This window comes from Mauremys reevesii, linkage group 24 (genome assembly GCF_016161935.1).
Source record: "Mauremys reevesii isolate NIE-2019 linkage group 24, ASM1616193v1, whole genome shotgun sequence".
NCBI lineage: Eukaryota > Metazoa > Chordata > Testudines > Geoemydidae > Mauremys > Mauremys reevesii.
Window position 1 is genome coordinate 7,658,923 of NC_052646.1, and position 139,371 is coordinate 7,798,293.

The 139,371-nt window shown below is 56.3% G+C and overlaps 4 protein-coding genes across 5 annotated transcripts in view; all 4 read left to right on the top strand.

Annotated features, from left to right (window-relative positions):
* Positions 1 to 10,081, top strand: part of C2CD4D (C2 calcium dependent domain containing 4D) — a 13,719-nt gene extending 3,638 nt beyond the window's left edge. The window contains exon 2 of the mRNA XM_039513418.1: positions 7,980 to 10,081. Within this exon, the coding sequence (XP_039369352.1) occupies positions 7,980 to 9,266 (1,287 nt within the window). The 3' untranslated portion in view covers positions 9,267 to 10,081. The remainder of the gene's footprint in view (positions 1 to 7,979) is intronic.
* A 12,390-nt stretch (positions 10,082 to 22,471) lies between these two features.
* On the top strand, positions 22,472 to 91,775 carry RORC (RAR related orphan receptor C). Of its 2 annotated transcripts, XM_039513235.1 has the most exons (12): positions 22,472 to 22,626; positions 41,405 to 41,434; positions 74,675 to 74,760; positions 75,223 to 75,364; positions 77,892 to 78,425; positions 79,444 to 79,565; positions 81,554 to 81,686; positions 82,512 to 82,619; positions 83,901 to 84,011; positions 85,538 to 85,647; positions 86,763 to 87,789; positions 88,235 to 91,775. In XM_039513235.1, the coding sequence occupies exons 1-11, from the start codon at positions 22,581 to 22,583 to the stop codon at positions 86,922 to 86,924; spliced, it is 1,584 nt and encodes a 527-aa protein (XP_039369169.1). In that variant the 5' UTR covers positions 22,472 to 22,580; the 3' UTR covers positions 86,925 to 87,789; positions 88,235 to 91,775. The 2 variants fall into 2 exon arrangements, with proteins under 2 accessions (XP_039369169.1, XP_039369170.1); XM_039513236.1 differs by lacking the exons at positions 22,472 to 22,626; positions 41,405 to 41,434 and adding an exon at positions 47,277 to 47,402.
* A 26,520-nt stretch (positions 91,776 to 118,295) lies between these two features.
* On the top strand, positions 118,296 to 120,709 carry LINGO4 (leucine rich repeat and Ig domain containing 4). The gene has a single exon (XM_039513012.1). It carries the CDS (start codon positions 118,296 to 118,298, stop codon positions 120,108 to 120,110), a length of 1,815 nt encoding a protein of 604 aa, XP_039368946.1. The 3' UTR covers positions 120,111 to 120,709.
* A 10,576-nt stretch (positions 120,710 to 131,285) lies between these two features.
* The window catches only part of LOC120390504 (semaphorin-7A-like), a gene marked incomplete at its 5' end in the record, with an annotated part of 20,264 nt that continues 12,178 nt past the window's right edge, over positions 131,286 to 139,371 (top strand). Inside the window, 8 exons of the mRNA XM_039513234.1 lie at positions 131,286 to 131,493; positions 134,115 to 134,254; positions 134,962 to 135,024; positions 135,708 to 135,806; positions 136,242 to 136,350; positions 136,971 to 137,069; positions 138,329 to 138,468; positions 138,900 to 139,075. Coding sequence (XP_039369168.1) covers positions 131,286 to 131,493; positions 134,115 to 134,254; positions 134,962 to 135,024; positions 135,708 to 135,806; positions 136,242 to 136,350; positions 136,971 to 137,069; positions 138,329 to 138,468; positions 138,900 to 139,075 — 1,034 coding nt within the window. The remainder of the gene's footprint in view (positions 131,494 to 134,114; positions 134,255 to 134,961; positions 135,025 to 135,707; positions 135,807 to 136,241; positions 136,351 to 136,970; positions 137,070 to 138,328; positions 138,469 to 138,899; positions 139,076 to 139,371) is intronic.

Sequence of the window (139,371 nt, forward strand, 5' to 3'; positions counted from 1 at the left end):
AACACAAACCGGAGTGAGCACATCCCCACCTTTTGGTCTTCTTTCTCAGAGGTTGATCCTGAGGGGAAAGAACAAAGTGTAGCCTTGATCAAACACAGGGGAGGGTCGGGTCTGTACCTGCCTTTCCACCGGTGTTGAATTACTTTGAGTTAATTGGGTCTCTCTTAAGGTAAAAAGGAAGTAGAGTGAAGACAAGCCCATGCCCAGTTGTTTCCCCGCGCACAGCACCGCGAGCCAGGTAGTGCTGCCTAGGGGATAGAGCACCCACGTGCGACAAGAAGTGCTGGGGATTATTATTACGACATTGTTACTACGTGCAATAAAGGCCTCATCTACACTTACAAGTTTTGCCGCATCAACTGTGCTGGTAGAATTAAAGCAGCAGCCCTGCCTGGTGTAGATACTAGGACATCGGTCTAAAAGTGCCTGTGCTGCTCTAGTTTAATCCACTTTGGTGACGTGAGGTAAGCCACGCTGCTCTGCAGTGCCCTACGACGGTGTTACTGGGTCCACGCTGAGGCGTTTATCAGTATCGCTATGGGGGTACAATCGCAGAGCCTTTCCCAATGTAATGTAGAGCAGGCTTAAGCCTTCTGTATAAGCCTGCGTCCACACGAGGAAAAAGGATGCTTCCTTTACCACGTTAACACGCTAAACCCTAGCGAAGACAAGGCTGCTTGTAGTTTTCACCTGCGGTAGCAGGTCACGGTAACCACAACCGGGGAGCCCTAGGGTTGATTCTCGACCAGCTCACGTGTGTCAGAATGCCAACCGCCCGGGCGGTGCGCGGATTGAGGGGAGAATGAGGAAATCTCTATTATTTGCAGGTCTGGGTGTGGGGGGATAGGACGGGTTACTTGCTATGGCCTTAGATCAAAAGCAGCCGTTAGGGGAGCCAAGCAGGAAAGGTTAAACAATGGCCCTGAGAAGGGACCATCCCTATGGACGCTGGAACACAATAGCCAGGATTAGAGCCATGAAGAGGTGACTCCAGCTGATGTGGATGCGCCTCCAGGAGTCCCAGCGACACACCCTGGCAGCAGTCGAAATGCGCGTGGGCCAGTGGACGGGGCATGCGAAGCCGAAGCAGAGCAGGTTCGAGCTTATCCTGGGAGTGTTTCGGATGAGGACAGAGGTTTGGTGCTTTGGGAAATCCCATTAGGTGCCTCTCTGTGTCTTTAGGCACATAAATATCTTTGCAACCTGGCCTTGCAATCCGAATAATAGCAACTGAAGATTAGAAGCATTGCAATGTCGGGCCAGAAGGGACCTCGAGGGGTCACCTAGTCCAGCCCCCTGCACTGAGGCAGGACCAAACCTGACGGGAGTTTGTCCAGCATGTTCTTAAAAACCTCCAGTGACCTCCCTTGGAGGCCGGTTCCAGAGCCGAACTAGCCTTAGCGTTAGAAACTTTCCTAATCTCAGTCTAACCTAAATCTCCCTTGCTGCAAATTAAGCCCGTTACTTCTTGTCCTACCTCCAGTCGACCTGGAGAACAGTGGATGGCTGTCTCCTCTTCACATATTTGAATACTGTTATCAGGTTTCCCCCCATCCGTCGTCTTTTCTCGAGACTAAACCTGCCCAGTTGTTTTTTTTAACCTTCCCTCACACGTCAGGGTTTCTAAACATTTGATCATTTTTGTTTCTCTCTTCTGGACTCTCTCCAGTTTGCCCACAACCTCCCTAAAGGGTGGCACCCAGAACTGGACACGGGATTTCGGCTGAGGCCTCATCAGTGCTGAGTAGATGGGGACAAGGACCTCCCGTGTCTTACGTGTGACACCCCTGTTAATACACCCCAGGATGATATTAAGTCTTTTTTACACCTGCATCACATTGTTGACCCCGACAGCGGGCAGCTGTTCAGAGGTGAAATGTGCCTGTTCTCTTGAGCCGGAGCTCAGCAGATGGGTGTCACCCTCCCCAAACTTCACCCAGTGACCGATCCCTTCATTGGTTGCTGCAGCAGAGACGCCTCGGATTGAATGAGTTAACCACCCCCCACCACTCAGTGTGCCACAGCGGGGGCTAGATTCGGGAAGCACGGGGGCAGCCTGCCCTGCACCCGCTTGGAGATGAACAGGGCGAGCTCGAGTGCTCTCACTCCAGCACTCCACATAAGCACTATGGGAAATCGGTGTCGCTCCGTCGAGATCAGTGTTGTGCCAGTGGAAGATCCGGCTCTATCCTCTGCTTCCCTTGTGCATTTGCCATGGAGTTACCTGGGTCGTGCACCGTCTTAACGAGGCAAACCCCCCTTGCCGAGCGGCCTGTGCGGAACGATCGCTGGAGCATTCGGCCCAGGAGGTGCCACAGAGATTCCTTGAAGACGTTTGTTTGGGTCTCCGTTCTCAACCGGAGCTCAGAACCCCTGCCCACCCCCGTCTCCCTTGCTGCGTGTGCCGCTTGGCTCGTGCGCCTTTCCTGTTACACGTAGCGCAGACACGTCCCTTGGCGAAGGGATTAAGGGCTGCGTTAACAACAAAACCAGCTGCTGCTGCCCTGCACGGTGCAGCTTAGAGAATAACTTCTGGGGCTGGGAGTTTCCAAGGGATATTAGCGCTCCAGTTCCCACGGATCCGTCCCTTTGCCCGCTGCACTGTCTGTGCGATAGGAGAAGGGGAGTTCAGTGGGGCAGCATTTCCAGGGTTTATTTAACCAGGCTGGCTCCGTTCCCTGCCTCCAGCCTGTTCCCAACACACCCAGCGTCAGCGATGTTGGGAAGCATTTGACCTATATTCGCGAGGCGGGGACTTAAAAATGGCCCAAAGTCACAATCTAGGCAGCTTTCCTCCTCCGAAAGTCGTGATTTTCTGAGCCCCTGCCCACCGCATGGTGCTGCTGCAGTCTGTTTGCAGTCCTTGCTTCAGGACTGAAAGGGGACACGGGGGTGGCTTATTTAGCCTCGTTCACTGACCAGGTTGAAGTCTCGTACGAAAGGTCACTTGTGTGGCCCCGTCTTAACCTCCCTCCTGTTTCAAAAGCATCTTCCCGCCCAGCCGGGGCCGGGGTGCAGCCTGCTGAATGAGGGGTACAAAGCAGAGTCACCGCACAGCGGTGCGGGAGACAGGAGCCTAATCAGTCCCCTAATCATTGATGTTGACCTTTTCTGAACCTTTCTAGATCTTTTTTGAGATGGGGCGACCACATCTGCCCACTGTATTCAAGATGTGGGTGTCCCAGGGATTTATAGAGAGGCAATATGATAATAAGACAGAAAGTATCTCAGTGATGTCTGCAGAACACTGGGGGCTCGGAGGGGAGGGAGATGCGAGATGAACTATTTTGTTTCTATTCTGTGGGGGTGCTTATACCGCACTCATCACCGCAGTATCTGAGCGAGCAGCGTGACTAATATCTGGCTCGTGTGGCTTGGTTGCTCATCCTCTCCCCCGGGGGAGACGTGTGTGCAGTGAAGTGTCTGGTTTTGGTAGCACACACGTGGCTCTGTGGTAGGGAAGGCAGGTCAGAGAAATGTCCTTGCCCTTGGGTGGGCCTTCGTTCCTGGTGGGGGTTGTTCCACAATCTGGGATTGGCCTCCAGAGAAAGTTCTGCGCCCGCTCAGACGAGTACGTCATCTGTACGGCACCCTGTGTGTCAGGGGAGAGAAGTTCTCGCCCACCATCTTCATCCTACGGAGTCAGGCTCTGTCACCCTCCCTGGCCGTAGGCCATGGAGCGCCTTGTAGAGGAGGAGCGAGACCTTGACTTGGTGGGGAGCGGGCGCAGCGAGCGGAGGACAGGCGCGATGAGCTTGCGACAGCCTGTGTTGCTGAGGAGACGCGTGGCAACGCTCCGAGCGAGGGGCAGATTCTGGGGTGCTGACGTCTTCGTGCCCAGCTCTGCCACGTTGCTGCAGCAGAGCCGAGGGGTGACCAAGGCGGGATTAAGTGAGGCCAGGTCATCGTGCACTGGGGTGGGACGGTGTCTCCTAGCGGAGCAGAGATGTCAGAAGGTGTCATGTGCGTGATCCATCCTCATCCCCTCCCATGCTCACTCCCTTCTACCCCAGACCAAGATTTTGACAAGGAGGCTGGAGGGGGGGGGGCCTCCATTTCTGAGTCCAGATTCAGCAGGGACCACCCCAGCATTGTGTCTGACCTGCACATCACGGGCCACCAAACCCCACCCTGTCACCCTCCTATGGAGCCCAGCAGCCTGGATTAGATGCAAGTCTCACAGTTCCCCCAGAGACTAAGCACATGTGGGCCACAGGAGGCAGAGTGTGATGAGGTGAGAGATGCCTGTGACCTGTGCCGTACGCTGGCAGGGACGGTGAATTTGCCGCCCCCCATGCCTGGTCCTTGCCAATCAGACCCCGGGGGAAGAGTCTGAAAGTGACGATCCATATGAGATGTTTAGCAAGTTCATCTAAGGCCAGCCGGGAGCGTCGTGATCAGCTGCTCTCCCCTCCTGCGTCGTCAAGATTCCTGCTCCAAACCCGGGTCCAGAAGCCGATCGTTCCGAAGCCATCCCGCCTTGCTCTCCCGGCTCCCAAAGACGGTGAATCCTCCCTGTCCACTGGTTAGTGCCCCTTCCCCTGTCAACGCTGGACTGCCTGAAAATCTCCTTCCTTTGTCACCCTCTTGCAACGTTGGGCCAACTTCAGGCCCGCCCTAAGCAGGCCGGTCTATGGTTTTTATACAGCCCCCATCCCCTTCCTCTCAGAGCACCTCCCAGTCTTTAATGTCATTATTTTCATAGAAAATAAAGCAGGGCAGTGCTCCTAGCCTCATGGGACACATGGGGAAACTGAGGCACAGTGCAACACCAGGATTTGCCTTGGGTCATGCCGGGAGTCTGTGGCAGAGCGGGGAATTGAACCCAGGTTTCCCACGAGGCAGGTGAGCACCCTAAGCCCTGTTAGCCTTCCCGTGCCGGCTAGCTCAGCCGAGAACCTCAGGGCAGGTGCTGCTAGGATCTAGCAAAAGGCAGAAAGGTTCTGCGCACGTCCCAAATGCAGCAGTGAAATCCAGCCACAAAAGCCGCATTGTCCTGTTATTGGACGTGACCCAGCCCACCCTGGGGCAGCATGAGGGGAACAAAGCCCGAGGAAGGAGCGGCATCACATCAGTCAAAGCCTGTCAAGCGTTCGATAAGGAGAGGGAGGGGAGATGCAAAGTCCCAGGGATTTCCTGGTGCTGCAGGGGCTAGTGAGATGGGCCTGGGCCAGGGAAGGGCTAGCATGGGCAATGGGAGGGCAGGCTGCCCCTACGCATCAGCGGGGACGGCTCGTAGGGGAGGTCGGTCGTCACGGCCCATTCAGCTGCCAACGGACCCAATCGCAACGGAGGTTTTCCGACGTGGCCGCCTGCCCATGGCAGGGGGGCTGAGACCCAGCAACTTGCTTCCCTGAGCAGCCGCCAGCTGGCAGAGACGTCCCCTCGCTGCCAGCTGGGTCCGGATTCAAACCCAGCCGCCGACGGCTCGTTACTAAGCCAACAAGTTCGGCCAAGGAGCTGCCCCGGCCTGCGGCGCGCTATTGTTTGGCCAGCGCCGCCCTCGGCGAGGCAGGACGCGGCTCCTTCTGGTGCTGAGCCAGAAGGAGCAGAGGGGTCAGCCTCAGGTAAACAGAGAACCTGCTCTTTGCTCCTTCCCCAGAGGATTATCCTATTAGTGCAACTAACCACTGCCAGCTGGGATTCAACCCAGGACCTCCTCAGCTGAAATACAGGCTTCCCCCAGCTGAGCTATGTAGAGATTACAGGGATTTAGGCCCTTATGTTTGGCGGGGAGGGGGAGATATTCACCACTAACATCACAAGCTGGGACCAAGTAAGTCTATCAGCATGCAGCTATAGTAGGCTCTTATCCTCTACGTGAGCGTGCCGTAACTGAGCCATGCGCTCCATTCATAAGGGCCGTGGAGCGGATTCCTCTTGCCCTGCGGGGAGGCTCAGGAACGCCGCGTTGTCCGGTGGCCTCCACCTTGCCGGAGAAGCGGCATTTTGGGGATTGGAGGCGGGAGATTTGAACCCAGGGCCGAGGCAAGTGCAGCAAGCGACTCCAGCAGGGGGGAGAAAACGCCCTTTGTACCGCCTCCTCCCAGCCACGTTGCCTGAGGCACCCTCCCCCCGGTGACCCAGGAGAAACAAACTCGATAAAGGGCCCAGCCACGAACTGGAAACAAAGGCATCTTGCCTGCCGCGAGTGGCGTCTGTGCGGAGCCAGGTTGCGGCCCAGGGGCTGCTTCCTTCCTTCCTCGACCCGTGCGTGGTCATAAATATCCATCGCCCGGGTGGCGCTTGCTCGTTATGACGGAGCCCCCTGCTGGGACGGGAATCTGCGAGCACTGGGCTCCCTGTCTCCCTTCCCAGCAGCTGGCTGACTCAGAGTGTGACGCTGGGAGCCGAGCGCTATAAACCCCGTGGCAAAGGCTGGCGGGTCCCAGCTGCTCTGGCAGAGCAGGGAGAGCGTGAAGCCGAGCTCCCTGCCGAGGAGAGCGCTGAAGGCAGGTAAGGACGGGGGCTGTTGTTGATCCCACTTTGAAGAGGGAGCTGTTTACACCAGGGAACTTTTCCAGCTTGGCTTCTACAGGGGCGGGAGGGAAAACCGGCCAGGGTGCAGCGAGGGGCTTTGATGGTGGGTAGTTCAGGCCTGGGGTGGCAGGAGAGATGGGGGTGGGGGGTGCAGTTTCTAAGCCTGACAGTTGTTTTTTTGCCCTCGTGCCACGTTGGCTGATTACCCGTTGGCGAGGCAGCGCTGGCATCTCCCCCGGCCAAGGCGTCTGGGGGAGACACATGGCCTTTCGGAGCAGTGCAGAGGATGGAGGGCTCTCCCTGTGGGTTAGGGTTGGGAATGCAACTCGGGGCCCACTGGCTCTGCAGGTGTGGGGGGGGCAGGATGTGGGGTTTAAGGGCTTTGAAAAATCTCTCATTGCTACTGACAAAAATGACTCCAGTATTTTAAAATATCAGCGCTGCTGATTAAAGCAGAGGGGGGCTGGGAGTTAGGACTCCTGGCTTCTAGTCCTAGCTCTAGGAGGAGAATGGGGCTAGCAGATTAGAGTTGGTGGCACTGGGAGTCAGGACTCCTGGGTCCTATCCCCAGCTCTCAGATAAGAGTGGGGTGCAGTGGGGTGGACGGGGAGCCAAGACTCCTGAGATAAGGAGGCAGTGATGTCTAGTACCTACAGTCCTGCCAACCTAGGTTCTAGTCCCACTGGGTCACCTTGTGAGAATCCCGCCTCCTCTCTGCCTCAGTTACCCCATCTGTGAAATGGGCACAATGATACCTGCGTGGTTTGAGACCCTCCAACCCAAGGGCTAGACAAGTGCAATGTGTCGGCGGGTCCTTCTTTGCCACCTGAGTGATGGGGCAGATTCTTCCATCCCACCTGAACTCTGAGCCTCTCTGGCTATTGAAACACGAGGCCACATATCAGGGCCCTAGCACAGCTCTGCCCCGCCCCGGGGGATTACTGCCAGCCCAGGGGCTCTGGAATCTAAACAGCCGGATGGGTTCCTAGGCAAGGAAAACACCCGTTTGTGAGGGGCCACGGGAGATGTTTGCTGGGCCCAAGGACGCCTCTGCTCTGCCATGAGACGGCGCCTGGCTCCTTTCTCCAGCTGCGCTGCGTGAGCGCCACCCTTTGGGCCAGGCATCATCTGCCCCCTTTCCCCTAGCTCTTTGCGCAGGGCAGGAGAGCCCCGCTGCCCTCGGGCGTGAGCCGTGCTCTGTCGGCAGTGGGTCCCAGGAGCCGTTTGCCTCAAGGGGGCTGGGTTTGAGGGTAGCTCCCGGGAGGTGAGTCCGTAGGGGTGTGCACGGCATGAGCACCGGTGCTAGCGTTTGCCTTGGCAAAGGCTCCGGGGCTGTAAGGCGCAAGAGAGCCCAGCCCCTGCCCCCAACTGCTCTGAGTCTCCCCGCCCCACTTCAGAAGCAGCTCTCTAGGGTGAGGAGAGGACGGGGCCTCCAGGGCTGGCGATCCAGCCCCTCCCACCCTCCAAGGCTTTAACTTGCTGCTTCTGGTTCTTCCTAGGAGGCTTTTGACTTCAGGCCCTGGACGAGGTTTCCTCTGGAGAGAGCAGCTGCCCAGCGACCTGCTCCCCGGCGGCTGACTCTGCCCGGGCCGCAGCCCCCGGCTCCCTCAGCCCCCGACTCCACTGAGATGTTTCTCTCCAGACCGAGGGCCACGAACAGGAAGCCGGGCCCGCTGCCCACCTGCCCCAACGTCCTCACCCCCGACCGGATCCCCAAGTTTTTCATCCCCCCCAAACTCTCCACCCTGTATGGTAGAGCCCCGGGCGGGAGCCCCGGTTCCCAGCAGAGCCCCCAAGGGACCGGGAGCCCGGAGACACACAGGGCTCTGAGCAGAGCTGCCGATCGGCGTGTCACCCACGCGCCGAGCCTGCACCAGGACCCTGTGGCCAGGGCAGAGGGTGAGGCTGGCCAGCAGCTCCCCCCTGCCTGCTCCATGCCCCACCTCGTCAGCCCAGGGGGTTTCCCCCTCCTGCCCGAGAGCCCCCACACGCGCCGAAGGGAGTCCCTCTTTCACACCACGTGCCCACCCCACCGCATCTCCCTCGATCTCTCCCCCGAGCCCGGCGCCAGGCTCCTGCCCCCAGAGCTGCGGCCCTGGCGGCCCGTCTCCCAGCCCCACGCCTTGGACAGCGACACGGCCTCCTCTGCGGGTTCCTCGCCCTTCAGCTCTCCGGTGCTGGGGCACTCGCTGGCCTGCCAGGCCCACTGGGGCCGGCCCCTCTGCAGCCGCACCCTGGATGCCCAGGCCGGGGGCCGGGCCAGCTCGCTGTCTGCCGAGGAAGCCAGCTCTACGGACGAGAGCCCCAGCTTCCCACGCCGACAGGCTGAGCCCAGCTGGGGGGCAGGGGCCAGGCTGGTCCCCCCACCCTTCTACCCTTTGGACTTCATCTGCCGCCCCCCGCGGGTGGCCCAGGAGAACACGGTGGCGCTGAGCCGAGGCGGGTGCCTGCGCCTCTCCTCCGAGTACGTCCCGGCCAGCTGGCGCCTGCACGTCCGGCTGGTCAGTGCCGAGGGGCTCTACCCGCGGCCCTGCGACCCCCGGCGCGTCGGCTGCTGCGTGGCCCTGCAGCTGCGACCCGGCAAGGCGCCGAAGCAGCGCAGCGCCGTGGTCAAGAGGAGCCGGAGCCCCATCTTCAATGAGGACTTCTTCTTCGAGGGCCTGGCGCCCCACGAGCTGCCCGCCCACCGCCTCCGGCTCCAGGCGCTCAACAAGGGCTGGGGCGTGAGGCGGGACGCCGTGCTGGGCGAGGCCGAGGTCCCGCTGCCTGCCCTGCTGCCCCCCTAGGGGCCTGGGAGGAAGGAGAATCAGAGAGCCACGTTTCGGGGGGCTGGAGGACCTATGGCTACTGCCCAGCAACCCCCCCAGCCCTCCCCAAAATGACCGGGCTGCCCCAGCCCCGGATGGACAAGGGCTTGGCGTCCCCATGCCCCTGGCCCACCAGGTGTGGGGCGCTCGGCAGGGGGGAGCGCTGGCCCCCAGGCTCTCTGTGCAGGGGGCGCTGGCTGCCTGGCGCCCAGCGAACTGTTGGTTTATTTTTTGATAATAAAAAGGAGCCTGTGCTGCATGGGATCCCGGCTGTGGCTGCGTGTGGGGGCGCCGGCTGCAGCAGGGAGAGGGCCAGGCCTTCATGGAGAGAGTGTGTGGCGTGAGCCACCCTTTGCCCAGCCCCTTATCTCCTCCCATTGCCTCCCCTCCCCTGCTCTGACTCCAGCAGTTTCTCTCCACCTGGCAATGTGGGGAGGTGTCTCGCTCTGCCCGCAACATGCACCACCTCTGGATCCGGTTCCTGCTGCAGGGAGGGGGGAGGAGACACGCCAGCTGAGTTTGCAAATAGGAGAAGAGAAAGCTGACAGCCAGCCAGCCAGCTGCCTCCTCCTGCCCCGGGGCTCTGAGCTGTGGGACAGCACAGCCGCTCCGGCAGGGGTCTGAACCTGTAGCCTCCAGTACTACACTCAGGAGGCCCCTACTGCTCACACTATAGGTGGAGCTCTAGCAACAGCTCGCAGTAGTAGGTTCTTACCCTCTTCTGTGAATCAGCCACAAGAGGGCAACACAACTCACATTGCAGGTGCCACAAGGGTAGAAAGCAACAGCCTCCTCCCCGCTCGGGTGGCTGAGCGGGACAAGGGACGAAAAGGGCTGCAGGGGGAGAGGCAGCCGCAGGACAATGTCACGTCTATGACCTCCCCTCACCCCTGCAGGATGTCAATGTGTGCCCCACCCCCACTCGCTGGGCCCAAAGGAAATGCCATGCCTGGGGGATGCATGTGCACCCCAATGGGCCCGGCTGGCATGAAAGGGCCAGCCCCCCTCGCCCTCGCATGGGGCCCGAGTGAGGTAAATGGAAGGGCTCCAGCTGGCTTTGCCACAGCTGGGGCGGGCCAGGGCCCCTCCGCTCCTCACTGGCTCAGGGCTCCCTGGGGTGCTGGCATGGGCACCGTGGCATGGTTGGGAAACCATCTAGCTCCATGGCAGGCGCAGACCCTTGAGGACATGGACAGGAAACCCACTGGTGGCCATTCTGGGGGAGCCCCACTCCAGTCCCTGCCCCGTGGCCAATTCCTCACCCGGGAGGGGGGATGGCAGCATGGGGTCTGCGCCGGGCCCTGAAGGCAGGGGGCAGACCCGCAGAGGGAGACAGGAGGGCTTGCAATGGGGCGGCCGTAATGCCCCCCAGAGGCGGGGCGGATGGTAACGGGTCATTCAACACTTCTGCCAGCCCGGAGTGGGCACCGCAAGGGGCTTTGTGGCATTGTTCTCAGGAGAGAGCACGACACCTGGCACTGCGGCAACCAGAACGTGCCCGGCGCTGCACAAGCAGCTTCACCGGCCAGCCTGCGCCTCGGCTCCTCGGGACCCGGGGAAGAGCGAACGTTTCTGGAGAAGTCACCCCCGTCGATCGGAATGAGACCCTGGGGGAGCAGGCACAGAGCCCCCCACTGCCATTGGACCTGAGCACCTCACACCACCTTCATCCTGCCGGCCCCCACCCCTGCAGGCAGGGGGGATTGGCACAAGGCTGGGGGCTCAGTGCCAGCAGAGAGCAGGGGCAGGCCCTGGCACAGGTGGGGGGTGGGGGGAGACTTAGCTCATGGCAGGCACTCAGGCCTCATGGAGGGAGGGAGCCCGGCCAGCAAACCCCTCCGTGTCTCACCCCCCGCCCCCGGTCTCGCTGCTGCGCCCCATGGCTCTTCCCCACTCTGACCCAGCCCCCCCAGTCCCTTGTGCTCCCCCTGCCCCCATGGCTTCCCCTCCCAGCATTTCAGCTCTGTTGATCTTTGCAGCTGGGTCTGTGGGGGATGGCGGGCGGGGCTCAGATTGGCACTGGGCTGGGGGGGGATCAGAACCAGGGCGGGGGAGGCGTGGCCGGTTTTGTCCCATCCTTTCCAGCACGAGATCCTAGTGCTGCCCCCAAGCAGGCTGCGACTGCGACATTCGGGTGGGTCTATAGGGGCAAGCGACATCGACAAGGCCCCTAAATCCACCCCCGGTGGGGCAGGGCGTTGAATGGGCAAGATGCTGACAGGCTGGGAAGGTTGGAGTGGCTCAAACCCCCAGACTACGTGCAGCGTGGGAGAAGCCGGCCCACGGGCCTGGTCTGGCCTGGCCACAGGAGGGCTGCTGGCCTTTGTGGGGGGCTCTGGTGTGCCAAGCCCCAGTGAAACAACAGCAAAAGCAGCCTTCAGTGCGATGCCCAGCAGAGGGCACTGCTGGGCAAAGGATCGGCCCGGCTGCAGCCCCGTTCTCCGCAGTTTGCCTCGGCCCAGCAGAGGGCAATCAGCTGTGGGGGGTTCTTCCTTAATCTGGGGGGCAAGGGTGTCTGGTGGTTAGAAGAGTGGGGCACGGGGAGTCAGGACTCCTGGGTTCCATTCCCAGCTCTGCCACTGCTTTGCTGTGTAGTACTGGCTGGGAGGAGGGGCGGATGACTCTCTGTGCCTCAGTTTCCCCTCATAGGCGTTTAGGAGCCAGGGCAGGTTTCTTTTCCTTGTTCTGGGTGGGGAGAGGGGTCTAGTGGTCAGTGGAGGTGACATGGAATCAAGACCCCCATTCCCACTGATTCACTGTGACCTTGGACAAATTGCTTCCCTTCTCTGTGCCTCAGTTCCCCCATCTGTAGAAAGGCATCCTCCTACTGGGGTGATGAGGCTGAATTAATGAATGAAACCCTCCCGTGGAAGACACGAACAAAGACATTCTCTTTCAAAACCTGCTGAACTGGAAGGAACTGGGCCAAGGGAATTCTTGGAATAAACACAGGTAAAGCTCGGGGAATCTTCCTTGACGACGGAGCTAGATCTATTGTGCAAATACGGAAGACGAAATCCAGGGAAAGAATTTTTAATACCCACTCGTTGCATCTTGTCTTAGCTTGTCTGTGACCTCTTTGGGGCAGGGACTCTCTCTCAGTCTGTCTGTGAAGCACCCGACACGACGGGGCCCTGATCTCGGTCACTCTGCGTCTGGGCAGCGCCCGACACGACGGGGCCCTGATCTCAGTTACTCTGTGTCTGGGCAGCACCCGGCACGACGGGGCCCTGATCTCAGTTACTCTGTGTCTGGGCAGCGCCTGGCACGACGGGGCCCTGATCTCAGTTACTCTGTGTCTGGGCAGCGCCCGACACGACGGGGCCCTGATCTCGGTCACTCTGGGTCTGGGCAGCGCCCGGCCTGACAGGGCCCTGATCTCAGTTACTCTGTGTCTGGGCAGCGCCCGGCGCTGGGCAGCGCCCGACACGACGGGGCCCTGATCTCGGTCACTCTGTGTCTGGGCAGCACCCGGCACGACGGGGCCCTGATCTCGGTCACTCTGCGTCTGGGCAGCGCCCGACACGACGGGGCCCTGATCTCGGTCACTCTGGGTCTGGGCAGCGCCCGGCCTGACAGGGCCCTGATCTCAGTTACTCTGTGTCTGGGCAGCGCCTGGCACGACGGGGCCCTGATCTCAGTTACTCTGTGTCTGGGCAGCGCCTGGCACGACGGGGCCCTGATCTCGGTCACTCTGTGTCTGGGCAGCGCCCGGCATGACGGGGCCCTGATCTCGGTCACTCTGTGTCTGGGCAGTGCCTGGCACGACGGGGCCTGATCTTGGTTACTCTGGATCTGGGAAGCACCCGGCACAACGGGGCCCTGATCTCGCTTACTCTGTGTCTGGGCAGCGCCCATCAGAAGGGGGGCCCTGATCTCAGTTGGGGCGTCTCAGCGCTCCCATAATACAAAGGAATAACAATGGAGGGTTGGCTGAAAAGCGCTTGCTAGCTTGCAGTGGGGCCCGGGAGGCATACACCTTGCCCCTACCCCTGGCTCAGAGGGGACGGAAGGGGATATGGGTCCACCCAGCCCTGCAGCATGAGCAGCGCCCGGCTCTGCCGCCTGTTCTGCTGGGTGAGGCTCCAGGCTCTCGGGAGTTCCCACGGGACATGGATCGGGAAGACACCCAAGGAGGTGATGGGAAGGAAATGGGGCTGCCCTGACAGGCCAAATCCATCAACGCAGGGATTGGGAAGGCTCCTCCCTGATGGATGGCCCCAGGGAGCCCTGCTATCTCCCCATCGCTATGGTAGAGCCTGGAGGACACAAGCACCGAAGGTTGCACCAGGTCAGGAGACGGTTTCCAAGAAATGCCGATCTCCAGCGCGGCGCATTAACACAGGCCCTGCGCTCCGGGAAGGGAAGGCTGCAGCCTGCTGAGCCCAGGAGCAGACCAGCGAGATTGCTGTTATGTGTAGCGGGCAGCACCTGGCAGCTCTGGCTGAGAACAGGGCTCCCCATGGTGCCGGGCGCTACCCGGACCCTAGCCCAGATCAGGGCCGCCCGCTGGCTTGTAAATCTGACCCACCCATTTCACCTTCTCTTGTTTAGTTGCCCCATGGCTGGTTGCCGTCCGACTACAACTGGCCTTTTAATATCTGGTACTAGGATGGCATCTGTAGGGGCTCTGGGGCCAGGTACGCTGCCTAGGCGGGGGGAACCCACGCCAGCACCTGGTTAGCCACTGGCCCCTAAGATCATCTGGCAGCGAGGAGGCCCAGTGCAGGGCACGGAGGGGAGTGGGAGTTCTGGAAGCCAGGTTGCTGGATTCAATTGCCTTTAAACACAAATGGGAGCTGGTTTCTAAAGGAGGGTCTGCCCAGCCCACTGCTACCCGGCACCGATGCTCACAGAGGTAATGGAAGAGATCTGCTGAGCAAGTACAGCTGTGCACATCTGGCTCACACATGCCTCTCCCTTTCTAGAATGCTGGCCACAGCTGGAACGCACGTGGCTACGCACTGCTGGCCTCTGGGCACAGCTGGGATGCCCGTGCCACATCTGGCACATGGGGTGGAGCCTGTAGCCTGGCCAGGGCTCACCTGGTGGGTGAGCAGGGAAGCCTGTTGCCACAGAGGAGGAGAGATGCCTTGAGACTGGCTGCAGGAGCTGCCCTGGGCTGGGCCAGGCAGGAGCTGGGACATTTGGGGATGCCCCCAGGGTCACACCGAGATCGTATGGCCACCATGGGAACAGAACCCAGAGTTCCTGGAGCCCAGCCCTGGGCCTGACTCACAACCCCACCCTTTCTCCCTGGGCGGGGGGAAGTCAGCTCCCACTCCCCCCAGTGCCACTGCATTAAGCTAGGGAGAGGGAGCAGGGGACCCAGTGCCCCAGGGAGTTGGGAAAGGGGCGTTTGGCTGGATCTGACTTCAAGTGGTGGCTGTGGTTTCCCGCAAGCCGGGCACATGAGCCAGACAGGAGTGGCCAGGCTGAGATGCCAGGGGCAGATAAGGGTCCAGGGCTGTTCCTGTAACCCTGTGCGTGCCTAGCAGCATGTGGGCAGCACTTACCGCCAACCCTTATCGCAGCCCTCCCATGACGCGCCGGAGTGTGGTGCAAAGCATGCACATGAGATCGCTGCGTGGCTCTGCTCTGGACCCAGGGGTGTGGCGATGCCCCTCAAGCTCCACCGCCCCCTGCTATTCCGGCCCTGAAGGTGGGGAGCTGTGGGTCAGGATAAAGGGGTGTCAGGAGATCTGTGAGAGTGCGGGGGGGAGAGGGGACCCGGGGCTGGGATGGCAGGGGGCTGTGGGTCGGGATTGAGGGACACGCCCCTCTGTATATGCCCCCACCCCCAGCAGAGCTAGTTTGCGTGTTACTGCGTAGCCAAGGAGGGGACGGGGGTTAGCTCGTCCCTGCCCCCGCGGGCTGGAATCTCTGATTCACGTCCGACCACAGGTTCTCAGCCCCTCTTGGGAGCGTAACCGTCAGCACGTGACTTCTCCCACAGCCCCCACCACGTCGATCAGCCCCAGGCCTTCTTGTTTGCAAGCTGCCCTCAGCCTGCCCCCAAACTCAGCCCCGTGCCTGAGCCAGCCTGGCAGCTGCAATGCCCCCGGGGAGGGCACTGGAGTAAATAGTAAATCAAGCACCCACCGCCCTACCGACACATCTCATTCCCTGCCCCTTCTAGGCGAGGGACTGGGGATCACGCTGCCCTTAGCCTCTCTGCAGGCTGCACCAGCCACGGACAGTCACTGCCAGTGTTAGCAGCCCCACAATGCTGCACAGGGACAGCTCCCCCAGGGCTGAATTGCAGCCACTTCTTGGGGGGAGCCTGGCAGCTGGTTCAAACCCACACTGCACTGCAGCACAGGAGAGTAGGAGAGCGGCAGGGGCTGGGCCCAGCTGCCAGCGGCACAGGGCCAGGGGCTTGCGAGCTGCTAGGAACCCCGGCCACAGGCCCATCGCTGAACTCAGCCAGGTAACACCCCTGTGATACAGTGGCCAGGGCTCAGGAGCTGAGCCCCCAGGTTCCCTGCTGGGGGCAGGGCCACCAGCAAGGGGGAGAGACAGGGCCCTGCAATAGCACCCCAGTAACAAGGAGTGGGGTGCCAGGTGTGCAGCCCTGGGGGATTCTGGGTAACAGAGGATGGGGCGCTGGAGCTGGGCAGAGGCCCCAAGGCCCTGCAGGGGGTGATGTCTTTTCTCTACTATACCCCACTGCCCTCACAGAGCCAGCCCCATCTGCTACCCTCTCTGTGGCACATGCAGCACCCGACCTCCTGGGGCTGCTCCATGCCAGCACCCAAACCAGTTCACCCACTGCTCTGACAGCACATTACCAGAGACGTGAACCTCCACGCAGCACCCCACGAGGATATGCCACAAACCCACCCGCAGCCACACCTCCCCATCACAGCCCTCACACACACTCCCCCCAGCCACACCTACCAATCACCCCCCCACACACACACACAAATCCACCCCCAGCCACACCTACCCATCACAGCCCTCACACACACTCCCCCCAGCCACACCTACCAATCACCCACCCACACACACAAACCCACCACCAGCCACACCTACCAATCACCCCCCCCCCACACACACAAACCCACCACCCGCCACACCGACCCCTCACAGCCCTCACACACACTCCACCCAGCCACACCTACCAATCACCCCCCCCACACACACACAAACCCACCCCCAGCCACACCTACCAATCACCCCCCCACACACACACAAACCCACACCCGGCCACACCCACCAATCACAGCCCCCACAAACGCATCCCTGACCACACTCACCAATCACACCCCCACAACCCCCCTCCGCCATACCTACCAGTCACAGCCCCCACAACCCCCCCCAGCCACACCTACCAATCACATCCCTCAAAAACTCACCCCAACCACACCTGCCTATCCCACCCCCAACCCATCCCTTCCCCCCCACAAACCCACCACAGCCACACCCACCAATTACAGCCCTCAGAAACCCACTCTCGGCCACACCTGCCAATCACACCCCCACTCCGTGCCACTCCCTGCCCCACAGCAGGACCCACCAAGCACATCCTGCACAAACCCACCCGGCCACGCACATCCACACAGTGATCCCTGGGGAACAGCTTGTAGCCGGAACTGGTCCAGCTTGAGACGAAGAGCCAAGGCGCAGAAGGGGACCTGTTTTGCACACTTCCCAGTGGGTGTGCGTGACACCTACACACCCCTGTGCAACACGGCTCACCACAAGGGGACACCGCCCCCCCAGGCCCAGAAACAGCCCCTCTGCCACACCTCCATATCCCCTAGTCCCCCCAACACAGCCAACCCATGTCCTGCAAGCTGGTGCTTGCGGCCACCCCACAGACACCCCCTAGTTCCCAGTGAGAGACCCCCCCACACACAGCCCAGGCCCTTTCCCTCCTGCTCTGCTCTGCGCAGCCCTGCCCTGCCCTCTCTCCCTGGCTGGGTGGCTCAGGGCCAGGATCCCGCAGCACCACCCGGCTGGGTGCCAGCTGCGTCTCTCGGTGGGCGTAGCTCCGGCGAGCGACTCACCTGACGAGAACTGGGAGGTTTGCCCTGACGCCACCTGGCTGGCCCGGCCTGTCCCCGGCTGACTTGACCCCAGGGCAGGATGCATGGAGGGGTCCAATTCAGATCCTGCTTAGCCAAACCATGGGGGCACGCAAGGGTGTGGGACTGGGCAAGGGGCATCGTCCTTAGGAAGGTTCCTGGGAGACCCCCTTTCCCACTCCAGATGGGAACAGCAGTGCTTTGGGCGAGCCTGGGCTCGGAGACCAGCAGCAGCAGGGAGCCAGAGAGAACCACAGGGTCCGTCTGCGTCGAGCAGCCTCACTCCAGAATCCCCCTTCGGATCCAGCCCTGCCCTGGCTGTTCACCCGTGTGAGGGATGTTTACACACTGCAGAGGGAGGCAAATCGGGATTGAGGAGCATCACAGAGCGGTAGAGAAGCCAACCACAGGGATAGTGGGGGAGCGAGTGCTGCCGGTTGGGATTGAGGGATACCGGCAGAGCTCGGGGCTGTGGCTGGGTGGGGGAGAGACCAGGACTGGGATAGCAGGAGGCTGGCTAGGATAACAGGATGGGGGTGGTGGATTGAATCTCATGACCAGACAGGTGATCCTGATTATTCCAGGCAGCCTGGTGTGGAGTAGGGCCTGCCCCTGCCCCAGTACTCACCTGCTACCCCATGTTACACTGGTTGCTCTTTGGGGCTGAGACAGGGCAAAGGACCATGTGTGTTTTACTGGGCCACCTAATTATCTGGGGCTGGGTGCTACCATGTCTGTGAGGGGGTGGGGAAGTGCAGGACTCCTAAATTCTATTCCCAGCCTGCACAACCTGGGGCAAATGGCTCAGTTACATGCCTGTCTGGGAGGGTGGATCCAGGGGCCTTTCCCCTGCCGTTTCAACCCAAATTTTACCCCGAGGAAAAGACAATTAAAACCAAAACAGTAGAGCTAACATGGGGTAACGTCTGTGGCCTTTTGTGTCACTTCCTAGGGTCCAAATCCTGTTCTCAGTTACCCTAGTGTAAACAGAGTGTAACTCGCTGGAAGTGAAGGAAGGGACATGGTGTAAATCAGGAGCAGCTCCCTGAAAATGAATGGGTAGCTGCATGGAAGTCAATGGAGGGACGTGGTGTAAATCTGGAGTAGCCCATGGCAGGCAATGGGGAGGCAGTGTAAATCCAGAGTAGCCCATGGAAGGCATGGGGGACGTGGTGTAAATCTAGAGTTGCCCATGGCAAGCAATAGGGGATGTGGTGTAAATCCAGAGTAGCCCATTGGCAGACAATGAGGAAGGAGGCAGTGTAAATCTGGAGTAGCCCATGTAAGGCAATGGGGAGGTAATGTAAATGGGGGAATGTGGTGTAAATCCAGAGTAGCCCATGGAAGGCAATGGGGAGGCAGTGTAAATCCGGAGTAGCCCATGGAAGGCATGGGGGATGTGGTGTAAATCCAGAGTAGCCCATGGCAGGCAATGTAAATAGGGGATGTGGTGTAAATCCAGAGAAGCCCATGGCAGGCAATGTAAATAGGGGATGTGGTGTAAATCTAGAGTTGCCCATGGCAAGCAATGGGGAGGCAATGTAAATAGGGGGATGTGGTGTAAATCCGGAGTAGCCCATTGGCAGGCAGTGGGGAAGGCAGTATAAATCGGAGTAGCCCTTAGGCGGCAATGGGGAGGCAATGTAAATAGGGGGATGTGGTGTAAATCCGGAGTAGCCCATTGGCAGGCAGTGGGGAAGGAGGCAGTATAAATCCGGAGTAGCCCTTAGGCGGCAATGGGGGAGGCAATGTAAATGGGGGATGTGGTGTAAATCCGGAGTAGCCCACGGCAGGCAATGAGGGGGCGGTGTAAATCCGGAGTAGCCCTTGCCCACGCTGCCCGCACGTGCCGCCCGGGGGCGGGTCCCGGCTGGGCCAGGCCCGTCACGCGGCGGCGGCGTGGCGCGCGGGGGGAGGAGCGGGCAGCTCGCGGGCCGGTCCAGCCTCCTGCACCGGCGCTGGTTGTGTAACAGGGGCGCCCAGGCCCGGCTAATCGAGCACTGCTCCCGGGAGCCACGCGTGGAAAACAATCAAGGGGCCTGATCCCTGGCGAGGATCCCGGGGTGCGGGGGCAGGGGAGGCCGTGGGTGCTCAGCCCCTCTGGAAACCAAGGGTGCTGCGGGCGGCTCGGGTCATGGGGGCTGGGAAGGAGCCCGGGCAGCCAGAGACATTAGCGGCCCCAGACCCTCCTCTAGCCAAGGATCCCAAAGCACTTTGTAAACACGCGCTAGCTTCCCCTCCCCCGTGCAGGGTGATCCTGCCCCCGCCCTTCACATCTGGGAAACTGAGGCACGGCCAAGGCAAAGTGGCTTGCCCCAGGTCATGGGGCCGGGAAGGGAACCCAGATGTCCTGCCCAGCGCCCCTCTCTCCCAGCGGCATGGGGAGTTTGCCATGGACAGGCCATGAGTGGGAGCCCAGCGAGGCTGTGGGGCGGGGATGGGGATTCCCCTGGGGATGGTCTCCAGGCCTCTTCCCGTAGCTCTGCCCCCTGCTAGGTTGCACTGGGGTGGGGTGGGAGTCCCTGGGCCCTCTGTGCGCTGGTGTCTATCAAGCATCCCCTTCTTTAAGGGGGCCTGGGCTCCCGCCCTGCCCCTGCAGAGCTGGGTGCTGCCGTGCACAGGGTGGGGGTGACCTCTGAACCCCACCCTCCAGCACCGTGGGGAGGGGGTGAGAGGGTGTCCCTAGGGGAGAGCTATGGAGGGAAAGCGGCAGGGGGGAAGTGGAGTTGGGGTGAAGCTTCTCAGGGCATTTACACATGGGTCTCTCAATGCCCTTGAGAGGTGATTGCAGCGGGCAGGGGCAGCCATATGGGAGACACTGAGTGGTAGCCCCCATTGCTGCGAGGCACTCAGAGGACTCCGGCAGTTTCCTTCCTGTCCCCTCTGCAGGGAGGGGCAGGTTGGGCTGGGGGGGTGAGGGCTTTTCACGCGTTTTGTCCCACGTCTCAGGGCCATGAGTCAGGGCTCTGCAGCACAGGTGCCCAGGCCTGGAAGCTGGGGCAGGGGCTGACTGGCACGGGAAGATAGCAAAGTCTGTCAGGGCTTCGCCATTCCCTGGCCCCTCCGCAAGAGGCTGTAACCAGCAGGGGAGGGAAACTGAGGCACGGAGCCAGGCTTTCCCCCAAGGTCACATGGAGAGCAAGAAATAGAAGTCCTGACTGCCCTCCCCGCTTTAACCATTAGACTTTATTCTCCTTCCAGAGCTTGGACTAAAACCCAGGAGTCCTGACACCCCCGCCCGCTTCGGTGACCACAAAACCCCAGCTTCTTAGGAAGCTCACGGAAACCACATTCCCAGCATGGGCAGCGCTTGCAGCTTTATATCCAGGGAGCATAGAATTGGTGGTGGTGGTGGGGGGGGGAGAGAATGGGGCCTCCCATACAAAAAATCTGAGTTGGGGCGGCAGGAGCCTTTCTCTGGGGGGTTCTTGGGCCATGCCCCCTCCTCAGCCCCAGGTTCTGCGCTGGACCCACAGACGCAGCCCCAGGTGCCTTGGTACCAACTATGGGGGATGTGATGGGAGGGTGCAGGGCTGGGCTAGAAGGAAGCAGGCTGGGGGATGCAGGGGGCAAGAGGAGGGATAGGAGATTGTGAGGGTCATGCAGGGCTGGGGAGATGCTAGGGTGTGTGCAGGGATGCAGTGAGGGGGATGCTGGGGTGGTGGGTGCAGGGCTGGGCTGAGGATGCTGGAATGGGGAGGAGGGATGCAGTGGGGAGATGCTAGAGAGTATGGGGCGGGGGGCAGGGATGCAGCGGGGAGATGGGCTGGGGATGCAGCAGGGCTGGGAGGACATGGCGGGGCTGGGGAGATGCTGGGCTGGGAGGGAGCTGTGGGCGTGCAGGGATGCAGTGGGCAAATGCAGGGGTGGGAGTGGTGTAGGACAATGCTGAGCTGGGGGGCTGGGCTAGGGAGATTCTGGGTTTGAGGGGTGCTGGGAAGCATGGGGCAGGGGAGCAGGGATGCAGCGGGGGATGCTGGGAGGGGTGCAGGGCTGGGAGGACAGGGCGGGGCTGGGGAGATCCTGAGATGGGAGGGTGCAGGGGGATGCTGGGGTGCAGGGCTGGGGTGCTGAGATGCAGTGGGGAAGCTGGGGAGTACAGGGCGGGGGCAGGGATGCAGCGGGGGTGCTGGGAGTACGGGATGGGGCAGGGATGCAGCGGGGGGAAGCTGGGGAGTACGGGATGGGGGCAGGGATGCAGCGGAGGTGCTGGGAGTACAGGGCGGGGGCAGGGATGCAGCGGGGGAAGCTGAGGAGTACAGGGCGGGGGCAGGGATGCAGCGGAGGTGCTGAGGAGTAGGGGCGGGGGCAGGGATGCAGCGGAGGGGAAGCTGAGGAGTAGGGGCGGGGCAGGGATGCAGCGGGGAAGCTGGGAATACAGGGCGGGGGCAGGGATGCAGCGGGGGGAAGCTGGGGAGTACGGGGCAGGGGGCAGGGATGCAGCGGGGAAGCTGGGAGTACAGGGCGGGGCAGGGATGCAGCGGGGAAGCTAGGGAGTACAGGGCGGGGGCAGGGATGCAGCGGAGGGTGCTGAGGAGTACAGGGCGGGGGCAGGGATGCAGCGGGAAGCTGGGGAGTACGGGGCGGGGGCAGGGATGCAGCGGGAAGCTGGGGAGTACAGGGCGGAGGGCAGGGATGCAGCGGAGGGTGCTGAGGAGTACAGGGCGGGGGCAGGGATGCAGCGGGGAAGCTGGGGAGTACAGGGCGGGGGCAGGGATGCAGCGGGGAAGCTGGGGAGTACAGGGCGGGGGCAGGGATGCAGCGGAGGGTGCTGAGGAGTACGGGGCGGGGCAGGGATGCAGCGGGGAAGCTGGGAGTACAGGGCGGGGGCAGGGATGCAGCGGGGGGGGCAGGGATGCAGCGGAGGGTGCTGAGGAGTACGGGGCGGGGCAGGGATGCAGCGGAGGAAGCTGGGAGTACGGGGCGGGGGCAGGGATGCAGCGGAGGGTGCTGAGGAGTACGGGGCAGGGATGCAGCGGGGGGAAGCTGGGGAGTACGGGGCGGGGGGGGCAGGGATGCAGCGGGGGGGTGCTGGGCTGGGGGTCCAGGGCTGGGAGGACAGGGCGGGGCTGAGGAGACGCTGGGCTGGGAGGGTGCAGGGGGCGGGGCGCCTCTGCCGCCCGCCCGCCGCTATTGCAGCCGCGGCTCCTCGGGGAGCGACTCCTCTCCCCTGCCCGGCGCGTCCCTCCCTCCCCAGCGGCGGCTGCACTCGGCTGCCCGGGCAGAGGCGCCGAGGGTCCGGCCCCAGCGCGCAGCGGAGCCCATGGAGCCCGGCGGCGGCAAGCGGCAGCGGGACGGAGCAGGCAGAGGTGGGGCTGGGGGGAGCTTGGCACAGCGGCCGGGAGCGCGCGGGGACGGGGTATCAGGGCAGCTGGCGGGGCGTGACGGGGGTATCAGGGCAGCTGTCAGGAGGGGTGGGGGTATTGGGGCAGTTGGTGTTTGGTGAAGGGAGTGGGGGGGTATTGGGGCAACTGGTAACGGGGGGTATCGGGGCAGCTGTCAGGAGGGAGTGGGGGGTATTGGGGCAGTTGGTGTTTGGTGAAGGGGAGTGGGGGTATTGGGGCAGCTGGCCAGGGGGTAACAGGGGGTATCGGGGCAGCTGGCGAGGGGGTGACGGGGGGTATCGGGGCAGCTGTCAGGAGGAGCAGGGAGTATCGGGGCAGCTGGCAAGGCGATAACGGGGGGTGTCGGGGCAGCTGTCTGGAGGAAGCGGCGTGGTGGTAGGGGGGTATGACTGGTGGGGGCAGTCAGTGGTGAGGGGCAGTTAGCAAGGGGGAGCAGAGGGGGCTAGTGGGCATCGTGGTGGCTGGCAGGACAGTAGGAGAAGCTGGAGAGCAGCGGGTCTCCCTGGCAGGGCAGAGGCCTCTGGGCGTCGTGGCACCCAGTGGGTGTCAGCAGGACACCGTGGGCATCGGTGGCAGCTGCCAGGGGAGGTGGGCTGAGCAACACTGCAGGTGTCACGCTGGTGGGTGCACGGGAGTGGGCCGGGGGGGAGCATTGGAAGGAGACTGGGACCAAATCTGGCAGCGATGGATGGATCGAAGGGATCGCCCTGTGTGTGCTTCCCAGCATGCCCGGGGACAGGCTGACCCCTCTGCTGGGGGCACCTAGATGGGTGGGGGAAGTTTTTACCTTCTTGCCTCACTTCATCTTGTCCCATTTTGTTGACTTGGCAACCTGGTCTCTGGCCCGGTGTTGTTTATTCTGCTTGCCGGGGCTTGGTTTTGCTTTGTAGCCGTGCCCCTCTGCTATCCTGCCTGGTGCATCGGCAGTGGAGCTGTGCCAGCCAGGAACGTTCCCTGGGCGCTGCAGTGTATGTGTTCGTATGCAACACTGCCCTCTGCCAACAAGGATCAGAACTGTGCAACTGTGTGTCATGCGTCCTATACTGCTCGGCCAGAAGGGAGAGTCTCCTTTAGATGGGTGGTAGCGGGGCTCTGTGTCCTACCCCCTTGCTTAGGGAGGGAGGATGGCCTAATGGCTAAGACACTCTCCTATAGCAGGAGAGCTTAGTTCCATTCCTTTCCCTCTCTGGGCCTCAGTTTCCCCATCTGCACAGTGGGGACAACGACTCTTCCTTTGTCTGGCCTGTTTACCTGTGATCTCTTTGGGACAGGGATTGTCTCTCAAAGGGGACCCGATCCCAGCTGGGACCCTCCTAAGTGCTGCCGTAATCCATCTAATAAAGTTTCCCTTTGCCGTGAGGTGCCAAGAGGTGTAAAGTCCCTGTGGATTTTTTTTTAACAGTTCAGGCCTCTCTAGTCTGTGAGGTTCCCCACCCCCTTCTTTTCTCCCTGAGTTGTAAACAGAATCAGCTGCTTCTGTCCAGAACCTTCAGTAAGTGATTTGCACGGTAGCTGCGGCGCGGCGTTAAATCAGGGAGCGTCTGACCGTGGGCTCTTTTCTGCGCTGTGGATACAGATCTCGTGGCAGCCTGTCCTGTTTCCGAGTTACTGTTCCTGGCTCCTGTGCCTCTTGGAGCGAAGCTTCTTAAACGCCTTCCGCATGACGAGCCCCACCACTTGGTGTCCTCGGGGGGCGTAGAGTCCAGCACGCTGCGGGGCCAGGGATGCCGCGCGGGGGGAACAGCTTGCAGAGCTTTGCCTGATGCTTGCAAACTCCCTGCTGCCTGGGACCTGTGACAACAGATGCTTCCCCCGCGCAGAGGACAGTGGGGCCTGGGATAGGCGAGGGTCCTGTGGGGAGTTTTCCATGGTGGCCTATTGCTTGACTCCGTGGTGCCTTTAGAAGGACCCGTGAGGAGGGACCACAGGCCCCAGGCAGGTTTTACAGACAGCGCCTCCCCCAATCCCAGAAACCTGCTTCTGAGCTGGGGACGGTCGGGTGGAGGGATATTGCTGCGGCTGTTCATTGCCAGCTGGGGGGTGACCAGACCTTGGCTGGGCTCTGAGTGAAACCCTGGAGAGGCAGGATGGCCTAGTGGTATGGCCCTGGCCATTTGGGTGACCTGGGTTCACTTAGCCTCTGTGCCTCAGTTTCCCCACTGAGTCAGTGCTCACAAGGCTAAAGTCAGTGCCTCTTCACCCTCCTGCATCCCCTTATGGACCTGCTTTAAGTGCTGGCAGCAGGGTTGTCTAGTGGCTAGATGTAGGGACACAGCCCTATAGCTGTGGGACCCCCTTCCCAGAGCTGAGAGGGGGGAGTGTGGTCGGGGCAGCGCGTTGGGACTCCTGGGCGCTGGGGTCCTTTCCCAGCCTGGGACGGGAGCGCGGTCTAGTGGTTGGAGCAGTGGATCGGGTTTTAGGAACCCTCGGTTCTGTTCCGAGCACTGGGATGGGGAGTGAGTTCCCAGTTGGGTGTTAGGGCTTCTGTGTTGGTTCTGGCAGGGAAGGAGGGAGCTCCAGTGGATAGAAGGGGGCAGAGACTGGAAGTCAGGACTCCTGGGTTCTATCCCTGGCCCTGTGAGAAAGGGTGACCTTATGGATAGAGCAAAGGGGGAGCTGGGGGGTCAGGACTCCTGGGTTCTTTTCCCCCAGCTCTTCCACTCTCTGTGGGGCTTGACCAAGTTCTCGCTCTGTGCCTCAGTTTACTGCTTCCCTTTGTCACTGTCCGGAGGGTGGAGCCGTGTGTCATGAGGCTAAGTGAGTGCTGGTGAAGAGCTCAGGGATCTCGGGACATGTGCTTGGCCCCAGGGCATTGGCTAATGCCGCCATGCAGGAGCAGCAGGTGGGTAGTGGTGGAGGCACTGGGAGGCACCAGGGTTACTGGCAGTGGCTGGCGTTGCCTAACGCCGGCTGAGTTGCTGTCATGCAGACAAGGCTGTTGTTTTCCCTTTGGTGGGTGGGTGTCTCCTTGGAAAGGCCCAGCGCTGGCAGGGTAGGTGCCCGCACACTGGGGAGGACTGGGGTGGAGGGATATTGCCGTAGCTGTTCAGTGCCCGGCCCAGAGACTGAGCCCCAACTGGAACATGAACATGTTACTGGAGGGGCAGGATGGCCCAGTGGTTAGCACACTAGCCTAGGACTTGGTTTGATTCCAAAGACTCCCTGTGGGACCTGGGACTCCTCACTTAGTTGCTCTGTGCCTCGGTTTCCCCATCTGTACAATGAGGATAATATTCCAGCCTCACATGGGGGCACTGAGGATAAATATGTTGAGATTGTGCGGTGCTCAAATACGGTGTAATGGGAGACAGGTATGTGACCACCGATAGCTCCCGGCCAGTGGGAGATTCAAGTAACCATGAAGCCCTGAGCCTAACGCCTCCCTTGTCCTCTCCCTCTGCAGGGCCCGGACCTCTCCTGGGGGCAGTGGAAAAGCCTGTCTCGCATCCCCCTCTGGTGGCTGGTCTGCTAATGCATAATAGCCTACTGCTGCCGGGGGATGGAGTTCCTCCTGCAACCCCAGTGACAGAGGGGCCTGGGTGGCTGTGTTGGAGACCCTGGGTTCAAGCCGGGGTGGGGTGGTGGAGGGACGAAGCCTCTTTCCCACTGGGAGAACACAGCGTCCAGGGCGTGCAGATCTCCTCAGGGCAGAGGCTTTGGCATATGAATGCCCTGAGCCCTTGAGGATCCCAGCAGACACCTGTGGACTAAGGTTCTGGCTGCCCAGCAATACAAAACCAAACCCGTGGCAAGAGGCTCCCTTAAGATAGGTCCCAAAGGATCCTGGTTACTTTCCTGGGGTAGTGTCTGCAGCGCGAGAGAAATTAGCGTTAGCTGCTCTTGGATCCTAGGCTGGTTGCATTTACGCAGAGGAAGGCAAAGTGGTTAGAGCAGGGAGGATTGGGAGTCAGGTCATATTCTCGGCTTGGGGAGAGGAGTGGAGTCTAGTGGTTAGAGCAGGGTGGGGTTTGGGAGTAAGGAGTCCTGGGTTCTATTCCCAGCTCTACTGTTGGCTTGCTCTGAGACGCTGGGGCCGTGCCTCAGTTTCCCCATCTGTAGGAAGGGCATAACAACACCAGCCAAGCGTACTTTACAAGCAGCATGACGCGGCCTGGATGAAAGGCGCTGTGGCAACGTATTAAGAACGCCGTGTTATACAAGAGCTAATTGATGTTGTGAGTAGCAGCGAGGACTGGTCAGCCGGCCGAGAGCATGTGCCAGGTGTGGTTACTGGCGAGGGCGTCTGTAACCACCTCTGGGATACACGGTGGCACATACCGCTAGGGAGGTGCCTGTGTTTTTCATCCCATGCAATGCTCAGGGTGGGGTCAGCCCAGTGCAGCAGCCTGGGCATTGCCCTCCCCTGGGATCACCATTTTCCCATGGCGTCATTTCAGCAGGGATCCCCAGCATTTCCTAGGCCCCAGTGACTGAGCCGTGCCCCCGTCCCTCATCTCTGTAGCTTGGCTCCCAGCGTCGCCCTTGGGAGGGACGGAGGACCCGGCTTTGGGCTGTGCCGCAGAATTTGCAGCCAGGAAAGAGCCAACATGGCTGGGTAGCTGACGTGGGGGACCTGGGTTCTGTTCCCCGAGTAGGCAAGTTACGCCCCTCTGTGCCTCAGTTTCCCCTCCCACCCTCTGTCCGTTTAGACTGTCAGCTCTTCGGGACTGTCGCTTGCTCTGTGTCTGTGGGCCGCACTGGTGCTACCGTAATGCACCTAATAATGCTCCGGTGGGAACCGAGGGGTACCCCCAGCCCCGCTCGAGGCTGGTTTTGATGGGTTGCTTCACAAACAGGGCCAGTGAGAGCGGCACCATCCCCTGCAAACTGCACGTGCTCACGCACCCCTCCCCCCCACTTTTATTTTTAACCAGAGGGATGTAAGCTAATTATGTTAATGCGCTGGCTGTGGCGTGGGGGCAAAGCCGGCTCATGGCGCTCGACGCTGCCTGCTGCGTAATCCCGTGGTAATCCCCACCCGGGGGTCGCCCCCGTTTCAGCAGCTGGGGCCTGGCTGAGATGGGAGACCCAGGCAGCACCAGGGACTCGATCCTGCCAATCGATGGGGGGCATTTGGCAGGATTGGGCCTGTCTGCACGGCTCCCCCTTTGCCAGGAGAGAGCTGCCCACGGGGCGAGATGGGCCAGGGCTGCCCAGAGGATTCAGGGGGCCTGGGGCAAAGAAATTTTGGGGGCCCCTTCCATTAAAAAAAATTGCGATATTATAGAATACTATCTTCTCGTGGGGGCCCCTGGGGCAAATTGCCCCACTTGCCCTCCCCCCCGAGATGGGCCCTGCTCCTCTCCAGCCATGCCGGCCCTACTTCAGCCTGCAGCTGCTGCGTGTCTGCACCCCTCTCTCCGTCCCTTGTAGTCAATCCAGATTCGGGCAGTGTTGCTAGCGATGACCAGCCCCACCGGGGCTACGCCGGCCTTGCTCAGCCAGGTGCCTTGTCCGAGGGGCCCCGGGCTAGCGAATGTGGGGTGAGCTGCGTCCCCAGCCTGCTGCTGCAGCACGGCCCGTGCCGCCTTCGGGACGCCTCTTCCACCTTTCTAGGCTTCGCACCTTCTTTAATTGGTGTGAAACTGCGCCCGAGCGGCCCACACCCACTGGGCGGCCTGTTGCAATCAGCGTGTGGGCGCCTCTGGCAGACGGAGCTCTTCGTTTTCCTCCCCTGACCTTTCCAGCCCCCCAGCTGCAGGGGCAAGGGGCTTCTTCATTAGCCCGGCACCAGACGCAGGACATCTGGAAAGGGCGGAGACCAGCTCCTTCCATCTTTCAGGCCCAAGAAGCCTGTGGTGCCTTCGTCTCACAGAGAAGGGAGCCGCAGATAACCTGGCACCGCTGGGGGCTGAGAGGGAGAGATGGGACCCCCTCGCGTGTGTGGGTGCAGGTCACAGTGGAGAACTCCAGGGGGCCGTAGCAGTGGGCTAGCGGCTCATAAACGATCGGAGCGAGTTAAAATAAAGAATCTGGTGCAATCAAAGAGGTTCTTCACGTGGGGCGGGGTTGCTAAAGGTGGCAGGGGACCACCCGGCCTGGGGGCCCCAGCGTGGAAGAAGGTCGAGCAGCTGTCAGCGTCGTGCCCAGAGATCTCGCTGCACTGGTACGACAGGCCCTCTATGCTCTCTCCGCTCCTAGTATGGGATGCCGATGCTTTGCTTCTCGCTCCCTTTAGCCTCATCTTGCTCAGTTATCTGGGACTCCGCTCGTGCTAGGGACTGTACAGGCCTGGGACAAAGGGCTGGTCCCTGCCCAAGCAATGAAAGGTTCCTCCGTCAGATCTAGGCCCCCATGTGAGCCAGTGGGAGCCCTCCCATCCGTTCCCATGGGCGTCGCTCTTGTTGCGGCTGGATTAGATGGGTTTGTGCCCCTTCCAGTGCTGGCTAGTCTCTGTCCTGTCCCTACAGTCTCCTCCCCACACCTGCCTCCCGACCCCTTGCCTGTAGGGCTAGTGAATAGCAGTCAAGGGGGAGGATTCACAAGTCACAGGCCGGCAAGGGCAGAGGTGCCTTCAGCTAAGTCTCAGAGTGACGTGGGGTTTTGGAGAGGGGAGTTGGATGCGGAGGAGAAGGCTCTCACGCCCCACAGCGACGGGCTGGCGAAAGTGGCTGGCGTTGGGGTGGGGGGCGGGGAGGAGAGGCTGGCTAGGTGCTTGGGAGCTGGATCCCGCAATGATGGGAGGGGCAGCGGGTGGGTGTGTGCTATGCTTGGCACAGGAGCGTGGAGTGGTTGGCGGGTGCTGTCCTTGGTGAGGGCTTCTGGGCACATGCTGGGCATGGCATGGGCTCAGCATAGGGGCCTGGTGAATGCCACGTGGGGCAGAGGCCAGCAGGCGGGAGCTGTGCTGGGGAGCGGGGTGGAATGCACCTGCTAGCTGGGGATTAGCACTCCAGAAGCTGAGCTCTGTACCATCAGCATCAGCAGCTGGGCATGCTCTCCTCCCCGCGGCACAGACACTGCCCGCCCCTCAGCTCTGCCCCGCTTCCCCCATCCCACCCTCACCTGCTCCCACAATGTCCTGTGCTACCCCTGAGCCACCTTCCGTGGGTCCCCTCCCCTGGGGGCTTTGCCCACTCCCCACCCTCAGATCCAGCTGTGCTAGGCCAAACGCCTCCCTGGGGATTTCAGTTGCATTGCCTCAGAGTCGGGTTTGGCATGGCGTCCGAGCAGGGGAGTGGGGTCTAGTGGTTAGACAGGGGTGGGGGTCCTGGGAGTCAGGACTCCTGGGTCCTATTCTCAGCACTAGGAGGGGATTAGGGTCTAATGGGTTAAAGGAGGGAGGGCTGGGGGGTTAGAACTCCTGAGTCCCATTCTCACCTCTCGGAGAATGTATGGTCTAGGGGTTAGAGCAGAGGGAATGGCAGCCAGGACTCCTGCGTCCTATTCCCAGCTCTGCCACTGATTTGCAGTGTAATTCAGGGGAGATCATTTCTCTCTGTGCCTCAGTTTCCCCTTCTGTAGAACAGAACAGCGCTTAGCTTAGATTCATAAATTTCAAGGCCAGCAGGGACCTTGAGCTGTGAATGATAACTGGCCCGAGACCTGCCCTGAATTAATTCCTCTTTGAACTAGAGCAGAGCTTTTAGAAAAGCAGCCAGCTTCGATCTAAAGCCAGGGGACCCTGGCGGGTTAATTTCTCCTTGTAAAGGACTTGTTAAACTCTTGGCTGCATAACTACTGGGCATTTCCCCCTGGGGAGCAGATACATGTGTGTATGAGCATGTGGGGAGAGGGGCCCCTGCTTGCCAGCTCGTAACCCGCCGTGCGGGGCCATTCCAGCCCTGTTTGCGTTGCACTGAGAGGCTCTTTGTGCCAGGGGGCTGTCGCTTCATCCAGCTGAAATAACAGCCAGCTCTGGGGTGGGACCCGGTCGCTCCTTAACAGCCCACAGCAACAGGCCAGGGAAGCAAAGATCCAGTCAGACCAGCAGGGGCGGCTTGGGGAATGAGGGTGTGCTGGCTTTGGAGAGTCGCCCGGCGCGGTGTCCTGGCGGGGCGCTGGCCGTTTGGGGAACAGGGAGGCTGGGCTGTTCCACACCGGGAGCCGCTGAGTCAGCACCATGGAATGCTGGGAAGGCTGCCATGGAAATGTTGGCTGTCAAAGCCCCAGCGGGCCGCGGCAGCGCCTAATAGCGCCTCTTTCCTCCTGAGCGACGTGCAGGAGCTACTGGCGGGTGCCGTACGGGTGGCAAGCAGAGCAGGGGCTGTTTGGGGGAAGGGGCAGCCCTCGCGTCCGTCCCACTCCACCCTCCCCTTTAGGAATGTACAGCGCTGGGTAACGTTAGGGAGTGCGGCCTCCCGGGTCCATACTTTAATGCCCATTGCACAGAAAAGGAAACTGAGAAACGGGGAGGGGGGAGCTGAGAATAGAACCCAGGAGTCCTGGCTCCCAGTCCCCTGCTGTAACCACTAGGCCTCACTCCCCACCCAGATCTGAGAAGAGAAGCCAGGAGTCCTGATACCTGGTCCCTTCCACAGCTGGGATCTGGGAGTCCTGACTCCCTCTGGGTCCTGCCTGCAGTCCTGGGATGGAGCATGCCCAGGTCATGGGCACAGGGGCCAGGAGTCAAGGCACAGGTGTTCTGGTTCTGCCTCTGCCACTCAAGTCACTCTGTTATTCTGTGCCTCAGTTTCCCCATCGGTGACCAGACGGGGCTGTTTTCCCATATTCATGGGGGTGGATTGTGAGATTCACAGGGTTCCTGTCTGTCAAACTCTGGTTCACCCTCCATCAAATGATGGGGTAGGAGGGCAGAATGCTGTCGTCAGACCTGTCCCATCGCGGGTGAGTCTGGGGGGGGGGCGGGATGGGCTCCAAGAGGGAACGTTGTGGGTGCAAGATTTCACCCCAGGACGGGATCGGTGCTGAGTGCAATCCCGTGCAGGGGGTTCAAGGCGTCGCGTGTTGCTTGAGCATTTCAAAGTGGGGGCTCCCCTGCGTGGGGGATCGGAACAGAGTGTCGCCTCTGCAGAGCTGCTCTGCATTGTTCCCGTCAGTTTCCCTGCGGAGACCAGCCCTTTGCCCTCAGCAGGGAGTGTCTCCTGCCCTGCCTGGGTGCGCTGGGAACCTGCGCTTTCCTTGCATTGTAAATCAAACCAGAGGTCTCCCCCTGTCCCTTTTGCAGCCAGGCCTCCAGGATCCGCTGCCTTTAGCCCCTTCCCTCTCGCCGGCTTGGTGGCCCTGAGCCACCCGGCTTGGGGAGAAAGGGAGGCTGGTTGTAAAGGGATTTTTGCCGCGAGCTGCTTTGTGACGCCTGGCGAAAACCTTTCTGCTTTCGTCCCTCTCGCTTGGCAGCAGGGAATTAGCCCGAAGAAAGGAAAGGAGTTTACTGGGTGGATAAGTGTTCTCCGCTCCCGCCTCCCGGCCCCCATCCGCTCCTGCAGGTGGGAGATTATTGCATTGACGTAACGGAGGCAGGTGGTTAGTGATGGCTAAGCAGTATCCTTTCCCAGGTCGCCTGCCTCTCTCCGGAGCCGCGCTCACGTCCTCGGAGGCGGCAGAACTGGCTGCCGAAGGATGAGACTTTAGGCTAATGCCGAGAGCATCCGGTGGGGTCATCTCCCCGGGGGAGCCCCGTCGCCTGAGACGTTGGCTGCTAGACGGGTTTGGGGAGGGGCCCCATGCTGTTCCCCAGGGGACGTGGTCATGCCTAGATGGGAGGCTCACCAGCCAAGCAGAAGGGTCACGATCCCCCGGTTACAGATGGGGAAACTGAGGCTCGGGGGGACGAAGCGATTGGCCAAAGGGAGTGTGCGGCAGAGCCAGGAATCGAAGCCGAATCGCCCCCGAGCTGTAACCCCAACCCCCCACATCCCTTTCTGCCGGCCATATGCCTGGGTCCCTGGGGAGCCGGGCCTCCGTCCCAGCATCCCCTTCACAAACCAGGCAGGACCTGGGGTGGGTCATTTATCCCTGGCTGTAATTTCACCATCTGCAGCCTAGTCCTGCTCCTAATACCCCTGAGCTCCGGGGCGCAGAGCAGGTGACTGGGACCTTGTACTGACCAGCAGGGTTGCTTGGCCTTCCCAGAAGCCCTTAGCAAGGCAGCTGCTGCACAGCTGGGCTGTGTCATTGCAAACATCTGGGCCGTGTGACCTCACTACCCCAGCCCCACCCCGCCCTGGGCAGTCCAGCCGCAGCAGCCAGCCCTAGGAAGCCAGAATCCAGCCTGTGGCAGTGGGGTGGGGAGTGGGGGGGGGGGGGGGGGGGCAGGGTGTTGTCATGCCGACTGGCGCGTGTGTTAGCAGCTCCCCAGTAATTTCACTACAGGGCTTTTAGTTAGTGAGTTTTTTTTCCCCTCCTTGATGTTGGCAGGAATTTGCAGCAGAGCCCGGGGAAGGGTTGGGCTGGAGGAGGCTGCGTCTGGCCTGGCAGAGCCGTGCCGTGGGCTCAGTAGGGGGGTCAGGTTTACACCCCGCTGCGCACGGTGAACAGCAGGCTTCAGCCTGCAGACCCTCGGCCCACTATCCCAGCCCAGGGTTCCCCACACAGCTCTGCCGGTGTCCCTCAATCCTGCTCCCCACCCCCCTGCTCTGCCAGTGCCCCTCAGTCGGGACCCACAGCCCCCTGCTACTCCAGACCTGCCCGTGCACCCCAATCTGACCCACAATCTCCTCTGCTCTTCCTGCCCTAATCTCAATTCGGCTCCTGATGTGCTATAGGAGGGAAGCAGCCGCTAGTGGGTAGAGCAGAGGGGGGTTGGAGGCAGGACTCCTGGGTTCCCACTCCACCATTGACTCCATACAAATATACGATACCGGGCAAGTCACTCCCTCTCTCTGCCCAGCTATGACGTGGGGTGAGGTTCACGTTTGAAAAGCTCCCAGTTATTCTTCCCGGCCGGTTTCTCAGCTCACTGGCGGTCGCCCTGGTGCGAGTGACGACTGTTCGATGGATGGCGTCTGAGATGTGGAGACACACTTCTTGGCTGTGTGAAATCCCCGCCATCCACCCCAATTTACCCTCCTGCGTTGCAGCTAACACTATATCTGGGCTTAGGTCTCCAGGGTTGAAAACTGTGATCTTCCTGTTGTCTATCTTGTCTGTTTAGGCTGTGAGGCAGAGACGGTCTCTCGCTGTGCGTCTGTGCAGTGCCCGGCACAACGGGGCGCTGATCTCAGCTGGGGCAGGGACTGCGTCTCGCTGTGCGTCTGTGCAGTACCCAGCACAACGGGGCGCTGATCTCAGCTGGGGCAGGGACTGCGTCTTGCTGTGCGTCTGTGCAGTACCCAGCACAACGGGGCGCTGATCTCAGCTGGGGCAGGGCCTGTCTCTCGCTGTGTGTCTGGGCAGCGCCCGGCAGAATGGGGCCCTGATCCCAGCTGGGGCAGGGCCTATTTCTTGCTGTGCGTCTGTGCAGCACCCAGCACCACGGTGCACTGATGGGAGCTGTTTGGAAATTTTTTCGACAAAATGTTATTTTTGTTGGCAAAAAATGCTAATTTGTTTAAAGTGAAGTTGGCTGAAACGTACCGGGTTTGATGAAACTTTTGCCAGGCAGGTTTCTCAGATCCAGGGTGGAATTTTTGGAGGGGGTGACCCCAGAATAGCCAATGGCCTAGTGGGTAGAGCAATCACCCGGGGCGTACAAGACACAGATTCAAATCCCTTCTCTGCCTGATTCAGAGCAGGGATTTGAACCTGGGCCTTCTGCACCCCATAACCACTAGGGCACAGGGTATTCTGGGGTTCTGTAGAAGATTCTCTGTGCCCACCCCTCCCGATGTGGAATCAAACCGAATGCGACTCATTATGAGGTTTTGACGAAATGGAATTCTCGGTTTCCGGCCGCCCCCGGCCCTGATCTCGGCAGGGGTGTTTCTATGCCTCCATCACACAACCAGGTGGTACCAGTAATAGTCCAGATGCTGGAACAGCCCATCTGGATCTGAACTGAGGAGCGTCTTGGTCGCTGTCCAACAAGCTGATCTCAGCTGAGGGACCAGCAAAGCAGCCTTGGGTCTGCATCCCACCCCGCTCTTCCAGCTGTCAGCTGCTGCAGCACCTTGCACAGCAACGATTGGCACATCCCCGACAGCCGCGCTCCTACGGGATCCTCCCCCTGCCTGGGGAGAGGTCTGATCCCTGTGCCAGCGAAGCCCTGGGAGCCAGCAGGGTGTGTGTGTGTTGGTCGTTATGTAATAGCTGCCTACCGAGGGCGTGTTGTTTGCCTAGGTGTGAGATTATACAAGAGCTGTGGGTTCTGGATACTCCCTGTGCAGATTGCAGGAGCCAGAGTCCTGAGTGCCGACCATTACGCCATGGGAGCAGCTCTCCTGGGCGGAGAGAGGGTAGCTGGCCGCTGGCCTGGGGTTCTAGAGAGATGGGTTTGAATCCTGGCTCTGCCACTGACTTCTTGTACGAGCCCTGGCAAGTCCCTTCCTCTCACTGGCATCAGTTCCCCGATCTGTAAAATGGGGAGAAATCAGCCTGCCTTTGTGTAGTAGATTGTGAGCTCTGTGGCGCAGGGACTGTCTTGACTTGTGTCTGTGCAGCACCCGGTGCGCCGGGGCCCTGATCCCAGCTGGGGCAGGGACCGTCTCTCGCTGTGTGTCGTGCAGCGCCTGGCACAATGGGGCCCTGATCCCAGCTGGGGCAGGGACCGTCTCTCGCTGTGTGTCTGTGCAGCGCCTGGCACAATGGGGCCCTGATCTCAGGTGGAACAAGGACTGTCTCTCGCTTTGTGTCTCTGCAGCGCCTGATATGACTCTTCTAAGCGCTGCCGTAATATAAATTATAGTGACCTGGGATGTGGTTCTCTGTGGGCTTTTGCAGGGGCCTCAGATCATGGATTTTGGCTATTTTTTCCCCTCCTCCATGTAAGCACGGCTTTGGGCTCCCAGCAGTGAGCTACTGGCAGGGTATGAACCTGGAACCTTCTGTGCTACAAGCACCATCTTCTACCCCTGGAGCTAAAGGAGCAACACCATTAGCTGGTAGCTATAGTAGACTCTTATCCTCTTAGACAGACCAGCTACTAGGAGGAGGACAGAACCCCACACTCCCCTAGCGAGGTGTTGTTATTACTGACTGCACTGAGCTCCAGGCATGGACCAGAACCCAGGGCACTAGGAGCTGACAGTCTGAGTTGGGGCATCTGTCCTGTGTTGGTTCTTGGGATTGAGGATGGGGGGAGAGGGAAGACAGATCCTTTAATCCCTAGATTGCGAGTTCACCCCCGGCCCACCTTGTAGGCACTAGGTGACTCAAGGACTGGAGCGGCCGTCAAGAGTGAGCACCCCAGGTGTGTGGGGGGGTCCCTCCAGGTTGGCAGGGGAGTGGCAGGAAGCTCGCCTGTGGTCTGCAGAGCTGCCAGTCCAGCATGTAAAAGGCCAGGCCAGGCCAGGCCAGAGGCGGCTGCATCTCAGTGCTGACTGGGGGATCCCTGTATGAACTGCCTTGGCACCCCACCCCAGAGGTGGCTGCATCTCACTGCTGGGCGAGGGATCCCTCTATGAACTGCCCTGGCACCCCACCCCAGAGGTGGCTGCATCTCAGTGCTGGCTGGGGGATCCCTGTATGAACTGCCTTGGCACCCCACCCCAGAGGCGGCTGCATCTCAGTGCTGGCTGGGGGATCCCTGTATGAACTGCCTTGGCACCCCACCCCAGAGGCGGCTGCATCTCAGTGCTGGCTGGGGGATCCCTGTTTGAACAGCCCTGGCACCCCACCCCAGAGGCGGCTGCATCTCAGCGTGTGGCTCCAGACTGGGATAAAAAGCTCTAGGGAGGCAGTGTGGCTGCTGGGTGTGCAGGCAATGGCTGCGAAGGGTCCCAGGCCCCATGTCTGTTCAGGTGCCTCCCTGCGCTGTGACTCAGACACGTGTGGCTGGCAGGTGGCCAAGGCCCAGGAGCTGGGTTATGTAAGCAGGGAGTTCAGGCGAGGCCAGCGTGGGGGTTGGGCCATGCTCCCCCGCCCTGCCCTGCTTCCCCTTGTTCAAACCCCGCCCAGCAGGGGGCAGCAGGCAGCTGAGTGGGCACGGGGTGGCACAGAGGGTCGGACCCTGGGTGGGTCTGACGGTACAGGCGTGCCTAGGGCCCCCGACCAGGATCAGGGTGCTGAGTGCTGCACCCTGACCTAGAGCGGGGTCCCTGTTATGTTAGGTGCTGCATAGATCTCCCCCCACCCCGAGATCCGGGTCCCCCTTGTGCCAGGCGCTGCCCAAACCCGGACCAAGATCAGGCTCCCCACAGGGACCCAGAGGTTGAACGGGCTCCAGTTCCGAGATCAGGAGAGCCAGGGGCCATACGGGACCCAGGACTGGGCCGTACAGGCCCCAGGACTGAGATCAGGCCCCCCACGGTCCAGAGTGAGACAGCCGCTGTCCCGCAGACCCCCTGCCATGGGGGTACAAGAGCGGAGGGGGGGGGATCTCGTCTCTTTCGGCCTGAGATTTTTCTCCAATTCTTCACTATCTTGTGCCACTAACTTTCGGCCCCGCACGTGGCTGGTACGTGAGCCCTTCTGATTGGAGGCGGGGGCCGCCTGCCACTGGCTGGGCTGCCTGATTGGACGAGAGCACCGTGGTCCCTACCACAAATTCAAAAACGCCCCCACCCCACAAACACTGTGAAAGGCCCACTGGGCCAGCTCCGCTCCGGCCTGTGAGGGTGGGAGGGGGGCTTGGAAAAGGGAAATTAACTAAAATCTGCAGGAGTAAACTCTGGAGTTTTCTGCCCATCACATGCCCGGTGCCACGGCTGACCCGCCCCGAGAGGGATCGGTGCCCCTGTTACCCTCCCTCCCTCCCCCCGAGGGGGATCAGACCCCTTGATAGTTCCGGTTGCTGTGAAGTGTCTCTGCCCTTGAGTGGGGAGCACGTCCCAGATGGGGAGAGGGCCGTGAATTGGGGGGCGGGTGTGAGGGAGGTCCCCACTTCCAGCTTCGGCAAAGTGAGCCAGGACGGTCTCAGCTCCTAGTAAGGCAGCCCCCCCCTCCAGCCCCCCAAACCACCAGCTGTTTGGGGGAGAAAGGGCCAGGCCTGAGGCCAGACCCACTTCCCCTGCAGACAGGGCTGGACTCTCCGGCCGCAGCGGAGGACACACAGGGTCCTGAGTGCACCTTGCAGCCCCAACTGCCCACCCTGGGTGGGTCCCTCTGGGGGGAGCTCTGGCCGCTCGGCCAGCCCCATGCTGGGGAACCGGCTCCAGCCCTGCGCAGAGATGGCCCCGGAGCCGTGGGGGTTAAGGCGAGGAGCGAAAATAGCAAAGCTGCTTAGGAGGGTGGCGTGGCGAACCTGCGGCTTTCTCCGCGCCCCAGTGCTCAGCAAGCTAATCAGATTGATTTCCCCTTTCGGGGGTGGGGGTGGAGGCGCAATTAACCCTTTGTTATAGTCTGCGGGTCGGGATTGAGGGGCACTGACAGGAGCTGCGGGGGGCAGGGCTGGGCTAGCAGGGGGCTGCGGGTCAGGATTGAGTAGCACTGACAGAGCTGGGGGGCAGGGCTGGGATTGAGGGGCACTGACAGCTGGGGGCGGGCTTTGATAAGAGGGGCTGCGGGTTGGGATTGAAGGGCATGGGCAGAGCTGGGGGCAGGGCTGGGCTAGCAGGGGCTGTGGGTCGGGATTGAGGGGCACGGGCAGAGCGGGGGCGGGGCTGGGATAGGAGGGGCTGCGGGTTGGGATTGAGGGGCAGAGCGGGGGGCAGGGCTGGGATAGGAGGGGGCTGCGGGTCGGGATGGAGGGGCACGGGCAGAGCGGGGGCGCGGGGCTGGGATAGGAGGGGGCTGCGGGTTGGGATTGAGGGGCACGGGCAGAGCGGGGGCAGGGCTGGTATAGGCGGGGGCTGCGGGTTGGGATTGAGGGGCACTGGCAGACCTGGGGGCGGGGCTGGGATAGGAGGGGCTGCGGGTTGGGATTGAGGGGCACTGGCAGAGCTGGGGGGCAGGGCTGGAATAGCTGGGGGCTGTGGGTGGGGATTGAGGGGCACGGGCAGAGCTGGGGGACAGGGCTGGGATAGGAGGGGCTGCGGGTCGGGATTGAGGGGCACGGGCAGAGCTGGGGCGGGGCTGGGAGAGGCGGGGGCTGCGGGTGGGGTTTGCGGGGCACTGGCAGTGCGGGGGGGCGGGGCTGGGATAGGAGGGGCCGGTGGGGTGGGATTGAGGGGCACGGGCAGAGCTGGGGGGCTAGGGCTGCGATAGGAGGGGGCTGCGGCCCAGGATTGAGATATTTCTCTCACTATCCCAGATGTGGGCTCCCTAGGTCTGCCGATGCCCCCTCGATCCCAGCCCTACCCCTGTCCCCCAGCTCTGGGGTGTACCTTGGTGCCTGGAGGGGGAGGGGAAGTGGAAACTCTCTAAGTAAATTACAAAGCACGGAGGAGGGGAGGGAGGTGGGTGCTGGGGAGGCTGAGGGGGAGGATGCTGCGTCTCTGTGGCTCAGTCCCAGGGGGCACGAGGTTTCGTGCTGCCCGAGTCCAGGTGCTGTGGGGCGCAGGCAGGCTGGGCTGGGCTGGGCTGTGGTCTGCCCCACATGCTCCCTAGTAGAACTGACCCCGCAGGGTCCTAGAGCATAGCAGGCTTGGCAAGTTCTGCAGAGGGAGGGAGTGGGGTCCAGTGGTTAGAGCAGTGGGACTGGGAGTCAGGACTCCTGGGTTCCATTCCCAGCTTTGCCACAGACTCGTGACCTTGGGCGTGTCGGGGGGGCTGATCCTGCCCCATGTTTTGTGGCGCGCTTGGAGCCCTTCCGGCGAGATGTGCGATTCCAGGGGGTATCGATGCTGATGCCTCTCTCACCAGCCCCCAGAATCCGTCCGGTCCCACACAGGCAGCAGGATTTCTGCCCTGCGCAGTGCCCTCAATGCCCTCTGCTGCCTGGGAGCACAAGGCCTTTCTGTGCAGTTTTAGCGTCTCTCCAGTCCCCGAGGAAGCTGGACGACCAAGCGGGTTGTCCCTGCCTGGTTACGTCCTCCTCCGCTCTGCCCTAAGAGAAAACGAGCCGTCCATCCCCATCCACCCCGATGCAGCTCCCTCTGTCTGACTGTCTACCCAGACAGCTTCATCTCTCCATCCCCATGCCGTCTCTCCATCTATACTCCTACCCACACCTGTGTCCATCCATCCCCACGCACCCCATCTATACCTATAACCCTATCAATCTGTCCATCCATCTCCATACACCACCATCTGTCTTTCCATCCACTCCCGTGCACCCCCATCTATCTGAGGTACTTACGTGGCCCCCCTTATCTTAGTAACCAAGTGCTTCATCCCCCCACCTTGGGAGGCAAGACATGCAGTTAGTCTCATTGTCCAGGGGGAAACTGAGGCACAGAGAAGCTAAGTGAGTTGCCCAAAGTCACGCAGGAAGTCTGTGGAAGAGCAGGGACTTGAACCCGGGTCTCCCGATTCCCAAGCTTGCCCCCTAACGACTGTGTGACTGCAGGGGGTTTCTGAGACCCGCTACCGTCCCACCTGGAACAGTGCGGCATAGCTTATTCCTGAGTTAATTATTAATCAGTCTGATAATGCCCACCCCGTCACTGAGTTATTAATCAGGGTGGTGGGCATGTGCTTATGGGGCGAGATCAGTCAGTAAGCGATGGCTCCCACTGAATAATGAAAAGCTCTGGTCTTTCCTCTCAGCTCGCCCCGGCCCTCGGTGTCTTGCGGCACCACCCTGCCCCACTCCTCTCTGGCCTTGGCGCGTGCAGGCCGCTGCAAGCCTCGTCCTCCGAGCCTGGGGCTTTCCCATCTCACCCCCCTCTCCGCTTCCCTCCTCTGGCTGCCCCGTCCACCGCAAGCTGCTTGGCTGCCCTTCCAGGCCCTTGGCAGCCTGTCTCCTCCCTCCCTGCCATCCTGCATTCACTCCCCCCTCCGCTCAGCCCATGGTCCCAGCCTCCAGCGCCCACCTGGTCCGTTCTCACACCAGCCCCTTGGCGCGCTCTCCCGTGCTGCCCCATGCGCCTGGGAGGAGCTCGCCGCAAATGTCTGTGAAACAAGCTCATCTCCTCCCTCCCGGCCCTCCTTACACCTTCAGAACTCCTCCGCCGGCTCTGGCCTGCGGCCATGCTGCGAGCCCGGCCCTCCAACCCGAGCAGGGGGGTGCTCACTGCGCTCCCCCAGCTGGCTGGGTCCGGCAGGTCTTGCGTTTAGATTGTCAGCTTTTTGGAGTGGGGGCCGTCTTTTTGTTCTGCGTTTGTACAGTGCCTGGTGCCGGGGGGGGGCCTGGTTTGTGACTGGGGCTCCTGAGTGCTACTGTAATACACCTAATCAATAATGTACAGCACCTAGCACCGTGGGGACCTGGTTCACGAATGAGACACCTCGGCGCTACCCCAGTGCAAACAGCGATAATAATATTGTTTTGACACACCGAGCGCTTCGTGTGGGTCGTTCCCCAGTTCTCTGACTGGTCTCTGCTGTAAGGTCTGCAGTGAGGCCTGGCCCCTGGGGCATTTTCACTCAAAGCAGGAGGTGCTGGATAAATTGGGGTAGGGAATGGGTTGTAGAGCATTTCTCCTGGAGGGTCTAGTGGTTAGAGCGGGGGGGGGCCGAGAGTCAGGACTCCTGGGTTCTGTTCCCAGCTCTGGGAGAGGCCTGGGGGCTTAGTGGGTTAGTTGAGGCTGGGAGGACTGGTAATCAGTCCCGTGGGTTCTATTCTAAGGGGCTGGTGGGCCCTCTTGGTGCCTCAATTTCCCCATGCAGCTTCAGTAGCCATTTGGGAGAGATGGCAGGCTCGTTGGGGGGATGCCTGCAGGGATCCTGCTGCTGCCGTCTCACCCCGTCTCTCTCTTGGTTGCAGGCCCGCTCGCCATGAAGAAGACGCACACATGTAAGTACAATTCCCGCCAACGGGCCTCTCCACCTTTGCACTGTCCCAGGCATCCTGCCCCAATGGGGATCTCGGGCCCTGCCCCGAATTGAGGCACAAGGAAGATTTGCAAAGCCCAGCACAGCCTAGACTCTCTTGGCTCATGTGGGGATGTGTTGTAGCAGACGCAGCGTGGCCTAGTGGGCTGAGCACGGGGGACTAGGACTCCTGATAGTGTTGAAATCAAGCCAGGCACAGGCACCGTGCCTCAGTTTCCCTCCTGTACAGTGTGGACAGTGATACCTGGCTGACTTTCGGGAGTTGGGCAGTTCCTTGCTCATGACTACGGTTCTGTTTATAAAGGGCTAAGAAGCAAGGGAGAGGTTGGTTAATTAATTACAGAGTCTTGTAATACCCCGGAGCTCAGTAGCTGGTTGATATTAGTCTGTGGCCTCTTCTTGCAATGTAGATGCAGCCAGCTCACGCCTGAAACGGGCTCATGCCGTCTGGTCACCTGTGTGACAGCAGGGTAGAGTCACCATTGCAGCTCGCGTACCACGTAGCAGCCGGCTTTGTCTCAGGGCTGTAAAACCCACCTGCTGGGCCTCGCCGGGGTGGGGCTGGGGGCAGGGCTGCTGGTCCAAAATGGGAGTTATTTGAGCCAGGGATTCCCGAGATACAGCCCCCCTGAACAGTCACGTGACAGCCAAATGCTAGGGAGCCTGAAGGGGAAGGGGGCGATGGGGGACAAAGAACCCTTGGCGTGGGGAGAGGGCACCCAGAGCCCCTGTTATGAGGGAGGAGGGGAGGGTGCGGGTTGACATAGAGGGGGAGGGGAGGGTGGCACCTTGGGAACGGGTGGTGAAAATGGAGGGGTCCAGTGAACTCGGCCGACACAAGCTACTCAAAGCGGAAGTGGGACGTTGGTCCAGAGTGCCCCAGGTTCCCCCCCACGCAGGGGGTGCCAGAGCTGAACGTGTGTCTTTAGGAACTGCCCCACGCGGGAGGGCGAGATCTTTAGCAGGTGGTGGAACAGTCTTGTCCCAGCTTTGACGAGCTGGTGCGTTGGGGCACGGGCAGGCGCCGTCGGGAGAAGCAGGATGGAGGCCAAGAACCCAGACACCGCCCCCCCTCGCTCCCAAGAGGAGCTGATAGATCTTGCATATATTACACCCAGCTCCTCCTGTACTTGCTGTTCCAACGTCTCTTTGGCTGGGCCGACGGAAACGGGGATGTTTCCAAACAGGGCTGGGTAAACACCATCCTTGCAATATCGGCTTCGCAGGTCTCTTGCATGCCAGATTTTTCTTGCATCTGTGCCTGCCAAACCCCGCAGCAGCAGCCAGCGCTTGGTGCTGCACAGAAAGGCCACGTGTCCAGCCCTGTGATGCCGCCCAGCGATTCCTTCCTGACCCTGAAGGCCTGAAGCATGGGAGTTGCCATCATTAGAGTATCGTCTGGTGTGCTCTGTCTCCTTCTGGTGGCTGGATTATGCAAAGAGGTTGAGTCGGCCGCTGCCTCTGGGCTAACAGATGAGCTGCAGCTGAGGCTCGTGCGTTTGGAATGAGGGGGCTGTGGGTTCGGTGCCTGCTCAAGGGCATTGTGGTGGTAGGTGGCAGATGGAGGGTCTCAACCCATCTGGGGAGGGAGATTAAGGGCGCAACCAGCTGTGGGGTCTTAAGGCACACCCAGCTACGGGGGCTTAGTGCCAGTGGTTGTTTCACCCCCTAGTGGCAGGCCCTGGTGACTACAGCAACCTGCCCCTGAAGACCAAAGCCTCCATCCTGCACCCACTCCTGGCCTCGCCTCTGGCTTAGACTGGGCGCTCGGGGCAAGCAGTGGCTACCCAGCCCTGAGATGCTCAGAGCCAGCCCTGCCTTGGCAAGCTCCAGGTCTGGGTGCCCGCCTGTTTGCAGCAGGGCGTCCCGGAGGTGCACTGCCCCTGCCTTTCCTTTTCTCGCCGGGCTGCCCTGTTTAACCCCCTGCTGCTGGGGCTGGCTGGGCCTCGCTGGGGCTGGCAGCAGGAGGGGAGGGGGGCCCACTTCTCCCTGGCTCTGCCTGGGGGCTCCCTCAGCCAGAGCCCCTGCCGTGCGCGGTGGGGAGGGAGGGGCGAGGCAAAGGCAGGCGCTGCGGTGAGTGGCAGGTTTGGTTTTCACAGCGCTGCGGTTAACTCGTCCCGAGGTGTGAATGCTCCTGAGGCCGGGGAGGAAGTCTGGAGGGGGTGCTCTCTCCCCAGCCCACCTGCTGCAGAGGCTGGTCCCCCTCCCCCCACCTCGCCACAGGGAGAGAACCAAAGCACAGCTGCCCTGGGGCTGAGCTGGGGGCAGGGCGGGGGGGTGCAGGCCACTTCCTCAGGAGGGTCCCGGGGGTGGGGGTGGGGATCTGGCTGGGGGGATGGGGACCATGCCAAGGCAGTGGGCGTTGAATCAGCTGAGCCCTTCCCAGCGGGCTGCGCGGCTCCGTTGGTGTCTGCGTTGTGCCTGGGAGGGGGTGGGTGGGGGCGGGCATTAGCAGGGCCCTGGCTGGCGCGTGGGGCTGGAGAACCTGCCGCCTCTCCGGTTCGAGCCTTGCTTCCGTGAGCTGAGGGGGGCCAGGTCCCGTCTGGCTCCTAGGGGACCCCTCCCTGCACCTCCCCCAGGACGAGGACCCTGAGCTGAGAGACCAAAAGACTTGGTGAGCCATGGGCACCCATCTCACCCCCTGCAGGGCCTAGGCATTTCAGGAGGCCTGTACTGTTGTGGGGTGCCCCTCGGCCAGGGCCTGCTTTGCTGCTCTTCAGAGACAGCAGGCGTCTGTGCCCCCAGGAGCTGCGTGCCCTGCCGATGCATCGGGCCCCTGGCGCTGGGGTTGGGAACTGGCCGGAAACCTTTCTGTGCAGGTGCAGGGCAAACCACAAGGGTTTCCACGGCAGGTGTGCGAGTGCCCTCCTTCCGCCCAGCCCTTCCTCTGCAGCCGGGCACACGCCGGGTGTGCACTGAGCTTCGCCATGCACACCATCAGGGAGGCAGCGCTGCCTAGCGGTCAGCTGAAGGGGCTGGGCGGCAGGACTCCTGGGTTCTAGTCCCGGTTGTAGGAAGGGAGTGCGGTCTAGTGGTTATCGCAGAGGGGGCTATGAGTCAGGACTCCTGGGTTCTAGTCCTGGTTGTAGGAAGGGAGTGCGGTCTAGTGGTTATCGCAGAGGGGGCTATGAGTCAGGACTCCTGGGTTCTAGTCCCGGTTGTAGGAAGGGAGTGCGGTCTAGTGGTTATCGCAGAAGGGGCTATGAGTCAGGACTCCTGGGTTCTAGTCCCGGTTGTAGGAAGGGAGTGCTGTCTAGTGGTTATCACAGAGGGGGCTATGAGTCAGGACTCCTGGGTTCTAGTCCCGGTTGTAGGAAGGGAGTGCAGTCTAGTGGTTATAGCAAAGGATACTGAGAAGCAGGACTCCTGGGTTCTGTTCCCAGCTCTGCCTGGGACTTGCTGTGTTACCTTGGGCAAATCCCTTTCCTGGGCTCTGAAGCTCCATCTCCCCACCTGTAAAACAGGATGACATGGGCCTGCCAGCAGCTGAATGCAGTTATGCTTCTCCTTGGCCGGACCTGGTTAGAGCAGAGCAGAGCAGAGACGGTTGCCATTGCTTAGTCTGTTGTCCGTCATCTCCCTGCCGCCCCCTGATGGTGGCTCTGGTGCCTTGCAGAGTCTCCACTCGCCCTGAGCTTGCCGGGGAAGCGGCCGTGCCTGGGTCTGTTGATCTGAGTGTGCGGCATTTCCCGTGTTGCCGGTGCTCCAGGGTTAGACGTGCTGACTTGATACCTGCACCGTGCCACGGCCCGGCCAGGATCAGTGCGCTGTGTATGCCAGGCGGCGACCCTGGGGGAGCATGAGCAGCACAGGGAGGATCGGTATATAAAGAGCCGTGGCCCTGGAACTCAGTGTAATTCACTAGGAGAGAACTGGAGGGATTTTAAAGGGCTGGGATTGTATTTAGTATTTTTTCAGTTACCCCATTTGGACCAATAGCTGTGTAGATTTGCCTCGCACCCAGTAAAACCCACGTTAACCTCTGGCACCTCCCCACCCCCCAGTCTATAAAACCCTAGTTCGTTCTATTCGGCCTCGCTAATATTCCCTTGCATACAAAATTCTTCTCGGTTCCCTTGACCCACCCTGTTGTGTTGAACGGCTGCCACGTTCCACACCAGAGGTGGCCGCATTGCAGCGCCGTCACACGCCCAGAGTTCCTGAAGTGTGCTGGGCTGCAGGGTGCTGTAGACAGGGCGGATGCGGTGCTGCCGTTCACGTCGGGGCGGGTGGTTTTCCCTGTGTCACTGAGGCTCCGGGATGCAGAGCTGAGGCGCTGTTGTGGCTCACGCCTTGGGCTTGATCCGCACGTGGGTTACCTTTTCCTCTGCTGGTGGCCCCGCCGGCCTCCACGTCCTCCCACCCTGCCAATCGGTGTAGCAGCTGCAAGCCTGACGCCACTAACAGCTCACCACATGGCCAAGCCTGGGCCCTGGGAGCGAAGTTGATGATTCTGCCCTCTGGGCTGTGGCTGGAGGGAAAGCAGGTCACAAAATGACACCAGAAGTTGCCGGGGGTGGGAGGGGAAGATGTGTGTATCTATATACACACACCATTTAGTTGGGGTTGGTCCTGCTTTGAGCAGGGGGTTGGACTAGAACCTCCTGAGGTCTCTTCCAACCCTGATAGTCTATGATTCTATGATATAAAAAAGACTGGGTTAAATTCACTGAGGGATTGAGGCGCCTGTGTTCTGCTCCTGACTCTGGGAGGGGAGTGCTGCCTAGTGGTTAGAGCACGCTGCCAGGAGCCAGAACTCCCGGGTTCTCTCCTCAGCCCTGGAAGGGAAGTGATTAAAATAGGGCAGCTGGGAACCAAAACTGCTGGATTTGTCTCTTGCCAGCTCTGGGAGGAGAGTGGGGGGCTAGTGGGTAGCACCAGCGGCATCAAGTCAGGACTCCTGCACTCTTTCCCCTGCTCTAGGGAGTCTAGAGAGGTTTGAGAGGGGAAGGCTGGAAGAAGACCGGAATACCTGGCCTCTGATCGTAGCTTGACCCCACGTATTGCTGGGCAAGTCACCCCCCCCACACACACACACTTTGTGCAGCGCCTCAGTTTCCCTAGTTTTGAAATGGAGACCCTGGTGCCCAGTGCTTAATTTGTGCCAGAGTTTGCCAGGGCTGAGCCCCAGCTCCTCTGGGCCTGGCAGATCAGAGCCCAGCACAGCTGGGCTTGGCAGTTCAGTTATGAAGGTAAAATATTTGCTTGAGCCCTGTAGGGTGACCAGACGTCCTGATAAAATTGCGACCGTCCTGATATTCAGTCAATTGTCCCGCATCCCGATGGATGTATGGTCAGGACGCCACTTGTCCCAATATTCTGGCTCGGGGCTATTTTTTTGCTTCAGCGGCGCTCCGGACCTGCCCCCCATGTGTCCCGATATTTTGTTCATGTCATCTGGTCATCCTAGAGCCCCGGCACGTCTTCCGTTACAAATCGAGCACTGCTGGTGCCAACCCCCCGCCCGGGGGGGCTGTGAGTGTGTTGGGAAGAGCCCTGTGCTGGAGAAGGGGGCACAGATTTTAAAGCAGGAGAGAGTCACGGGCTCTCCCCAGAGAAGCACAGGCTGGCCGGGCCCAGGGCTCGAACCCCCGGCCGTGCCACCCCCCTCTCCCCCAGCCCTTCGCACTCAGCAATGGAAACTTGGCCTCTTGTGGCTTGTGGCTTTGGAACTTTCCAGTCAGCTGCCATTGGTTAGCCCCAGTGCATGGCGGGGGCCCTGATTGGCCGGGGGGGACGCCTGTCAACCGGTCTTGCAAAGCCACCTGTGCTTGCGAGGCTGCTTTCTAATGCAAGCAGCCCTGGGCAGAGCATGGCACCCCGGGCCCCGCACTGAGCTCCCCAGCTGGCAGCCAGAGGCAGGTGCTGCCGGTGCCCTCCCCAGCCGAAGCCGCCCTGCAGAGCCGCTCGCGCCGCCGGCACCATGAGAGGTGGGTGGTTTTGGGGGGAGATGGGAGATAAAGGGCCACCTGGAGCAGCGAGTTGGCGGGCTCGGAGCTGAACGGCCCTGGTGTGTGGCACGGACGCAGCCCTGTCTGCCTGCCTGTGGCGGTGAGGGGGGGTTATGGCCCAGGGCAGGCAGGCGGGACGCCTGGGTTCTCATGCCCTGCTCTAGCAGGGAGCACGGACTAGTGGTTAGAGCAGGGGAGATTGGTGGTCAGGGAGCAGAGTCTAGTACTTAGAGCTGGGATGTGGGAGTCAGGGCTCCAGGTTTCTCTTGCCACTCTCTAGGAAGGTGTGGGATTTGGTATGTAGCAGACGGGTGGCGGTCAAGTCTCCTGCCAAGATTGTCAAAGGGGGCTAGTGATTTTGGGAGCCTGACCTGACACACTGTGACGGGGCTGGACTCGGACCATTCAGGACAGCTGCCCCATGTAGATCAGGCTACTTTAAGGGGCTCCCCGAATCAGTAATTACTTTTGGAAATCTTGGCCCCTTGTTCCTTGCTCTGGGAGGGCAGTGGGTCTAGCAGGTAGTGAATTAGACAGTGGAGCCCAGGAGTTAGGACACCTGGGTTCTGTCCTTGGCTCTGGGAGGGGAGTAGGGGTTAGTGGTTGGAGCAGAATGGGGCCAGGGAGTCAGGACACCTGGGTTCTGTCCCTGGTTCTGCTCACTGGGGGACCTTGAACAAAGCACAACCCCTATCCATGCCTCAGTTTCCCCATCTGTAAAATGGTGATAAAGTCCAGCCGGCTCGCTGGGGGGTTATTGCGAGGCTGAGTCGATTTGCATTGGCAGGCCGTTTCCTGCCCCTCAGACGGAAGGTGCTATGTACGATTCCCATCCAAAATCTTCCTTCAGGTGGGGAAGGCCTGGCTCCGGGGGTGAAGTGGAGGCTGAAGTCTGGCTTCTACCAGCCACAACCCATCTTGAATGCAGCTTTTCAGAGCAGCTCAGGGTGTCGGGTGCGTGTGGGTGCCATGTCTGTTTGCCGATGTGCATGCTAGGGAATGGTGCGCTGACTGGGTGGCAGGGCTCTGGCCAGATGTCCAGGGGCTTCTGGGTCATTAGCGTCCCGGAGGGGTCATGGTCCAAATGGACCATGGAGATCGAGCTCCCCTCTCTCTCCAAGGCTGAGGCACGGACGGCAGGCTTGGAGGCTACCGATTCTATGCCTTTCCGCACCGCCCAGCTGGCTGTTTGACAAGCCCCCCGTCTGTCACTGCAACCACGTCCCTCATGGCCTGATTTCACCTCGCAAACCGGATCCTGATCTCAGTCACCCCCGCTGTGTAAATGTTCTGGCCATCAGTGGGGTCACTGCGCATTGATGCGGAGAACAGGATCCGGCCCGTCGGGTTCTGAAGCTGGCGTTTGGAAGGCGGAATGTAAACGGTTTCCCAAACCGGGACATCCTCGCCTCTCGGTTCCAAAAGAGCCATGCCAGCATCAAAGCCCACGCGGGTTCCCGAGGAATTCCCACGGCAGGGAACTATGGACCGTCCCTGGGGTCTGCAGGGTTGGAACAGCTGGTCTGCGAGGTTGGAGCTGCACATTATCTGTGTGAGATAATGTGTCTTGTGTGTCTGTCTTTTTGTCTTTTTTTATTTGTGTGTTTGTGTTTTGATGTGTGTGTGTGTCTGGATTAACAATGTGTGTATTTGCGTGTGTGTCTCTGGATTAATCGTGTGTGTGTCTTTGTGCGTGTCTTTGCTTTTGTGTGTGTGTGTCTGTGTTTTGATATATAACATGCCTGTGTGGGTCTGTCTGCCTGTCTGTGTCTTTTTTTAATATGTGCGGTGACCTTGTCTGTGTGTGTGTTTATTTGTACATCTTTGCTATTGTGTATATGTGTGTGTCTAGGTTTCGATAGATAATGTCTTTGGTTTCGTGTGTGTGTCTGTCTTTGGTCGCGTGTGTGCGTGTGTCTGGATTATTCATGTGTGTATTTGTGGTGTGGGGCGGGGGCAGGGTGCATTGCATCAGCTGAACCCATCTAAAGCTGCCCCATACAGCGGAGTTCCTATTGCGTCGATACACCCCTCCTTTCCCTTTTTCTTTTCAACGCGGATTGGCTTCCAGTCCCGTTTCCTCCCCCGTCAGAAGGGATACGTGTCAGTTACAGGCGTGTCACCCCCGGCTGTGGAACAGGGGGGTGCCAGGGTGTAGATCAGCCCGCAGAAGTATTGAGGGCAAGGCGGGGAGCCCGGCTCTAAGCTGGCTTCTGCAGGCCTCGCAGCTTTAGCCCGGCTCCGAGCAGTGGCGGACGAGTCCCCGGACACCCCCAGCCCCATGCACTGTGGCACAGCTCCTTGTTGGCTAACGAACAGGCCGAAAGGCCCGGAGAAAGTGGACAAGGACAGAACTGGTGCTATTGCCGCCCTGGCAGGAGCGCAGCACCATAGGCTGGAGCCGCTGTGCTTGTGTCCCTAGCCGATGCCCGGTGCTGAGCGGAGCTGAGCCGGCCACCCATGGCTGGGAGCAGGGCTAGATTTTAGAGAGACTGGGGTGTGAGGAGCCAGTGTCGGAGGGGGGGAGTTGGAAAGCGTGGGGGGTGGGCAGGTGCGAGGAACCAGTGTCTCAGTGAGGCATGTGGGCCGCTGGGTGGGGGGCACAGACATGGGGACCTGGTGTGTGGGAATGTATAGGAAGCTGGGGTGCAAATGCAAGGACCTGGCGGGGGCAGGCTGTGTGGGAAACTGGGGGGGGGGGCATAGACACGAGGACCTGGTGTGGGGGGGAGTGGTGTGGGAAGCAGGCGGGGGCGCAGACCCGAGGACCTGGTGTGGTGGGGACATGTGGAAAACTGGTGGGGGGGCACAGACGTGAGGACCTGGTGTCGTGGGGACATGTGGGAAGCTGGGGAGATGCAGATGTGAGGACCTGGCCGGGGAGGAGGGCGTGTGGGAAGCTGGAGGGGAGTGCAGACGCGAGGACTTGGTATGGGGGGGGCTGTTTGGGAAGCCGGGGGCACGCAGACGTGAGGACCTGGCCGGGGGGACCGTGTAGGAAGCTGGGGGGGGCACAGACACGAGGAGCTGGCCGGGGGGTGGGGGGGGGCGCACAGATGCAAGGACATGGTGTGGGGGAGGTGGAAAGCCTGGGGGGCGAGAGCGAGACTGAGGCCAAAGTTTTCCGCATTTGGGTACCTGACTTTGCAGGCCTCAAAGGGCGCTGATTTCCAGGGGGGCGGGAGCTCAGCACTGTCTGAAAATCAGCCCCCTTTACTGTGTCTCAAGTGGGGCCCAGAAAACCAGGAGCCGCCTTTGAAAACTTCGGCCTAGCGACCTGAACACACGGTCGCCCAGGGAGACTCTGGGAGAGCCAGGAATTGAGCCCAGCTCCCTCATGTCCCAGAGCAGCACCCTGGCCACAGGGCTGCCCTGCGCCTCCGTTGAATTTCCCAAGGATTTAGGCAGCTGATTTTGGCAGCTTCTTTTGCAAATCCCGAGCTTAGGATCCTCGAGCCAGATAATTCCCTCTCACCCTGGTAACTCCAGTGACCTCATCCCGGAAGGAAGGAACCCATAGATAACAGAGACATGGCGAGCCCCTATCATAACATAACATAAGAACATAAGAAAGGCCGTACCAGGTCAGACCAAAGGTCCATCTAGCCCAGTATCTGTCTACCGACAGTGGCCAATGCCAGGTGCCCCTGAGGGAGTGAACCTAACAGGCAATGATCAAGTGATCTCTCTCCTGCCATCCATCTCCATCCTCTGACGAACAGAAGCTAGGGACACCATTCTTACCCATCCTGGCTAATAGCCATTTATGGACTTAGCCACCATGAATTTATCCAGTCCCCTTTTAAACATTGTTATAGTCCTAGCCTTCACAACCTCCTCAGGTAAGGAGTTCCACAAGTTGACTGTGCGCTGCGTGAAGAACTTCCTTTTATTTGTTTTAAACCTGCTGCCTATTAATTTCATTTGGTGACCCCTAGTTCTTGTATTATGGGAATAAGTAAATAACTTTTCCTTATCCACTTTCTCAACATCACTCATGATTTTATATACCTCTATCATGTCCCCCCTTAGTCTTCTCTTTTCCAAACTGAAGAGTCCTAGCCTCTTTAATCTTTCCTTATATGGGACCCTCTCTAAACCCCTAATCATTTTAGTTGCTCTTTTCTGAACCTTTTCTAGTGCTAGCCTGCTGTGCATGCTAGCCCCCAGCTACCGGGGATCCTGCTTCTCTTCCCTTCGTTCTGTGGTTCGGCACGCCACCCTGTGTGAACCGGGACCCCCCCCCCATAGTTCAGAGGGGCACTCCCTGCTTCATGCCTTGATGCCGAGTCTAGGCCCAGGACTGGAGATCTCACCCTCCTGCCACCCGCCCTGAAAGGATCAGGCCTTTGGCCCCAGGGGAACAAATATCTCCTCACCTACAGAACCTTTGAATTCCCACCCAGGCTCCCAGACTGTTCTTCCGTCACTGACTCTTCAGGGACGTTTTAGACTCACTAGGCCAGACGCTGGGCTGAGGTGAACCGGCGTCGCTCTGTCTAAGTCACATTAGCTGGGAGGGATCTGCCCCGTTCGTGTCAATGGGGCGGCGCGGATTGACGCCAGTTAGGCGGCTGGCCCATTGACGTCAATGGAACGGGGCTGTTTTACTCAGGTTGAGGATCTGTTCCATTGACTCAGTGGAACTAGCCGAGGATGTGGCAGAGGAACTACGTCCATTTACGCCAGCTGAGGTTCTGGCCCAGCACGTTCCATTTTCACCCCTGTGCGAGTGGAACAAATGGTCTAATTTAAAACCCCAGTGAAATTGTATTGCGTGTCCGATGTCACGCCCCTCTCACAGGCTTTTAGCAGACCCTAAAATCGGGTAAAATTAAAATATTCAAAAAGAAATTAACAAAGCTAAAATAGATACAGGAATGGCCCACATTGAGCAAGTGTAGACACCACTGAGAATGCAATCCTGTTGCTTCAGCCCTCGTCTGAGCTCAGAAACGCCCTGACACGACAGTCCCCTGGCAGCGACCTTGAGCCGGAGTTCAGCCCATAGGAGTTCTAATCCTACAGCAGGATCTGCGCAGGGGGACCCTGTACCCAGGCGGGTCTGGCCAATGTTTGTGATCTCGGTAGTTTGGCAATTTGTCACATCCATTCCCCGGCCCTGAAAACTCTTTCTTGCGCGTGGCGGAGGGAAATCTGATAGTCTGTGTTTCTAAATGTTTTGAGGGTTTTTTTAAAAAGAAAAGAAAACAAAAACCAGCAGATGAATTTAGGGGTTTGAAACAATTTAACTCCTCTAGGGAGGGTGGATATCTTTGTTCCTCTTTGCCCCACGTACACAGGGCTGATCACTCCTCGGTCTGCAAATACTCTGTAGAGCACATTGGTCCTGAGAAACCTGTAACCTCGTCCCACTTCCCCACCTATGATTATGATGCATCTGACCAAGTGGGTATTCACCCATGAAAGCTCATGCTCCAAAATGTCTGTTAGTCTATAGGGTGCCACAGGACACTCTGCTGCTTTTACAGATCCAGACTAATACGGCTCCCCCTCTGATACTATGATTTATTTATAGTTCAATAGCATCTCACGGCCCCAGTCAAGATCTGGGCCAAATTGTGGTAGGTGCTCCACGAACACACAGAGAGAGAGAGAGACAGACCCTGCCCGAAGAGCTCACGGTCTTTAAATAGACAAAACAGACAAAGTGTGGAAGGGGAAACTGAGGCACTGATCGGAGAAGTGACTTGCCCAAGGTTTCATAGGAAGTCGGGGGCAAAGTAGGGAATAGAACCCCGAGTCCTGGCTTCCAGTCTTGCTCTAAGAACAAAGACCAGGCAGCCTCTCAGAGCCTGGAATAAACCCCACGAGTCCCCTACTAGCTCCTGTTGCTCAGAGGCAGGAATGGACCCCAGGAATCCTTTCAAAAGAGCCCACCCCAGCCAGCCCCCAACAGCTTCCCGGCCCCTTGTAGAAGTCAAGGTGGGGCTGGGCTTTCTCTCGGCTCTGGGTTCAACCAGATGCCCCAGCTCTGACTCGGCTCAGCCCACCTGAGCTAGAGACCCTTTGCCCCTCACCCCCTTGCAGCCGCTGCCCGTGGAGGGCCCTGGCAGCAGGCGAAACGGAACCTCGGGGCGGGAGGGGAAGGTTGTGGGTTTTCTGCATTCGATGCCACACGTACAGGTTAGTGCTGAAGAGGTGGAGGGAAAGTTGCTGATTAAGGGTTTTTTTGATCTGCGGAGGGACTCTGTGGTCTGGCTCTCTGTTCACCTCCCCTTTGCTCAGTTCGTGCGCTGCTCCCAGGCTGGGGCGGTCAGATGTGTCAGCACCTTTAACTGCACTGGCCAGAAAAGGCAAAGCAAGAGCTGCAGAAATCTCTGATTATCAACCCAATGGGCTCCTTCCTTCCTTGGTTTGTGGCTAGCGATGCTCAGCAGTCAGTAGCCAGATTCCCCTTTGCAGGAAGGGGCATTGTCTTTTAAGGCAGTGGAGCTCTGTGGATTTGAATCACCTCCCCCCGCAAACAGCGGCAAAACTACGGCCAGATTCCCCCATCTCCATTGCTCAGTTAAATTCATTTGAACCGCCCCTGTTTACGCCAGCTGAGGATCTGGCCTGGGCTGGTTTCCCTAGTGTGGGATCAGAGCCCTATTCACCAACGCAGTCTTCCTCCCCGCCCGTCTGCCTGCCCGGCTGTTGTGGGAACCTCCTGCGTCCCTCTGCCGCTTGCCGTCAAAACCGATTCCAGGCCCACCCTCGCCCGTTGCCGTTCCTTTGATGACATAACTCGCCCCACTCCACCGCGTGTGTCTGTGGGTGGCAGGAGATGGTTTCCTGAGGCCGTCTGAGGGCGTGGGAGCAGCAACCCCGAGCAGCGAGGGCCCTAATAACAACTGTGGGCTGCTTGTCAGACTCTGCTGTCCCGGGACCAGGACACCTGGGTTCTATTTCTGGGCCCTGGGGGAGGTTGGCCCTGCATGCGTCCATGTCTCCACGAAGATGGCACCCAGCTGTGGAGAATCACCCAGGGAAAAGCTGTGGAGAATCACCCAGTATTGTTCGTTGTCCGTGTCTCCACGTTCCAGCCTGTGGATTCTGCTCCCTGTGGGGAAGTGGGGGATGGAAAGGGTCAGATGCCCCCAGTTCAGCCCACACCCTTCCATCTATCCGGGCTCTTAAACAGCTGCTGCCTCCCCTGATTCTCTCACGCCTCTCCCCTGAGCAGCCACCTGTCGAGTGGGCTCCAAGGGCAATGAGCAGCCCGAAGCCAGAGATTCCTAGAGGCCAAAGGCAGGGAGACCCCACTGAGCCTCCTGCAGTCCACCCTCTCCAGGGCTTTGGCCAGTGCTTCCGTCCGGCTCCCAGGCTGTTAGATGTTCCCAGCAATTTCCAACCGCTCAGCCCCCAGCAGCATCCCAGGAGAATAACACTGCACTGTGGAGAGGGAGCCCCTTAGAAAATCTGGTTTAGTGTTTTGTTCTTGTTTTCTTCCCCCTAATCTTCTGGTGTGTGTTGTATACACCTGGGCAGAGCGAATGCGCTACTGTCGGAACCACAGACCTAAAATCAACCCACCAAGCAAAGGGATTAAAATGTTTATTCTGTGTCTGTGGCTGGGACTTCTAGTGCTACCGTAATACACCTAATAAATAATAATGTACAGCGCCCAGCACAACTGGGTCCTGGTCTATAACTGGGGCTCCTGAGTACAGATACTTTATGAGAAAAACTAGCTTATCAGTTTCTGCTCCCTTATATTTACTCACCCGATACCTCTGCTGGGCTCTCAGCCCACTTCATGCTTCTCTTGAAAACCGTTCCAATTAATAATTGTCTGCTCCAGTAATTTGTGTGTTTAGAGTTGATGAATTTAAAAATAAAAGACCTCAAACCCCACTCCCCCAGATACAAACCTGACTTTGGCTTTCCCTAGATGCAGCAACTTACAGGATCTCTGTACGTTTGCAATAGGAAATTTCAGACCCTTTTTGCTTTCCAAGAGCCTTTTGAGAAACAACAGGCCAAATCCTTAGCTGGTGTGGATCAGTGTTGTTCCGTTGAAATCAAGGTAACAACCTGCTTTATACACTCTGAGGATCTGACCCAAATCCTTTGCTTCAAGATGTGTTGGGTTTTTTTTTTCAATTCATATTTTGTGTTACCAGAAAGAAAAATATTGCGACTCATAATAATGTTTCTAAGTGTGTCCCAGGTATTCATATAGTTTCAATAGAATCGCTTTGAGGTTTTGCTTGTTGCATGTGTAGAAAATGGGGAGACATCAGGGTGGATTGATTTAAATAGAAGCGATTTAAATCACCACTTGTAATCATAGGTTTCAGAGTCGCAGCCCTGTTAGTCAGTATCAGCAAAAAGAACAGGAGTGCTTGTGGCACCTTTAGAGACTAACAAATTTATTTGAGCATGGTTTAAATCAGCAAAGAGGAAACCTTAATTTAAATAATCAAGTTTAATTGTGCTTTGTGTTTGTCCCTTTCAGTTATCTTCCTACAGAAAAATTGATTTCTCATTGGTTAGTAACCATTAAAGCGTGTTGCTTTGCAATTGAATAGAGCCTTCACATTAAATTTGGTGCTGTTTTAGCTAACCAGGAGGCTACACTATATCTACACACACTTATTTAAGCAAGAATCCTGTGGCACCTTATAGACTAACAGACGTTTTGCAGCATGAGCTTTCGTGGGTGAATACTTGCATCCGAAGAAGTGGGTATTCACCCACGAAAGCTCATGCTGCAAAACGTCTGTTAGTCTATAAGGTGCCACAGGATTCTTTGCTGCTTCTACAGAACCAGACTAACACGGCTACCGCTCTGATACTTATTTAAGCAATTTATTTATAGCACTTAACCTACTTTTATTCAAATTTTTAATTTTTTATGATGTTAGGAAATGGTGACTGATGCCTTTCTCATTTACTATATGTGTTGAATTTTTTATTCATTATTTGTATCAAGCTGTATATGGATGGAAATTGCAATTCAAACAAAACTGCATAAAAGCAGCGATTTCCATTTTTTAAGTTAGTTAAATAAAAATATCTCTAATGTGCTGGAAACAAAAATAAGTGAATCAAAACATGTTTTGTATTTCAAACTAACTGATTTTCCTGGAAGATTTTAGAACTAATAGAGTTTGTCCTCTCACATCTTAGCTTTTATTCATAGATTGGAAAAGGGAAAAACAAGCTTTCCTGCTTTTTCAGGTCTCAGTTGGTTTCTTAACTTTGAATGAACTAGCCATTGAATTAGCTGAATAAACTGAAATGATGGAAGTGTTCTCTCTGCCTGTGCTCAAGAGGTTGCTGCTATCAAAAGCTGATTTAAAAGAACTTCAAACTCTGGTTGCAGGCGCTTTGCCGGTAACTTACACAAGTTCAGTGGTTTGACTTTCTTTAAAATTTGGCAGCTGCTTACTGCTTAATATTATTTTCTGGATTTCACTGAAATGATTTTAATCGATTATAATGACCGTGGGTCTTAACATAAGTGCAAATTTATTTTTAAATAGTTCACTTAAAAAACAATGTACCTGTCTTTACTTTAAATTTAAAAATATGGTTTTTAAAGGGTTTTTTAAAGTCATTGATTTTTGTCCAGCCTGGGAGGCAGGTAGAACTGGAACTCTGATGTTAGGGCCTGATTCTGCATAGCGCTGAGTGCCTTCAACTTCCACTGAAGACGTTTTGCAGTCTTTATAATTATGTGTATTGTGGTTACACCCAGGAGCCCCAGTCATCATGGTACTAGGTGCGGTGCCAAGACAGAACACAAAGATGATCTGAGTTTTGAGGAACCCATCATGGTGAGGCCATGCCACACATTTTCTACCTGGGGATTGTAGCGTTTGTGGTGTGGTTTAGCGCGTGTGTAACCCAAGAAGTAGATACAGCTGAATTCTGCCTTAGCTTTGGTAGAATTTCCACTGATCTAAGAATTCAAAGCTCTTAGGATAACTGGTTCCCAGACTGCATCTTCTTTGTTGTGTGGTTTTCTCTTAATGTTGTGAATCCCAATAACCATTGTCGTTTCCTAAAGGCAATATATAGAAGTGACTAAACGAGCTAGGTGTGCCCCGAATCAGGGTATTTGAAATGTTGTTCTGTAGTGAAAGCAATTGTAATAACGTAGTTTGAACTGATTTGCGAAAGTGATTTCATCTCCTGTGATCAGTTAACGCAAATATCTTTAACTCTTGGGCAAAATGTCGTTTCCTTGTCAGTGATATTCAAGCCTCTTATCTGAGGCACTGAGAATATAATGAAAGTGTATTCATCGGGGGAGAGTTTTGCTTTGAAGGGAGGTGATAAACAGATACAGACAAGAGAGAAGAATAAAGGATGGTAGCAAGAGCTGAGGTTTCAGAGCCTATATTGATGCGTTGAGTTCTTCAACCTGAAACTGCTTTTAAAATACATCTCTCTTCCTTTCCCACATTTCAATTAGTGATGCCGTATTCAGATAAATACTCAGTGTTTTTTTTTCCAAAGCCTGTCAGTTGTCAGGGTGGGACAGAGAGGAGTGGGGTTCGTAGCAGTAAGTGAAATTTCACGGTTGTCTCTTTAATGGGAGCGCATATTTTGTCAAATTTCATCTCCAACTACATGTATATTTCCAGGTACAGCTCTTCCAGTAGAAGCCATGTTCAAATCAGACACGGTATGAATTGGAGGAATATGGGCTGCAAAAGATTTACAAGGAATAGTTCTGCAAGCCATTTGTTCTTTCTTTCTTAGAAATGGTAGCGATTTGGGGCCAGATTCTGCCTCCTGGCTAGACCGGACTAGCCCCACCAGAATCCAAATGTGCTTGCAGACAAATTTATTTTTGATGCACGATTTTACCTCTGCAAACAGGAAATAATTATATTCTCCCCTCCAATATAAAATGCGTTGAGGTCTTTGGATGAAAAGTGCTAGGTAAGAGCTAGGAGTGGTGGTTATTATTTCTTTATATTACACACAGAGGATGTGATGATGTGACTTGTAGAATCAGAGTCCCCTGGGATCTAGTGAAATGATTTAAGGTCTGGTGACCAAATGATTTAGTGGATTGATTAGATCTGGTGATTGAGAAGGGGGAAATGAAATAGCAGGGTTATAGTGTAAGAGTAAGGAGTAGATCTACAAGAATGGGTTGAACTCTGGAAAACGTGCCTGAGAGAGAGAGAGAGAGGTTGAAGAAGCTCAATCTACAGGTATTTCATTTATCCAAGAGAAGATTAAGAGGTATCTTGATTATGGACAACCTGGGGAAGAGATTTTTGATCGTAGGTGGTTGGTTAATCTAGCAGAAAAAAGCAGAATTAAATCCAGTGTCTGGAAACTGAAGCTAGACGAATTCAGACTAGAAATAAGTGCACATTTTTAGTCGGGAGGGTAACTAACCACTGGATCAGTTTACCCAGGGCTGTGGTGGATTCTCTGTCTCGTGGAAATTCTCGGATCAAGACTGGGTGCCTTTCTAAAAGATAAGGTTGAGTCTTTAAGGTGCCACCGGACTCCTCGTTGTTTCTAAAAGATAAGGTTCCGCTCAATCAGAAGTGACGCAAAAGAAAATAGAGGATCATAATGGTCCTTTCTGACCTGTAAAAGCAGCAAAGAGTCCTGTGGCACCTTATAGACTAACAGAAGTATTGGAGCATGAGCTTTCGTGGGTGAATACCCGCTTCGTTGGATGCATGCAGTGGCCTGAACTCTATGCAAACTTTAGCTACCACAGCCCGATCCTGTGACTGGGGGAGTCAGCCTGGCTAGGATCTGTGGCACAGTTATAGTTTTCCGTGAGTGTGAAGGCTGGGAGGGCGGGGGGAAAATGCATTTACAGTAAGGGGTTTGAGCATAGAGTGATTGTTGATACTTCAGCATGGTTCTGAATTCTTTTCAGCATATTGGGGACCTGATCCTGTGGAGGCCTGAGCTTCCTGATCTCAGAATGATAGGCGCTCTGATACTTTAGTGATTGATCACTCCAAGTCACTAGAGAGAGAGAGAGCGAAGCAAGTCAGTCAGTAATAAAAGAAACAAATTAACTTTTTTGGAGACGGGTCCTAGAGATTGCTGCATTCTCAACCTGAATTCTCTCTCTAGGGGATCTAGTGTGTGTGTCTTGCCGGACCATTGGTAACTTACCTATTTTGAAATTGACTAAGGTCAGGATTTTCCAAAAGACCCCAGCACCCATTTAATTATTATCATTTATTTCAACTGAAACCACAATTTAAAAAAATGCCCGTGCAAAATGGCTCTAAAATTAATTAGAGTCACAGCCACAAATGGTTACTACCCAGAGGCAAAATAAAACAAACTTCAGGCACCAAAAATATTTAGACAGCAAACTAAGTGGCTGTATCTTCAATCAAGGTCACAGTGTCGGGAGCTGAGCCCATGAAAATCTGGTTTTGTATGTCATAACTTTTTGGGTTTCTTTTTTTAGTGTCTGATTCAATCTGTTACTGAAATAAACCTCTGATCTCGGTCAATTCATCTCTCGCCTTAACTAACTGAAGATGTTTATATGTGTTCAAAATCTCAAAATTAATAAGATGGAACAAATAAGACTTAAAATCTTTTCGCTTCTTTCCAAGAAGTATTTTAAATCGGCATCAATCAGAAACGTTGGGATAACATAATTAGGTTTTGAACAGTACAAAAATATCCTGAATGTATATCTCAGCCTGTTGCTGTTTAATAACACAGCAGAATGCAAAAAGCTGACTTTGTTAACTTGCTATGTTGTGAATAAATTTCATTTTCACAGAATATTTGAGGATCTGTTAGTGGGGAGAACTATCCCAATGGTCCTTTTCATTCAATTATAAAGACAAATTAAGCCCTACTCAAATCCAGCTGGTATCAATGCTAAACATCTTTCTAATTAGTGTAGTGCTTAATGGAAATTTTAAAAAATGTTTGAGATGCAAAATAAAAAGAAATACTCAGAGGGGAAAATGAGATTCCTAAATATGCAGTCAATTTAACAGTAGTGAAGCAGTGTTGTATTAATTAGAATATGCTGATTATTAAAACACTTTATTTAAGAATTAAGCAGATCCATATCTTGTGCACAGTTATGCAATTGCTTTTGTTTTAGCATAAATGAGTTTGACTTTATAGAATAATTATCGTGTGTTAATTAAACACCACATTACGGTGGTTTAGCAAGATACACATCTGTCGGCTCTTCAATCCTCCATTGTGTTCAAACATCGGTTTGCTTAACATCAATTGCTTTTTGATGATAAGAGATTGTGAACTGTTTGATAGTGAAGTTGCACAGTCAAACCGAAGCGACTCTTAGACCCTCTGAGCAACGGCTATGGAAAAACAACACGATCTAGCAATTATTATGAGCTATGTACATCTTTCTTGTGTATAGTGGGTGTTTAAAAATTCTTTGGGCCTGATCCTCAGCTGATGTGATGTCAGCCTCGCTTTATGGGCTCTGGGATCTGGCTCTTAATTTCTAATTTGTGTGGAATTTAGAGCCAGATTTTCAATACAGTTGAGCTCCTATAGGTGCTGAATTCTGGAAAATCGAGTCTTTATTTTGGTGCCTATATAAAAACTGAGGTCTTTTGGGGAAATCTCTCCCCTATTGCGGGTGCAGACCACTTGAAAATCTGCCCCAAAATAAATGCATGATCCTGCAGCGTTGAAACTTGAATTTAGTAAGAGAAACAGCATCATTCTACAATGTTTTTATTTTAAATCAGTAAAACATCTTCAGCTGCAAAGGCACAACCGAGACTTTTGTCAAAGGGTAATAACTGTGCCGCTCCCTTTGCATGTAAAAGGAACAGAAAGGAAGGGTTGAACTTTAGAGCAAGACCCTGGATTGATCAGACACACGTCCTAGATAAATAAAAACATCTCTGTGTCAAATACACAATGGAAAGTAGATGCCGCTGAGTGCAGTATCTCTCTGCCTCTGTTAACAGCAGAAGCTTAAGAAATGTGCAATCTAATTAGCATGCTGCTTCTCTCTTAGCGCAGGTCTGCCCTACAAAATTGTCCCAGTATCATTTACGTTGGTTTGGAGTGTGATTGACTGATTTGCTTGCTTGCAGATATAGTTATATCAGTACAACCCCTAGTGTGGATGCAGTTATACCGGTATAAGGGTACCTTTGGGATAGCTTCTTCCCCAAAATGGTACAACTTTCTAGTGCGGACAAACCTGTAAAGTCTCGTCATTTTTTATGTGCAAAATCTCTTGGAAGTTTTGTTCACTGTCTGCTTATTTCAGCTGTTTTCCATTGTGAATTTAAAAAAAAGCTTTCGATTGGTTTGTTAATTTTATGTATATTAAATCTTGCATTGCCTAAGCAGGGACAAAACTGAAACAGATGACAAAAGTCCTGTAGACGATATTTAGTCGATGAATGAGGATTATTTTGGGTAACAAATGACCTGATTTTTTTTTTTCAACACTAGCCCAGTGTATAGAGCCAGGCAATCGACTCCTTAGTGAATATTAATGTTGTGTCATTTTTCAACTGTAACATGATGCCCAAGCTCCCCTTTATTCATAATTTATCTGGGTTCAACATACCTCTAACTTTTATTTTAAACTCTGTCTAATCTAGTTTATCTACCTTATCTATCAGTTGATCTGCCCGCCTGCCTGTCTAACCTGTTTTATCTTCGTATCCCCCTTTGCCATGGTATCCGGGTGCCTTTCACATAACACCAATAGCGTATAGCTGGGTCTCAGTAGACTTTCTCCATTTTTCGTCGTCAACATCCTGCTTGTGGCTCGGTTTTGGGGGCTGATTTTTTTTTTTTAAATTTAATTTAGCTTCGCTGCAGTTTTATTTCAAAACTGTCAGTAACAAAGACTTTCAAGAAGTAATAATGGTGTTGAGTGACCCACCTGGGGGCCAGATATTTAAAACCAGCTCGGCACCCCCTTAGAGATCAAACTAACAGGCCGGATTTTCGGACATGCTCAGTATATTGGGTTTGGAAAATCAGCTGCTCGGAAAACCTGGCTGTAAGCGGCTCAGTGGGAACTGGGGACTTCAGAGTCTGGGTATGACAGTGAAAGAGGCTGCGTACAGCCAGGGCTATCAATAAACACGGGCCCTAAACTTGTGGTTTTTTGCACAGCCAACCCGTGGGAAGTTTCTTACCCTCTAAAGTGGAGGGGGGGGTGGCTATTTGACTTTTTTCTGCAGCCCGTCTCGTCTGCCCTGACCGGTTTGGCACCCCCAGAACAACACCTGTCTGAGGCACTGTCTCAATCTCCAAACCTAAACTAAAAAAAAACAACCCCAATCTTTTTAAGTTGAGGGGAGATGGGGGGGAAACCCAGCCTGAGACACCGCCTCCACGTCTAGACCCTGTGGGCTTGTTTTCGAAGCTGTGGGTCTCACGGGGCCCCCAGATCTCGGGATCTGCTTTGTTCTGCAGACACCCAGAAAGCTGAGTAACTAGTTGGGGGCGTGGAATGTGCCTTGACATCGCCGTGAGTTCATAATCGGGTGTTTTCAGTTTGATTAATGTGGGGAAAGTGTTAACGAGTCACCCCGCCCTTGTGGATGCTCAAACCCATTCCAATAAGTCACTTTTACTCAAACAGCCCAGCCCGGGCCATGCACCGAGTTATTGTGTGCCAAGCAAGAGAAGTAAAAAACAACACCTCGTGATGCTTCCTCGCGGGTGTCCCTGTCAACGTGTGCAAGGGAGAGCATTTTGCTTCTCTCCAGCTTGGTGACACTGAGAGCACATGGGTGTCAGCGGGGCGGCTACAGCACTGGAGAGATGTGCCAGAGGCAGGGGCGGCTCTAGACACCAGCGCGCCAAGCAGGCGCTTGGGGCGGCCGTTTCCCGGGGGGGCGGCATTTGGCTCCGGTGGAGCTCCCGCCGGCGTGCCTGCGGCAGGTGCGAACCTGCCGCAGCCATGGCTGCGGTGGGTCCCGTCTTCCCGCGGCTCCGGTTGAGCTCCCGCAGGCATGACTGCGGCAGGTCCGCTCGTCCCGGGCTCCGGTGGACCTGCCGCAGGCATGCCGGCGGGAGCTCAACCGGAGCCGCGGGAAGACGGGACCCGCCGCGGGACCGGGGAAGGGCGGCGCAGCGCTCCGCGCTGCTTGGGGCAGCCGGATTTCTAGAGCCGCCCCTGGCCAGAGGGTATCACAGGCTGCTTTCTAAGGCCAGTCCAGGTGGCAGAGTTGCAAACGGTGCCTTGTTAGGTCACAGCCTGTTGTCTTTGCTGATTTCAGGGAGAAAACAGTAAAGACCCCTCCCCATGCTCTTATCTAGATAACAGAGCTCTTCACTAGTACATCTCAAAGCCCTTTCCAAAGGAGGTCAGGATCATTAGCTCCATTTTGGGGAAACCGAGGCACGGGGAGGGGAAATTCCTTGTCCGAGATCACCCAGCAGTAGTGCTGTGAATAGACCTCAGATCTCTTGAGTCTGAGAGTCTGTCTACGCTGCAGTCCGAGGCGTGACTGCAGCATGTGTAGGCATACCCCTGCTAGCTTTGATCTAGCCGGCTCCAGTGCCAACGGCAGGGAAGCAGCACAGGCTGTATGAGGGTGCTGGGAATCCTGGGCACGTCCTCGAGCGGTGAGCCCATGCGTCCAGGGCTTCGCCGCTGCTGGTATTTGAGCTGCTGAGATCAAAGCGAAGCCAGGGGTTTTCTCTGCATGCTGCGGTCACAGCTGTGTATGCAGGGTAGGGGGATCCCCGCTCCAGGACTCTATCCATTAGGCCATGCTGCCTTCCTGCTACAGCCTCTGTGCCCACACTACAGAATGGACTCAAGTCACCTCACGTTAGCCCCGGCCTCTGAGAGTTAAATTCCCCTGAGGGGTCTGTTGGGAGGCCAGGAAGGCGGCGCGTGTCAGGCTGCGAGTTCCCCGTGGCAGTAGGGAGTCCCAGGCCTGACCCTCCCTGTGTCGCCTGGCTCCAGGTAGGCCATCTCCTCCTGCCTCATGGCCGGCACGAGTACCACGGCTAATCTCCAGCCGCAGCCTCCCTTTGCAGGTCCGACTCGGGCCCCTCCGTGGCGAGCAGATGGGGTGGCGGAAGGTGCACGGACGTGGGCAGTGGGAGATGGGGCTACCGGCCTGCCCTGGCTCCGTGCCCCGCGGGCAGCCAAGCAGGGAGCTGGCCGCAACAGCAGACGGGCACCTGCCCTCTCTGAACTGGTCCGGGCCCTGCATTCGAGGAGGCAGCCAACCCCGCCGGAGTCACTCAGCCCTCAGATTGTCAGCTCTTGAGCACTGGCTGGGGAACGGGGGACACAGATTGGACAGGCCTGTTGGGGGGTAACTGGGAAAGAGGAGAGTGTAGGGGGCAGAGCAAAGGATTTTGGGGGTGGGGCTGGGAGAGGCAAGAGTCCTGGGTTCGGTTCCAGGCTCTGGAAGGAAGTTTGGTCCAGGCCGGTGGTGAGAGCCGAGGGTCAGGACTCCTGGGTTCTATTCCTGACTCCGCCAGGGGCTGCTTTCTATCAGCAAACCAGCAGGGATGGCCCTGCCTGAGAAGAGCCTGAAACTCAGCTTGGCAAGGAAGCCAGCCCCTGTTGGTGCCAAGTGAGGGGAGGGGCACCTGCTTGCGCAGGGGATAACCCTGCCCTGCCCCTGGTTTTCCTCCGGGGCTGCTGAGTTGCTCAGTTCTGTTTTACGAGTCTGCCTTGGCCCCGGTGCTGTAACGTTTTGTTAGGACACATCAGTCACCTGGTATTAACCGAGCCTCGTGTAACACACACACACACCCTGCGCCCGCGCACCCCTGGCTGCCAGGCACCCTCCCTGCAACCATGGCTGAGGCTACGCCGCTGAAGGTTATCGTCCCCCCATTTCAGATGGGGAAACCGAGGCACACACTGCCGCAGTGACTCGTGCTAAGTCACGCGGCAAAGTCAGCGGCAGCGCTAGGGAGGGGACCCAGGAATCCTGACTCCCGTATCCACGAGACCTCTCTCCCAGCACTGGCAGTAGAACCCGGGAATCCTCACACCCAGTCCTCTGCTCCAATCACGAGATTCTGCTCCCAGATCTGTGGAAGGAACCCAGGAGTCCTGGCCCTGCCCCCTTCTGACAGATTCTGCTCGGGTGCTGAGGTCGACATTTCCACCCCTCGTGTTAGGCTCTCGTGTTTCATAATGAGCCACCTCTGTGCAAGGGGCCCGGTTTGCAAAGGCACTGATCTGTGTGGTTTGTGGCTCCTCAGCAAAGCAGGTCACATTGGGCACCAAAATTTGAGGTCTAGGGGTTTAATTTTGGCCTTCGAGTGTGAAGGTAAATCTTAATTTTCAGCAATTAAAGCAATCGACACCATCAGGTTATCTGACATTAAATACACAGCGGGGTTTAATAGAGCAGCCGGCTGGAAGTCAGGACTCCTGGGTTCTCTTCCCTGCTCGGGGCGGGGAGTGGGGTCTAGTGACTAGAGGAGCGGCAGGGGGCTGGGAGTCAGGACTCTTGGGTTCTCTTCCCAGCTGTGGGAAGGGAGCGGTGCCTACTGGTTGGAGCAGGAGGGGCAGGGCGCCTGGATTCATGGGTTCTATATCCAGTTTTGTCAATATGTGTGACCTTGGGCATGTCTCAGCCATGCTCTGCGCCTCAGTTTCCCCATCTGAGGCATTCCCTCCTTATGCAAAGTGCAGTGAGATCCAAGGGCCAGGGGGCTAGGATTATTTTGCTGGCCATGGCTTTGCTGGTAGGTCACGAAAGCCCCGTAGGTTCTGCCCGAGACCTGAACCACGGCCCAGAGGAGTGGGGAAGGGAAACGCAACCTGTGATCTGATCAGCCCGTCCCCGTGGTGGCTGCTGCATGGACGTTTTCCTGTTTTCTATTAATATGTAAATATGCTGATCTTTCCTGGAACTCAGGGCGGGAATCACCGCTAAACAGCCCTGGGCGCCCCACAGCCTGAACCACGACCCCCACGGCCTCATGATTTTGAAAAGTGGGGCAGGGGGAGTGCATGCTGTGGGGGGGAAGGGGGCTGTTAAACCACCAGTTAAAGTATGGATCCGCCAGGTTCTTGTGTGGTTCATCTTAAAGGCTCAGCTGCCGACGGAGCAGGGCAAGGATGCCAGTGACTGCTCAGCATTGTACAGGCCAGGAGTGACCTTCAGCTGGGGCTCTCAAAGCACCTTGTAACCCTTACGAGCTCCATTTTACAGGCGGGGAAGCTGAAGCACAGGGAAGTGGGGAGCGGCTTGCGCAGTAATTTAACGGGCAGTGCAGCCAAGGTGTCCTGATTCCCTCCCACCCCTACTCTAGCTACTCAACCCGCTACCTCCCAGAGCTGAGAAAAGAACCCAGACGTCCTGATTACCAGTCTCCTGATCTAACCACTAGAGCCCACTGCCCCCCCCGAGCTGGGAGACGAACCCTGGAGTCCCCTGCTCTCACCACTAGTCCCCTCTGCTCTCCAGTTAGTGTGAACACCTGCGTAGGCTCTGCGAGTTTTGCAAGGGATCCTCAGAGTTTAGTCTGTGTATTGAAATAGCACCCAGGGGCTCCAGCGTGAGACTGGGGCCCCTTGGGGGCCAGGGCTGCCCTCACGCGTCCCGTCGCTCTCCAAGCCGTGGAGCAGAGGCGACTGGGTGCTGAAAGGGTCGTGACCAACTGAGTAGCTTATAAGAGGGGAGGAAGAATAGAGAGAAATCCCTCCACCTGGGCCCATCCCCATAGCATCTGGGCTTGGGCTCTAGAGTGACCAGACGTCCTGATTTTATAGGAACAGTCCCGATTTTGGGTCTTTTTCTTATATAGGCTCCTGTTACTCCCCCCCCCCCCCCGTCCCGATTTTTCACACTTGCCGTCTGGTCACCCTGTTGGGCTCCCTCCCCTCTCGAGTGTAAACACGGCACATTGCACAACACCGCTGGGCAGCAGGCTATTGGCTCGCACAGGCAGGGAGCCGAGCCGCAGAGAAGGTCGCCCAAGGAGCGTGTGGTCAAGCTAGGCCCACGCCTGGCCTACTTGTCTAACCACTGGGCCATCCTTCTTCTCCGGCAGGCTGGGGCGGCGGGGGTTGGGCCATTTCTGGCCCCGCTACCTCTGTGCCTCTCCAGTGCGCCTGCTCTGCAGGGCATACGCCCCTCAGCTCCGTAGCAGCGCTGAGCGGGCCCGGCTTGCCCTTCTCCCAGGCCAGGTCCTGGCAAGCCCCTCAGGCTGACGAAGCCGGCGGAAGGCGCAGCATGCATGGGTTGAGTAGGCCGTGCCATCCCCGATGGGCCAGCGAGGAGCGGGTTAAATAGCAACATGGCAGATGGGGGGGATGTGGGCCCGGATTCTCAATGGTCTGTGGGCTCCTCACTTCCACTGGCAGGAGCCTGCGTCCCTTTGAGGACATGGGCCTTGGAGACTCGGCTAGCCAGCCACGCTACAGCTGGGAGCCCCAATTGGCACCGAGCTTTGTCTGCATGGGAGCCGCCGGCCCGTGCGTGGTCCATGGCCCCCTTGGGACGCGTCTGGCTCTTTAGCTGGAGCTCCCATGACGCTTGCCTTTAGTTTTGGAGGTCCCTGGAGGTGACGGAGGGCAGCCGTTAATTAACACACTGGGTTAATTAACGCGCTGATTTCGGCCGATGGGTGGCTTGAGCCTGCTCCTAATTGATGCAACGTAGGCCGGTTTAAACGGGACCGAGAGCAGCCCCTCCCGGCCTGTTGCACTGGCTTAGTTTGAGCGGGCTGAACGCCACGCTCCGCATTAAACCGCAGTCGCCCGTGTGTCTGGACAAGGCCGCGGAGGGGAGAATTGGCCTCCCGGAGCCCTGCTTTCCTGTCCCACGCTGCATCCGCTTCCCTGCTCCGTTACTCGCATCTCATGACTTAGCATGTTTGCCCACGTGACCCCCATTTCAGTAAGTTCCATGTGCCCTACCCCACCCCCACCGCGGGCGCGTGGAACTTCCCGTGACGCCACGGGAAGCGTGACACGGACCCGCCCGCTGACGCCCCTCGGTGGTTAAAGTCAGGAACGTTGGCCGGGGCTGGTTCCCGGCCAGGTTACGCAGCACTTTTTTGGTATCAAAGGATTTTTTTGGAGGGGGGGGGTTGATGCTTCCTCCCCTCCGAAGTCTTGGCTTCATCCTCTTACTCAGCCACCCGCGGGCATCACACGTCAATTATGGGGTTGCTGTGGGGGAATTCGCCTGAGACCTCGCTGACCTTTCTCAGGTCGAATTTACTGGCATCAGCCATCACCTGAAAATGAGAGTTACTGGCAGCTTGCTCTCTGGTGTTCGAGTTTTTTGACTAAGTCAGGCACTGGGTTCCTGTTTCTGAGTCAAACCCGGAGCCCATTCCCACCGATTTGATTTGCTATAGATAGATTGAAAAGACCCAAAAAAAAAAAATTACAATCATTCTGTTGTGAGGTTAGGGGCGCATCAATTGAAGCTTGTGGTTTTTTCTTCTCGTTGGGTCTGAGCAGTGGGTGGTTGCAGAGAGGAAATGGAATGCGTAGGATAGAGGCTGATTGTTATCAGACAAACTTACTAGCCCCCGTGTTGTTTAAGGAAATACAGGAATGTATCAGCACGCAAAAGCCGGCCCCGGCTGCGTTAGGGCAGCCAGAAAGAATTCCCTTCCTGATGCCCTGATGCAGGAGAGTCGACATCCCTTCCCCCACTCGCTATTGTAACTCTGGCTATTCTTGTTAGCCCCATAAGAGTCCAGCCCCTTCTGCTGTGCTGCAGAGCTCTTGGCTTCGGGGAGATCTTGTCTCGGCGAGTTCCGCAGGCTAATTCTGTGCTGGGGGAAGAAGTGGGTCGAGGGAGGTTGAGAGTGTGCAGGTGTGTGCGCACCAATTGTACATGCGCAGTGTGTGATGTAAGCACAAAGCAGCAGTACTGGGACCAAAGGAACCCCTGATGTAACGGCACAGAAGTCCCTGTGTTTGGGCTAATTCTCTGCTCCTTTTTAATGGTCTGCAGAGCCCTGTTTTCTCCGGGGTGCCGTGGATCATCTGAATGTACTTGGTCCTGGTGAATGACACCTCAGCTTGTCCACAGCTCCCACAGGCAGCATCAGGGTGAGGATCAGACACATGGTACCCCCTGCCCACCTGGAGAGGGGAAGTCAGTCTCCATTATGACTCCACCCATGGGAGTTAGGCACCTAAATCCCTTCAAGGATCAGGGCCTTAGTGTCTCGGGTCAGGACCAACTGCAAATGTTCTCACACATGCTCCTTTTTGCGTCAGTCTCCTTGCAGCCGCAGTCTGGGTCGCTCCTTGCTCAGGTAGTTAATAAATCCATCCTGGAAGGGGTAACCTATGAATACTGCTGTCTCTCTAACGAGTCGCGGCCCAGCAGGGGATGTGGCTTATAGAACGGCGACGGGGGGTGGGGGCCTTCATGCAAAAGGTCTCTTGTGCGGTGTCATGACAAAGCTAATACTCTACTGAGTTGGTCATCCTATTTGTATAGATGTATCTGAAACTAGAAATATGAAATATAACTCTAAGGGCCTATTGTAATTATCCAAAGTGTGGGCCATTGATGGTGCTCTGGAATCTTGATGGCTCCCATCAACCAGGACAATTGACTGTGGATGGCTCTGTTTGCAGGCAGGCCTTTCTGTGAGCCAGGCTGGGGGTCTTACAGTGACATGTGAACATGCCACCTGAACTGGAATCCATCTTTAACATGGTGTTTTTCCATTGAGAAGGAGGGGTGGGAACCCAGAGAGGGACAAAGGATTCCCGCTTTATGCAAAAGATATGCAAGTGGGGAACAGAACAAAGGGGGCGGCCATCATGAAAAATCGCCTAGCTACCACCTGAGCTGGAACAAGGGCTGTACCAGGGAAAAGGATTGTGCCCAGACTAGGAAGGCGTCCAGACTGTGAAAGAATCATAGACTATCTGGGTTGGAAGGGACCTCAGGAGGTCATCAAGTCCAACCCCCTGCTCAAAGCAGAAACATTGAGCATTGGCCTGCTAAACCCAGTGTGAGCTCCATCCGTGAGGGGACCACCTAGCGCAGGGGTTCTCAGACTGGGGGTCGGGACCCCTCGGGGGGTCACGAGGTTATTACATGCAGGGTCGCGAGCTGTCAACCTCCACCCCAAAACCCCGCTTTGCCTCCAGCATTTCTGATGGTGTTAAATATATAAAAAATGTTTTTAATTTATAAGGGAGGGTCGCACTCAGAGGCTTGCTACGTGAAAGGGGTCACTAGTAAAAAAGTTTGAGAGCCACTGACCTAGGGATCTGGGGCAAAAATCAGTACTTGGTCCTGCTAGTGAAGGCAGGGGGCTGGACTCAATGACCTTTCAGGGTCCCTTCCAGTTCTATGAGATAGGTAGATCTCCATATATTACTATATCTCTGAGAGTGAGATTGTATCTGTATTCAGTTTTAGGCTTAGACTTGCATGTTTTATTTTATTTTGCTTGGTAATTCACTTTGTTCTGTCTGTCACCACTTGGAACCACTTAAATCCTACTTTCTGTATTTAATAAAATCACTTTTTCCTTATTAACTAACCCAGAGTATGTATTTATACCTGGGGGGAGGGAAGGGTGGAAACAGCTGTGCATATCTCTCTATCAGTGTGATACAGGGCAAACAGTTTATGAGTTTACCCTGCATAAGCTTTATTTGGGTTTAGACCCCATTGGGAGTTGGGCATCTGAGTGTTAAAGACAGGAACACTTCTTAAGCTGCTTTCAGTTAAGTCTGCAGCTTTGGGGCACGTGGTTCAGACCCTGGGTCTGTGTTGGCGCAGACGGGCGTGTCTGGCTCAGCAAGACAAGGTGCTGGAGTCCCAAGCTGGCAGGGAAAGCAGGGGCAGAAGTAGTCTTGGCACATCAGTTGGCAGCCCCCAGGGGGGTTCTGTGATCCAACCCGTCACTCCCCTCCCCCCGGCTGAATCACACCTCGAAAGGCCGAGGGGAGCGGACTAGACAGGGCAGATCAAACATTTGTGACTCATCTAAGCCAGGATCTGGCCCCGCTTGCAACCCCGCCGATTCCATCTAGTCCCATGTCCTGCTTTGGCTGGAGGCTAGGAGAGAAGCAACTCCCTTCCTGACCCCTGCCCGTGCAATAGCCCTGGAGCCTGTGATTTACTAGCCTCTCTCCCTGAGCCTCACGGGGCCTTTAAAGCCCTGTATCAGCGTGTTTGTGCCGATGGAAAGTTGTGGTGCTTCCCCCGCCCCGTGGCCCCATTAGCTCGCTCCTGCCGGGGGGCGATGGGGAGTTGTTTACCGGTACCTGCCTGCGAGCAGCAGGTAGGGGTTTTCACCTGTTGGTGTGTGGTGAGCAATGGAGGGGAGGCTGTGAGATTTCTCTGCCCTGGAGAAGTTTCTGCCTTCCTGCGCGGTGGGAGGTGCGTCCCAGTTGTGGGTTAGCGTCAGGCAATCTGCTGCCTGCTGAGGTTTCGAAGACGATGGGGGGACGAGTTCTCGGTCCTTATTTAGGGCGCTGATCGCCTGGGTTCATTAAACAGTGGGGGGGGGAGGGGGACATCGATAAGGGAAGCTCTAGAGAGGAAGAACAAACCAAATGGGCGCCTGGCGTATCGCAGAGCAAACTAGCGCAGGAGCTGGGCCGGTGCCAGGCGGCTGCCTGCGGGGGGCGGGGAGGAGACGCTCGGGAAAGCAGCCGTTGGGCCTGGAAGGTGCGGGCTGTGGTTACACATGGCCCTTCGCAAGGGGCTTTCATCTGAGGGACTCAGAGCTCTTTGATGCTCACAGCAACCCGTGACCAGAGGCCCAGGGGGGTTAGGAAGATGCAGCAGCTGCTGTGCTGCTTCTCATCCCTGTTGGATCAGCCCCTCCCAGAGCTCGGCATGGATCCCAGGAGTCCTGTTGCCCCATCGCTCCGCTCTAACCACTAGACCCCACTCCCCACCCAGAGCTGATGATAGAACCCAGGAGTCCTGGCTCCCAGCCCCCCACTTTAACCACTAGACCCCACTTCCCTCTCAGAGCTGGGGATAGAACCCAGGACCCAGATTCCCAGTCTTCTGCCTCACATACCCTCTCTCTCCCCCTTTCCAGCTTAATTTTTGGCATCACATTCCCGCCACAAAGCAGCAGGGAACTCAGTGCGTCAGTCCCCACAAACCCTTTGCTGTCAGCAGAGCCCCCAACCCATGGTCCTCGACCCTCGGATACAAGCAGACTCGGTGCCAAAGACTTTAAGCCCCAGTGACACTGGTCGGACCCCGGGCGTGTACGCACGAGCAGGGCGCGATTCCCCGGTTTGCTCCGGGCTGTTTATTCATAGTCCTGACCCTCCTTTAAAACTGTGCGCCAGCCCCCTAGCAGTGACAGGCCTGGGGGTTTTGCAAGAGTTATTTCCTTGCCCTTCTGGGAAAAATTTACCCTTCTCCGGATTCCCTGAACAGCAGTCTGGGGCCAAACACATGCACAGCCATAGCCCTGCCCCACACGGCAGCCCCGCCCCTCCTTGGGCCAGCAGTAGGTTTGAGTCCCTGGGAACGAGGCTGTTCACACCTCTCCGAGCTGTTGGGGTAGGCTGTCTGCAGATTCAGGCAGGCATTGGTTGCACTCAGGGCCCATTTTCTGTGCATCCTTGAGGAGTAACTTTTCTTGTTTAAATGAAAGCTGAATTTTGGTGCTCATCCCCTAACTCCAGCAGCTGGGGCCTTAGGACAGACAACAGTGTCTATGCCTTTATCCAGCCTTGATCCCCACAATACACCCCTGCTTATTACCGCAAGATCCTAGGTGTCTCAGTGTCTTCTGAGAGGATTTGTGTCTGTCCCAGGTATTTCTCACCAGTGGTTACAGCAGGGTGTGCCGGGGAGGCTGGGAGCCAGGACTCCAGGGTTCTGTTCCCAGCACTCAGAGGGGAGTGCCAGGGCTGCCAATCCAGCTCCCTAAGGAAAACCCCCTGGGGAGCAGAGTGCCCAGGCAGCAGCTGCCTGCGAAAGGGTTAAGGGGGCCCCCGCAGGCCTGGCTGCCCGATTATGAGATGATCTCCAGGTTATGTAACCGGCCATCATGTGATGATAATCTCCGGGGGGTGGGCAGGGCGCTTAGGGCTATTGCCAGTCTGCGACTTGCCGGCTCTTCCCAGGACGCTCTGCTGCCCTCCCGGATGGGCCCCCAGCCCCACGGCCCTCCCTGCCCTCCAGGAAACTGGTGCCCTGGCCCATCCAGAGCTCCAGCTGCCTGTTGTTCTCTCCACGGTCCCGCCGAAGGGTGGGGATGGGGACCCTAGTTAGGTGGCTCTTGGGTGATTGTCTGGGGTCGCCGTCCTGCCCTGGCTCCCTTGTGACCCGCCCTTTCTCCCTGGCTTTCCCCACCCCGCGCCCTTGGCTAGATCAGCCAGCACCAGCCCTGCACCACGGCCCGGCTCGGAGAAGGCGTCGTCATGCAGAGGGATGTGCTACGGAGCCACGCTGCCTAGTGGTTAGAGCAGTGGGCTGGGTGTCGGGACTCCTGGGTTCTGTGCTCTGCCTTCGGAGGGAGAGTGGGATGAAGTGTATGAGGTTTCTCTTGCTGACCCTCAGCGGGCTGGGAGCCAGGACTCCTGGGTTCCATTCCCAGCTCTGCCCCTGCCTTGCTCTGTGCTTGAGTGAGTCCTTGCTGCTCCCCGTGCCTCAGTTTCCCCATCTGTGAAATCGACCCCTCTCCCTCCCTCCCGAGGCCACTGGGAGTGTGGCTGGGCTCTGCCCCTCTCTCTCTGCTGAGTTTGGCAGCTGGCTGGAAGGCAGGGGCGGGATTAGCAGAGGTACACCGTCTGAGTGACAGCCCCAGCAGCCAGTTGCTGGCCGGGTTACCGCAGCGCGCTGGGATCCCTGCGAATTGGTATCCAGCCGGCCAAGCGCCCCTGCGCCCTGGCCAGTCCCAGGAATCCAGGCATGGGAGGAAACATGAGACGAGGGTGCCCCAGTGTGGGCAAACTCTGCGTAACAGCACTTTCCTGGGGAGCTGGCAAGGTACATCCTTCCTCTCTGTGGGCGCCAGCTTCCAGCCAAGCGAGTTTATTCACATAAAGGCTCCACCCGCAATCCTGGCGGCTGATTTAGCCATTTAAGGACCCCAGCTCTGCTCTCTCTTAAATGGGGTCACCCCCCCGGGGTTCACTGAGAGGGTATGTGTAATAGAACCCAGGAGTCCTGGCTCCCAGCCTCCCTCCCCAGCTCTAACCCACTAGGCCCCGCTCCCCTCCCAAAGCTGGGAATGGAACCCAGGAGTCCTGACTCTCAGCACCCCCCACCCCACTCGCTCTAAGAAGCATTAGACGACAGTGCCAAAGAGCCAAGCAGGGACATGCAGGGAGCAGCGCTCATGATCCCTCTCTCTCTCTCTCTCAATCCTAGCACAAATAGAAGTGATCCCGTGTAAGATCTGCGGGGACAAATCGTCAGGGATTCACTACGGGGTCATCACCTGTGAAGGCTGCAAGGTGAACAACACCCCAAATCCCCGCTCCCACTCCGCCGTCCTGCCCCCGCTTGCCTGATCTCTGCTACCAGGGGGCGCCCCGGGTGTGGGATTCCTTTCCAGTTCCCTTAGCGCTCCCAAACACACAGAGCCCTGGAACAGCGCCACCCCCTGCAAGGGGCCGTGGAGCAGATGCTGCCCAGGGTCTGCGGGACCATTGGAGTTCTGGCCCTGCTTTGCACCTGCCCAGCAGCTAAGCAAGCATGCCCTGGCCCCTGGGCCCATTACCGCCACACCCGGGCAGAGATCGGCCCATCATGGCTTGTTTAGCCCTGAGACCAGTCAGCACCAGCCACTGTGTTGATTTTATGCCACAGATGCTCCTCCCCCAGGCGTTGGCACCCCTAGTTGGCTTCACACACAAGCCGCTGAGCCGCCGTGGTCAGTTTGTGTGTGTCTCTCTCTCCCCAACCCGTTGTTTCAGGGGTTTTTCCGCAGAAGCCAGCAGGGCAACGTGACGTACTCCTGCACCCGCCAGCAGAACTGCCAGATCGACCGGACCAGCCGCAACCGCTGCCAGCACTGCCGGCTGCAGAAATGCCTCAGCCTGGGGATGTCCCGAGATGGTAAGATGTTTGAAACAGCTGCCAGGCCCCACCCCAGAAGTGGCTGCATTTCAGTGCTGAGTGAAGGATCCCTGTTTAAACAGCTGCCAGGCCGCACCCCAGAAGTGGCTGCATTTCAGTGCTGAGTGAAGGATCTCTTAAAACAGCTGCTGCCTCCCACCCCAGAGGTCCCTGCATTTGACTCATTTCTTCTGCCCTGAAGTTAAAAATACCTGGCTCTGGCTGTAAAAATATGGAGATTTCTTTTGCTTCTGCCCTTTAGTCCATCTAAGCCAGTCTCTCATCTCTGACAGTGGCTGGTACCAGCTGCTTTTTGGGTTTTTCAACAAAAAACTGTTTTTGGGGAGGGGGGGTGTTAAATGTGGTTTTCAGTAAAAAAAAAACAAACAAAAAACCCCAATTTTTTGTTGAAAGTAAAACATTTTAACCAAAAATGTTCAGTTTTTGGTTTAAAAAACTTTAAAATGTCATTGGGAAAGATTTTTTTTCTGTAGAAATGTTTCTCTTTGACCACAAGCCATTTATCACCAAAAATCCATGAGGCTGGACAAACGGCAGCCGGCTTCTGTCACAATCCCAAATCCTCCAGTTTGAGGCTCAGTGGGTGAGAGTTTAAGCTGCAGCCCCTCCAGGTGCTGGTGAGAACCTGCAGCCCAGGTGCCCACCCTCTTCCTTCTGTGCTGCTCTAAGGGTTGAAAGCTCCTCCCAGTGTAACTTGGAGCAGCCTCGCTGGCCTCTATGTCTGTGCTATTATCCCTATTGTGCAGATGGGGAAACTGAGGCACAGAGCGACCCAGCTTGTAGCAAAGCAGGGAATTGAACCTAGGTTTTATGAGTCAGAGATTAGCACCCGAATCAGTGGGCCAAACTCTCTCTAAGTTATAGCAGCTTCTGCAGAGTTACCTGTGGCTTGTGGCACAGGGCAACTTAGCCATTAGCTGCATGTGCTCTGGCCCCGCCCCCAGCATGCCCCCTACGTGGGGGCGGGGTCTGTGGAAGGCAGCCAATGGCAGCCCAGCGCAGCGCCGGAGCCAGCAGAATCCCCCCTCAGCCCTTTGCAGGCTGCAAAGGCCTCTGAACGCCAGCAGAGCGGCGCACAGGAGCCGGGACAAGAGCAGGGGAACCGCCCTCCTTTCCAGCCCAGAGAGGGGTCGAACCTTCATTCTCTTCCGCCCGCTGGGCATAAAAAGGTTCGACGCCAGACTTCTCAGCAGAGGAGGAGTCCTCGGGCTGGGGATTATTAAAGGTGCTAAAAAAGCTACAAGCGGAGGCCGAAGAAAGTGAAAGAGAAGTGCAGATAGCGAGAGTTCGGGCTGGTTAGGTAGCACCGTCAGCGCACAGCCCGGAGCCAGGCAGCGGGGGAGGCAGGGGGGTTAAACCAACCAGGAGGAGAGTGAAAGTCACACAAACACACACACCCCACCGACCCAATCCAAGGAGGATGGAAAAAGTAGCTCAAGCCTTTAGCTGGGTGTCTCTCGGTGGTGAGTATGTAGGTCGCCCGAGAGAGCCAAAGAGCCCGACCACGTGGCACATGCGATCAGCCTCCCGCTGCGACCGCGGTTCCTCTCTGCAGCTGGGTAGATGAGGCTCCTGCTCAGGCACGCGACCACATACAGACCCACACGACCACACGCAGAGGACACACCGTTGTCCCCGCTCCCAAGTGAGTGCGCCCAGATCCTGAGATAGCCGCCCCCCGCCCTAGATCCTGGGCGCTTCCCTAGCGCGAGGGATCTCAGGCTGGGAGTCGTTCCCCCTGCTTTTCCCAGATTGCTGGAGGGGAGGGAGCAGCCGCCAAGCTGGGAGCTTCTGGGGGCAGAAAGTCTGCGAATCGCCGCTCTGGGGCCTTTCATCCCCAAGGATCCCAAAGCATTTTATACCCCCGGTGATCGGCCACCTCTGAAATGCAGCCACCTCTGGGGTGGGCCGTGGGAGCTGTTCAAGCAGCCGCAGAGCAGTGTTGTCCTAGGGTGAGAAGTGAAAGGGATTGGAGCCGCAGGGCAGAGTGTAAATGAGCCGAATTGCAGCCCTGCTCCAGGGAAAACGCCCAGGGCTCGCTAGAGATCCAGGTTGCATTCTGTCCGCTTGGGGTGCTTTGCTGCTGGAGGGGAGTGATGGGGGTTCGTTACTGACTTGTTGGGGGGAAAGCACCCCTGTTAGGTAGTCACCCCCCTGCTGCACCACCGCTGGTGTCCCCCCATCCCATCCAAGTGCTGCCCGGGCCCCTTGCTTAACAGAACAAACTCGGTGGGTCTTGATAGGCACAAGGAGCCAGACTCCACCGCTGTCAATGAGAGCAGCTCCTCTGCCCTTTCCGTCCCTGGCAGCTCGCTGCAGGCTCCTTATGGGACCCGCTGCCCCGTTATGGCTCCCGGATTTCCCAGGAGATGGAGGCTGCTGCTCAGGATCTCCGGGGAAGCGGCTGGGAGGGAGGGAGCCCAGGGCCCCTCCCAATGGCTCCGGCCGTGAACACAGGGTCGGTCTCAGCCCCGACTCGACTCCTCCCTGCCCTTTCGTTCTCCAGCCGTCAAGTTCGGCCGCATGTCCAAGAAGCAGCGCGACAGCCTCCACGCCGAGGTGCAGAAGCAGCTGCAGCAGCAGCAACAGCAGCAGCAGCAAGGCGGCGAAGCGGTGGCCCCGGCCTACTCCCTGGGCCTGGCTAACGGGCAACTCAAGCTGGCCTCCTCCCCAGACCTGCTGGAGTCCTCAGGCTGCTCCACGGCCCTCCTGAACGGACAGGCGCGGCTGAGCCAGTCTCCGGACGAGACGGCGGCTCTGGCCTACCCCAATGGACTGGCCAAGGGCCACAGCCGGCTGAGCGACAACTTGCGCGGCCCCTTTGCCAGGGACTACAGCCCCGAGCGGATCAAGATGGAGAGCAGGGCCAGCGTCTTCTACGCCCGGGAGATGCCGGCGTCGCCGGACCTCTCCCGGCTGGACATCGGCGGGGGCAAGCGGGGCCAGGCCGGGGGCGACGTTGGGGAGACCGTCGACTTCTACACGAGTCCCAACTTCACCAGCATCCTGGAGTCGCCCAATTCCTCGGTGACGGAGATCGGTGAGTCTCCTGGGGCAGGAACGCCCGGCGGGGCAGCCTCGGCCTTCCAGGGATCCCCACTCCGGCCGTATTACTGGGGGGCGGGGGTGGGGTTCACCATCCACACGGGGATTACGGGTCTTCTCCAGCTGTCAGCAGCAAGCTCAGTCTCTTAGCTTCAGCTGCTCTTCGTTCTCTTGGCCTTGGATTCGATCCCTGGTGACAACTCAGATGATGGTTCTTACACTCATCTCCCATCGTTCCATAGAATCAGAGAATCTCAGGGTTGGAAGGGACCTCAGGAGGTATCTAGTCCAACCCCCTGCTCAAAGCAGGACCAATCCCCAACTAAATCATCCCAGCCAGGGCTTTGTCAAGCCTGGCCTTAAAAACCTCTAAGGAATAGGGTGACCAGGCAGCAAGTGTAAAAAATCAGGATGGGGTGGAGGGTAATAGGTGCCTATGTAAGAAAAAACTCCAAAAATCGGGACTGTCCCTATAAAATTGGGACATCTGGTCACCCTGCTAAGGAAGGAGATTCCACCACCTCCCTAGGGAACCCATCCCAGTGCTTCACCACCCTCCTACTGAAAAAGTTTTTCCTAATATCCAACCTAAACCTCCCCCACTGCAACTTGAGACCATTACTCCTTGTTCTGTCATCTTCTACCACTGAGAACAGTCTAGATCCATCCTCTTTGGAACCCCCTTTCAGTCCATGGGATGTCCATGGGAACATCCTGCACCATATCAGAGGATAACAGCCTACTGCAGCTACCAGCTAGTGAAGTTACTCCCCCACTGACACAGGAGAGGCCCATGTTTTTAACACTGCAGATTCAAACTCTGCTAAGTGCTGGGCTGGGGGGAGGGGGCAGATCGTTACACACAGGGGCCTGCATGCCAAGGTTGGCAGTGCAGAGCGATAGACTCAGGAAACCACAGAAAAAACTGAAGGGAGAATCAGGGCTGTGGCCCAGGGACAGGCCCAGCCATTCCCCGCGCTCCCCCTCTGAGCCTTGCCGCCTGCTGTCCGCAGAGCACCTGACCCAGAATGTCCTCAAGTCCTACCGGGAGACCTGCCAGCTGCGCCTGGAAGATCTGCAGCTCCTGAGGCTGGAGACGTTCTCGTGGGATGAAGTCAGGAGCTACCAGAAGAAGGTGAGATGGGGGGTGGAGGACGGGGCTGGGAGCTGGTGGAGTCTCCTGCCAAGGGTAAGTGCAGTGACTTCTATGCTCGACTGACGCCCGGCACGGGATAAGCTGGTAGCCAGATAACCTGGGAACCCAGCCTGCCGGGGTATGATGCTAGGATAAACACCTCCCTTCCAGCTCGCTAAGGGATCAGTGGGGAATGTAGGCAGAGCAGCAGGAAGGCTTCCCAACCACAAGATCCATTACGTGGCCCGGTTAAGGCTGGGCCGGCGACTGGGCAGGAGGCAGCGACTCTAAGGGTTTGGCCGAGAGAAACGACTGACGTTCTGCTCTTGGCTCTGATTGACTCTCTGGCCTTTGGGCAAGTCCCTTATGGCCCAACTTGTTCCAAACTGAATCAGTTTTTCCAGGAGCAGAATCAGACTGTCCACCTGGAAATAGCCCAGGGGGATTTAAACAGAGAAGGGAGGGATGGTTCTTTTACAGATGTTCTAGACCAGCCTGCAGGATTTTCTAGCAAGGATATTAAATTCTATAAGGTTGGCTTAAAAATTCTCTCCAGAGGATGATCTCCTCTGTTCAGGTCTATGGAACCTTACTAAATTTTGGAGGACTTTTCCATAGGGGCTGCCTATAAATTGTCTTCCTAAATGACACCAGTTCCTCTGCTGGTGTTTCCTCTTGTACTGCGGTGGAAGAGCCTATAGCAAAGAGTTCTTAGCTGGCACGAAGCCCGAGCAAGTTTGCGGTCAGGGCCGGCTCAGCGCTGGCTGCAAGAGGGGACTCGGCTGAGTGACCCAGCGCACGGTGTCTCTGACCTTTCGTGGCACTTTGGGGTTTAACATCTGCCGCGTAGGGCCGATGCTCCCCTTTATTGTTTATCGAGACTTCATTCAGCGCGCAGGGTTTTGTGTGAGTCACTGTTTGCTCGGCTGGGTTCAGCTGAGGACTTCACAATAAAATCAAGGGATGGGACAGAGGGAAGAAAATGAGTTTGTTTGATTCAGCAGCTAATTAAGATCCATTAACTAAATGGGAACCTCTGTCTGGTTCGCTAAATGCTTCATCAGCTTTCCAGACGCGGCCAAGTCGTTTCGGAGCAATTCATAATGGCCCTGGCATAGGAACATTGGGATCAATACAGACTCCAGCTTTGGGCCCGGTGGGGAGAGGAAAGGAAAATGGCTAATGAATGAGCAACCGCTGGGCTTCTGTCCTCTGCGGAGGAGACTAAAGGGTTAACTGCCCTGGCAGGACTCCTGGGGTCACAGGTGCAAAGTGCAGTAAACGGGGCTGGTTGAAAATATTCCGTTGTAAATGGTTTGGGGCAGAAACTTGCGGTTTCGACTCAGTGACATTTTGCGCGGAAAATGCCCCCTTCTCACGGGAAATTTCAGTTTTTCATCAAAAAAACAAATGCCCCCAAAATGGAAAATTTCGGTTGAGAAATGGCCCCCGCGGCGACTCATGCTTCTGTTCTCCTCTCTGGTCTGGGCTCTCCGGCCAGACTTCATCCCCCACATTCCACCAGGGCCAGGGACACCCATAATGGACCGCCTCCCCTCGCCAAGAGGGGAGACCATGGTGCATCATGGGAGATGTAGTCTAACCAGGGAGCCTGGCCTATTGAGGAGAACAGGTGTCTGAGACACCCAGACTACAACTCCCATGAGGCACAGCGGCTGTATTACCAAATTGAAATATTTCATTTCTTTGATTGTTCGCTAACAAGTGGGCTTATGGGGCGCTTGCTCCACATGGGGTGGGGCACATGGGGTGGCCGCACCAGGCATGGCACACGGTTATGTGGCAGCCATGCCCTGTGGCATGGGGCATGTGGGGTTTTGGGGCAGCCACACCAGGCATGGTGGGTGGGGTAAGGAACAGCTGTGCTCTACGGGGCGTGGAGGAGCCAAGTGTCATGGGACACGGCCCATGGGCCGAGGGGCCGCCAGCCGTACAGCATGGTGCAGCCGTGGCCTTCTCTCTTCCAGTCCATGGAGGAGATGTGGGAACGCTGTGCCTGCCGCATCACGGAAGCCATCCAGTACGTGGTGGAGTTTGCCAAGCGGATGGGCGGCTTCATGGAGCTGTGCCAAAACGACCAGATCGTGCTTCTGAAAGCAGGTACGCGTCTGGAACTGCTGCAGCCAGGCCCCCGGCAGGGATGCTCCCTTCCCCCAGCTGGGACAATAAAGAGGCCATCCCTTGAGCTCTCCGTGAGAACAGCCTCCCTGGGAAGCAGACCCCACAGGCTCTGTATTCGGAGGCACAGCGCCCGGCCCGCAGGGGCTGTTTGCACCTGGATTTGTGCTCTGACATTCGGCCCCATGTCCTGCTGCAAGACCCCGTCGTGCAACCGGGGCTGCCTGCCGGGCTCCAAACCACGAGCGTCCTTGGGTGGGAGCCACGGGCTTGGCCCATGTCCTGCACGGACATTGTCTCCGATTGCACCTCCAGGGTGGACCAGACCCTGCGAATCTCCCAGCCGCTCTGAACGGGACAGCGTGACTCAGGCCACGTCTGCGCTGCAGTCGGGGGAGATGGGGTGACTGCATCCCTGCGCCAGCTTTAATCTAGCTAGCAGGGCTAAACATCAGCAAAGCCGCAGCAGCGTGCGAGGTGTCCCTGGGTATGTGCTTGCATTGCCAGCCCCGGCCCATGCCGCCACGTCATGTCACTGCTATTTTCAGCCATGCTAGTGTGGGTAAAGCTAGCTCAGCCATGCCCATCCGGGCAGCGGGCACCTGTTTGATAGCAGTGTAGACGTAACCTCAAAGGCTGTGACACTCGGCCCTTACCCCCTAAACGGGTGGGAGATACCGTGCCTGGGGCTAGCTTACTTCCCTGGACCTCCCTGCTCTCATGCATAAAGGCAGAGGTGTTGGGACCTCCGCTAAGTCTGTTTACATTTGCAACTTCTTCACTCCCCCCCTGGCTTTGTTTTTGCAGGCGCCATGGAAGTGGTTCTGGTGCGAATGTGCCGTGCCTTTAATTCGGAGAACAGGACAGTCTTCTTCGAGGGCAAATATGCAGGCCCAGAGCTCTTCAAATCGCTTGGTATGATTTCCGCGGTATTACGGTAAAGCCCAGAGGCCCCACTTTTTTCCAAACACAGAGTAAGAGACGGTCTCTGCCCCAGAGAGCTCCCAGACTAATGCGACACAGTCATCTTCCTTTTACAGATGGGGAAACTGAGGCCCAGAGAGGCAGACCAAGATGGCACTTGCTCCCATTTAGGTAGTGAAATGAAGCAGCCAGGTTTTCAGCAGTGCCCGGCTCCTCCCTTTGTTCCCAAGCTGGGTTGCTGAGCGTATTTGAAAACGCCTTGCCCAGGGTGTCAGCAGCCGAGCCAGGACTCGAACCCGCATCCTCTGAGTTCCCGTCCGGTGCCTTAACCACAAGGCCGCCCTCGATCTCTTGCTCTTGGGACCCCCCCCCTCTCTTTATTACCCCAGCTGTTGGGAAGCCTCCTCTCCATTGTAAAGGGGTTTTCACTGTTCTGCTTCTCTTCGAACCCTAGGTGAGAAATTTCTCTCAAGGAAACGAGGCTGCACTAAGGCGTAACCGCAATTCAAATGCGGCAGGCTGTGCCCAGCGCCCCACCAGTACATGAGTCTGCTTGGCAAACACAGGTGTCTCTCTGCCAGCAGCCAACATTAATATCTCTGCAGAGATAATCTCGGGACGGGGGGGTGATGGGCCCTTCCCAGCCAGAGCAGCCAGCGCTGCCTGCTAGGCCCCGAAGAAGACGCCTGCATTGGGTCACATCCAGTATGATGCTCTGCTGTGTTCGATCCGGAGCGGTGGCTTTGATTTTTGCCCGGCCGATATCCGAGGGGCTGGTTGGCAACAAGCTGTGGAGCCCGTTCCCTTTCTAGGTCCCTGGTTCAAATCTAGCTCGTGGCGCTACGGCCCAACCAATGGCCACTTAGGCTCCTTGGGCCAGTGGACATCAGTTACTGTGTGTCTGGGCAGCGTCTAGTGAAATTGGGTCTGACTGGGCTGAAGCTCTGGGAATATTAATATCTTCGGTGGCCTCTGACCAGTTCCCGGTGGCCAGGCGTTCACAGCGCAGCAAACCCCCGTTGTTGCCAATCTCAGAAGAGAAGCAGAGGATTATATGAGCCCTGGAGACTGGACTTCCCTCCCAGCCCCAGCGGGTGGAGGAGGCTTGTCCTGTGATCCCCGGGGGGACAATGCATCCTCGCGATGCCTGTAGACCCTGTGGGAGGCTGGTTAGAGAGGAAGGCTAATCCCAGCTCTGGGTGGTGCTGGAGAGGGGGCGGGGCCGCCCGGGAGGAAGCCGCAGGCGACTGATGGCTCTGCTCCGTTTCCCAGGGTGCAACGAGCTGATCGGCTCCATCTTCGACTTCGCTCACAGCCTGTGCTCGCTGCACTTCTCCGAGAACGAGATTGCCCTCTTCACCGCCCTGGTGCTCATCAACTCAAGTGAGTGTCCGCTGCGTCTGCTGGCCATCAGTCCTAGGGCCGCAGCCCCCATCGTGGTGCGGGGGGGATACCTGATGTTAATTGTCAAACAGCCACATAAGTAGAGCTGGTCAGAAAATGGTGGGGGAGGGGGTCCCTGGGAAATGTTGACTTTTTGACCCCTCCCCCATTCCACCCCCCCGGAAATATTTCACTTCATAATGGCACCGAGTAGGGATGTAAAGAGCGGTTTTAAAAGTTCACCGGTTAAACGATTAAAATTATATCGTTTAACCAGTTAACCATTAACCGAGGTAGCTCCGGTGGGCCTGCCACGGTGGGGGCTGGAGCTGGGGCTCACTCTGGCTCTGGGGTCCCACCAGCCCCGCTAGTATGGTGTGGCCAGGGCTGGGGTCCTGCTGGCGTGGCCAGGGCTGGGGTCTCTCCTGCCAGTGCAGGGCTGCTTGGGTTAACAGCTAAGGTTGGTTAACCTTTTACATCCCTAGCGCTGAGGTGCCTCCTGGGATTTGTAGTTCAAGTGCCTTATGCTCCCATTCTCCTCTATGGGCCATGCTCTCTGGCTGGACTACAGCTCCCATGATGCACCATGCTCTCATTTGGTGAAGGGAAGCATCATGGGAAATGTAGTCCTCCCAGAGAACCCGGTCCATAGAGGAGACAAGGCGGATCAAGCACCGAAACCACCACTCCCATGAGGAACCGCGGCACCCCTGTAAATTGAATTATTTCAGTTTTTGGCCAAAAAATGTTTGGTTTTCGAGCAGTTTGACCGATGAAATATCACAATTTCAATGACAAAATTCCTGCAATCAAAACCCCCATTTTCCATCAAAAAATGATGGAACGTTTTCAACCAGCCCCTGCCCCCAAACCTTTTCCTTCCTGGTACCAGTGTCCTCTGCTCTCCTGCCAGCACAGGTGGGCAAGCGTCTGGGTTTCACCCTGAGGTGCCCATTTCCAAGTCAGCGCCGAGAGTGCCACCCCCCTCCTCCCCCATCTGGTCATGCGAATAGAACCAGAGGGAGACTGATGGGGCTTTAGAGTGACCCCTTCTCAGCCTGCTGCATCCTGCAGGCCATGCAACCCCGAGCCACCGTCCTCAGGCACCAGGGCTCAGATCCTGAAAGGGAGCTAGGCAGGGTTATTGTGGAGGGTGAGATGTCACTCCAGTCCCATTAGGAGGCTACTGACTAGCATGTGGCCAGGACCCCAGGGCTGAAACTGCAGAAAAGTTCGGCGGGAATCTCTGTTGCCACTGTGGGGTGTTTGTGGCTGGCCAGACGCTGTTGCAGTCCTCAGCTCATGGATAACCCCAGCCTGGTCTGACCGCAGGGGGCTGAGATCCATCCATCCTGCCCCTTAAACTGTCATGCAGCAGAACTCCGGGCTCTAGGGAGGCAATGTTCTCCCTCTGTCGTTCAGGTAGCATTGGCCCATGAAGAGTGGTGGGCGTGGGCCGAGAGAGACCCCGCCCCCCGGTCGGGCATGGGAAATGCTCATCGGTGCCTTCTCCTGTCTCGGTGCAGATCGGCCATGGCTGCAGGAGAGGAGCAAGGTGGAGAGGCTACAGAATAACCTGGAACTGGCCTTTAAACACATGTTACGGAAAACCCACCGGGAAGGCATCCTGGCCAAGGTAGGTGCACGGTCCCACGGCCTTACCTGCCTCCTCTGTCGCAAGCCACACGCCCTGCGGCGCAGGGCACCTCTCGAATGCTGCTGGTGGTGGGAAGCCCAGGAGCAAGGACTTGAGGGCCTGCTTCTGGGTCCCTGTACTGTGCTAGTGGGCCCCCAGCGCTCCCATGCTGGAAGGAGCCAGAGTGGGAGGGAGGCTTGGGCTGCTGGACCTGTAGCTAGTTACACGTGTCCAATGTGGATCGGGGGCTGGGTGGCTGAGGGGAGAGATCTGCGCTGAGCAGACAATACGCTCAGGTTGGACATTAGGGACTCTCACTAGAGGATTCTGGGTAATTATGCAAATGTTCGGTAGAGGTGGAGGGTTCCAAAAATGGGCTCATGCTCACAGACCGGCAGCAGAGCACATGCGCACAAGCACGCACATGCACACTCTGTCACACACACGGGAGCACATGCACACACTCTTGCACGTGTGCACATGCCTGCACACACACACATGCGCGCGCACACACTGTCACACACACACACTTCCACATGCACACACAGAGTCTTGCACACACACACGTGCTCTCAGTCTGTCACACCCACACTCGCACACTCAAATGCACACTTGCACCATGCACACATTCACACACACACTTTCACATGCACGCACATGCGCTCACACTGCCATACACATACTCTTGCACACTCACATGCACATATGCACACACACTTTCACATGCACGCACGCACATGCACACGCACACAGTTGCACGCACACACATGCGCTCACACTGCCACACACATACACTGTCACACACTCACATGCAATGTGCACCATGCACGCACACACACTTTCACAGATGCATGCACACACTCTCGCATGCACATGCACACGCACCCCCAGACATGTTCTGCAACATCACAAGAGCTCACAGAAGCCCCAGGCGTTGCCAGGCCAGTTACTGCCTTGATCAAGCTGAGACCTTCTGAACTCGTTTCACCCACCGAGCGGCTTTGGGTCCCCGAGGCCCCATTGCCAACGGACTGCTGTGTTGGTCTGCGAGTGCTCAGCAGAGGGGCGGGGGCCTGGAGATCCGTGTTTATGCCGCGTGCCTCTCTCCTCTGTAGCTGCCGCCCAAAGGGAAGCTGCGCAGTCTGTGTTACCAGCATGTGGAGAAGCTGCGGTCCTTCCGGCAGATGTACCCCATCATCGTCCACGCTGTGTTCCCCCCGCTCTACAAAGAGCTCTTCAGCTCCGAGTGCGAGCTCCAGGGAGCGGCGGCAGAATGATCCCCGTGGGAGGCCGGTGCCCAGAGACCGACTCCCATCTCGCGCCGGTCTGTCGCCCCTCCACCACCCCGGGATGGGAGGTGGCAGGGGATGGGGAGGGTTAGACCAAATTAGAACCTGCTCCCTCCCATCCCCTCCCAAACAGCACAGCAGAGGGGTGCGGTGCAGGAGGGGGTGTGGCCAAGTGATCAGAGCAGACAGCTGGGAGCCAGGACTCCTGGGTTCCATGCCCGCCTCTGCCACCAACCTGAGCAAGTCACTGCCCCTTTCTCTGGGCCTTGTTCCTCTCCCTTTAATGCAGGGGGGAGGGAGACCCCCTCCCACACACTCAATGGAGGTGGTGGGGTGATGCTTAAACAGCCTCGTGAAGCTCTTTGAGAGTCTCAGCTGGCAGGTGCTACCGAGGCACAAAGTATTACTGGGGAGACGCCCTGAGCCGAGACCCCAGAGGGGCTGAGATCAAGGAGCTCGCTAGCTTTTGCTGTAACATATTCAGGGCCAAGGAAAATACACTGCCCACCATATTACTCCAGTGACTAGAATCTAGCGACCGGCCCGGGTAGTTCAAATACCTCATTGTTTATTTTTATTTTTATTTGTTTTGGTCTCCTTACAGATTTGTGGCAGGAGAATTTTTAACCAAGCTGTTTTAAGATAATAATTGTACATAACATAGAGATCTATTTTTAAACGTTTGCCTTTACATCTCTCCTGCAGCACCAGGGGACCAGCCCCCACCCGCCCAAGCTCTTGTATTTCTTATTAATGTCCAGCAATTGACCAGAAATTGCAGCTTGGTAGAAAGTTTGCTGCGCACTCTGCTGCCCCCTGCTGGAAAGAATCCCCATCCCCATAAAATTCTCAGGTTTCAGAGTAGCAGCCGTGTTAGTCTGTATCAAAGACTAACAAATTTATTGTAGCATGAGCTTTCGTGAGCTAAAGCTCACTTCTTCGGATGCATAGAATGGAACACACAGACAGGGGATATTTATACATACAGAGAACATGAAAAGGTGGAAGTATGCATACCAACAGGCAGAGTCTAATCAATTGGAGATGAGCTATCGTTAGCAGGAGGAAAAAAAACTTTTTGAAGTGATAATTAAGATGGCCCATAGAAGGTGTGAGGAGAACTTAACATAGGGAAATAGAATCAATTGGTGTAATGACCCAACCATTCCCAGTCTTTATTTAGACCACAGTTAATGGTATCTAGTTTGCATATTAATTCAAGTTCAGCAGTCTCTCTTTGGAGTCTGTTTACCTTCAAGTCTGTCACTGAGTGGTTAGGAAGGTTGAAGTGTTCTCAGGGTTTCAAACCCAACGATATGTTTTTACTCATAGTAAAATATATATAGAGAGAGATAGATACTGTATAAAGTTAATATAATAAAAGGCTGGTTTTTAATGTTAAGGCTATTTTTGGAAAGCAACAGATTCTAATTTTGTTTAAGTAGGGGGCTTTTACTGAGCAGGAGCTGATGGTTGTTTACAAGGAGAGTGATTTTCAAAATCGCCTTTTTCTAAAAGAGCTTTTGCAACCCAATAAAACGATTGCTGGGGGGTTGTACCGCTGGGATTCGGAAGCACAGACACCACGACGGGAGGCCGTCCATGGACCTCAGCCGGCTCTGGATCAAGCCAGTAGATCATGCAGGGACATGCCTAACCTCAAGGCCGCGGTCGGTCCCGCTGATTTCACAGGCCATTGTCCCATAGACGCTGCGTGACATTGCCGTGAGGGGACGGCACTGCTGAGGGTTTGCAGAATCAAGCCCCACATTCCTTGTCTAGGCTCTTCCATTGCGCACGAGCACCGTGGAGCAAACCCCAAAGAAGGGGGGTGTTTGGCCCCCACCCGCTGATGCTCACCCCACTCACATGTGCCTCTGACGACGGGACACGACCCCCGGGGGCTGCAACGTAGAGTCCAGCAGCCGACGCGTTTCACTGAGAGGCTGCAGTGAGGTCAGGGCCGGTCTACGCTGCAAGGATGGGGGGTGGTTGCAGATTTAACCTTGCTAGCTCGGGTACCCATAGCAGCCAAGGCAGAGCAGCGTGAGCAGTGACCCACAGTTCTGCACGGGCTTGTACAGCCTGTGCTGCCGTGGCGTCATTGCCCCGGTACCGCAGCCAGCTAGAGCCGTCAGGGCAGACCCACCCAAAGGGTCTGAGTTCCAGATGCCCAGCTGTGGCTAGGGGGGTGAAGGGCATCCCTGGGGAGAGGCATCAGCACAGACCAGTGTACTGCCCTCCGTTTAGTCTCTGCATACCTGCCTCTACCTTCGTGTCCGGTTTGCCGCCTCAACCTCTGTCCTGCCCATGCGAATCCTTCGCTGTTCGAAGCACTTTGCCCATCTAGCAGAGAAGCAGGAAAGCTAAAGACGGGGAAAGATTTGCTGGGTCCCATCTTCATCTGCTGCATCGGCGTTCATGCCAGGCCTCTCTCTGTCCCTCCCGAGTGAGCCTGGCAGCTCAGCAGCCTGTGTTCTGTAGCTCAGGCAATGCAGGGACTGGCTTTTAGATCCAGAGATGCTACGTTCACCCGCCCGCCTCCAATAATCCATCTGTGTGTCTCATGTAACAAGCCCCAGATCTTTGTCCAGCCGAGATCTAAGCAGCCCAAGCAATATTTCTCCTCCCACAGCCCAACCGTTCTGTCCTCGGCTTTTTCTCCGCCTTTTCGCCTTCCTTTCATCTCATCTCCTGACTCCTGGACATCGTCTGGCTCTTTCCATTTACCCAGCCGGCGTTTGCTGCTGTTTCAGCTGATGCGGTCCCATCTTGCATGAAAATCCAGGGGCGAGGACACCGCGAGAGCTGGCAAGGGAGCAGAATTCTTTGCCGGTCTCCAGTCCCAAAGCAGTCGGCTTAATGAGCCGTCTCCTCTCAACTTGCACTTTTAAGATTATTCAGCGAGAGCTTTACAAAAAGGAAGGTTGCACTTCGTTTGTCACCAGAGTCTAAGAAAGGCCTAATTAACGATGAGAAACATGCCTGGACTCCGGGCTGGTTGTCTTGCTGGGTGGGTGCTGGACTCGGAATTCATGGAGGAGCTGCTGATGCTCGCGAGCATTCGGTAATGGGCAAACGAGAGCCGCCTGGAAAATGCCAGTTATTTATTGTAGGAAATTTGTGGCTGTGGCGGGGAATCATTCCCCCCCCCCCCCAAATCCTGAAGTTTCTGATCAAAATGTTTCCGTTTTCTATAGAAAAACCAGCCCCCGCCCCAACTTAGAACCAAACCCACGGAGATGTTCTTGTTAAAAATGATCAGCAACACGAAAAGGGCAAATTTTGACTTTTAAGACAAAAACACTTGAATTTTTTGACCAAAAAATCGTGGTCAAAAGCCATTTTTTGAAATTAAAAACATTGGCCTGGTTCTAAGTGAAGCCGGCTCCAGTATTACCGTCTAACAGGGCCTTTTTGCCACGAGCGTTTGGTTTTGAATCGACGCTCGGATTTATTTGATCATTTCAGCATTTCAGCGCGTACAGCCTAGAAGACACAGCCCCGTCCGCTGTCAGGGGAAGTCTTCTGCAGTGGCTAGAACTCAGAACTGAGGAGCGCTGGGTTCAAATCCTGCCTCTACCACATTCACAGGCATTGCACACCTGCTGGGGTGGAGCCTGCCTGTCTGCCGTTGCTGGGTGGCCTCTCCACAGCAAAGCAGGGGTGGGTTGGCCGGTTGGTTCCCTGTTGCTGCTGGCAGGTTCTTTGGTGCTGGATTGGGCCCGAGGTGTAGCCATGCTGCAGAAGGTTCTGAGCATCCGTTGAAGTCAATGGAAGGGGAAAGGGCTCCACCGTCCCTGAAAATCAGGCTGGGACACAGGTCTATGCACACAGACACACACAGGGAATATTTACAAGTGCCCAAGGGCCTGATTTTTAAAGGTGTGTGGGTGCCTAACTCCCTTTGAAACCAACAGGTGTTAGGTGCCTAAATACCTTTAAAAATCAGGTTCTCAGTGACTTAGGAGCTAAGTCCCATTTTCAAAAGGGACTTGGGTACTTAGGCCCAGCACTTCAAAGAGAGCTGGGCGCCTAAACACCATTGGGGAACTGGGCAAACATCCTCCTGTCCCGCTGGTGTGAATCAGGAGTCAGTTCTGTTGACGTCCCTGGAGGAACCCCTATGCAAAACTGGGGCAAGCGAGATCAGAATCTGGGTCATTAATGGCAGTTCACCCCAGATTTGTAACAAACACCCAACTCCCTAAGCACTTTTGAACCTTGCACTGTCTGGATTTCAGAGGAATTAAATTGATCGACCCTCAAAACCATCTGCCTCTTTAAGAGCATCACTCCAGACAGTCCTGTTTCCAGCACAGTAAAAGACAATCAGACCCTCTCTGGCCTTAGGTCCTTTCTGAACATCTTCTGGCTTGATCCATAGCCGACTCTTAACCCAGCAAAACCCAGGGTGTCTGCTTCACCGAGCCGCTAACCGCTTTGCATTCATGTCTCGTTTATCATTGCTTTTTGGTTGCATTCTTTTAGTGTAAAAAACCCAATAATAATCCAAGACATCTAACCCGCACTATTGTCATTTTGTAAAATTGTTTTAAATATTTAAATATGTCGTCATGCCAGGTTTGTAAATATTTGAAAGTTGTAATTTTTTTTTAATAGAGCGATCATTCTTTAAAAAAAAAAAAAAAGAGGTTTTAGATTTTGTTTAATTTAATTCAACTGATGGTGCATTTTATTTTGTCTGTTTGTTTGTCGCCCAGGGTTATATGTTTACTTGCAAAGGTTTAAAAAAAAATATTATTCAGAATGCACATTGTAATGAAAACGTTATTGAAAAGTGTCCAGTTTTCTCTGCTATTTTCAATAAACTAGGTTGCCAAGAAATGGAGCCCGGCTGCTTATTTATGGCTCTGCGGATATTCATAGGGTTGCAAACTCTTGTGGTTTTATCGCGAGTCTAGGGCTGTTTTGTTATTTACTAATTTTCACCGTCCTCTGGGGCATGGAGCTTGGTTTTCCTGCTGGGCGTATCTCTCCAAGCCAGTTCCCTGCCACCGCCAGGGCCTTGGGCATGGCCCGGACGGCTCTTTGCTCCCTTCCTGGTCTCTGCCTGTGCCGCACAATGCTTTAGTGTAACTAGAATTTTGGGGCTTATATGGGGCTGTTTGAAGGGACATTTATTGGCCTGTGATACACGAGGGGCCAGGCTAATGGTCCTGTCTGGCCTTAAACTCTTATGAAATCTCCGAGAACCTAGGAGTCCCGGTCACAGATCAGAGCCCCACTGTGCTAGGTGCTGTACAGATGTGGCCATGATCACCAAAGTGTTTTAGTAAAGCCCCAGCTTCTAGAGTCATGGGATGACGGGAGAGTTCATTTTTTAACAAAGCTGCTCGCCCTTGTGTGTGGGCAGAGGAAGGCTTGAAGTAGAGCGGTGGGGTGGTTTGCCCTTTAGGCTGGGGGGGGGAGCTGGGCTAAGCCAGCCTCATCCCAGAATGAGCCGCACCTGAGGGGAATCAGGGACTTGCCCATAAAGAGCCCAAGCTAAAGCCCTGATGCAGGGCAGCTGGGGACGGAGCCGGGCGGCGAGTTAGGGCAGGAAAGGCAGCTGAGAGCAGTGACAGGGGGCCTGGGACTGGAGAGACCCTGACTAAACGGGAGAGACGGAGAGACCCAGAGGGGCAGCAGGAAGCCCCATAGCCTGGGTCAGATGGTAGCTGTCCAGGGCAGCGCCACAGAGCCCAGCGGTGAGGGGGGAGCTGGGTTTCCCTACCGGCCCCAGCAAAGGGGGCTGCAGGCTGAACCTCGAAGACGACAGCCCCAGAGGGGGCAGACGGGTCCGGTTTGCGTTCAGACATTTCTAGTTGGTGACGCCCAAAGAAACGGGCTTAGGATGGTGGGAAACCAGCCTCAGCGGCCGCCTGCAGGGGGCGCTCCGCGGCGACGGGACTCGGGGACCGGGCACGGGCTTTTGTGTGACGTTTGTGGTGCTGCAGCATGTGGCGGCCCAGAGCGGGGCCCCGCTGCGCCAGGCGCTGCACGTGCAGATGATGCCCAGACACCGAGGCGCTAACAACCAATAGTGGGGCGAGTTACAGTCTGCTCACGCGTCGGAAGGGCTGGGGCTGGGGACCACTGGCCCATCAGACCCATCTGTCAGGCTGGTCCCAGTGCCCTGGCTGCAGGCTGCGCTCTAGGGAGCCGTCTAGTCATGTTGCAGAAGCCGGAGTCTTTGCTACACCCCCCCACACACTTTGTGTCAGGCTGTTCCACCATCGGGATGGCCACAGGCTTCTCCCCGACCCAACCTGCCATCCCACAAGTTCCTCACTACAGATCTTCCTCGGGTGCCACCATAGGGGGGTCAAACAGGCCCAGGGCAGGGACTCCACCAGGGCGAGAGGCAGCCAGCGATCTGTGGGCAGCACCCGGGTGGGGAGGCAGATGGCACAGGCGGGAGAGTCCCTCGCTGGAATCCAGTGGAGGAACTAAGAGCTCATGCAGTGTCACCGAGCAGTGAGGCCTCTCGACTAATGGTGGGTCTGTCTTTGCCCTGCCAGGCCTGGGCTCTGCCCCTGCAGTGTGGGTGGGAGCAGCCCCTGGGTTCCTCACAGCACTGCCTATGGGCATGATATTGCTAGATCCCACCAGCCAAGGTTTGGCCAGTTCAAAGTGTTGGCGTCCTACTGAGGAAGGGGGCATCTTTCCTCCGAAATCTGCCTTAAATCAAGCCAGTGTGTGCTGGGGTGGTAGGAGGTGTTGCATTTCTGATAAGGAAGGATGGTCCAGTGGTTAGAGCAGTCGCCTTGTGCTCAGGAGAGCTGGGGTCACGGGCTAGATGTGGAGAAGATGTTTACCGGGGAGGCTGGCCTGCTTCCTGCCCCATGTGGTGCCCCCGGAGAAGGTCGTGCTGCAGCTCCCGGGAGTTCTCAGTACCGCGTGAGCCTGGCCTGAGAATGTTCAGTTATTTTGCCAGGCTGCCAACTTTTCCCTGGCCTGAGGGCATTCACCCTGCTGAGTAGCAAAGGTGTATTGCAACCAATGGAGGTGTACGAGCGTCTCAAAGAAAACATAGCAAGAAGCCATTATAATGGAAAACGTTAGACAATGTAACTGTAGGGTGCACTACCAACTCCCCCTATGTGTATGTATGGAACACAGGTGAATGAAATAGAGCCAGCTTAATGCACCATCCTGGTTGAGAATTTAAACACCTGCCATTTGGAAAATTCAAATCCCAAGACTAAAACCTTGCTTGCGCGCCAAGAACAATGACCTTGGAAGACCATGCATCACAGCGCCACCTGGTGGCGCCTGCCACAGCACCATCATCCCGACAGCCTTAGACCCCCATGTCCAGCCCTCCAGCTACACGCTCAGCTCTGCACTTTGATACACTGCAGACATCTTGGTAGGAAACATTGTAGCCCAGGGGGTTCAAACCAGCTTTGTGAGCTCTGCACTGAGCATCTTCAGCTCTGTCCAAGGCCCTTGTCCTCATTAAGGACTGAAGGGCTGGGATATATTCTACGAGGAAAATGCATCCCTGAGATATCAAAGATTAAGGAGGAAAACAACAATCCTGAAGTGTCTTATGGGGAGAAAAGCACCATTTTACTCCTATATTTTTACTACTATTCTCCGTGGGTTCTTACGCTGTGCCTATCACGAGATATCCGCAGGGCCAGCTCCAGACCCCAGCGCACCAAGCACGCGCTTGGGGCGGCATTTTGCCGGCAGGGCGGCAGGCGGCTCCGGCAGACCTTCCGCAGTCATGCCTGTAGAAGCTCCACCGGAGCCGCGGGACCAGCAGACCCTCCGCAGGCACGTCTGCAAGAGGTCCCCCGGAGCCGCGGGACCGGCGACCGGCAGCGCACCCCCTGCGGCGCGCCGCCCTGCTTGGGGTGGCCAGATTCCTAGAGCCGCCCCTGGGTATCCGAGCAGCCTATGGCGTCTCTAAGTGCTGTACATACACATACGGTAGGAGACGGTTTCCAAAGCTTGCGATCTACCGTGGATGAAACGTACATGATCCCCGTTTTACAAATGAGGAATTGCGGCGCACCGAGATGCAGCGGCTTCCTCAGCATCATCCGGTGAGTCGACGGCAGCGCAAAGGGCTGAAGCCAGGTCTTCTGCGCCCTACTCCCCTGGCTTAACCCCGAGACCGTCTTTTCCCTCTCCGCGTGCAGGAACTCAAATGGAAACCAGTATTTGCCACACAAACCCACTTTGGCGTGAGAACAGCCTAGCGGGTATTTTTAATTATAATGGTTTAAAGATATACAGGTGGGGGGTCCCTTCTCATTCATAGCTTCAGTCCCTAGCATGAAGCTGCTGTGCACCGAGGCACTTGTCTTGCTCTGTCCTGAAGTTTGGCACGGCGTTGTTTTGCGCTGCTAGCTGCTGCGTTCCACCCCTGAGGTGGCTGCAGCCCGGTGGAAGTGATTCCTGGGTGGAAAGCACTCTAGGCTGAAAGGCCCTACAGAATCACGATCCCATTAGTCACAGCTTTTCAACGCCACCCTGTTGGTGCCATTAGGCATATCCCTAGATAACTTAGGAGGGTAGAAAAACACAGTGTTAATGAAGCTTTTCTGTACCAGGCCTGAAATGGACCAAAGTTATTTTATGCTGGTCTAAGAGTCCCTTTATGTTAAACTCTAGTTGAATTCCTAAGTCAGCATTTAGAATGGAATGTGTAGCTGCTCCTTATCAGTGTAAGACACCAGAAGATAGGGCCCCTTTTACTATCTCCTGTTTAGTTTAGAAAGAGGGGAGGAGGGACAAGGTAATAAATTCAGAAGTAAACCAAGGTAACAGCCTTGAAAAGTTATGAGATAAATTGTTTGCTGTCAAGAATGATTTAATCTGTTTGATGTAATTGTTAACTATACAAAGTGCCTATTATATGGGAGGGGACTAGAAGGGAGAAGGGGGGTGAGTGGGCAATGGGGGGTAATGAGAATGCCTTGTTGAAATAATGTATAAGAAGGGACACACAGCTTGTATCTCTGTGTCCAGGATTTGAGGTTGTAAATACCTCCCTGGCACCTTACTTGAGCTCAAATAAACTTTTTCTGCATTCTCCACCCTGGTGTGATAATTAGGGCAACGAACCACTGTTTGCTGCCTCAGGCCTTTTTTGGGCCGGCAACAGTCTTGGCGTCCCTGGGTGGGCTCGAGGCAAAATTATGCCTTGCCCGGACTCCTCCAATGGCCGGTGGACGACAGTCACAGCCGATGCCCAGCGCGCACCAGTGCTTTTACCGGGGGCCTCGGCAGGGACGTGTCAGACCGACCTTGGAAGGCACAACGGTGCAACGCACTCAGATAGTGGAGAAGCAGCTGCGGGCGACGGTGAGGAACCGGTCCTGTGGAAAAGGTAGGAACAGTTCAGTGCTGTTAACCTTTTGTTTGCCTGTTAAGACCTGGGGACGCCCAGTGTCTTCCCATAGGTATGGGGCAGGGATAGAGTACAGGCAGGGCACGGTGTATGCCCCCAGAATGCATTCTAGCAAATTGGAAAGTGTTTGGTTTGGATCCAATGATTAAGGGTAAACTAAAAGGTTCTGTACAGTAGACTGGCTTCAATATCAACTAGAGAGCCAGGAAAGGTGGCCACCAGAAGGATCACTTAATTACAACATGATCCTTCAATTACTTTTGTTTTGTTAGCGAATGGGTAGCTTTTGAAACTGTTTGTATAGAGTTGTAAAATCCCCATCATATGCCCCAGAGCTGCATTGGGAGGAGGATTGTCCGTGGGAATAATGGTCTTGGTGTGTGTGTGTGTGTGTATACCTGTGTGAGTGTCTGTTACTGGAAGACGCCCAGATTAACCTGTGAAGCAAATGCTAATGATCAGGACTAGTCTAACGCAAGCCCAGTAATTAGTGGATCTTTAGGAGATCCGACCCACGGTGGGCTGACTCAGCCTGGCATCGTCCGGCGAGGAAGCTGCCTGGGTCTCGGACGGTGTGAAGCCCTCTTCCTCCCCACCAGAGATTCTTAGTTTATGAACAGGGCCCCCTCTTTGTGTGTGTAAGTGGAAAATGGGGGAAGGGACAGTCTAAACATTCTACCTCACCCCCTAAGGGTACCCCAGCATAGTACATGTACGTACATTATGGTCCTGAAACCTGCAGGTATTTAGAGAATTGGAATCTTTACACGCGTGAAAATCCATCTAAACAATGTCCATTAGAAGGTATCTTCAATCTAGATAAGATCATATATCTCAGAGGAGCTTTTAATTACCAAAGGAAAAGCCTCTGACACAGTGTGAGCAATTTGTCTAGGAATGGGTTAATTTGAAACTCAGCTAAGCCCAGAGATAAGGAGAGCTGCTCTGTGTATTAGGTCAGACTATGTTAAGTACAAAGAAAAACTGCTTTTATCCCCAGCTGGCTGTGGGAAAATATAGACAGAGGTAAATTAAAGGTAATATAAGTTACAGAACTGAGATTGCATTTGCAAAGCTTAACTGTTCAGTGAGATTTAACAGTCTTTGCAATCCCAGAGTTGGTATGGCTTGGTGACCTGAATCTCTGAAAGAGACACTGCAGGAGATTCCAGGGTGTAAAAGAACAGCTCTCCCAAGAGTGGAAGCATGTTGGAAATATTGAATAAGCTGTATACAGAATAATCTCCCGTCCACCTATTCCCCTTCTCTGAATGTTATATACAGACATGGTCAGTCTGGATATGTGTGAGTATTAAATTGGCTTAAGGCTAGTGGAAGCTTTGGGGTTTGGTTATATGGTGTGTTTTGTCCTCCCCCAACGTCCTGCAATAGATAAATTGGTAACAGATTTGTCACAGTTTGGTGAGTAATTGAGAATGGGGGAGCCCTATAGAATTTACACCATTTATCTGTTTTACCTTTGTTATGTTGAGTTTCTTTTGTTTGGTACTATTGGTGTTATATGTTGAGGATTGCATGATTAAAGATGAGCCTACTCTCAGCTGCAGTAAGTCTGAGAATTGGAAAGGAGTTCTACCCCCAGTTACAGCAGGACTGGGCAATAGAGTAGTTGGAGAAAAAGAACAAATATGTACTTGATAACTAGAATTGAGCAATTAAGAGCATAGATCATGACCCAGACAGCAACTCAAACCTGCGCTCAGGGCAAGTTGCAGGCTTTGAGACAGGATTTCCAGTTAGAAAAGGAAGCCCTGGCTAAGCAAGTACCAGTCCTTCAGGGACTTGCCAAAATTTAACTATTTGTGCTCAGCATACACCGTAATAGCAGTGTGTTTGCTATAAAGGGAAATTAAATGATTAAACACCAGTGGGCCATGTGTTTTGCCCAGGTGGCAAGCCTCACAAGGGAGGACTCGGGTAGTCTTGTGAGTTCAAATGTTTTAGGGAAAAGGACCAGAAGGGTGGGGGCTAATTGAGAAACCAACCCCCCCTTAGTTAAAACTGGCAGTGGAGCAAATTGGTGTCTAGGGAAAGAATGGTTCAGCTAGAAAAGAAGGATCGGGCCCAGGCAGGCAAGCAACAGACGGAGAGATTGGAAAACGGGTTGGAAACTTTTGAGGGTCTAGTAGAAGAAAGGAGTACATAGGTATAAACATGGGGATTTCAAATACCCAGGAGGATACTTGTAATAGTGATTTAAGTTGAGAAAAGTGGTTGTTGGAGAAAACAAGTGAGTGATTTTAAGGCAGTGTGAAAAGTTAACTCCATAGTTGCTGGAGGGAACAGCAGTTGAACTTTGTAAAAATGCTAAAGAGAAAAATTCTTGGTGTCTTTGAAATGTTTGTAAATAAATTCAGGCAAAGAAATTATTAGATTGCAATCATTTGGTTATGACCCATTTAGTTGAATTATCTAAAAAATGTATATAGTGCTATGTAATTGAAATCTTATTAGGTTCTAAAGGCACTATAAGTGGTGATGTTTTCTTTCAGTGTTTAAAAGCAGGAGTTAAAAGTAAAGAGCAAGTCAGGAAGCATCTGTATTGATGCAAGTTATCTAACTGATAAAGTAGAAGTCACTGAGACCTAAGCTGCCTATGAAATATATATATATGAAAATATGGTGTAATTCCCCTGTTTTGCCTGAGATCAACTAAGGTACTTGTATATTTTCAGTGATGATTGATTGCCCAGAAAGGGTAGACTTCTGTTTTTGTCTTTCAGATAATCAGAGAAAACTGATGCTAGCTGAACAGCATTCAACATACCATGCCTTTGATGGCACAGTAAAAATTATGTTTTGTGTTTTATGTTCTGTCTTGTGGCCAAAATTATTTTGTTTATGGGATAGTCTGGATTGGAATACAGATACTTGTTTTGTTCAACTTGGAATACAAAGTGCTTGGATAAATTGGGAAAAAATGTGATATACTAAAGTCTAATACATCTCCTTAAGTAAGAGAAAGAGAAACTTTATTGGCCAAATCTTTTAATTGAAAATTGTTAGTAAAACTTGCATACTAATAGTTTTTGGAAGCAAGGATATGGAAAGTTAACCCACTCCCCATATTGTATTTGGATCCTTCTGGCTATCTCAGATTTCTAGCCAGAGGGCTGGGGATGGTGGGAAACTATTGGACTAGAGGCTCTATGAAATAAACTCGTTAAAGTGGGTGTGCTTGTCCTAACTTGTTGTCCCAAAGCTCTGGAAAAAGTTATTTTAGTAAAAGGATAGATGTGACAACCTTTAAATAATAAGACTAATGTACTGTATAAAGGCAATGTATATGTGTTCATTGTTAGAAAAAGATGTATAAGTGAAGGCTAAGTTTCCTTTGTAGGTTAAAAGAAGCCAGACAGGACAAAGGAAGAAGAACGAGTTAACTGGGGAAAAATAGCTAACATGCTGAGTTTAAAGATAGGGCATTAGCCCCATTTCAGGACACTGCTCTCAGCTAAGACTTAGCTAACAACCAAGACAAGGGGGGGGGGCTTAATTAAATGTGCCCACACAGCTGTAGAGTCTGCAAATCGTTGACAGACACTCATGAAATGTGTTAGGTTTCTTTTTTTCACAGGTAAAGACAAACTACATAAAGACCCTAGGAGGCCTGCCACTCTTGGAACCAGGAAACTGGATTGATGTAAAGCTCCACCAGCGAAAGACTGCTTTGGCTCTATGCTGGAAAGACCCTTATTAAGTCCTGGTGACCACCAACAGCGTTGTGCAGTGTCAGAATCCAGAATTTCCTGACCAAAAAGGACATTAAGGACTGACCCTGGTGTAGAAACCAAGAATTATACACTGGCAGGAAGAAATTTGTGGGACCCCTGTTTGAGACTGTGGTATTGATTAGATTTTGGGGTTTATTCTACAGGCTGCACCCTGTGTTTTGGATAAATCCTCCAGCATGTATTGCTCACAAGGGGCTGCCATTAGATTAGTACAACAGAGAGCCTAAGTTGTTTCCTCTGCAAGAAGAGGGAATTGACCAGATCTCTGTGGACTCAGGCCAATAATATAGCAACCATTTGAAATATTCTTAAAAGCTGGGAACATGATAAGAAATTGGGCCACCTAGAAAAAGGCCACTAGCCTTATTTTTAAAGCTCAGCTATCCCGAATACAAGCTGGAGTTGGTGGGTTACATGTCATTTCCACCCTTAGTTCTATGACCCAGAAGTTGCTGACAGAGATGGTATTGAGAATCACTGAGACTGGGAAGGTATTGCAGTGGGATCTGGTATATTTAGATGGATCTTGAGCACCAGACTTGGCCCACTGCCCTTACAGACTATCAGGAACCATCTGATCTGTGGTCAGGGGATGACATACTTGGACACTTTCTGGATGGAAGTATGGACATTCACAATGCTCCTTCCAGGCATGTGGACCGGTTAGGGTGGGTGTGGGCTTCCACATACCGAATCCTACCGGGTCCATAGGGAGGATGACTGTGGAACTGAATACCCCAGCTCCCTAGAGTTTAATTGTTGTTTTTGTCTTCAAAGTATGAGAAAACTCAGCCAAATGTTTGTTGAGTATTCTCAAAGGGGGGGATTGTTGGTGCCATTAGGCATATCCCTAGATAACTTAGGAGGGTAGAAAAACACAGTGTTAATGAAGCTTTTCTGTACCAGGCCTGAAATGGACCAAAGTTATTTTATGCTGGTCTAAGAGTCCCTTTATGTTAAACTCTAGTTGAATTCCTAAGTCAGCATTTAGAATGGAATGTGTAGCTGCTCCTTATCAGTGTAAGACACCAGAAGATAGGGCCCCTTTTACTATCTCCTGTTTAGTTTAGAAAGAGGGGAGGAGGGACAAGGTAATAAATTCAGAAGTAAACCAAGGTAACAGCCTTGAAAAGTTATGAGATAAATTGTTTGCTGTCAAGAATGATTTAATCTGTTTGATGTAATTGTTAACTATACAAAGTGCCTATTATATGGGAGGGGACTAGAAGGGAGAAGGGGGGTGAGTGGGCAATGGGGGGTAATGAGAATGCCTTGTTGAAATAATGTATAAGAAGGGACACACAGCTTGTATCTCTGTGTCCAGGATTTGAGGTTGTAAATACCTCCCTGGCACCTTACTTGAGCTCAAATAAACTTTTTCTGCATTCTCCACCCTGGTGTGATAATTAGTGCGACGCACACCGGGCAACGAACCACTGTTTGCTGCCTCAGGCCTTTTTTGGGCCGGCAACAACCCTTTCTATTGGGCACCAACTCCCAGTCTGGTAGATTTTGACCCTTCCAATCCCTGCCTTCGTACCCTGGCAGATGCAACATGAGTCAATGCAATGTTCATAGGCTTTTGCTGCTCTGATATTCAGTGCTCCATTGGTTATGAAAGAGATGCCTGGGCTCAAGCAATTTTTTTTACATTCATCACTGATGCAGCAAACCCAGAGGTGCCGGGGCTGTGAACTACTGAGCCTAGAGGTGCCGGGGCTCAGGCCTGGCACTGCTGATATTTCATGCCAGGCCAGCAACACCAGAGCTTCAGCGGGAGCAAGGAAAAGGGGACAGTCCCATTCTCTTTTGTTATAAGGAAATCCCTCTGGCTGACAATCGGCTTAAGGTTTAAAAAAAAATTGCTGGCTCACTGGGGCCCGATCCTGCGAGATGCTGAGGACCACAGCTCTCAGGGAAGACTTGGTAAAGGAACCACTAAGGAGGGTTGCCAGGTGGCCGTTTTTCGACCGGAATACCCAGTCGAAAGGGACTCTGACGGCTCTGCTCCGTATTGCTGACCGAACAGTTAAAAGTCTGGTTGGCGCAGGGATGGCAGGCTCCCTACCCAGCTCCACGTGGCTCCTGGAAGCCACCGGCATAAGCCACTGGCATGTCTCTCCGGCTCCTAGGTGGAGGCATGGCCAGGGGGGCTCCGTGCATGCTGCCCCCACCCCGAGCGCCGACTCCGCATCTCCCATTGGCCGGGAACCGCAGCCAATGGGAGTTGTAGGGGCGGTGCCTGCGGACGGGGGCAGGGCTCTCAGAGCTGCCTGGCAGCGCTTCTGTGAGTCGAAGGGACACATCGCTGCTTCCGTGAGCTGCCTGAGATCAGTGCCGCCTGGAGCCCACACCCCCTCCTGTACCCCAGTCCTGAGCCCCTCCTGCACCCCAACCCCCTGCCCCAGCCCTGAGCTCCCTCCTGCACCCAAACTGCCTCCTGGAGCCCACACCCTGCACCCCAATTTCCTGCCCCAGCCCTGAGCTCCCTCCCGCACCCAAACTCCTTCCCACGCCCCAACCCCCTGCCCCAGCTCAGAGACCCCTCCCGCGCTCCAAACCCCTTGGCTCCAGCCCGGAGCATCCTCCTGCATCCCAAACCCCTCGTCCCCGGCCCCACCCCATAGCCCGCAGCTCCAGCCAGAGCCCCCACCTCCCCCCAGCACCCCAACCCTCTGCCCCAGCCCTCTGAAAATGAGCAAGTGAGTGAGGGTGGGGGAGAGAGAACAACCAAGGGAGGGGGGAATGGAGTGAGCAGGGATGGGGGCTCGGGGAAGGGGCGGGACAGGGGGCGGGGCAAGGGTGTTGGGTTTTGTGCGATTAGAAAGTTGGCAGCCCTACCACTAAGTGAAAAAAAAGGAAAAAACCAAGTCTACTCCCAGGACTGCAGGCAGGGAACTTGCTGCTTTATTTAACTGCATCACGGCAGAGAGTTGGCGGTGGGGGGAGAATCTTTAACCCAACAGGAACTAAGGGGGGGGGGGTGGAGCATGCCTCCAACCCATAATACTCTGCGAAACCCAGTGAACCCTTGATGACCCCCTCTGCTGCAGAAGTCAACGAGAGTGGCCCTTTCAAGGTGATTAACTCTACGCATGCTGCAGCCAAGCCCCAGAGCAGCAGGCAAGGTGCAGCCTACCTCCCTGTCCCTCCTCCTATTTTTTGGCAACCTTTCCATTTATATAGGGAATGGGCGGGGGGGGGCTGATTTCTGAGTGAGATTCTGTATGATGAAATCTTTCCTGCAGGGAAACAGGAGACAAGCGAGCTCGCCTGGGGTGGCACATTGCCTGGGAAAAGTGAGAGCCACGTGGTTGAAAGGCAGCAGCAGAGCAAAGCAGGGATAAGAGAGAGACACACTGACGACTGTCATCATGCAACCCAGAAGCATCCTCGCTCCCGCAGGCACCAGATGCTCCAGGTAAGAGGCTGCCCAGCGCCCGCTGCTACCTGTTAGCAATGGACAGAGGCTCGAAGGCACTGAGCTCTGAGCCCCACACAGCTGCAGCCTGGACCCTGCTAGCAGTGGGAAGCAGGCAACCGCTTTGCAAAATGGTTCTTTTGCCTCCTGGTCGGGTTTTGGGTTCTGGCTCGGGAATGGGGGCAGGAGCGTGTCGCTGTGAAGGCTGTTGTGACGGGGCGTGGGGGTGGGTTTGGGGGTGTCCTCCTCTCTAGAAAAGCCCAGGCTTTGGGGAGATTGGTGCTTGGAGCTGATGGGTCAGGGGAAGGGGGGATACTTGCATTGCAAGAGCCTTTGCAGAGCTCCACTGAGAACCAAAAAAGACTCTGGTATCAGTCAGAGCATCACTGAATATTGTGGAGAGGGTTAGAAAACACAGAACCCAGCTTGTTCCATGACCCGGGACCCAGCTGTCGCCGGCATGTCAGGCTCAGTAATCACAGCTGTCCCTTCTGGAAAAAAATCAGTGAGTGGAACTCCAGTGGCTTAGGAGAGAGATGCCGGCCGGGTCAATATTTTGTAGAAATTGAGATCCGGAAATGGGGCAGGTTGCCATGAGGAAAAGCGATGCAACCTTGTTCCTTAAATGCAGCTGGTTCATTGCACTCGTGCAGCCCGACTTTTAAATTCTGCCCTTTCCAACACAAAAAGGCTTACCTTCAAACAGAGAGGAGACATTGGGTCCACTTGCCTGTCGCCAAACTGCAGGCTGGCTAAATTCTCCTGGGAGGCTTGGTCGATGTTTTTGTCTGGTGGTTTGCAGACTGATCACTTTTTCAATATGTTTTTAATATCCAGGGCAAGGATGTGCTCAAGTTCAACCTGAGTTAAAATGCTTAGCAGCAGCGCTGCAAATAAGGGGTTGGTCTGTATGCTACAGTATAGCACAGAGACTTCACAGACACATCCATGTGCTGCCGCTTTTAGTCAAATGCCATCCAGACTGAGAAGCGGTGTGATTTTTCTTTAGCCTCTTGTTAATCAATCTTCTTCTTTTTTTTGTCATGGCAGACGCCTGAGACCGTGTGTGAATATCCTAATTTCTAATGCACGATTCTTAGCTTAGCTTGGCATGGCTGGCTGGAGGAATAAAGACGTCTTTAGTGTTAATCCGGAGGATGATAAACCTAACACATTGGGCGAGAGCCTCAATGTTTGCAAACCGGCAGGGCTCCACTCGCTTCGGAGTTCGACTTGCCAGTGTACATCAGCTGAGGGTCTGGCTCGGCAGGTTTTAAAAATAACCGGCATTTACATTTTGATCAGCCACGAATTCAGCTGTGCAGAAGGCAAGGCGGGTGCACTGAGTTAAGATATTCGGTTCTGATGCGTTAAATAAACCCAATGATCTCCTACAGCCTCATCCAGGTGATTCGAACCAGACTATTCGTGGAGTAAGGTGTGAGTATGGATGGGTAGGGCCATCTAGTCCAGGGCCCTGTCTCTGACACTGCCAGCACCAGCTGCTATCGGACGTGCCTTAGAGATTGGCTTAAGCCCTGAAGCACCCGGGGTAATATCTCTGCCAAAGAGATTGTTAGCAATAACTACGTTAACTCTGGATCTTCTACTTATCCGTATCAATGTCCAGTCCCTCTTTGAATCTTGCTAAGTTCTTGGTTTCAGCCACGTCCTGTGGCGGAGAGTTCCACAGGCTTGTCGCACATTGGGTGAAAAGGTCTTTCCTTTTCATTTCGTTGAGCATCCCATTGTCCTGGCATTGGGACACCGGGAGACCCAAACCTGGGCAGCTGGAGGGTAACTAGTGTCCGGAAATCTTCAACAGGGCGGAGATCTGCAGGAGGGCTGCAAGTCTTCGGCCACGGGGCCCTTTAAAGGAGTTCGGCCAGTTCCTCCGGGCACTGCCACAGCTTCTTGAGGGCTGAGGGCAAATAACAAGGTGTTCGCTGGTTTCCAGGCAAAGCCAGGCACTGTCATATGGAGAGCGGCATCATGAAAAAGCAGCAAACTTGCTTCGCTTGGGCTATAATTAGCACCGATCAAACGTCATGATGTAAATGCAGCATCGTGCCAAGGGTGGCTATTTAAAGCAGTCGGTAATGTGCAATCCCGTCTCGGTCAATGATCCTGGGTGGCTCTGTGCTGCCCCTGGATTTCTGGGAGAAACGCGTCCCTCTTGTGCACTGCCCTAAACAACAGGTCGCCACTTCTAGGGGGTCATTTCCTGGCTGGCTCCTTCGGCCGGGATCTGGGCCCCCCCTCCCCGCCCCCGGAGATGAAAAGGATGGTTTAGTGGTTAGGGTGCTAGCTAAGGGCTTTGGAGAACCGGGTACAATTCCTAGCTCTGCCACAGGCTTCCAGGGTGACCTTGAGCAAGTCACTTCGGGCGAGAGTCACACAGGGGACTTCCGTCTCCGTGCATTGCATGGGGAGAGGTAGGCAGCTAGAAAAGGCAGCCCCCGGCGCTGCAGAACTGCATACGCCAGGAAGCAGAGCAGAGGTACCGGTGGGGGAAGGTGCGAGCATACCCAACAGCCCCGTGGGTAGGGGTACACCTTTAGCACGTAGGAGACTCTGGGTCCAAGCCCCTGCTCCGAGTCAGACCGAGCGGAGATTTGAAGCCGAGTTCCTCCGTCAGCGCGGGGGAGACACACGTGTCATTGTCTGATTGCCCCTCGGTGGCTTGTGTCCGGGTGAGGGGTGCGCAGCGCTCGCCTACTGGATCACGCCCCGTAGGGGAGACAGGTGGGGAATTGCCTCATTTGAAAATCACCCTGGGGGCTGAGCAGCTCGTTAGCCGTGGGGGCGGGGTCAGGACTCAGCTTTGCACGGGCTTGACCGCAGAAATCTCGTGTGGGGTGAGGGGGGCCCCTCGCTCTGGCAATGAACGGGTTAATGGAGGCCGGTTCTGCTCCCTGGCTGCAGGGAAGGAATTCCACAATCCCTCTCCCGCCCGGCCGCAGAGACTGGCAGGGGAGCTGGCCGGGCCCTCCAGGATCTGGGCTTCCAGGGGGCTGGATGGAGGGTCAGATCGAAGGGAGGGCGGCCAGACAGCAAGTGTGAAAATTTGAGACGGGGTGGGGCCTCTATAAGAAAAAGACCCCAAAATCGGGACATCTGGTCACCCTAGTGGAAGGTGAAGCCCCAGGAGGGCAGCCGCTGGGTTAAGTTTGTACTTTGGGGGTTCCCGGGGGGAGCCCTGTGGGTTCTGGCCTGGAGAGAAGGATGAACCGGGAGAGGCCCAGCTGACAGAGGCTACGGGACAGACCTCAGCCGCCGGTTCCAGGGTCCCTGGCTTGGAACCCAGTATAGAGGCTGGGCTGGGCTGGGCTTCCCGCACCAGCCGCTGGGGAAGGTGGCGTGAGGCCCGTGAGAAGGGGAGAAGGACGGCGGAAAACCCAGAGAGAAGGGCCGTGAGGCCCGTGGGACCGAGGCGCAGACCTCAGGTTGTTTCATCTTTCTCTTGGGCGTCCTGCTCTCCCAGAAGGGGTGGCACCAAACTGCGACCTGGCCGGCGAGCTGAGTGGCGAGATGGGGCCTCGGCAGCGCTGGAGTGACCATTGCCAGGGAGTGCTAGAGAGGGCAGAGCTGCTATGCTATGCCCAGCCACGAGGGGGCGCACCAGTCAAATCTTCTACAGGCACGTATTGCGTTAGGACCATATCAATGGTGCCTAAATGTTGGACTTAGGTGCCTAAATCCCTTTGTGTAGCTAGCCCTTCTGTGCCTCAGTTTCCCCATCTGTACAATGGGGATAATAGCACCGCCCGACCGCACAGGGGTGCGTGAGGATAAATACAGTAAAAATGGTGAGACGCTCAGATACTACAGCGAGGGGGGCCAGATCAGGGCCTTTGACTAGCCTCCATGGGAACTAATGGATCAAACAATTCCCACTCCTGCTTAATGAGCGAACATCTTGGGACTGTAGTGCCAGGGTCGGTCAGAGGAGGCACTGGACCGGGCGTCCCCTGGGTTGGGACGAGGCGGTGGCTGCTAAGGGCTGGCTCGGGGGGTGGTAAAGGGGAGGTGACGGTGCAGAGGGTTAGGCTAGGGGAGACTAGGGTGTGTCCGGAGCACAGAACTGTTCCGGAGCCTGCGCCTGCTGAAATCAAGTGGGAGAAACTCCGGGTGACGTCGATGGAGCAGCACTGGGCCCTGAACCCCTCAGACGGCGGTAGCTCTAAGTCGGAGTGGAACAGAATTCGTTGCAAAGGGGGCGGACGACAGACGTTGGGCCCATCCCCTGCCGGTGGAGATCAGCTCGCACAGGTTACCCTGGTGTAACTGAGTGGAGGAACTGGCCCTTTGGAAAACAGCCTCCAGGTGAATTTTAGACAGGCGGTGCCCTGAACGAAAAGCAGGCTGCAGCCCGCCCTGAGTTACCTGCCTCTCGGCCTTTCAAACCCTGGAATTAGGCACTTGTTTCATCTGATCTGCCAAGTCAACTGCTACCCCTCTAGAGCCTGTGCCCAGGCGGACAATTCGGGGACCCGTTAGCCCAGTGCGAATGCAGCAACCCTCATGTTAAACCGATGTCCCAGCCAAGATCGTGAGACCCTTACTGGGGCAGGTATCATCTGGTTTGGTTCTGTTTGTACAGCCCCAAGCGCGGGACGGTCCTGGACCATGACAGCTGCAGTACTGATGCTAAATTAGAAAGCCCCGTTCACAGTGCACGGGCCACCCCCGAGCAGCCGTTTGGCCAGATTCGGAAGCCCAGCCAGCCCGGGGCAGCTTTCCAACCCTGCAACTGGACCGACCATTCAGAAAACATTACGTTATGGCAGGAGGATTATAGAGCCCGGGGGAGCTGCTGGCGTGGATGCAGTGCGTCAGATCCTCTTGTGTGAGACAGAGGTGGGTATTTGAGGGGTGGCCGAAGTTTTGGGAAATGGAAGAACGTTAATAACCTTCCCGAACTTGTGAAGTCACTATTGGCCACTTAGTGACTGGCAGAGAGGTGCTAATTATAAGACACAGGTGCTCACACGTACAGCCGAGCTGTCCTCCAATGATGTCATGTAGCTTATGGTATTTTAACAAGGCCGGCAAGGTTGTAGGGTCAGGATTCCTGGGTTCTTTTCCCCAGCTTTGCTCTTCAATAAAGGACAAGTTGCTCTTACTGGGTAAATGGGGCAGATGAGACCCACTGTTCGGGGGGGATCCGTGAGGGCCTGAGGATCTCCAGTTGTAAGGTCAGACCCTTGGACGTTAACGAGGTGATTGGGTGAGGAGTGGGAGAGTCTGGGATATGGAGGTCAGATCCTCGCTCTGGCCTCGTTCCGTCATTAATTCTAATTAATTTGAGCTTATCTAATGAATTGACTAGTTCCGTCATTAAACAGTCACCCCTGTTTCCGAGTCAACGTGTTGCGTGGGGCTGTCGGTGGAGGGGGGGCAAAGCTGTAAGAACGTTACTGGCTTGATGGGAATCACCCTGAATTGACATCTGAGCAGGACTGACCCTTCCCCCGGCTTCTTGCTTATTTTCCCATTCAAATACCCCTAGTGACAAAAAACTAGTTAACTGGGGAAGGCCGGACCTTCTGGCTCCTCCGGAAAACACCCCCGTGTCAAGGAGTGTATTAGCCACCCCTTTAAGATACAGGCTGCAGCTTGGAGCCAAAACAGGCTGGACTGGGCTATATGAACAAGCAGCTGAACAAGAGAGAGGATTGTAGACCCTGTGTTGACGTCAGTGGCTGGGCTCTGTCTCAGACCACACACGCAGAGACTTTGTGGACTTCAGCTTGGGAGCTCTGCACCAGAATCCTGAGCGAAGGGCCTTCTGAGCCGCCCCTTCCCCGAGATCCTAACGAGGACGTACTCATTTTGTTAGTTTGTTCTGGCTTCCCCTTGCCTGGATCTTTATTGAGGACCCAGGTGGCAGGAATAATGTGCAGTACCTCACCTGGCCACAAGGGGGGGTGGCAGGTGTACTTAGCACATGCCTTTTTAACTCCTGTGAGTTGCACAATGGTCTGATGTTTCGTAGCCCCAGTTCCTGGAGCTGTGATTTTGGGGAGCTTTTATTTAAACTTTTTTTAAAAAATCAAGTTTCCAGCCCCATGACTAGGGAGAAAAGCTTGAACACCTGCCCCCAAAAGGTTCACGAAGCAGACGGCAGATCAAAAGCATTCGACATCCCTTCTGACCTTGAAGTTTTTGAGTCTATGAGACATTTATTTAAAAAAAACAAACCCAACAACTCATGCTTTTTAAGCCACTCTTCTGATTTTGTTTAAGGGCCTGATTCAGGCTTTCTGAACACTGGGGATGGCAATGGCGGGGTTTTCAGTGGGACCCCAACATCTCCATCCATCAGCTTCTCTGGTATTGTAGTATCGTGCTCCTCACGGGGTTAACTGGGTTATTCAGAGAATTATGGGTTGGTGCCACATTCATGAATCCCCAACACTTCTAAGGAATACATGGGATCAGACTAGGGTCACCAGATAGCAAGTGGGGAAAATCAGGACCAGAGAGAGGCCAATAATGCGGGGGGTGGGGGGTTAATAGGGTTCTGTATAAGACAAAGCCCCTAATAATCGGGACAGTTTTGATGACATCGGGACATCTGCTCAGCCTAGATCAGACAGGGAGTAGTTATTTGATAGGGGAGGGGTATCTTTCTACTAGGCGACAATCAGGAGTTGTATTAGATGACTGGAGCTGCTGTGTAAAATCAGGTGGGTGGGGGCGGTACTCTTTCCAGGCTCCACCCACTAAATAGGCTCCACCCACACGTGTCACCAAAATGAGACCCCGCTCATAACAGAGACTATGCAGATATTCAAAATATGCTTGTGTTGCCGCCGGCCATGCTTGGTGGGGTTTGATAGTGTCTCGCTAAGTTCCTTGGGCTCAGCTCCTCCCAAGTTGGGGGGAAAAGTAAGTGGTGGCCCCTCCTGCACATTATCCACTTGGGGCGCAAAACGAGACGCCGCTCACACTAGACGGGCCTGATCTGTGTCCCTCCCTCTGCTCTCACACCAGGAACAGAAGGGCTACCTGGGCTGATGTTTAAATTCTCGTCCCTGGGCATCACAGTTCACTCCTCACCGAGGTGACCGGGGCAGTTCACACCTCCCCGAGGGATTGTCCCAAGTTCTCCTCAGACCATCGGTGAACCACCAAAAAAGCGAACAAAGTGTTTCTTCCCAGCCGTGCCTGACCTCTTAAAAAAGGAAAGCGGAGACTCTGGAGAACAAGGCTGTGGGCTCAGAGCGATGGTGGGAGGGTGAATGGGTGCGTGCCAGCCGTTCCTGAGCACTGGATAAGGTGCCTGAAAACCAAAGGTTATCTTGATTGATTCAGAGCGCAGGAGGTCTTTGCAGAGCTCTCGTTACTCGAGATGACATCCAAGGTGTAGCACCACTCCGGACATGCTGCTGCCCACAAATAGGACCACAGCATTTTAGGGCCTTCGTCACAGAGATGAATTCCACCCTTCCCTCGAAGAAGGCTCCTTGCCTGGGTAAGGCAAACGGAGTTTCACCATAGATCCCTGCAGTGTTATCCTGGGTCTGAGCACTTGGGTTAGCCTAGCCCGGGCGGGAGCAGCCGCACGGCAAAGCCCTGCCCAAGTTACGGTGTCCCCACTGGTGCTGCGTTCCCCGGTGGACTTCTGGGGGTGCATCCCATGGTGCTTTGCGGTGTCCTGAGCGGAGCCGCTCTGTGATTCTTCCCTGGTCCGTTGGGGGAGAACTTGTCTGGCCTTCTAGGCACACGGAGGGGAATTGTTGGAAGGCTCTGGAGGGCTGTCAGCACTTGAGGGGTTTAACCTGCGTCCTCACTGCCAAGTGAGCAGGGTCCCAGCCCGAGTGAAAGGGGGACCCGAACTCTAATTCATAGCCCCAGCCAGGCCAGCTAGCACCAAACTTGGGGGGGGGGGGGGGTTGTGTGTGGACAGGAGAGGGGGGAAGGGCAACGCCCAGCTTAGCCCTCCAGTGAAGACGTATCATGAATGCCTCCCACACCCCTCCCTAGCCAGACTCTCACCCTGCAGGCGTCCCTCTGCTGAGGCAATAGAGAGGGAGCAGCTCTCTAGCCTTTATTTAGGGTTTTAAACACCAGCGGCGAATGGGCTCCACCTGGCAGGTAATCGGGCCCGTCGCAGAATCCCAGGGCAGGATCGGGCCGCTGGCTCTAAGCCAGTACCAAGTTCTCGTTTCTTCCTGTGCACTGCAGTCGCTGCCCCCATCCGCCCCCCACCCCCTTTTCTCTTTGGCCAACACACCTGCATTAGCCTGATTAAATCTTCCCTCTGCTCAGATCTCTGAATCTAATCACCATCCATCTGCCTCCTGGGGTTACTTAGGAGTTGGCAGCTCCGAGCCTGGACACTCGGGCTGTGTTTTTACTGAAAAGGGCCTTTTAAAAAAATAATCATTCAAACCGTGTTGCCAGCACAAAATGGTCCCGGGGCCAGATCGGTTGTTTTCAACCCGGCAGCATTGGCCTTCCTTGGCAAAACGAGTAGGCGAGAAATTGACGGTTTCTCTTGGGGGGTTTCAACTGGAAAATGCCGCAGCATAACTGTCGGGCAGGGATATGAAAAAATCAGCCCCGCCCAGCAACGCAGCTATGGTGACACCCCCTCCTGGTGTAGACACAGCCATACCCACAGAAAACTGCTTCGGTCGGCCTAGTTAATGTCGTTCAGGGAGGTCGTGTTCCTACACCGGCGGAAAAATTCCCTCCGTCGGTGCATGCTGCATTTATACACCGGGAGGCTGTTGGCCTGCAGTGTGTAGGACAGATGTAGCTTTAGCGTCATTCCTCCAGGGTGAGGTGGGTTTGTCGTACCCTGGGAGTTAATTGCTAAGAAAAGATGCAGGATCTCTCTCACTGAGCCTTCACCCGCTCCTGTTCCTCAATCGCCCGTTTCCTCTGCGCCACCACAGTTAGCCGCCGTAGGGATAATGATTCCCCAGGGTTTCTTTCGCCCTGAAGGATCCTAAAGAGCTTTGCAAACGATGACCAAATCCTGCAGTCCTTACTCATGCAACTTTACCATTCAAGTCACCAGGAGTTTTGTCCAAGAATAAAAATGCACTTTGCCTGGCACCAAAATGCAGTCTGTTCTGGGGTGGAACACGGCAGCACACAACAATGCTACATATTTTATTTGTCATATATATTTCTTTATCCTAAAAGCAAGGAGAGACACAGTCCAGTTCCTGCCGTGTGTACAATCTAAACACGACACCGCAACAAGTGAGGCCTGGAAAGACTCGATCGGAATAAAGCCCCAGCAAGTGTTCTCAGCAGACAGAATGGGTGAGAACTGGGCCATGACATCAGGAGAGAGACCCTTTCTCTTCCAGCAGCTGCAGTTCGAGGGCGTTGTCATTGCTCCGTGGCTGGAAGACTTCACCAGCATTGAGTGGAACTTGGATCCCGTTGCAAAGGGGATTCTGTACGTGGCCATTGGATTGGTGGAGGATTATTGAGCCCTGGGAATGTGAATGAACAGTGTTTTTTAAAGGGAAGCTGCCTCTCCTCTCTGAGAACAGCTTGTGGAGGGATGCTAAACTCCAGCCAAGCTGCACAGGGGATTTGCTCCTCTCTAAAAACAGGGAACAAAACTGACACCTTTCAATTATTCCTACAGCCCAGGCTTGCTCCTCCGGTGTGCCAGGATCTACCCGGAGTAGCCCTGCCGGAGTGACGCTGAATTTACACCAGTGCCACGGAGATCAGGGTCTGTCCCTGTCCTCTAGCCGGTAAAGAAAGACAACATTAGGAAGCGCCAGGCGTGCCAGACCTTATTTCACCGATGACATCCTAGTCGAGTAGAGAAAGGCGACGGTGCCCATTCCAATGAATTCTTGTCCTCCCACCCCTCCCAACCCCCCCTCCACCTCGATGAATGTTCTCCCCCTTTTCAATCATCCCTCGCTTTGATGTCTGCGTTTTAATGCATGTGCTGGCGAGATGCCACAGGGGCACTCAAAGGAGATTGTGTTCCTTGGCCTGACTTGCGAGCCACAGCGTCCCGGCCTCTGCAAAAAGAGAGTTGCCAGCCAGCTGGCGAGGAGGAAGCCAGGCCCTGGGTTGGAGATGCAACCGTCTCTCAGTGTTTGCACAAGCACGGGCACATAACAACCATCTCCGCAGTGCCCTGGCCACAGTCACCGGTGTTAAACAAGGAGCGCTACAAGCCAGCAGCCAGCCTGAATAATAGTGCCCTGCGTATAGAGCAGAGGTTCCCAAACTGTGGGGCGCGCTCCCCTAGGGTGGCATGGAGGAATGTTCGGGGGGGGCATGGCGGGACCCGGGCCAGCCCCGTGGGAGGGAGGGGAGGGAACGCCAGCCAGCCCTGCTCTGCTCCCAGCTCTTCTCACAAGCCACGGCTCCCAGCCCCGTGCCCATACCCACCCTCTGCCCCTGACTGTGGCCCAGCTGCAGCTCCGCTCTCGGCCCCAGCCCTGCTCCCAGCCTCAGCCTCCTTACCCCTGTCCACATTCCCCCACCCTCCGCCGCTCCCAGCCCTGGCTTCAGGGGATGGGGGGCCAACAGAGGTAAGGGGGGGCAACCCTGAAAAGTTTGGGGACCACTGCAATAGACGGTCTCCATCTCCTGCCTGCCAGACTGTTGCTGCGTGCTGTTAAAGGCTGCCGTACCCCACCCCAGAAGAGGCTGCTTGTCAGCAGCTGTAGGTACACTTCTAATGTGCTTTGGGGTGGAAGGCGCTAGTGGACGGCAAAGTGGCTGGGAAGTATCAGCGGAGGGGGAGGCGGTTGGTTGGAACGGCCCAGAGGGAGGAAGGAGGAAGAGTAACGGGATGAAGTTAGGGAGAGGTAAATCTAAGCTGAATAGCCAGGAAGATGAAGATATGGGTTGGGGGCGCAATCATCTCCTGGGGGCCAGTGGTAGGTACAGCTGGTGAATGTACCATGGGGCAGAGAATGGGCACTAGGCACCAGGACCTGGCATTAGAGCAAACTCAGGGTCTTGTCTCTGGCCAGCCAAGAGATCTGAGTTCAGTTCCCAGCTCCGCTACAGATTCCAGGTGTGACCTTGGCCAAGTCACTTAGTCTCTGTGGGCCTCAACTTTTCGTTTTCTTACAGTCACCCCCATTTCCTTTGCTCTTGGCCTGTCTTGTCTGTTCAGACAGCGAGTGCCAGGGGCAGGGACTGTCCCTCCGTGTGGCAGTGCAGCGCCTGGCACAGTGGGGTCTAGATCTCTGTTGGATTCTCTGATCACAGGGGAAGACAGGGTGTTTCTGGGGATAGGGCACTGGACTGGAGCTCAGGAGACTGGCGTTTGAATCTCAGCTCTGCCACTTGGGGACCGTGGGCAAGTCCCTTACCATCTCTGTGCCTCAGTTTCCCCATCTGTACAATGGGGATAATGATCCTGACCTCCTTTGTAACACGCTTGGAGATCTAGGGGGGAAGAGCTGGGCTGTACAGAGGGGCGCACAGAGGCTAAGTGACTTGTGCAAGGTCACACAGGAAGTCTGTGGCAGAGCAGAGAGATGAACCCACGTCTCCACAGTCCTAGGCTTGGGCCCTAACCACTGGGCCATGCTGCCGCTCTAGTAGCTGTGGTTCTGCAATGCACCCTCCTGTTTGCGGCTATGGTAGCAGCCCTTAAAGCTTGGGGGGTTTTAAGGCTGCAGCATCAGATCCCTGCCCGCTTTCTTTCCAGGAGCTCAGTCTCACAGGGCACAAGTGACAAGCACTCACAGGGACCCGAGCGTATCAGTGCCCCCGTCCTACAGAACCAGCCGGGTCCCTTGCAGCTGGTTCTTACTGCCGGGCATCAACATCGGTGGGGTGACGAGTCACAAACTATTTCTGTTCTCTCTCTGCAGCGGGAGCCCTGGGGAAAGGGGGGAGTCGAACCGGAATCTCTTTGCTGCGATCTGAGCTGGCCGTGCTCACAGACACCCTGCCAGGGTGATGATTACAGGCAAGTGTGTCTTCCTGGAGCACACCGGATGGTGGGTGGAAAGGTGGGTTGCAATGAAACGACGAGAGCCGCCCGTCTCTGGGAAATCGCATGCAACGTGGCAGGGGCGTGGGGCGGACGCGCCGGGCTGGCGCGGGAGAGGCCTGGGTTTGATGCTGCGCTCTCGCACAGGTGCCCGGTGGCACCTAGCCCTGTAGCTGGGAGCACGCCAGCTACCGGCTGGAGAAGCCCCTTTTCTGCACCCCGAAGCCAAACCCCCTGCCGTGGGAGTGGGGCGTGTGCGCTGGGATAGAGCATCCCTCTCAATGCTGAGAATATAAACCCCTTGTTCAGGGCTTAATGCCAACGCTTTGTTGGGGAAGGGGCAGGGGCGGGTTATCCCGGCACTACAGGGTTTCTTGCACCGCCCTGTGGCAGACACTAGATGGGGCATTGGTCGCTTGGGGGCTATTTCTGCATTCCCGCACGAGCAGCAGTGCCCCGGGTCAAGGGCCACACGACCGCTGCCGCCTGGGTGCAGCCACGTCCGAGCGCGGGGCAGGGTTTCCCCCGCCCCTCTGGGAAAAGCACGTTTCATTCCCGCCAGATCCAGGGCTCCAGGCACAGACTAGCGACGACTCTAAACCCTGGGGGCGTCTCCGCGGCAGCAGCAGGGGTAACTTCCAGCTTTTTTTTCATAGACTGATAGACTTCAGGTCAGAAGGGACCATTATGGTCATCTAGTCTGACCTCCTGCACAACGCAGGCCACAGAATCTCACCCACCCACTCCTGTAACAAACCCCTAACCTATGTTTGAGTTATTGAAGTCCTCAAATCGTGGTTTAAAGACCTCAAGGTGCAGAGAATCCTCCAGCAAGTGACCCGTGCCCCATGCTGCAGCGGAAGGTGAAAAACCTCCAGGGCCTCTGCCAATCTGCCCTGGAGGAAAATTCCTTCCCGACCCCAAATATGGCGATCAGCTAAACCCTGAGCATGTGGGCAAGACTCACCAGCCAGCACCCAGGAAAGAATTCTCTGTAGTAACTCAGATCCCACCCCATCTAACATCCCATCACAGACCACTGGGCATACTTACCTGCTGATAATCAAAGATCAATTAATTGCCAAAATTAGGCTATCCCATCATACCATCCCCTCCATAAACTTATCAAGCTTAGTCTTGAAGCCAGATATGTCTTTTGCCCCCACTGCTCCCCTTGGAAGGCTGCTCCAGAACTTCACTCCTCTGATGGTTAGAAACCTTCGCCTAATTTCAAGTCTAAACTTCCTAGTGTCCAGTTTATACCCATTTGTTCTTGTGTCCACACTGGTACGTTCCAGCCCAGTTCCCCGGCCCTCCCCGCTGGGATTCAGTCTCAGGTCACTCACTTGCCCGGCAAGATCCCATGTAGCCTTGGCCAAAAATGAAAGAAGCTGGATCGCCGGTCCCTGGGGACAGCTCCCTCTCTGAGATCAGACTGATACAGCTCCGTACCATCAAAAGGCATCTTGCAGCAAGTGCCGAGGATGGATGACGGTGGCCTCTTTACCAACGCCGGGTCCCGTTAGTGACACTCTCCAGATGCCTGGTGCCACACGACAGTGGATAAAACCCATCGGTAAGGCTAAGATTTTGTCATGGATATTTTTAGTAAAAGTCACAGACAGGTCACGGGCAAGAAAGAAAAATTCATGGAAGCCTGTGACCTGCCCTGTGACTTTTACTAAAAATATGCATGACAAAATGCGGAGCTGTGGGATCCCCATGCTGTCCCTGGTGGCTGGACAGCTGCGGGGGCCCTGGCTCGGAGCTCCAGGATCCTCTGCCGCCTGGACTCAGAGTTGCAGTGCCCCCCCACCACCTGCAGAAGCTGGGAGCTGCAGGGTACCCCCACCACCCACTGTGGCCAGGGGCAGCGGGGACCCTGCAACTCCTGACTGTCATGGGCTGAAGTCACAGAGGTCTCTGGAAGTCACGGATTCCGTGACCTCCGCGACTAAATCATAGCCTCACCCATCAGTGCTGCAGGAATTTATGCTCTGAAGCCTTCCAAACTTGTCAGACGGCAGCTGCGGAGAACATGGCTTTCCACCCCTTGGGCGTTCGTTAGAGGGGGGCTTGCATTTTAATGAATCAATTGATGCTGGAAAAGTTCCCGGCATCATCCTCTGCTTTCAAAATAATACATCATATCCCAGGGCCACTGAATTTCAGTGCTGAGCGAGATCCATTGTCCTTCACCTGAAATGCCAACATGAAGAGGGTGAAAATAAAATACAGCCTTGGGTGTGCATGTCAGTCACGGAGAGACATTTAAATCCCATGGGTAGTGCCAGCTCTGCTGCCGGTTAGCTGACGTTCTCCAGAAGGCAAAGGTTTGCTCAGCCGTGGTGTGATCCAGCGGGTGGAAGGCTGGACAGCGACTCAGGAACCCAGGTTCTAGTCCTGGCTCTGCCACTGATGTGCTGCGTGACCTCGGACAAGTTCCTTTCTCCTCCTGGCCCACGGGGGACTATTGTCCTTTAAATGTTCTGAGGTCAGCGGATTGCAACCGTATCAGGTGCTGTGGCGGAATTGTGACTTTAGGAGCACCCCTGCAGGGAGAGAGAGTCAAACGCTGACCCTCTCCCAGATGGGGAGGCAAATTGGGGCACAGATTTGGTCCTTGGCAGATAGCACAGTGACTTGCCCTGGCCAGACGCCATGGTGGTGGGCCCCAAGGGAAAGAACAAAGAGCCAGCCCCCCACTGGTATTAGGTTCGTGAAGCTGTGCTGTCTGGCCCTTAGATAGATGGGTCTGCTGCATGGTTCTCCCAAGGCGCCCGTGGGCCAGGTGCTGTCTAGGGGCAGATCTGCTTCGGTTCTCTAACTGTGGGATGTTCTTGCTTTGCAGGAAGCAGGTAAGATGGTGGCTGGGCCTTTCCTAGACTCCCCCTTCTCTTGGGCTTGTTGGCACCCCCTGTTCTTCCTCGCCCTGGAGGCCCTCCTGACGGGATCCAGCTGGAGCTGCCCTTCCAGGTGCCACTGCTCCTCCCAGGACAGGTCTGTCTTCTGCAACCGCCGGCGCCTGACCACCGTGCCGGGCGGGATCCCCCCGGAGTCTGAGCTCCTGGACCTGAGCAAGAACCGCATCAGGACCTTGCACCAGGGCATGTTCTCCCGCCTGCAGCCCCTGAAGGAGCTGGACCTGAGCGAAAACATCATCTCCAACATCGAGCCCGGAGCCTTTAACAGCCTGCAGAAGCTGATGACCCTGAGGCTGAAGAGTAACCAGCTGAAAATCGTCCCGCCTGGAATCTTCACCGGCCTCCCTAACCTCACCATCCTTGACATCAGCGAGAACAAGATCGTCATCTTCCTGGACCACTCCTTCAAAGACTTGTTCAACCTTAGGAAGCTGGAGGCCGGGGACAACCACCTGGTCTTCATCTCGCCGCAAGCCTTCAGCGGGCTCCTCCGCCTGCAGCAGCTCACCCTGGAGAAGTGCAACTTGACGGGCGTGCCCCAGCTTGCCCTCTCCCAGCTCCACCACCTGGTCGAGCTCCGGTTCAAGGTGCTCAACATCAGTGTCCTCCACAACTACTCCTTCCGGAGGCTGCACCGCTTGAACGTGCTGGAGATCGACCGCTGGCCTTTCCTGGCGACGCTGGAGCCCCGCAGCCTCTTGGGATTGAACTTGACTTCCTTGTCCATCACCAAGTGCAACCTCAGCGCCGTCCCTTACCAGGCGTTCCGGCATTTGGTTTATCTCCAGTACCTGGATCTCTCCCACAACCCCATCTCGGTGATCCATGGCAAGAGGCTGAGCGACCTTTCACGCCTTCAGGAATTCCACCTCTCTGGAGGCAGCCTGGCCACCATCGCCACCAGCGCCTTCCAAGGACTCAACTACTTCCGGCTGCTCAATGTCTCGGGTAACGCCCTGAGGACCTTGGAAGAAGGGGTCTTCCACTCGGTGGGGAACCTGGAGATCCTGCGGTTAGACAGGAACCCCCTGGCCTGTGACTGCCGGCTCTTATGGATTATCCGAAGGCGACGCAGGCTTAACTTCGGAGGGCAGCAGCCCGCCTGCGCGAGCCCCACGACGGTCAGAGGGAAAGTCTTCAAGGACTTCTCCGATGTCCTCCTGCCCAATCACTTCACCTGCAGGAAGTCTAAGATCCCGGACAAGACGCCTCAGCAGGTGAGTGTGGAAGAGGGGGACAAAGCAACCCTGAGCTGCAAGGGCGAAGGGGACCCACACCCGACTGTCTACTGGGTGTCCCCTCACAACATCCGCCTGGACTCCAACCACAAGGGGCGGATGAGGGTCTTCGCAGATGGCACCTTGGAGATCGACTACGCCCTAGCCCAGGACAGCGGCACCTACCACTGCGTTGCCAGCAACGTAGCAGGGAACGACACTTTGCTGGCTCACCTTCGCGTGAGCAAGCCCCCCGCCCAGTTGGGCAACGACTCCTTCCTGTTCTCCAACAGCTCGGAGGCCTTCCAGCCGTCCCTCATCGACGTGGGCACGCTGGTGGGAGTCTTGGCCATGGGCATCCTGCCGTTCCTCAGCTCGGTCGCCGTCTGCTTCGTCTTCATCTTCTTCTGGAGCAAGAGCAAGGGGAAGGTCAAGCATCACGCCACCGTCGAGTTCGTCCCTCACTATCCCCACGCGGCCTGGAACAAGCCGCGCAGCGGCGGCGGCGGCGGCAAGTTTGCCATGAAACTCATGTGATGAGGGGGCCATTTTCTCGCCTCAGGCCCCCATAGCTTTGTGAACCTGGAAATGGAAAATGCAGAGAACTTACAAAAGTGGTTCATCTTTGTGAGCTGCCGATGCCAGCACCACGCTCCACTCGTGTAGCAGCACGGGGGGCCAGGGAGTCTTGTGGTCAGCATGAAGCAGTGATCGTCTATAGTGAACCCTTTTGGCCGACTCTCAGGGACCTGGCGACGATACCGCTGCAGGTTTGGTGCAAAGATAACACGCTAAGGCAGAAGCTAGAGGCTTGGTGGTGCGGGGAGTTGGGCCTGGATGAAGGCTTTCATCTCTAAGTCACTGGTTCTAACCCCGCCTAGGTTGGCAGGGGCTGGAGAATTGGGGACCTCTGGGGAATGAGGTTAGTGGTCAGGTTTGAGGTGTGTTGGCTGGGCAATATGAGGGAAACATTTATGTCTCACAGCTGTGGAGAGAGGACGTGTCCTGAAGTAGAGAAGGAAGGACCTTGTGGGATGTCGTAAGATCATGACTCCTTCCCCTGGAGCAGAACAGCTCTCACGCCATGGCAGAAAATAATAAGACCGTCTGAGCGGGTAATTTATCAGGGGTTTTGGCAGCTCTGCTATAAAATGATGGTGGTAAACTGGGGAATGGGGAGAGTTAAAAATTGGAAGTGTCTTTGCCAGGCCTGGAGTCATCTTTGTCCCTGAAATCACCCAGATCCTTAATGGGCTCCCAGAGGGGAGACAAAATGCTCATCTTTCCCCTCCCCCCGGTCCCTTCTACAACCTCTCAATCTGCAGTGAATTATTCATGTCAGGCAAAAACTAAACGTGCTGCTAAATGCAATCTATTAAAACCACTGTGGTTGAAAGTCTTGTCTAACGCTTAACCGGATCATTGAGAGCAATAAATAACACTCCACACGTCTATAGCAACCCCGCGAACCAAAGGGCTCAAAGCCCGTCACAGTCATTACGGGGTTATACCTCATAACAACCCTGTGACGCAGGTAAATAGCACAATCCCCGTGCTACAGATGGGGAAACTGAGGCACAAAGCGGGGCTCTTTATGCTACAACACTACGACCAAGCCACCCAGGCAGAGCTGGGACCTAAATAACCTCATTCAGTCACTATACAGGAATGTGCCAGGCCTAGTTACACACAGTGTGTGGCTCCGGCTGGTTTCTGACGGCTTCTCAGAACGTAGACCACTGTGAGTGCCACTAGTATTAACCCTTAACTGGGGAAACTGAGGCACAGAGCGGGGACATGATTTGCCTGGAGCTCACACAGCAGAGCTGGGAATAGACGAGACCATGCAGCCTCCAGGAATCCTGATGTGCATCTCTGCTCTCACCACCAGCGTCTGTTTCTCAAATGTGGCCACCGTGGCTGCCTGAGGCCACCAGGGGCTTTTCTTGCGGCCACGGTCTCCTGGGCTGTGACAGGAGGGAGGAATATAGCAGCCCCTCCGCCTCCCTGTTGCTCCCGGCTGCACTGCCTTGGTGTGGATTGCTGGGGCCGCCAGCAGGGGTTGGACCCTGTCCCCTCTAGAGACACCTGGGCTACAGTGCCGGAGGAGAAGGCAGCCAGTGAATTCCCCACCTTCCCAGAGGCAGTGGGGCTCAGGCTTTGGGGTTCAGGGCTGAGGTGGCAGACTCTGCCCGGGGGCTTCGGGCTCCAGGCCGGGCTCCGGCTGTGCAGCAGCAGTGCCCAGGCTCCAGCTGCAGGGGCTTCGGGCTCCAGTCCCCCACCGCCTCCCCTGACCTTCCCATCCAGGCCTGCGTGAGACTTATTCTCCCCACTAACTTTGCCGGGTGGCTTCCCTGCAGCTCCAGACCTGGCCTCCCAGCCTAGGGAACCAGGGGTGACTCGGAGACACCGAAATTGAACTTTCGTTCCTTTGCCCTGCGTTTTGTTGGAATCCTTTCCAAAGATATTGGCTCGTCGGAGCTAAAGCCGGGCTGGGAGCGCTGTCACCGTCCAGCTGCCGGGTCGAGAGCATCCCCCCTTGGGCAAGCAGCGCCCAAGTCCGAGCCCAGGGACGTTTGTGGTCTGTCTGTCCCAAATCGCTTTCCTTCCTTGGTGCGGTAAACAGAAACCGCTCCGGGAATCCAGGGGGCAAAGGAATTTCGGGCATGGACGATATTTTTGTGGCAAGTTACCAGGCGTGACGCTGGAAGCCACACTCACTCAGGGGTGGCGGTCAGGCTCCCTCGAGGGGTGGCATTGGCCACACAGCGAGGTTGATGGGTCAGCTCCTGGACTTGTGCTAATGGGATCTATGTTAGCAGAGAGCCCAGGTTTGATCCCTCCTGCCTCCGACTAGCCAGGTGCTTTGCATTAGCAATGTGCGTCCTGAAGAAGGAGCCCTGTAGCCCCCCAGCCCCCGCGCTAGGTGCTGTACGCGCACAGTCCCTTTCTCCTACTTCTGTAGCCCAGCTCTCGAGCCAAAAGCCAGGGGCTTGGTCCATCGCGCTGCTCCTGGCTTGTGAAACACATGAAGCTCCCCAGTCATTTTTCTCAACTGCATTTTTTCGCTCCCTCTTGGAGAAGTTGAAGCATGGCTGGGGTCCCCTGGGGGATTTTGTCCCCTGCATTTTATACCGGCTTGGCCGAGGTATGAATTTAGCCCTGTAGGTTCCTAATTGCATCCCAAGAGAAATCTGTCACTTGTGTGCTTGGGTGGGAGGCTGATTGTCTAAGGGGGAAATGGACTCCTAGGCCTGGGTGCCAGCACACAGCAGGAGCTCTCAGACCATGATTCTCAGTTGCTCTGTTCCCACACCAGGGACAGGGATGAAAGGCCGGGAGCGGGGAGAGGAGGCACAATGGTAGCTGTGAGCTTTAAGCCATCTTTTTGCTCTCTGTATCCTGGAGCTGTGCCTTGCCCGATCCCTGGGGTCAGTTAGAGCAGCCTCAGGGCTGCTCTAACATACACCGCTTCCCTGCGGGGCCATACAACGTGGAGAATAGCCGCAGCCCAGAGCACTCCAGCTCCCCCTCTGACATGCTCTCCACACCAGGGTTGAAGGCCAGTTTAGCTCACTGGACGTGCCTGCAAACAGCCCTCATCCTCCAGCTTTAAATGTCTCGGCTGGATTCTCTCTCTTCACCAGGCCCAAATCCATGAGCCCTTGGACTGGGGGCAGGGTGGTCAGAGACAAAGTGCACCATTGTGACAACTGTTCTGGGCCCTCTCTCAGAAGCTCGAGGCTCGTCAGAGGTGTTAACCCTCCCCACACTCCCTCTGTGAGGGAGGGAAACTGAGGCACAGAGCTTCCCTCCCAGAGCTGGGAATTGAACCCAGGAGTCCTGACTTTCCTTCCTCCTCCCTGCCCCACAATATGCTGTAGCAGCCGTTCCCAGCACAGAAGCAGCCCAGGAACAACCGGGCTGATTCCCACGGGGCCTGCATTGTTCCCAGCATTCCCTGGAGGCCTCGGCTCTCACAGCAGGGAGTGCAGGATACACAGACCCAACCCAGGAGTCACTGCAGGAAGCGGGCTGTGACCTCCCCCACGCCTTTGGATCTTGCTGCAGCCCTGCTCCCATGCTGGTCCGTGGCATGGCTGCGTGGGGCGAGTCTCACCCCGGTCCTCCAGGCAGCAGGGACCTTTTCCAGCTTTCTCCACCTGCCTTTGCCTGGATCGGGCCCTGAACCGAAGCCCACTGAAAACCAGGCCCCAAAGTCACCCTGGGGAGGCTCATGTAAACAGCAGCTGCTCCGCACACACTGGGGCCAGCAGCGGCTGGTGCAGGTGGCTGGCTGTTTCCCAGCAGAACCTGGCACATCAGGCTGGGTTTTCGAGGGCCTGCCTGGCGATGGGGGTAACCGACCTGCCCCCACCAGCCTGGGCCATTTCCGTTTTCACTGCAGCACGCGCCGTCACGCCGTACTCGCTCTGGGAGCGGAGCTGCTGGTGGTGCCGATAGCTCTCCCGGGGAGGGGGCGGGGGCTTGCCGGCTGGGATTGTCCGAGGCGTCGGGCGGACTGCCAAAGCCCACTGGGCTCCATTGAAACTCCAGCCTTCAGCCAGGACTCTCAACGCAATTTCCAAGGACGGCTCATTATCCACCAGGTATACATGGGGAAACTGAGGCACGGAGAGGGCCGGGCATGCTTGAGCTCATAGATGGAGCTAGACCACTGGACTAAACTCCAGGTCTCCACAAACTCCCCACTCCAGAATCCTCCCCATTAGGCCACCGAAAGCAGCTCCTCTCTGATTGTTGTGTATAACCCACACTCTCAGCAATATTACTCTGCTGTAGCATCCATGCCAACCCCTGGGGCCTGGATCCCCTGCTCCTCCAGTGGAGCTCATCGGGGGGCTTTTGTTGGTTTTCCAAGGGTCTTTCACACGCACCAAATGGAAGCAACAAAATCCCCAGAGCTGGGGAATTCTACAGTCGCTGCAGGTGGAAGGTATAGCTGACCAATCACGGGGTGCCCTGATAAGGTATCGTATAGCTGAGGATCCCAGGGTGCTTATAAGTCTTAGTTCTCACACTACAACCTGGGGGGTAGGTCACATTTCACAGGTGGGGAAACTGAGGCACGGAGCAGGGACGCGAGTGCCCCCGTTTACACAGCAAGAGCTGGGAAGAGAAGCCAGGAATCCTGCACCCTCGTCCTGCACTGGTCCCCTGTACCCACCACTGTCCCCTACAGCCAGGAATAGAACCCAGCTGGCCCAGCTCCCCACCCACAAACCACAGGTCCACCCTCCTCCCAGAGCTCGGACTGGACTCTGGGAAATCTGGCTCCCAGGGCCCTGCTCCAACCACTAGACAATATTCTCTTTGAGAAGAGCTCAGAGAAGAGAGGCACAAAGGTGGATGAGGACATCCCCCACAGCTGGGAAGCAAGCGTTGGATCCCTGCATTGGAATCTCACCTAGAGCACAAGAGACCTGCCAGGTACCAGAGCAGGAGATGCACAGGAACCAGGGCGCACACAGCGGTAGCGGATAAGCATGACGGATTTTGCTTGCAGGGATTAGATTTTAACCTTTCGGCTCTCACTGCCTAGCTCAGTGGCAGTTCTGCAGCCAGGACGCTGGCACAGCGAGGGAATCGCTGCTTCTAAAGCACTTCTGTGGGCGAAAGAGAGATTGGACCTGAAATCTAGCACACAGGTGAGAGAGGAGAAATAGAAACAGGGGGGTAATAATTTCCTGTGGCGCCACAGATCTTATTCGAATTCCTAGTTTAAAAAAGAACAAACTCCAGAAATGTTAATGATTATTCCCAGTGCTTTTCATCCGGAGAGCGCAGAGTGCTTTATGAAGCAGGTCAGTGCCGTTTTTAAAGCTGGGGAAACTGAGGCACGGGGCAGGGTCACGAGATGCCCAGGGAATAGCACCCCTGTCTCCCAAGTCCCACGTCAGTGCTCTAGGAGCGCGACTCGAGACCAGGACCCCAGCATGGTAGGCCCTGTGCAAACACAGCCCAAGAAAGGCGATGCCCCGGCCCCAAAAAGCTTCCAGTCAACGTAAATGGCAAAAGACAAGAGTTGGGTACAGCCAGACAAGGAAACAAATGCCCTTTGCAGTCTATTGTGCCAGACATTAGCTGGTGTAAAACAGCAAAACTCACCAGCGTCTCTCCACACCAGCCGAGGTTTTGGGTCTCTTGAGCAACGTCCAGTTGCACCGGCTGGGATTCTCAAACCCCTCTGAAGACTTGGCGTCCTTCCAATGCAGGGCTGGGCAAACCTTTTGGCCCGAGGGCCACATCTGGGTGGGGGAATTGCATGCAGGGCCATGAATGTAGGGCTGGGGCAGGGGGTTGTGGTGTGGAAGGGAGTGCGGGGTGTGGGAGGGGGTGTGGGGTGCAGGACGGGGTTCTGGGTATGGGGTGGGGTTGGAGTGCAGGAAGGGGTGTTGGGTGCAGGAGGGGTGTAGGGTGCAGGGTGCAGGAGGGAGCTCAGGGCAGGGGGTTGGGGTGGAGGAGGCAGTGCAGAGTGTGGGAGGAGAATCGGGCAGGGGCTCAGGGCAGGGGTGCAGGAGAGAGCTCAGGGCAGGGGGTTGGGGTGGAGGAGGCAGTGCAGAGTGTGGGAAGAGAATCGGGTCAGGGGGTGCAGGGTGCGGGAGGGAGCTCAGGGCAGGGGGTTAGGTTGGAGGAGGCAGTGCAGAGTGTGGGAGGAGAATCGGGGCAGGGGGCTCAGGGCGGGGGGTGCAGGAGAGAGCTCGGGGCAGGGGGTTGGGGGGGAGGAGGCGGGGCGGAGGGTGGGGAGAGAATCCGGTCGGGGGGTGCAGGGTGCAAGGAGGAGCTCAGGACAGGGGTTGGGGTGCAGAAGGGTTGTGGGGTGCAGAAGGGGGCTCCGGGCAGGGGTAGGGGCAGGAGGGGTGTGGGGTGTGGCAGGGGGCTCAGGGCAGGGGGTGCAGGGTGCGGGAGGAGGCTCAGGACAGGGGGGTTGGGGTGCAGGAGGGTGTGGAGTGCAGGAGGGGACTCAGGGCAGGGGGTGCAGGGTGCAGGGTGCAGAAGGGGGCTCCGGGCAGGGGGTTGGGGTGCAGGAGGGGCTCAGAGTAGGGGGTTGGGTTGCAGGGAGGGGTATGGAGTGCGTCAGAGGGCTCAGGGCAGGGGGTTGGGGTGCAGGAGGGGTTGGGGTGCAGCAGGGGCTGAGGGCAGGGGGTAGGGGCAGGAGGGGTGTGGGGTGCGGCAGGGGGCTCAGGGCAGGGGGTTGGGGTGCAGGAGGGATGCAGGGTGCAGAAGGGGGTCAGGGCAGGGATTGGGGTGCAGGAAGGGTGCAGGGTGCGGCAGGGGCTCAGGGCAGGGGTTGGGGTGCAGGAGGGTGTGGAGTGCAGGAGGGACTCAGGGCAGGGGTGCAGGGTGCAGAAGGGGGCTCAGGGCAGGGGTGCAGGGTGCAGAAGGGGCTCAGGGCAGGGGTTAGGGGCAGGAGGGTGCAGTGGGGGCTCAGGGCAGGGGTGCAGGGTGCAGAAGGGGTCAGGGCAGGGGTTGGGTTGCAGGGAGGGGTATGAAGTGCATCAGAGGGCTCAGGGCAGGGGGTTGGGGTGCAGGAGGGGTGCAGGGTGCAGCGGGGGCTGAGGGCAGGGGGGTAGGGGCAGGAGGGATGCAGTGGGGGCTCAGGGCAGGGGGTGCAGGGTGTGGGAGGAGGCTCAGGGCAGGGGTTGGGGTGCAGGAGGGTGGAGTGCAGGAGGGGACTCAGGGCAGGAGGGGTGCAGGGTGCAGTGGGGGCTCAGGGCAGGGTGTGCAGGGTGCAGGAGGGCTCAGGGCAGGGGTTGGGGTGCAGGAGGGGTGGCGGGTGCAGCGGGGGCTGAGGGCAGGGGGGTAGGGGGCAGGAGGGTGTGGAGTGCAGGAGGGGACTCAGGGCAGGGGGTTGGGGTGCAGGAGGGTGTGGAGTGCAGGAGGGGACTCAGGGCATGGGGTTGGGGGGCAGGAGGGCTCAGGGTCCCCCCTTCCAGGGACGTGGTGCCAGCCACTTCCGGGAGCAGCGCAGGGCCAGGGCAGGCAGGGAGCCTGTATTAGCCCCACTGTGCCCCGCTGCACCTGACGGGCCGGATCCAGCCCCCAGGCCGTAGTTTGCCCTCCCCTGTTCTAATGGGAAAGGAGCGTCCGGCTGCCCCAGACAGCTGGACCAGGAGCTGGGCCATCACCTATTTCCACTGCAGCCAAAGGCTCAGAAAGGCAGTTTAACAGCTCGCTGAAAATGCGTTGACGATGCCACCGAGTCCGTGTGTTCTTCTCTGCACCATGCGACGGGAAAGGGCTTTACATGCATCTCAGCAAAGCACAATTCGCGCCATCAAGCAAAGGATCCATCGTTTCTTCTCTCTGCTCCCCCCACCCCACGGGCTTCCTGACAAACTTTGCTGCTCAGTCCCAGGCCAGGACGCCGGGGTTCTCTTTCCAACACTGCCCTGTGATTTGTGACCTTGGACCACGCAGCAGGCCTCAGTTTCCCTGTCTGTACAACAGGAGGAAGGTGGGTCTCATTCCTCCAGGCCTCCTTGTGAGCAAAGTGCTCGGAAGCTCTGGGCTGACAAGGGGCTGGAGGGATTTTAGGGTTTGTTATTCTTGATTCTTCCCGGTCATTTTCTGTCCCCACGTTACAGCCAGGAAGGACAAATCAGTGTGAATGCAAAGAGGAAGCTGCTTCTTGAGCCTCAGCCTAAATCCAAGACACAAGCAGCGATTTGGAAGAGAGGTTCCAGGACTGACTGCAGACCACAGATCTCTCATAGCTGCAGGGTGCGCAGGCAGTCAGACGAGGGAGCCCACGTTCACACATGGCCCAGGCTGCTGGGAATAAGAAGTGAATAGCTGAGGGAGGCTGGGCTGGGCTTAGAGATGAAATCAGGACTGGGGGGAGAGTCAGCCCAGTGGGAGGGGCGCAGACTGTCAGCAGAAGAGATGCTGCTGCCCAGGGTTTAAACACTGAACAATTCCCGAGCCAGGCGCCGGCTGCCCAGAAATTAAAGCAGGGTGAGGAATGGACTAGCTACGGGGCGCACCGTGAGGCAGTGCTGGGGCTGGGAATCCCAGCTCCCATTCTCTCCCCCTTGCTCTAACCCCATGCCCCTCCCAGAGCTGGGAATAGCATCCAGGAATCCTTGGTCCCAGCCCCCCTGCTCTAACCTCCACCCCCCCACTCCCTTCCCAGAGCTGGGAAGAGAACCCAGGAGTCCTGACTCCTCACCCCCATGTTTTAACCACTCCCCTCCCAGAGCTGAGAATAAAACCCAGGGCTCCTAGCTCCCAACTCACCCGCAACCACTAAGAAGACCTCTCCCCTCCCTGAGCTGTGATTAGAACCCAGGAGTCCTGGTGCCCCTTCCCCAGGCGTTAACCACTAGCCAGGAGTGCAGATGCTCAGCCTGAGTCACTGCCCTGCCCTGCCTTCCAGAATGCAGCAAAAAGAGAAAGAAAAAAAAAATAGAGCAGGGAGCCCCTGTAGATTTACAATAGGTAAAGCCCTGACGAGCTCCATTTCCAGCACCCCAAACACACCCAGCAGCACAGACTGAGTGGGGGGGGGGGGCAGGCAGATGCCCTGAGCAGCAGGGCTGGACTCTGGCAGGAACCATGCCCACCCTTTCCTCATGGAGGGGCTGGAGGGATATAACCCGTTACAGGCCAATTCCTGGGGCAGTCACCCGGCTCCCTAAATGCTCCCTTTGCTCCAGTACAATAACACATTTAAAATGGCTGCTGTGCTCCACCCCAGAGGCAGCTGCATGTCAGCACCGGAGAAGTCTGTCTAATATACCCGTGGCTAAAGGGAGAGGTACAGGCACTGACATCAGACATAGTGGTTGGGGGGTCGGGGGAGGAGCTTATTCAGTCTAATGCTGCTGAAAATGCAGAAGGCAGGCTGGGAAAGCATTCGAACCCAGAGTCGCTTCCAACAGAACCGACCCTCATCGGGGAGCATCGCCAAGGGGTTGGAGAAGCTGAAATGCTGTCTGAGAAGGTACAGAGAAAGGCAACGAAAATGATTAGAGCATGGAACAGCCTCCGTACGAGGGGAGATTGAAAAGACGGGGACTGTTCATGACAGGTGGGGAGAAAGTGAATAGGGCCGTGTTAGTTACCCCTTCACAGAACACAAGAACCAGGGGTCACCCGCTGAAATGAACAGGCAACAGATTTAAAACAAGCGTATAGTATTCTTCACAGAACACAAGTCTTCACCATCAACCTGTGGAACTCACCGCCAGGGGATGTTGTGAAGGCCAGAAGTATAACTAGGTTCAAAAAAGAAAAGCTCCGGAAGGAGAGGACCATGAGTGGCTATTAGCCAAGATCCCATGCGCTGGGTGTCCCTAGCCTCTGACTGCCAGAAATTGGGACTGGACAACAGGGGATGGATCACTCAAAATTGCCCTGGTCTGTTCATTCCCCCTGAAGCATCTGGCACCTGGCCGTTGTCGAAAGACAGGATACTGGCTAGATGGGCCATTGCTCTGACCCAGTATGTTCTTATCCTCATCTTGAGTGTCGAGGGCTCCCTCGGGCATTCAGAGTCCAACACCTTCCTGGCTTCGCTTAATGCTCCGTTGTCATGGGCAGGGCCCAGCAGGAATAACCCTTTGGGAAAGTGCAAAGATAACGAGCACCACGCTGGGGGCGGCGTCGCTTGCTTGAACCCAAAATGAGCAGCTACGGGTAAGCGCTCCCTCCTGTGGAGAGGTTGGCGGGTGAGTCTCAGATGTCGGCAGTTCTAGTCCTCAACCTGGACACTGACTCCCACAGCTGACAGCTTCAACCCACTCTGAGACATCTAGAGCCTGATCTTCAGGGACGTGGTGACCCACAAATCCAGCTGATGGCCAGGAGACCACCCACATCTCTGAAAAGCAGGCCCTGGGCATCCAAAAAATGGAGGTGTCCAAACCTGAGTGGCCATTTGGAGGTTTGGCATTTGGCCTCCTTGTGCCATCAGTGGAGCAGATAAACGGGCCACGAGCAAAGGTCCCGGGTCTGGTTTTAGAGTCGGGTTTGCGGGCACAGGTGGGCTCGCGTAGACCCCTGCCCAATTTTGCTCGCCAATCAGGTGGTCGGTCCTTTAAGCCACTGCGCCCATCACCATGGCAACCTGTTCCTTTGGCAGAGGCCTTTTAACTAGGGGAACTAATATCCCTCCTTGGCTTTACGACTCACCCGCTGTCTGGGTTAGCACCAGCTCCTGCCAGCTTCAGCGCTGCCCTGTTCCAGAGTGCATCATTTACTGGGCAGCCCTCCTGGAGTCCTCGCGGAAGATATATGCTGGGAACCGACCTTCCAGCCTCAAGTGATCGTGCTCGGGCAGCTCCAGTGGTGGGAGAAGGGGGGCACTGATTGGGCTCAAGGGTAGGTGGCCTTTCTGCACTAAATGAGGTTTCTTGCTGAAACCAGGACAAAATGCAGAGCCTGGCGTTTGCGTCTCCGGGGCAGGGACGGGGCTGATGCTTGGGCTAGGAAATCCCAGGGGCTGGGCAGGCCCACTGACTGATGAGCAACTCCTGAACGGGTGGCCTTTAAAACCACTTTGCTAGATCGCTGCAGCTCGCTCCTGCACCCTGTGATTTTCCCATCCTCCCCCACCAGAGCAATTTCTTGCAGAAGCTGTTTTGTGGAGCTCCATTTTGTGGAGCTCGGAGGGGGTTATTCCCCGCCCCCCCCCTTGAAGGAAGTTATGCTGACGTTACATCTCCTGGCTCAGGACAGCAGGTATAAAATGCGAAACTGCAGAAGAGCCCACCAGGAGCAGAACTAGACAGACAGCACCGAGCCGGCTCTGACGGCTCCTGCACAGTTAACATCAGGAAGCAAATTCGCTCCGGAGACGCTTGCACAGGCACAGAGATGAGATCGCTGTATTTATTCCTCCTGTCGGCGTTCTGTTCAGCCCAAAAGATACCAAGGCTGAAGTTTACCCTTAAAGGTGAGATAAGATCTGATGCTTCTGCTGGTGCCTTATTCCGGAGCCACTCGGTATGTTTCATTTCATATCGTTTTCGCTGTTTGCTTGACTCGGCTTGTGTGACACTGGGGATAATTTCCTAGCAGCCTCCTGTGGATTTGACCATGGGAAATGAAAGGTGGAATTGTTTAATGGGGGGAAAAGGGGGAACAGCATGGTGGGTTTAGAGAGCAGCTTTTGAGGTGGGGAGGGGAGTTTTGTTGGGGGAATATTCTGCGTGAAGACCGGCCCACCCATTGATTTGATTAAAGAGATGACAAGAAGGAAACTTTTATTTACCGGTGTTTTCTGGCTGCCAGTTGCAGACAACCCGCAATCTGGGCTGTGGGTCTGACAGGTGTTACAACTGCAGCCTGATCAGTGATTTCATTTGGAGTCACTTCCCATCCGATTAAAAAATTGACAGGCTCAGGGTTAACTCCTGGCTGTTTAAAGAGCCAGCTGGTGCCTCCCTTACTGAAAAGTGGCCTAGGGATGTTATAGACTAGACCCTGCACCCTCTGCAATGCAGATAAGGGCCCTCAGCTGCAGCATGAGCCATGCCTTACTCTCCAAAATAGCCTCTACCAGGAGACCAATTTCTCAGCACAATCCAGCCTGACCCTCCCTAATGAAAAAGCCCCTGGCTCTTGACCCGCATTCATTGTGACGTGCTGGTGGCTTGCCGGGGGAAGAAAAACAACATCTGTGCAATGCAGCCGCTGCGGTTTTCTGATGGCTCTGCGGTTTCCCGGAGCGGAGGAGTGTCTTTTATTCCCTTTGCCGCTCGACGCACCGAGAACGAAAAAGCCACATTGCACAAATCCTGGCCTGTTCCAGCTCTGCCCATTGCTCCGGTGGGAAATCAGAGCCTGTCTTTGCTTGGCAACAAAAAACCCCACAAGGGGTGCCTGGTGCAGGGCGTGGCTGAAAATGTTTGCCCTGAAAGAGGCGCTGGGAGGGAAGGAAGATCCATTGCTTTGGTAGTGACATGTAAGTGGCAGGGCTGAGGAGACTATGGCGGTAAAAGGGGGTTCATGACTGTACCCCTTGGGCTACCCTGAGGGGCAATCCCATAGTAGGAAGGCATTTTAGAGTAGTTGCCAGTGATGGGAACCTAAGAATCAATTCCCCCCTCAGTTTCCCCCAAATCTTCCCATATAAGAGGAGGCGGGAGGCTGTCTGTCGGAATCAGAGGCAGGGCCCGCTCCCCTGAGCTCAGCGGAGGGGCAGGATCGGGCCCCCAATCTGCTCTCTCTCAATGCCTGCAGCCCCCACCCACTGAGGGTGGAGGAGAATTTTTGCTGCTGGTGGGGGTGCTCTCCTTGCCAGAGCCAGAGATGATTTAACCCTCCGTAGCCTGATGCCCAGCCAACAGCCACTCCCCATCCCTGGTGTGGGTGCGTCATGATGGCCCCCCTCTCCCCGATCCTCAGTACCAGGATCAGCAACTCCTAAATGCCTGCCAGTACTGCACGCCCATCCTGTGATCACTACTCTAGTGAAAACACAATGGGGCTCCCTGCTGCATGATAAGCCTGTGCCAAGGGCAGGCCGAGAGGGCGGGTCACTGCACAGGCAAGAGAGCCAGAATCCCAGGCTGGGGGCAGGTACCAGCTCCAAGAACCAGCTGCATCTGGTCTGGCTTCTTGGCTGGCAGCAAGATGACCGCAGCAAGGAGCAGCCCGTGGCTGCGTGCTGTCCCCGTGGGACAGGGACCAGCTTTCTGCATTGGCTTGTACAGCACCTGGCGCCTTCCTGGCTACAGAGCAGGGCGTGTCGGCGCCTGGATCAGCTACCGTGGGCACGCAGCACTAGAGCTGTGTGCTTGTCCACCAGTACCCCCTACTGGAGCCCTGTGGACCTGCTTGTGCACGGTGCCTGGTTCCAGAGCAGCGTTTCTCAACCTTTTTGGTACCAGGGGCCGGCTTGCTGCCTTCCTGAACTGTGACAGGGAAATCTCAGGGACCAGCACCAGCTTTTTGAGAAATCCTGCTCTAGGCTAGTGCCCTTCTGGGGCAGATTTGGCCTGCATAAGGCGGGGGTTTCCATGCTACCCATGGACAGGCTGAGGTCCAGGAGCAATGTGCACTGGGGTGCATTCATAATATGTGGATTAGGCCGGCCGGAGTTAGCTTTTCCCTCGGCTCCTGTAGGGTGTCTCTTTAAGCCTTCATTAGGCAAGGGATGAGTTTGGCAGGTCTCAGTCCAGTCTCTCGTGTCCACACTACAAGGAAGCTGCCACCCAGTTTGGCACCGAGTGTCCGGAAAGAGAGACCGAGCACCAGAATGGGCCCTGAAGAGTTGCCTCAGTGAGAGTCTGGTGACCATAAGAGAAGCTGTGCGGTCTAGCGAACTGTGCTGCGAGCCGGGTTCTCTTCCCAGAGCTTGCCCAAACTATAGCCCTGCGGTGTGCCTCAGTTTCCCCATCTGTAAACGGGGTGGGAGGGGGGGCTGAGCGCAACGTATTTGCCTTATTTAGAAAGGAAAGAAACCAGCTGGTTTGGCGGAGGGATGGACGGGCAAGGGGTAGAGTCTGGATTTCAGCCTTCAGCAAACTTCAGACCCTCCTTTCCCGTTCTGCCCCCCACGTCCGCCCCCAGACGCTCCTGTGCTGAGCTTCGAGAATGGGGAGAAGTCCACAGTCCTCTTCCACGATGCCGGGTCTGAGCAGCTGTACGTTGGGGGCAAGGGAGTGCTGCGCATCTTGACATATAAGGAGCCGGAGGTCAACCAGACCCAGGTAAGAGGTGGGGTGTGTAGGGGTCTCTAGCTCCTCTCATTGGGTTTCTCCTGGCCCCTGCCAACCCCCCACCCCCACCCCACCACCAGCCTGCAATGATGGTGCATGGTCAGCCAGCCTCAGCTGGAGGCCCCAGAGCTGACAAGCCAGCGAAGAGATCCGGCAGCTTCCAGAGAAGACCGGCTCAGGCACAAAGAGACTCCCAAGCAAGGACAGGCTCCATCAACCTTCCCCCAGCTCAGCCTGGGGAAGGCAGCTCCCAGCCGAGACCGGGCTGAGCTTCGAAAGGAGAGCCCCTTTGATCTCACTTGCTGGGCTCAGGGGCCACCTGCCGGCTGGCCAGGTAGCCACGGGACGGCCACCTGCCATCCCACAGCAGGGCTTTCCTCTCTCAAGGCCGCAGGGCAAGAGAGATCTGGGGCCATCTCCATTTGCAGCGGGTCCCCCTGAGGGCACAAGGGGTCCCGATAAACACGGGGTTAATGCCACATCCCCCCGCCCCTTGCATAGTCGCTGGGGGCAGGGCTGGGCCGCGAGGTCTGTGGGAAGATGGGGTACGGCCAGGGTCAGAGGCCTGCAGGACCCCTCCTGTGGCTGGTCAGAAGCACCATCCCCTTGAGGGCTACCCCCCTGGGCCTTCCCACCTGTGGCCAGGGGTCGGGTGCAGATCAGGGTCTGATCAGCTTTGCTCCCCGTCTGCCTCCCAGGTTCCCCTGTGGGTCGACGAGAAGGCAGAGAAGAACTGCAGGAGCAAGCCTGGGGCAGTGCAGGTGAGAGGGGGCCCTGGCGAGGGACGGGCCTGAGCCATGAGCGACCGACACCCCCAGCCGTATGTTGAGCCCCCCAGAGATGGCTAACGGGGCTTAGAGACGCCCCCACGGTGCTGAGCATGGAGGGACCCATTGCCTCTGCTCTGGGCAAGGCTGGTGGTCCCTTCACCGCGCCAGGGCTCGGCTCCAAGGAGCTGGGCAGTTGCCTTGAGCGTCCTTCACCGCCACAGTTTCTCCATTTCCTGAGAGTGTCCCGCTACCACAGCACAGACAGCATTGCAGCTGCTGCATGGGGGTGGTGGGGTCTAGTGGGTAGAGCAAGGGGTGGGGGCTGGGAGGCAGGACTCCTGGGTTCTGTTCCCAGCTGTGGGAGGGAAATGGGGCTTCTAGGTAGAGCAAATGTGGAGTCTGGGAGGCAGGACTCCTGGGTTCTATTCCCAGCTGTGGGAGGGGAGTGGGGTCTAGTGGTGGGAGCAGAGGACAGGGAATCAGAACTCGTGGGTTCTATCCCAGCTGTGCCCCTGGCTCCCACACCCATCACCGGTTTATCGTGGGTATATAATCACACACAGCGGACGTCTCAGATCTACCTGCTCAGTGAAAGGCTGCGGGCTGGGTCTGTTCCTGCCATTAATGCCGGGTACGTGTAATGAGCACTAACAGCTGTGCTGGTTCACCCACAGGCCGAGTGTGACAACTACATCCGGGTAATCCAGAGGCTGAACAGCAGCTCCATCATCGTCTGCGGCACCAACGCGGGTTCCCCCAAATGCTGGTTCCTGGTGAGCACAGGAGGCTGGGGCGAGGAAATGCATAGAGAATGGCCCCCGGGCGTAGGGGGCGCTAGGCACCTCACTCGTAACTGGACTGGGACATTTCCATCCCCGGGTCTATAATATTGCCCTGTGACCCATCAAATCCGGGCTCATTCTCCTATGGCGTCTTTTAAGGAAGTGGTTCCATTCCCAGCTCTGGGAGTGGAGTGGGGCATAGGGGTTGAATCAGGGGGGATTGGATGCCAGGACTCCTGGGTTCTGGACTCCCGTGTCCCCTGCCCTGTCTCCATGTGTGTAAGATGGGCCCTGCCTCGCGGGGAGACTAGACTCAGGGACGTGTCAGACTGCAAGGGGCCAGCTGGGCTGAGGTGTGTGAAGCTTCTTGGGTAAGATCTATAGAAACAATTCAACTTGCTGGCTTGGGTTTAACCCTCCCCCCAGAGCAATGACACAACGCTGCAGCAGGACAAACGGGGCCAAGCCCTTGCCATCAGCGGGGAGAGCCTCGCCCCGGCATCGCCGTCTCAGCCGGCTGCAGCCATCGCCGTGGGTAAGGAGATCTGCCTCTCTCCATCCCCTGATAGAAGGGGAGGGGAGGGGAGCCACCTAGGGTCCCCCTGGGCCTCGCCTTGGGGGTGTTCTCTGCTTGGATCCCAAGTCCCAGAGCAGGGGTGTTGGAGAGGGAGGTGGCATTGGACCTGTGCAGTGGGCTTCCCCACCGCGGCCTGTGCTAGCCCAAGACGAGCCAGCCCCATGGGAGGGTCCAGTGGAGGTCCCAACAGGGGAGGCTGGGAGCAGGACGGGTGCCAATAAAGGAGTTTCCTTCTTTGGAGGAGATCCCACCTCAGCCCCGATGGGCTTTGGAACTCTGCTGAGAGGTGATGGGGAGCCGGGACTCCTGGGTTCTGTTCCCAGCTCTGGGAGGGAATGTGGCCTAGTGGTTAGAGCAGGCAATTGGGAGCCCTCCTCTACCCCTGTCTCCCAGTGTGACCTGGGGCTGGCCGTGAAGAACGAGCTTTGTTCTTTGTTGCCCTTAGAGCAGGGTCCTCTGTTGTCTTGAAAGTGGATATTGGCATACTCCACAGGAGGCTGGTGGGGAGGGGGCCGGGGCTCCTCCCCCGCCCCATGGAGAAATACCCATCCCTGTTTTGTCTTGGCTTAATATTGCAGAGGGCAGCCTGTACTCGGCATTGTCCCGGGACAGAAGCACCATCCAGAGGAGCTATGGCCTAAGGAAGCTGCTGAGAACAGAAGACAAATGGCTCGCCAGTAAGAGAGGCTTTTCCTATTGCCCAGTCCCAGGGAGGGTCAGAGCAGCCAGGCTGGGCCCAACGCTTTCCCCAAAGATCCGTCACCTCCAGCAGCGGCCAGTCCCTGATGCTGCAGAGGAAGGCAGATTTCACCCCAAGGCAATGCACAGGGTCAAACCTTGCAGGGGTCGAGGGTTGTGTGCCCCTCCATCCTTCTGGAGTGATCATCTGGTTCCCTTTAGCATCAAACTCCATTGCCCCAGTCTCAGCTGAAACAGCTGTGTGTTATATTGGCCAGAGAACTGTCCAGCCCCCACAGCGTTTGCCTCGCTGAAGCCCTGCAGCAAGGAGTTCCACAGGCTGGCATTTCAGACCCTTCAGCTCTAGCAATCTAGGCCGGAAAGATAATAGGAAGATGTTTCAAAGGCACATTTGCAAGCATGGCAGATGGCATCCACAAAAAGCTGGCACGTCAGGGATGGGCACACTGCCCCTCACTGCAGAGATGATGAGGTTTTTAAGGTCAGGCTTGATGAAACCCTGGCTGGGATGATTTAGTTGGGTTTGGTCCTGCTTTGAGCAGGGGGTTGGACTAGATACCTCCTGGGGTCCCTTCCAACCCTGAGATTCTCTGATTCTATGATACAGATTCTCTGCCAGTAGAAGCTCTGATTCCCAAACCAAAACGTGGCCTAGGGGATAGAGCACTGGAGTGGGGAACAGGAGACCTAGAGTCTGTTCCTGGTTCTGCTGCTGTTCCCTTCCTGTGCCTCAGTTTCCCTATCTGTGAAATGGGGATAATGATACTGACTTCCTTTGGGGAGAGCTAGGGATGATCACTATTATTCTATGAAACAGATGCAATCCAGTAGAGCCAACTCACACAACTGTCTTGCAAGCCTCACGGTAGTTAAAGTCCTTCTTAAAGCCCCAGCTCACTGAGTCCTGTCGTTGCAAGAGAATCTCAGCTTGCTTTAAAATATAAATTATTTAGCTCTCCTGGTTGCAGAGAAAAGCTGGACAATGAGATTCCTAAAGCCTCAGAATAACCAGAACCCCACATTTATTGATTTTTTTTCAACCTCATGATTTTAAAGCCAGTCTTGTTGTTTTGAGGGGCCTGGGGTTGGCGACATGCATGACCCCCTCCATGCCCATATCTTGACTTGGCCAATCAACCAAGGAATTAGTGGTGGTGCTGGCACACACGTGGCTCCAGCCAGGTTTCTTTACACACTTTGATCTCTTTTCTCATCCCATCCCCATTTCCTCCCGCAGAGGCAGAGTTCGTCACTGCCGCCTTGGTGCCGGGAAAGGAGTCCCACCTGGATGAAATCTACTTCTTCTACAACGAAGTCAACGAGACAGCGGGGCTGGATGAAGAGCCGGTCAAAGCCCGGCTGGGCCGCGTGTGTAAGGTACGGAGACCCCGCGGGCCGAGAGCTGGCAGTGAAAGGCAAATGTCTTGTCTTGATCTCCATTCTCACGCCTGGTCTGGGTGCGAGGGTGATGTCACGGTGTCAGCAGCAGGGTCTGGGTGCGAGGGTGATGTCACGGTGTCAGCAGCAGGGTCTGGGTGCGAGGGTGATGTCACGGTGTCAGCAGCAGGCCCTGGCAGCATGAGCTGGTGTCGCTGGAGCTAAAAGGACCAGTTTTGTGAGCCATGTGTGTGAGCCACATGTGTGTAGTTATAACAACTTTAGCTGCTGTTATAACGGGCCAGGGCTGCGCGCTTTGGCCAACGTGGTTCAAGCCACGTGTGGATCTGGTGGCGGGCGGGGGTTGTGGTGGAACGTCCGTGCTTTAGGCCTGAAGAGCTCTGGGATTTTTCCTCCCCGACCCTGCTCAGGTGGATGAAGGTGGGAAGAGCCTCCTGGTCGATTTCTGGACCACGTTCCTCCAGGCCAGGCTGGTGTGCGGCAGCCCCACCCATCCCCAGCGCTTCAACCAGCTGCACGATGCCGTGGTCCTGGGCGAGGGGAGGAGGGGCCAAGGGACGCTCTACGGGATCTTCGCCAGTGCCTGGTGAGTGGGGGCCGCGCCCGGAGCCAGGCAGGGCTGGGGCCACGCTGCAGGCTGGGGTCACACAGACTCCTCGCCCCACGGCTGGTGATGGGGGCAGAACGTTGCCTAGGGGTGCAGGGAGGAGGCAGGGCCATGGGGGGAGGGGCTCTCGCCCACCCTGTTGCCCCTCTCCCATGCAGTATGTCTCATGAGACAGATGGGAATCACGGTGCCCCTTCGCCAGACTGGGAGAATAGCATAGGAGTAGTTTGATGTCTATATATGGGGGGTGGGGGCAGCTCCAGTCAGGCCAATGG

Excerpts from the sequence above, each read along its gene's own strand:
- LINGO4 (XM_039513012.1), top strand. The coding sequence starts at position 118,296 with ATGGTGGCTGGGCCTTTCCTAGACTCCCCCTTCTCTTGGGCTTGTTGG.
- RORC (XM_039513235.1), top strand. The coding sequence starts at position 22,581 with ATGGAGCCCGGCGGCGGCAAGCGGCAGCGGGACGGAGCAGGCAGAG. Across the intron at positions 41,435-74,674 it reads CATGAAGAAGACGCACACAT|CACAAATAGAAGTGATCCCG; the intron begins GTAAGTACAATT and ends TCTCAATCCTAG. Across the intron at positions 79,566-81,553 it reads TCAGGAGCTACCAGAAGAAG|TCCATGGAGGAGATGTGGGA; the intron begins GTGAGATGGGGG and ends TCTCTCTTCCAG.